The sequence below is a fragment of the Callorhinchus milii genome, unplaced genomic scaffold (assembly GCF_018977255.1).
Source record: "Callorhinchus milii isolate IMCB2004 unplaced genomic scaffold, IMCB_Cmil_1.0 Scaffold8, whole genome shotgun sequence".
Taxonomy (NCBI): Eukaryota; Metazoa; Chordata; class Chondrichthyes; order Chimaeriformes; family Callorhinchidae; genus Callorhinchus; species Callorhinchus milii.
In genome coordinates this window covers 24,428,615-24,572,793 of record NW_024704749.1, presented here as the reverse complement: position 1 = coordinate 24,572,793, position 144,179 = coordinate 24,428,615, and the positions used below count along the sequence as shown (strand labels likewise).

Sequence of the window (144,179 nt, the reverse complement as noted above, 5' to 3'; positions counted from 1 at the left end):
GGAACAGAATCAGACTGAGTATCGCTCATTCTCTCCGAGACTCTTAATTAATTTAAGACTTGTGTAATTTTTTTCCAATCTGCTTTTAGGTCAGTCGTATACTGTACAGCTTCGCTACAGCTTTCCGGCGGTCAGCAAAGCAGACCCCACTCTCAGCAAATCCACCAACACTAACTCCGGACAGTGACGTATTCATGTTCACAGTTTCTTTGGAGATTAAAGAAGATGACGGGAAGGGATATTTCAGGTGCGCATACCATTGGCTGCTTTGACTAATTAGCTCTGATTTAAAGGAAGGTGGTGGGAGAAATAGTCCGAGCTTTCAGTTTATTGAAATAATTCTTGCATTTGATGCAGTGCCTTTTCATGTCAGCAGAGGTCGTCTCAAAGCGCTTCACAGGATTTACTGTGAAGTGTATTTTGTAGGTAATCCAGTAGCCAATTTTCATACAGCAATGTCCACAAACAGCCATGAAGTGAGTCAGCAGTTTTATCTTGGGGGCTTGTTGGCCAGGACACTGGGAGGGAGATTTGCTTCTCTTTTCCAACAGCGTTGGGATCTTTAACATACACCTGAACAGGCAGATGGGAGCTCGGTTTAACATTTCATCCGAAGAGCGACACCTCCACCTAGCACACCCCCAGCACTGCTCTGCCATGTCAGCCTAGACTCAGTTCACTGTGGTGCTTTACCTCACAACCTTTTGACTTGGAGGTGAGAGCGCTAGCAACTGAGCCTATTATTTTTTAGCACTGACGGCATCCAGCTCAAGAATGGTGTTTGGGTGCAGTGATGAGTGCCTTTGCCTTAAATTGCTCCAGCAATTGAGGATGAGGAATTTTCACTGCAGCGTCAGGTGGGCTCTGTTACAGGTGTCCTTTCTTGAAGATCTAAATTCAGCTGCATGCTGCAAATTTTAATCTCCCCGATTTGAATTTTTTTAAAAAAAAGATTTTTTTTTACAGTGGCACGTTTGCGGAATGTGATCCTGAGGGAAGCTTTCTGGTTAACGCTGTGGGAGCTTTGCATTATCTGCAGTGTGGTATTCAGATGAGACTTTGCTCTCGGTCCCATCTGCATGTTGATATGGATGTTAAAAGATCCCATGGCACGATTGAAAAAGAGAAGGGAGATTTCTGCTGCAGCAAGTAGTTGCTGTGGTTTGCTTACAAACGGAGTCCCTAAACATAATGGTAATTACGAGGAGTGTGTAGTGCTTCGAAGTACAGCGACGTGATGAAGTGCCTTAAAAATGTGTACTCTGAAAATTCAGGTTTATTCCTGCATTGGAGCAGAAAGCTGTGTGCTGTTAATGCAATAGCAGAAATACAATTGACCACGAGGGGGCACTTTAGGTAGTGAAGTTGCATACGACAAGCATCGATGGACTATTGAGAATAATTTCAAACACAATTTGCTTGACAGGAAATTTTGCGACTTCTAAATTTGTGCGAGATTAAAGGTAATGGATCTTGCATCATTATTCATCACATTATATATAATGTTCAGAAAATTATCCCGCACACTGAAAATCACAATCGTGTCAAGTTAGATTTTTGCTTTAATTTTGCAGGCACATTACTCTGGGACCTGCTTTAAAGGTTTCATTCCTTTTCCTGATGATTTGGAGAATAATGGTACCAGGGATTGATATCCAAACTAATGGTCCATCGGCAGATTTGGCTTCACCACACCAAGATCTACCGCTACGCTCTTGCCTCCGCCAAATCCTCCTTCTACTCCAAGGTTATCTTGGAGGCAAAGGACAACCCCCGCGCTTCTCTCTTCCACCACAAACCATCTCCTCCGTCCACCTTCCCACTGCCACGCTCATCCTCTCCTCAAACTCCAACTCTGAGGAGATGCTGGACTTCCTCGAATCCAAAATAGAGGGGATACGTTCAGCCACCTCAGCCCCGTCCACATTACCTCTCCCTCATGACTCACCCCCCCATCCATCACCCCTATACTCTTCAAACCAATTTCTCCCTCCTCACCACCACGATTGTCTGCAAACTCAAAACCCACCACCTGCTCCTCGATCCTATCCCCACCTCTCTCCTCATCTCCCAGCTGCACATTCTGGTCCCCTCCTGTCCGATGTCATCAACCTCTCCCTGTCAACCGGTTCAGTTCCCACCCCCTAAAAACAGCCGTCATCATCCCCTTCCTGAAAAAATCTTCCCTGGATCCATCCCTTCTCTCCAGCTACTGCCCCATCTCTAACCTCCCATTCCTCTCCAAGGTCCTGGAACGAGTCATCGCGTCCCAGCTCCACTCCTTTCTCTCTCACCATTCCCTCTTTGAACCCCTCCAATCCGGCTTCCCACTGCCCACAGCACGGAAACAGCCCTGGTCAAAGTCACTATGACATTCTGAACATCTGATCAGGGCTCCCTCTGCCTCCTTGTCCTCGACCTCTCTGCCGCCTTCAACACTGTCGCCACTCCATCCTCATACACCGCCTCTCCGCTTTACTCAATCTTCTACCCTTGCCTGGTTCGATTCCTATCTCTCACTGTCTCCACTTTGTTGCCTCTAACGGTTTCTCCTCCAGCCCCCGCACTGTACATCTGGCGTCCTCCAGGGCTCTGTCCTTGGCCCTCTCCTCTTTAATATCTATATGCTCCCCCTTGGTGACATCATCCGCAGACGTGGGGTCAACTTCCACATGTATGCGATGACACCCAACTCTATCTTTCTGCCTCCACCCTCGACTCCAGGACCCACTACTGTCCTGACAGACTGTCTGTCGGACATATCAAGTCCTGGATGAGGGCAAATCACTCCGCCTCGCCCCCTCTTTAGCCTCCTTCAAGTCCTGCCTCAAGACCCTCTTCTTCGACCAGGCCATCGGCCACCCCCCTTCCCCTCCTTCCCCCCCCTGACCCCAGCTCGGGTCTGAAATGCTGTCACTGTCCAGCGCCTTGGGACGTCCTCCCGACGTGAAAGGCGCTATACACATGTACTTTTGTTGTTGTTGTTGATAAGAGTGGTGATCACATTGAAGGCTTCATTTAGTGAAAATGTCATAATAAAGGTCTAGATTGATAGTGTCATCTGAATAGCTTAATAGAGTTACTGCCCGCAGTTGCTCTGGTTTGTGTGGTTTACATTGTCAACTTTTTTTCCCATGGAGTTTCATTTCACTGTCACTCAGTGCATCAATGCAGAGACTGTAGTAGTCTCCAACATGCTTTAAGCCACTCGTGTTTTGACTATTTTCAGCAAAAGAGATTAATAAATAATAATAATCCTGGCGGTTGATATAGCACCTTATCACGTCGTTGAGAGGTCTCAAAAGCGCTTCACAGAATATACTGTAAAGTGTAGTGACTGTGTATTTTTGTGGGCAAAATAATTAGTGTTTATTGCATGATTGATGTAAGTTTATTGAGTAACATTGAATTGTTGTTTAGCAGTAACACACTCAATATTTATATTTTTCTCATTAAAAAGATGGGTTTTAAAGTTAAATTCCTTTTCAACATCATTCAAAGTAATAGCGTTACTGTTGATGTTCATTTTCTGTAGAGGGAAATTTTGCCTTTGAAATGTTATGAAGGGTCGTGATGCTGTGATTAAGAGCAGCACTGTAATGTTACACTCTGATGGAAAAATGCAGCTTTCTGTACACTTTCAATAAGATTTTTTCGCACATCTTGTAATATAACGTTAAAGCTTGTTTATGTTGATGACTGTAATTGAAGTGAGCTCTTGACCAGCAGATTGGCTGGCATCCAGCGAACGATAAGGATAATAGGTTTCTCCATGCTGTTTTATGTCCATTTCCACAACCTTTGAGGCTGACTGTAGAATGGAACATTGACCATTGTTTTGTAAGCAGTTATATTGGCTGCCGCGTTCGCCCACAAATATACAGTCAATTCACTTTACAGTGTGTTCAGTGAAGCGCTTTGGGACGTCCTCCCGACGTGAAAAGCGCTATATCAAATGCAAGGATTATTATTATTATTTGCTTAAACACAGGCAATGCAGTTACAGTCACAAAAAGTGGCTCTTCCTTGACCTCAGCAGAGCATTCCCCACTATGCTAGTGTAGCTTTTCTGCTCATACATTGCCAACTTTGTGGCCTTCTTATGACACTGGTCACTGGGTTGATTTATGTCAATGTTCTTTGAGCTGCAATTATTAGTCACTGGGAATGTAGATTGAGTACTTCAGGCTAGTGAGTGCTGTCACATTTCCCTGTAATATTGTCAAAAATAAGCTAATGTGTTTTGGTTTTTCTTTACAGTGCAGTCCCCAAGATAAAGATAAGCAATGCTTCAAGCTCCGTCAAGGAGTTGACAAGAAGATTGTGATCTACGTGCAGCAAACTTCCAACAAGGAACTTATTATTGAAAGGTACCAGATTGCACTCGGCTTTTCCAACGTAAATAATGTTCAAGAACACTTGAGTTATTGCTCAGATCTTCTAATTAACTAGAAGGGACCATTTTGCATATGTTGACTTGCCCTTTGCTTTACATTTCACAGTAACACTATGAGGTGTTTTGTGTACATTTTTGTGATGCTGAAAATAGGTTTCATGATACTGTGGGCAAAAATATCTGTACTCCCGAAACCCAGAAGAGCAAATTTGAACTTGTCTGCTTCTCTAATCTCCCACTACCCCAACCGAGAAGGTTCCTTGCAACTTAATAATTTGAGTAATTTTAATTCAGTCTTGTGTCGAAGATCACTTTGTACTTTTGGATTTGGTGCTACATGATTGGACTGGTCTCCTTTCATTCTTTCCTTTCCTGGGGGGAGTGGGGGGGAGCAGAAGGGTGGGAGCGGAGGGGCGGAGGGGAGGATGGGGGGAGCTGAGCTGCCTAACGCTCACTTTACTCAGTGGTGCTGAGAGTGATGGTGCTGATGATTTTTTCCCATCATTCTGACCCAAGAGAAATTTCAGCTTTAAATGCTTATTTTGGTTAAAGGAAAACAAACATACGGGAATATATTTTTCTGAAATATTTACACTAAACCCCGGCTGGCTGGACTAACGGGTGGGAAATCCGGTTTTGTGAGTTGGAATTTACGAAGCCGGTATCCGCAGTGACCGGCTATTTTTTTGCTGGTTTTCTCAGTGTTGATAAATGGCAGGACCACATTGTAATTGATTGAAACCGCGTCAAAGTGGATCTCTCTGACCCCTGAAGGGCAGTTAGGCAAGAGTTAATGTTTCCGTTTCAGGCCCAGTCCGGTGAAGTCTGAATTCCGGATACCCGGACTCCAGTAAGCCCGGGATTTACTCTATATTGATGTCTCATTCCCTTATGCATGGGTTTTGTGATTTATATAATTATAGCTATTTTCTTGATTGAAATAGTTTTCAGTTGGCTGTAAACCCATTTTGTATGGTGATTTTTATTCAGAAGGTAATTGGCTGAAAATGTTGTAATAATTCTGCTTCAATGTTATGTCCTTTGTTGATTCACCAATTATTTGTATTCATTTCTGAAAATGTACCTTTTCCAGCCAAATTTGCCAGTTAAAATGTCGTGTAATATAGCACAACACATCGTAAAATAAGTTTGTCAGTGGTGCTGTTTATTTTGACTAATTTAATGGTTTTAGATATGGCTGTAATACATATCCTGTGGTAAGTTCTCAATTATTTTATTTGAAATGTGCACTGGGTGTGGAGAGTATCACATGCCCTCTATAAGTATTAGCTGTGTAAAATGTGCTTCATTGTGGGCTTGTTTTGATCAATAATCTGCCTTTTCACTAGGTGCTTCGGACTCCTTCTCAGTCCTGGCAAAGGTGTTCGCAACAGTGACATGCACCTTTTAGATCTGGTAATGTGGCTTTTAAAACTAAAACCTTCCAGCCTTTCACTCTGCATGAACATCAATGTAAATCAAAGTTATTCTTTTGACAGATATTTTATTGACAGTAATCTGCTGTCCAACTCATTTTTGAAATTGTTGTCAAACTAGACGAAAGCACAGTAATGGGACTATTCTTTAACGGTGGGTTTTTCCCCCTCCATCCTCATGAAAAATACAAGTTGCTCTAGGTACCTTACCCCAGTAGCCATTGTGAGCGTGGCCAACAGTCTGATGGTGGGTGGAGTGGGAGAGAGAGAGGACCAATGTTTGACCGGTGGGTGAAGGGAAGAGAGAGAGAGGAGGCCTCTAGGCAGTGGGTCCCCATCAGGAGTGGGAACTCTGCCTGGTTTTGTTGTGCTCCCTTTTTCTCCATTGAAATGGAATCTCTAACCTTCTGATCTGTGTGGTTTTGTGCTGCAACAGGTGGTGTCTTTATCCCCCCAGCCAGCCTGACTGCAGACAGGAGGTTTAATAGAAAGAGTACATCCACTGTTGGGATTGTTTTTATATATTGCAGGTTTATGTGTAATGAGGAGCAAATGTTATGACCTGCTATTTTACTCTGTGATTGATGATCCTGCCTGTCTGGGAATGCTAATTTGGCACCTTCAGTAATTTTAAAACACTACTTGAATGATTTGTAGTGTTTGAAACACTGACTGTCCAGCGCGTTGGGATGTCCTCCCGACGTGAAAGGCGCTATACAAATGTAATTTTGTTGTTGTTGTTGGTGTTTGGATTATTGCACTGAGCTGAACAAGCAAGGGTTCCAGGTTTCCTCCCTACTCTGTTTAGTTAGCTGTCTTAGCCAGGGCAGTGTTGAGGCATTTTAAATTGGCTTTTAAGTGTCTGGGTTAGCACACTTGTCAATACAATACAAAATTACATTTGTAAAGAGCATTTTCACGTCGGGAGAACGTCCCAAGGATCTGAACAGTCAGGGATGAGGACCCGAGTGGGAGGGGGGGTGGAGGGATGGGATCGGGGAGGGTGGGGGTAGGAAGGTGGCCGAAGGCACGGTCGAATAGGAGGTTCTTGACATTCTGTGGGCACCACGGAAAGCCGATTGTAGGGGTTCATAAAGGGAGTGGTAGGAGAGGAAGGAGCGAAGCTGGGAAGCAACAACTCTTTCAAAGACTTTGGAAAGGAAAGGGAGGTTGGAGATGGGGCAGTAATTGGTGACTACCCATCCCTAGAGTCAGAAAGCTTGTGGATAATTTGCCCACCATTTCTCGTCAGTTGAATGGATCTATTTCTTTATTGTAGGAGTCGATGGGTAAGAGCTCAGATGGCAAATCCTATGTAATCGCTGGGAGCTGGAATCCCAATACACCACACTTTCAAGCTGTGAATGAAGAAACGCCTAAAGGTAAGAAAAGTTGTATTTTGAAGTTGCAATAGGAATTCTTATGATTAAATAATCTGCTTCCAAGGCAGGGCTGATCTGTACATTGTGTTGGAGTTGTATGACAAGAAGGAAAACTTAGAGCTGTCCTCATATCTCACCTCCAGCAATAAGTTGAGGTTCACTGTTAATGCTGTGCCTCAAACTGCTCATAACATGCTCTTCAACCTCAAAGGCCAAAGTGAAGATGTAAATTGGAGTTTTTCTTTGTTCATTTTGGTGTTCTTTGTGCAATTCTGATTGTATAATAATCATTGTCAGGAAATTACTGCGCTTTTCAGTAGGTCGGCAATCAAGATGAATTTTATTTGAAAAGTTTTCACAATTATCAGGTGTTTTGTCGGAAGGTTCAATGGTTCGGTAACGGCAAATATCAGGGAGGAACGTAGCAATTCAAAGGGTGGTCGGAATTGGGTGGGACAAGGCCTTGGTGGGATTTGATCCTGAGAGAGATCTTAAACTTGATCTGTCAGGTGGTGGGGAGACCATGGTTTGACATGATGAGGATAGCAATGTATTGGAATTCTGATTCACATAAAACAACAACCTATACCCTTCACACACAGCCCCCCCGCCCCCCCTCCCTCACATACACAGGGACCACCCCCCCCTCAAACATACAGGGCCCCCCACCTCATACACAGGGCCCCCCCCTCACACACAGCCCCCCCCCCCAACACACAGCCCCCACCCCAACCCCACACGCACAGGGCCCCCACCCCCACACACAGGGCCCCCCCCCAACACACACAGCCCCCACCCCCACACACAGGGCCCCCCACCTCACACACACAGCCCACCCCCCCCCAACACACACAGCCCCCACCCCCACACACACAGGGCCCCCACCTCACACACACAGCCCGCCCCCCCCACACACACAGGGCCCTGCCCCCCCCCCCCACACAAACAGGGCAGCCCCTCACACAGGGCTGCGTCCCAGAGCTTGAGTGGGAGGACAGTCCAAAGCACAGGCTGCTTATATCTGGAGGTTAAAGCATTTCACTCTGCTCTGCAGGACAGTCTCTGTGTGAACTATAATACTTTGCCTTCTCCCTGCTTGTACCACAGACAAGTTGCTTTATATGACAACTGCTGTTGATTTGGTTGTTACCGAAGTCCAAGAGCCAGTGCGCTTTCTCCTGGAGACGAAAGTCCGTGTTTTCTCGCCCAGCGAGAGGATGTTTTGGCCATTCAGTAAACGAAGCTATACCGAGACGTTCTACTTGAAGCTAAAACAGGTAAAACATCGGCAGGTCAGATGATGCCAGCAAGCTCAGTGTGTTACCCCCCCATCTCTTGTGGGATTTTGAAGCTGAGAATCAAGATTTCTTTTCTCTCAAAGTTGTCTCAACACTTTACAGAACTGAGAAAATTGTGTGTGTTTTTTCTCGAATAATAATAATCCTTGCATTTGCGTTCTTAGAGACGTCTCAAAGCGCTTCACAGAATGTACTGTACAGTGAATTGACTGTTTATTTTTGTGGGTGAAATGTCGCAGCTAATTGCGCACAGCAGTGTTCCACAAACAGTTGTGGATTGAAATGATTATTATTTTTTTAAAAAAATTCCTTGAGGGATTATCATCAGGCGTGTGGAGTAAGGAAACTTGGCCAAGGTTTTGCCCTGCCGGGAATCGAACCCAGGTCTCTCACTTGCGAGGCGAGTGCTATAACCACTGAGCTACAGCATGGAATCCATTTCATATCACCCTCAAGTGGAAGAGGTTAGATATTGGATGTTTTAATCTTGAAATTATTTCTTACAGATAGAACGGAAAGAACGAAAGAGCAACAGTGACACGCTGTATGAGGTTGTGAGTTTAGAAAGTGAGACAGAGCGGGAGACGAGAAAAACCACAGTCACCCCCTCCATGCGGCCACTTCATTACGGATCTCAGGGTTCAATCATCCCCTCACCCCCCGAGGATGATGAAGAGGAAGGTGAGTTTACTGGTCAATAATTCCTAACGTTCCTTTTCTTCATTAGTTATAATGGTTGGCTTAGATTCGCAGTGAATGCTTTTCTGGCTTTTAAAATTTAGCTCCTTGATTTACTTCTTGTTGGAACACCAACAATCCCGTTTGGTGGACAGAGAGAACAGATTTAATCAGCCCCCCCCCCCCACACCAACTACACCTCCCCGTTGCGCCCCCCAACCCCCCAAGCCCAGGCACGCACCAGCCATCTCTCCCCACCCCCACTCAGCCCAGCTCCCCCCCAGCCCCCCCTCAGCCCAGCCCTCCCCCAGCCAGCCCCCCCACTCAGCCCAGCCCCCGCCAGCCAGCGCCCACAGCCAGCCCCACCCCTCAGCCCAGCCCCAACACCAGCCAGCCCCCCCCCCCCACCCACCCAGGGGGCTGCCCCCAGCTGGAAAGCTCTCCCCCCCAGCCAGGAGTGTTGTGATATTTAGTGTTATCGTCTATTAATAATAATCATAGTAGAATATTGCTAGAAGTAGAATGAGTTTTGCCTGTTTCTCAGTGTGTTGCTCTCAACCTTGGGCAGATGAATGAAGTTGAGCGTTTCTCTGCACAGATAATGATGAGCCTCTCCTGAGCGGTTCTGGTGACGTGTCTAAAGAATGTGGGGAAAAGATTTTGGAGACCTGGGGAGATCTGTTGTCAAAGTGGTAAGTGGGAATTACCCCAACCATGAGGGCTTTTTACTCTGGAGACAGCATTTTATTGATTGATTTCACCTTGTACAAATACACCATTCCCCAACAAGCCAACATTTCCACCAATTATTTTCATTGTGTGCAAGGCAAGAAATGCAATTGACTTGTGTCCTGGTCATTTCCGTGTTTGCCAAACACCACTATATTTGTCAACCACTTTGAGACTCTTTTAAGTAAAAGATGTTACATAAATGTAAGTTGGCATTCCCAAAGAAATGCTTCTTTTAATTCCATCACCTTTCACGTGAAGCAGTTCCTTGTTCAAAAGAACTTAGCGGGCATTCACTTGCTGCACTTAAATGATAAATCCTTAAAGAGGATTAGACACCTGTCATACATTATTCAATAAGAGCAGAGAGTTTCTGCTGGTGTCTCAGTCAGCAATAAATTGTTTATTCACTTCATGGCTGTTCATGGAAGCTTTCTGTGAGCAAATTGGCTGTGGCATTTGCCTACAAATAGTCACTACATTTGCTAGCAATTACACATGTTTGGAGATGGTTTGGCATTGTAGGTTCCATATCAGATACAAGGATTAATATAATAGATCATCTTTGTCCACAACTCAGGCTGTACCTATTTGCCCGTAGAGTGCTGACTGGTCACCCCGCACTGACTTTACTTTCCTCTAAAGGACGGTTCCATTGGGCAGTGGGGGAAAGTGCTGGCCCTCTGTAAACGCTCCCTGTCTGTGACTTGTAAAATGTATGCTGCTCTAAGCTTTTCGATATCTAGTTTGTTTTTAAGTGGATCTGACTGCTGGAGATGCTGCCCTGCGGTAGCAATGGGGGAGGCTTCTGCAGCAATGGGAGTGGCAGTCAGCACTGCAGAACAGCTTGTGTTAATGCCGCAGTGAAAGGGCGCTCACTGTCTTTGTGATGAATTGTTTAGCGTACTTGCTTTTTGCTTGTGTTGGGGAGGCGGAAGAGCCACGCTTCACTTTAGCACAGTGTGGAGGGTGCAGTGATCGGCTTGATATGATTTACGTTGTGTTTGGCAGTTATGTTTTTATAATTTGTGTCCATATCTATTTGCAACCATGTGTGATGTAGTGTTTGTCACCAGTTTGCGCATTTGAGGAATAAGTTCATTTAATTTTTGAGGTCCTAGATTACAGAATACTGCATTATTTTTAGGCAAAGACACCACAACATTTTGTGTACAGCAGTGACAAAAAAACTAATGTTCAACTCTCGATTTACTTTGAAGATCTTTGGTGTAATCCCTCCTGAACTAATTATGGTTTCCTGGGAAATTTTTCGTCTGATCTGAAAATGTGCATATCATTAAAGTAAATGCAAACTGACCTTATCCTGTCATGCCAGGCACAAACCTCCCTAATGGCTGTGTCAGGGTGACTTTGATCTTTAGAATGTAAATTATTGCTGCTGCATGAGCCAAGAGCAGTCACTTGGGAGCCAGTATTTTGGCTGTGCACATTTATTAATATAATTATAGCAATTGTAGGTTTTAACTTGCAAATAATGACATTTTATTTACAATGAAAACACTTCACACTGGAGAGAAACTGGCCGGTTAGTGACGCTGGACGTTGGAGATCAGTTCCAAATGCCCATCTCTCGCTTTGTAATGTTTTGATCAAAATCGAGGCTTTTAGCTCAAGGTTCTGGTGTTTAACTGTGAGTCACTCAAAAGATCAGTCCACTTTCCTGTAATTCAACTAGATAGAACTGTTCAAAATATATAGTCGAGGTATTAGTGTGGAGACTGATATGTTCCTGTGAATGAAGCAATTAGTCTGTAAGGTTCATAGCCACTGTGTGGCTCCATACATGTAGAATGGCTTCATAATGGGTTATTGTAATCGCAGCATAACCTTTAGTGTTTTCAGTAAAAATATCATTCCTATGTCCTGACATTAGAATCCATAATCTTGTAAATTTGTGGAATAATCCTTTGGGACTGTACTTATTATCCATATATAACCCAATCAGTATAATCCAAGATCATGTACCCAAACTTCACACTCTTTGTTTTCAGGAAATAACCATGGACTAGTTAAAGCTTTATTGCTTGATAAACAAAGCATGATGTTTTCTCATCTCAATTGAAAGTGAAATACTTCAGTTGCAATCATGGTAGTTTGTCTCTGGCTACAATTTGTATTTGTGAATTGGGATTTGAGATCTTGTGATTTCTTTCTCATGATATAAGAATTCTAATTATACAGTATATTCTAAATATTCTGACTGTAACAGAAGAGTACTTAGGAGTGACTCTTGATGCTGGTAACTGCTCAAAATTTGCTGCCAGTTGCCCCTTAACCCTCGTCATTGTGTTGCTTTGTAATGAGTCAATCCACTGCACTTGTTTGATGTGATGCTAAGAACAGAGAAATAATCCTATTTGAGAAGTTCAGTTGCAAAGCAGTAGAGCTCATCTGATGAGACTTGACTTGAGGAGTAGGTTTATGCCAGGATTGCAAGTTAAATGCAAGTTCAGTGTTGGGTTGAAAATTATACCTTACAATGGAGTTTTCAAATACTTTTATAATATACATTATTAGCATTGAAAAACCCTCACTGATTGTCACTGGTAAAGGTGGGAAATACAATCTTTATTCCTGGTCCAAATTACTCTATTGGTTCCAACCGTATAAATAAGGCTATAGTTAACATTAGTTATATATTTTTTTCTTTCCAGGATTCTTTTAATGTTCTAGGCAAGTTTTCCATCTGGTTACACAAGTTAGAATTTATGGAGCTGCGTGATTTGAAGTTTATACGTTCTGTGTATTCTCGAGTTCTTTGGGGTCCAGAATCGAATCACAGTTCTGTGTGGCTGTGTGGCTGTGGGCTACACTGTGTGGCTGTGGGCTACACTGTGTGGCTGTGGGCTACACTGTGTGGCTGTGGGCTACACTGTGTGGCTGTGGGCTACACTGTGTGGCTGTGGGCTACACTGAGTGGCTGTGGGCTACACTGAGTGGCTGTGGGCTACACTGTGTGGCTGTGGGCTACACTGTGTGGCTGTGGGCTACGCTGAGTGGCTGTGGACTACGCTGAGTGGCTGTGGGCTACGCTGAGTGGCTGTGGGCTACACTGTGTGGCTGTGGGCTACACTGTGTGGCTGTGGGCTACACTGAGTGGCTGTGGGCTACACTGAGTGGCTGTGGACTACTCTGTGTGTCTGTGGACTACACTGAGTGGCTGTGGGCTATATTGAGTGGCTGTGGGCTACACTGAGTGGCTGTGGGCTACACTGAGTGGCTGTGGGCTACACTGAGTGGCTGTGGGCTACACTGTGTGGCTGTGGGCTACATTGAGTGGCTGTGGGCTACACTGAGTGGCTGTGGACTACTCTGTGTGTCTGTGGACTACACTGAGTGGCTGTGGGCTACATTGAGTGGCTGTGGGCTACACTGAGTGGCTGTGGGCTACACTGAGTGGCTGTGGGCTACACTGTGTGGCTGTGGGCCACACTGTGTGGCTGTGGACTACACTGAGTGGCTGTGGGCTACACTGTGTGGCTGTGGACTACACTGAGTGGCTGTGGGCTACACTGAGTGGCTGTGGGCTACACTGAGTGGCTGTGGGCTACACTGAGTGGCTGTGGGCAACACTGTGTGGCTGTGGGCTACACTGTGTGGCAGTGGGCTACGCTGAGTGGCTGTGGACTACGCTGAGTGGCTGTGGGCTACGCTGAGTGGCTGTGGGCTACACTGTGTGGCTGTGGGCTACACTGTGTGGCTGTGGGCTACACTGAGTGGCTGTGGGCTACACTGAGTGGCTGTGGGCTACACTGAGTGGCTGTGGACTACTCTGTGTGGCTGTGGACTACACTGAGTGGCTGTGGGCTACAATGAGTGGCTGTGGGCTACACTGAGTGGCTGTGGGCTACACTGAGTGGCTGTGGGCTACACTGAGTGGCTGTGGGCTACACTGAGTGGCTGTGGGCTACACTGTGTGGCTGTGGGCTACACTGTGTGGCTGTGGGCTACACTGTGTGGCTGTGGGCTACACTGGGAGGCTGTGGGCTACACTGAGTGGCTGTGGGCTACAATGAGTGGCTGTGGGCTACACTGAGTGGCTGTGGGCTACACTGAGTGGCTGTGGGCTACACTGAGTGGCTGTGGGCTACACTGTGTGGCTGTGGGCTACACTGTGTGGCTGTGGGCTACACTGTGTGGCTGTGGGCTATACTGTGTGGCAGTGGGCTACACTGTGTGGCAGTGGGCTACACTGGGAGGCTGTGGGCTACACTGGGAGGCTGTGGGCTACACTGGGAGGCTGTGGGCTACACTGTGTGGCTGTGGGCTACGCTTTGTGGCTGTGGGCTACGCTTTGTGGCTGTGGGCTACGCTTTGTGGCTGTGGGCTATGCTTTGTGGCTGTGGGCTATGCTGTGTGGCTGTGGCAGCTCTTTAACATATTACACCATCTTGGAATGATTTACATTATTTTGGGAATTTGGGAAAATATTTAAATTTTATTGTTTAACATAAAAAAATCTTAATTGCAGTTTCCTGTCTTTTGATATGAAATTGTGTGCAGGCATCTAAACCTGAGTGTGAGACCGAAGCAGCTGTCTGCCCTGGTCCGCAGTGGTGTCCCTGAAGCCTTACGCGGGGAAGTTTGGCAGCTGCTGGCTGGATGTCACAATAATGACCAGATGGTGGAAGACTACAGGACGCTGATCACAAAAGTAAGTAACTCTGTGTTTAGGCAAATCCTATTCCCTAACAGTCTGTAGAATGGAAATGCATATTTTTGGCTGTGGCAGTCTTGTGGGTGTAGAAATATTAAAGTTGGCGCTTTATTTAGAAGTAAAAATTGTTTATTTGTGGAATATTTATATTTCCGTAAATTGTCTATCAAAAATTTAGACTTTTGGAAGCATGGTTAAATTTCAGCTTTATACTGTGAGTTCATTTGCTTACTAGTGTATTTAAAATGCCTATTAAATTACAAGTGTATAAATATATCTGTTATGACCGGTGGAAATGAAGGTGCTGATGTGAAGGGAAATGTGTCACACTGTGCTTAAACATTTACAGTCTGGCATCTGCAGTTAAACAAAGAGAATTCACTTCCTAGCTTCTCATTGTGTATTGCAGATAGTTTATTTTGGGAATGTCTGGATATATCCAGTACTCAGTGGCTATTGAAAAGATAAATGTATTCATGCAAGTATAAATTGGAAGTCCAAAAATAGGTTTAACATCTTTGATTAATACATTTATTGAAATTGAAATGCTCTAATGTTGATTATGAAACTGATTGTCTTCCGAGGTAGAAAAGGCATTTCAACAATGGCTCCTTCAAAGAAACATCTTTGTCATTGAAACTGCATAACATTATGATTTATTATAATTTTAAGTTATGGAGACTGTTTCAGTCCAGAAGAGAATTCAATTTCTGCAGTTTGGTTGTTTTTTGAGGGTATTTTACTGGTAAAGTAATTTTTGGGGGAGTGATGGTGAGAAGAATTGATTTAGTTAGATCAGGCGATATCACTACTGTAATACATTGAACCCATTTATACAATCTCTGCAAAGGTCTTCCCTCTTCTGCATTGTTATAGGTAATTTTCTAACCACATATTAGCATAAATGTAACAGGGATGTACTTCAGCTGTTGCTTGGTTACCCAATAGTTGTTAAATTGAGATCCATGAAAATCTATAACACTATTTGAAAAGGGAAGATTTCATGACAAATATTCTTCAAGACCAAATAGCCATTCACCTCTTGGCTCAGGGGCTTTGCTCTGCCCAAATGGTTATTGTTTGTTTATAAAAGTAATAAGTGCAAAGTGCTTTGAAATATTTCAATGTGAAGATGTACTGTAAAAATATGTTTTATTTTGTATTTTATGCCAGCCTTCAAAATACTCTTTGATTTATTATTATTATTGCCCACAAAATACACAGTCAATCCACTTTACAATATATCCTGTGAAGCGCTTTGAGACCTCTCAACAACATGATAAAGCGCTATATCAAATGCAAGGAATACTATTGTGATCTTATTTCTCTCAGAAAGGAAATGATATTCTGCCTGTACCTGATGATGCTTTAGAAAATCTGGGTGTGAGGAGTTTATTGACTACATGATCAATGTTTGAATCTTAAATCCGTCAAGAGTTAGAAGATTTTTGAATCATTTAGCTCTTACACTGCACCAGGCATTGTGAAAGGAGTTTTACCAACTCTCTCAGGAACTTTTGATGCTTTACTCCAAGGGTTGTGGCCCCTGGATAATTTAAACTGGAGCAGCTTCAGGATCTTAATAAACTTAAGATGTACATTACATTTAAAGATTACAAGGGATTGGGTTAGAGCAGCTAGCTTCAATGGGGAGGCTAGCACCAGCACAAACGTGAGATGAATGGCCTCCTTTTGTGCTATAAACATCCTATGATTCTTAAGATTTCAAAGGCAACTCGGAAAGGGTCAGAACTTGGTGTCAGATTCACAAGAGTTAGATGATGCAAAATATTTATCAGGTATTCTCCAGGGATCAGTGAGATGCAGGCGGCCTAGATACCTTGTCCTTTTTTTGTATTTGAGAATTTTTATGTGTCAAAAAGTGGCAACATAAATAACAAGCCAAGCTATTATTCCCTGATTTATGAGTAAATGTTCTGCTCTGTGGAGCTGACATTTGGGTTGGCATTGCAGTGTTTGCCAATTTGGGATTCTGTGAATGAGGCTGCCTCATAATTTGCCTCACAGCAGTTGTTTACTTAGTTTGAGGATGAAATATCTATTCTTATGTGTATTATAATGTGGTTCTGTTGATGTCATTGGAGATGTTTATTTCATATAATTATCCTCCCAGCTTTGCATTATTTTCTAAGCAAAAGTGTGATTTACTGGAAAGGATCACTATTGCTCCCCATAATCTTTCCACTTGTGGCAGAATTGTTTATTAAGACAGTTGGGTTTTAATAACTTTGCTTTATGTAATTTGGCACTAGCCAGTGTTTTAATTGTAGCTGCATATTTGTTTTTCATTTTAGCGTTAAAGAATATTTTTAATAGTCTCTAAGCACCAGAATGTGGATTATGAACAATGGAGCCAGATACAGAACTTCTCCAATGTGGCAATCAGCAGAAAGATTTGCAATAAACAAGTGAATGTAATTGTGTCCCTTGCTCCATGTTTACAGTTGGCTGTGAATGATCCCATAATGATAATCCTTTCGGATTATTTGTTATTACCTTTCGGGTGGGGGAGAGATGGTATTATTCACATTTTGTGCGTTGTAATTTCATTTTATATAGCGTCAATTTTAAACAATTTCCTGGCAGATTCTGATTATTTGCCAGTTGTTTCTTTTGGCTTCCATTGTGCCATTTTTCTCAATGCAAAAGCAATAAATATAATCATCTTTGTATTTGATACAGCGCCTTTCACGTTGGACATCTCAAAGTGCTTCATAGAATTCCCTGTCAAGTGTGTTTGTAGGTGGATTGAGGTTTTATATAACTGGGCTTCACTTGAATTGGCTGCTCATTGTTTGGGACTTTAGCTGCCACGTTTGTCTAGATAATAATGAAGCACATTTTGTGAAACACATCTCAAAATTTGATGTAAGTGCAAGTTGTATTTGTTTTTTACCCTGGTTAAAAAATACACAAGAAATTGTAATTTCTATGTTTACGTAGGTATACACATGTGGCATACGAAGAGTTAAGTCCGGCCCAGTGCACAGTTTTCTGACGATCTTGAAAAGAAAGTAATTTCTGCCATAGCAGGGAAGGTTGTGATGTGCTTGTTCAAGCTAACAATATTTGTTATCCACCAGCAGAGATCCAGATTCTCTCGAAAGAGTAGTTAATATAAAGCTGTATACTTAAACGAGCAATTTGTTATTAAGAAACCTTTAGAAGTTTGTTTAATCAGGGTCACTCAACTCAATTGTTGATCTTGATGACATTATTACAATAGTTTCTTCTACATTTGCCTCATGGAGTAAGAGCTTCCTAAGTGTAGGTCGATTGTATGGAGTCAGGTTGATATTATTGCTGCCCTCAGTTTCGCATGACCTCCAGTTTTTTGTTAAGTTGGTAACATTCAGTTGCTGATCAGACAGGCTCTGGCATTGATCTAATGAAGAAGGTCTCTCTTCTCTGCCATTTCACTGGGCCGTATTGTCACGTTCCTCTTTGAATCTGGAAAACATCTAGTTTCATTAATGTGTGATTTTGTGTTGTGGAGGTTGCCCTGTGTGTGTGTGTGTGTGTTTCTTATGAGTATGTATGTGTAAGATAATGTAGATGAATTGAACTTATATATTACCATTAAGAAAAGCTCAAAGCTTTCAGAAGAAAACGCTGATATGAATGGTTTGTTGTTGTGCACTGTCAGCTTGTGAAAAAGCCATCAGTTTTAATGATGAAAGCATTGGCATGGGTTTCACAATAGAAAGCAATTTTTAAATAAAATGTTTTCTTCCTTAAATTTAAAGAAAGCGGCGTCTAAAATCTTCTCATTGAGACCCCAAGGGTCTGTGAAGCCACCGAACTTCTGCAGCCTTCTGTAGAGAAGCCATAAGATGGCCTGTAAAGGCAATGGTTGATCCACACTTAAAGGAGTTGGTCCTCTGAGGTTGGAGTTACAGGATAACAGCAATGTGTACTAATGTTGCCTCCGTGACTTAGTACAGCAACAACTTGCACTTATATAACACCTTCCACCCAGGGTAGCATCTCAGAGCGCTTAACAGTGGCGGAGCCTGACTCCGAGCCGGTGGGGGGGGGGGGAGGGGGTTCTAAGCACGGTCGAAGAGGAAGGTTTTCAGGCAGGACTTGAATCAGGGGAGAGATGGGGCAAGGCAGAGGGATTGAGGGAGAATGTTCCAGAGTTTCAGGGCGTAATGGCTGAAAGCGTGACCTCCGATAGTGGGGTGGAGGGTGTGAGGGACGAGCAGGAGGCCGGTGCCAGTCGAGTGGAGGCACCAGGTGGTGGATTGAGGAGTGAGGAGGTCGGAGAGGGAGGGAGGAGTGAATGGATTTGAGCACGAGGATCTTGAAGTTGATCCATTCGGTGATGGGGAGCCAGTGGAGCCTGGGTCAGAACTGGTGAGATGGGGATACAGAGTTTGGTCCGGGTCAGTATGCGGGCGGCAGAGTCTGAATGAAAGTTCTGAGAAGGGCAGCAAATTTAATGATCATTTTCTTTTGGTCAGCCGGGTGTCTGACACATGCGGAAACCCATCACCGTGCTTAAGAGTATCCAAACCAAACTAAGAATTCAGTGCATCCCACCTTCACATGGAAATCCCAGAGATAGATTGTTGGAATGAAATGCACACTCCCTGGACGGACACACCCTGATTACCTAATTCCGGAGAGTATTAGGCTTAGGTAGGCAAGAGCCAAGGCTTGGGGTGACTCTGGTGTGCGTTGGGGTACTGTTGGAGTCTAATCGGCTAAAACCACATAGCTTACCATTGATATCACTGGCAAGCTTTCCGGCTGCTTGTCCAGCTAGGACCACCCTATCCGTTAGGGTTTGGCTTGCAGGGTTAACAGAAGATGAGTGGGATGACTCTCGGGTTACTATCCAATGGTCTCGGAGCAGAAATGTATTTTTTTTAATCCTAAGGCCATCACCATCCTTCCAGTGGTGACCACTCATTACTTTATCACTTTTGTAGCTTTATTACTTCAATATTAGTACAAGCTGTTGCTGTAATGTTATTCCAAGCTCACTAATGTGCTGTGTGCTCAGGGCTGGAAATCTTAGTCTATTTTGCATGAATTGCACTATGATTGAAATGATACTTGCTTTATTCACCAGTTTAGAGTTTTGTAGGATCCATGTTTCCTTGAAGCTGTTACTGAAATGTGTTCTTTTTGAACTAGTTTTGTAGTAGTTGAATGTATATTAATTATTCAGTAGTAATGCACATCTCAAACGTTAAGATTAATAGTGTAGATCAATGGGAAATGGAAGTGTATAATGTGTATTACTGGAATGTATATTTTTGGGAAAGGATTGGGGAGAAATAGTTATTTAGTCAACTGGACAGAAGGTTTATATTAAGTTCAACAAAGCTATTGTCATTCAGGAATGGTGGTATGTTGGCAGATTGATATGGAGATTGGGCTCATTTGGTTCCTTTTAGAACCATATTGAGATAAATACCTGTGTTGATTTTGTCAAACAATTTTTTAATCTGTCTATACACTCAAAGCATCAAAAGGATAAGTGGATTGAGTCAAACTTGTTAATTGCATTGTCAAAATATCAAAATTCAATTTGATTTACAAGTTTGAGATTTCAGATTCCTTTGTTGGATCCTATGTACCTTCAGCCCCAGTCAACGTAGGATACCATACCTGAGGGTGTCATGTATCCTGACAATTGTTCATGGACGAGTTGAGACATTGAAAGCAAAACTGGTAGTTTATCAAGGTCATTTCAACCTCAAAGACTTGTTACCACATTGGAAGTCTTTAATATCTTTTATGTTACTAAAAATAAATTGGTCACTCAATCCACGGCTGTTTGTGGGACACTGCTGTGCACAAATGGCTTCCGCGTTTCGTCCACAAAATACACAATCCACTTTACAGTATAATCTGTGAAGCGCTTTGTGACGTCTGAATGACGTGATAAGGTGGTATGTCAAATTATATAAATTATTATAAATAAACATAAACTTGTTTTACGGTATTCTATTGTTTTACCAGCATCAAGTACCACTGTATACTGTCAGACAGCTTTCTACTTGAATCATGTGATTTGAGCTGCACAGATATGTTTTACTGCAGGAACTGGCACATATGTATTGTACAGTGTGTACAACAGTGTGTAACAGTTTATTTTGTGAATGTCAATACAGTACTCCATAATTCATGGTTTTGTAGGAATATGTTTAAAGTGAACTTAAGCAGCATTAACTCGATGCAGCACTACTATCATTCAGTGTTCTGTCTACTTGATCAACTTAAACTGGTTACATTCTGACCCAGAGAGGGATGTTGTTTTTTCAATCTGTCAAATATATTTAAATAGCAATGAAAAAAGGAAGACTCATTGAGAACAGTTCTAATAATCTTTGCATTTGATATTGACCTCATCATCACGTTGCCAAAACAATGCTGGATCCATTGAAATTTTCAAGACTGAGGTGGATAGATGTTTATTAGGTCAGGGTATCAAGCGATATGGAACAAGTGGTGGTAATTGAGGTACAGATCAACCATGATCTTATAGAATGGCGGAACAGGTTCGCGGGGCTGAATGGCCTCCTCCTGTTCCTATATTCCTATATTCCTAAACACTTCACAGGATGGTGATGGCATAATGCCCGAGTTACCTGGTTGGCAAGTCACCCAGCTCCTCTTCCTACCTCTATGAGGGATTCTTACAAGTTCTTTAAAATCATTCATGAAATAAACTGCCCGAAGCTTATATTTGTGTCTTGAAGTCAGTACTATTTTGGTCATATACTCCCACTGTAAATAAATAAACAAACAAAATCACTTTTTTTGGGTCAGCCGTGTGTCTGACACTTGCTTAACAGTATCCAAACCAACCTGACAATTCCATGCATCCCACCTACACTTGGAAATTCCAGAGATAGATTGTTAGAATGGAATGCACACTCTGTCTCTTCTCGGAAGGAACACATCCTGCTTATCAATTTCCAGAGAGTATTTAGGCGCAGGTTGACAAGAGCCAAGGCTTGGGCACCCCAAAGTCCTGCTGGGCTGTGCTCTCATCAGCAGTGAGTCCCCTGGAATACTGTGGACCGGTCTGGCTCAGGAACCGGACTAGAGACCGGCACAAAGAGCCGGCTCGATTCCCACATTCCATTGCCAAACATGTCAACTTGGAGCCAGTTCAGCTCCAAGGAGACCCCGCTTACCTCCTCCCCCCACCCACCCGATCATCAAGCTTCTGATGTATAATTTACAAGGAGCCCAATACATCAATTCACAAATGATCAATCAACATCTTAAGTTACCTCCTTGTGCTGTGTGTGTATGTGTGTGTGGTGTGGTGTGTGTGTGTATCTGATGTGTGTGTGGTGTGTGTGTTGGGTGTGTGTGAGGTGTGTGTGTACGGTGTGCTACAGTTCAGCTTGCAAGTGTAAATTAAAATGGTTGATAATGCAAACCTACTAAGGTGAACCCCTTCCACCCCCCCCACCACCACTGTTTAGCTCTCGTCATGTGCTGGAATTTCAGTGAAATGCACTGTGCTGCTGCGCGGTATGCCTGTCTCTCAGGCGGGTCAGAATGTACCTGGCAACAGCTGCTCCAAGTGATAGATTGTTCGGGTTCTAATACATTACGTTTTCATATACGGGAGGTGATGGATAGAGCTCCACAAGAGGCTATTGCAGCTTGAAGCGCAAGAGAGCAGAGGATCTGTACTGCTGCATTTGCCCTCTGGTGTAGTCATGGATAGATTCCTTTGCCAGAGGATTGTGAGGGGAGGAGGAGTGATGCCTGGAGGCCGTTTCAAATCTGCGGCAAATTGAGCTGTGATTGTGGAGAAGCATCATATTGCGGTCCTGTGATCTCAAGCTCCAGTCTGGACACTTTCGCCTGTGTGTTGGTTTAAAAAACAGCTCACTGAAAGAAGGCAGGGAGGCTGTTTTTACATTGTGAGGCTTTTGTTTTTAAATCCATCTCCTTTTCGCAAATGCAGAATTACTGAGAGGACGAAAATTAGCTTTGTTTCCACAAAAGCTTTTTGTCTGGTGTCACAGTGACTCGACTAAGCCACATGTGAGGAGCACTTGAACCATAGCTCTGGAGGTTGATGAAGCAGAAAATATGCGTATATATTTACTTCAACAGAAGAAAGACAGGTGCCATGTCCCTCTGTTTTGTCTCTTAAGTCTATTCATTCCGGCTTCAGCCTCCATTGCTTAAGGAGCTGAAAGCAATGGCTACTGCTGGGAATAAGCTTTATTATGGTATAGCACCGACCCCGGTGGTGACTGTTTGCTGGGTTTCTAGGCAATGCAGCCAGTACTGAGAGCCGTGGTCTACATTCTAACAGTGAATGAGTTGAGCAGAAGGTTTTGACTGTGTAACAGCAAATCTAGTCAACAATGACCTCTGTTTGGACCGTGCAGAACAGAAGTCTGAACTATTTCTTGGAAGGAAACAATAGCAGCCGTCCATTCTGTCTCTTTGGATTCAGCTACTACGAAACTGTTAACATTTGCCTCCTGGAAGTTATCATCATTGTTTTTCTCACTGTCTTAATCATTTCAGGTAACCTTATAGTTATTTTTGTGTTTCACTGTGCTCCTCTCCTGAACCATCACACAACAAGTTATTTTATTCAGACCATGGCATATGCTGATCTCTTTGTTGGAGTGAGCTGCTTGATTCCTTCTTTGTCGCTTCTTAACTATCTTACAGGTTTCCAGGAATCTTTAACATGCACAATTTTTGGATATATTGTCTCTGTTCTGAAAAGTGTCTCAATGACCTCTCTGGCCTGCATCAGTGTTGATCGATACATAGCAATTACCAAACCGTTATCGTACAATCAGCTGGTTACACCGTGGAGGTTGCGTGCCTGCATTATAATCATCTGGATCTATTCCTGCCTTGTGTTCCTTCCTTGTTTTTTTGGCTGGGGGAAGCCAGGCTATCATGGGGACATTTTTGAGTGGTGTGCGAATTCCTGGAATACAACTGCTTCCTTTGCAGGGTTTATTGTGGTCTTGCTGTACGCCCCGGCTGCCTTTGTAGTCTGCTTCACCTATTTCAACATTTTCAGAATATGCCAACAACACACTAAAGAAATCAGTGATAGACGTGCTCGTTTCAGTTCGCCAGAAGGGGAATCGACAGAGAATCCACCTTACTCTGAGAAGCATTACGCTATGGTTTTATTTCGGATCACCAGTGTATTTTACATCTTGTGGCTTCCGTACATCATTTATTTCCTTCTGGAAAGTTCTCGCACATACAACAGTGCGGTGATCTCTTTTCTGACGACCTGGCTTGCCATTAGCAACAGCTTCTGCAACTGTGTCATTTACAGCCTCTCCAACAGTGTCTTCCGCAAAGGGCTGAGGCGTCTATCGGGTGCAGTCTGCGCTGTGTGCATCTGGCATGTGGAGGGCAAAACTCCTTCAGCCCCTGGAAGTAAAAGATCTTCTAATGGCTGCAATGCTTGAAAAGCACAAGAGGTGGTTTGCCTATTGCGTCTCTTCAGCCACAATGTGATTTTTGAATCGTTACTAAAGTGTCTGCCCATCGTTACTGATCTCCACTGCTGAGCGAGCCTCTCTATTGGATGACTTTTGTGGGTTAATATTTTTCCACCCGGGTTATGGCACTTTACAAGGCACTGTTTTTGTTGAAAAAAAATGTAACTTGAAAGCTTGTGTGCAGGCCAAATATCTAATTGCTTATTACAGTGCACAGGGACGCTTTAGAGAAACGATGCTCAGTCACATTGTCAATGGGATTATTGTTCATTGGGATTAGTTATAAACTGTAAATGCAACAAAACCATATAATAACCATGGATAAGCATCTTAGGCCTAGAGAGACCGACTGTTTACACTGAGCCCATTTTAGCATGCAATGTATTAGGGGCAGTTTGTATTCTTGAGTCTCCTCAAAGGTAACAGGGGTTTTTGTTAGATATTCTTAGCACAAAAAAATTCTGATGCCAAACTCATTCAGAACCGAAATATATGATAACCTATTTTCTATTTGGAATTGCCTGCGAGAGTAGATTGAGTGACAGGTCGAAAGCTTTCGCTGTTTGTTTAGAGCGATTGACTGCCTTCTATTTACATTATATGAAATGTGCAAAGCAACGGATTAGGTATTCTAAACCAAGAAATGTTGAGGAATATTGCTCCAGGCTGTAGTCTTTGCATTCCTGTTTGTTTCCCCACAGAGACTGATTGTAATTTCTTGTCCAAATGCAGAGAATAGTAACTGAGGCTTAAAAGGTGATCCTTTATAAAATGAAATGTTTTGAAATGGAAGAGTTTGGTGTCTTTATATTTTAATAGGTATTTACTTGTGTACTGAAATCTCGAGTTTGGGTTGAAATAACTATTGCTTAACCAAATGAAAAGTGTGAGATGGCATGATGCATTGTGACTGAATTAAATTAGTGTATACAGTGTTGGTGAAGCTTTAAAGTTGCATTTTCCAATTAAAATACATCAAAGTCTCCAAAAAGAGTTCTCTGTTGGTTGACCACTTGTACGTACTCTTTAGACCAATGAGCAAAATGCAAGCATCTTATTTTATCCTCTGACTCCAGCAGAAATGTCTTTTTACAAAAGCAACATTGTGTTTTTGGATCCTGTGCCATATTTTAGGTTTCATCTTTTAAAGTAGTCACTGCCACACTGCAAATAGTGCTTCACTCCAGCCCCCTGGGGTCTGTGAAATGGGGGCCACTTCTCTCAAAATGGCCGTGAGGCCTGGCCTGGCCGATCAGCACTAATTAAGAATGAAAGTGAAATTCTGTTCTCACTGACAATCACCCAGTGTGTTGTGTTTGGAGCTGTAGCATTTATTGATCTCAGACTCGTGTACAGCAATGCAATTCTAAAAGTCACACAGAGGTGTCGAGACTGGACCCATAGAAATCAGGTTACTTTGATGTCTCCCTACACCATGGACTTCCATTATTGCTTCTCATGCTTTTCCTTATCAGTCACTTTTTATGTGCAGAATCTTTCTGATCATCCTTATGTTCAGGGTGAATTTTGGCTATAACTGTGTGTAGGTTTATATTCAGCTTTGAAAAGAATATTATGGGGGAAAATATATCTCAAAATGTAGTTAGCTTTTATATTTTCTAAGTGTGAGTGTGTGTGTGCATGAATGTGTGCACACGCATATTACACATTTTTGACTGGTGACGTTATTTGACAGGTCTCTATGCCCATGCACAATCATTATATTGTAAAACTGTGGTATCTTTGGATTTTAAGGCAATACATTCAGGATGAAGTCTCTTTAGGATTGCTTGAGTGTGTGAGTGTGTTCAGACTCAGACTGAAAACATGATTGTTTTGCAGTGAAATGGTGCATTGTACCCTGGGTTTCCTGAGGTGTGATCTAGTGTGTATATTGTGCGTGTGTATGTGTGCGAGTGTGTGTGTATATTGTGTGTGTGAATATTGTGAGTGTGTGTGTATATTGTATGTATATTGTGAGAGTGTGTGTATATATTGTGTGTGTGTGTGTGTGTATTGTGAATGTGTGTGTGTGTATTGTGTGTGAGTATGTGTGTGTGTATTGTGTGTGTGTGTGTATTTTGTGAGTATGTGTGTGTTGAATTAATTAAAATATCCCGCAGGCTGAAATTCAGAATTTTTTTATTATCTCGATGAATACAGTAAGACTTTAATGAGGTGGTCTTATACAGAATGTATCTTATTCTGTGAAACGTGTGGTTTGTCTCATATCTGGTTCATTGACAATTATTAATTTCCTATTATTCAGGATTCATTTAATTTATTATGACGGCTGAACATTGGTAAAATCTGTAATTTCACCATTCTATCATTGAGTTTCACAGAGTGTAGTGTAAATTGCTAGTTTCACTACTTGACAGTAGCTTTCTGAACAGAATACTTGATCTGCACTGAAATCTCTCTTCATTCGCTCTCTCTGCCTACTTCTATGGTTACTGAAATGGATTGATTTTTTTATCCCCTGTACAAAATATGCATTTTTTATGTACACTTTCACACAGCTGATTAATGTATGAAATATTTAAAATCAGAAATATTAAATGCCAAGGTTTTGACAAATGACTGCTGAAATCACAGTGCGATTAAACTGTTCTCAACATTGTATGCAAGGCTGTCCTGTCTGGTGTAGAATTTTCTCAATCCACCATTTTTAATGTTTTTCTGTTGGATACTTTTATTTATAAACTTTTTTTTAGCAAAGCCTGGTTGTGTTTGAGATGATTGTATTTGAGGTTGGATTTAATTGAACATTTACACATTAATCAAATCTGGTCTTGCTTGGCTATCAGTTTGTTCAGCTGAATAGGAAACTTTTTTGGAATAAATGTTTTATTTTACTCTGAAGACTAAAGTAGAACTGACTTGTATCTATTTTCCTATTTGCTTCAATCTGTTGCTGGATTGCAATTGATACCTTTCAGAAATGCCCTGAATACATTGGTTGTGGTAACCTCAAGTGAGTACAGAGGAAGAAAGAGATTGTATGGCAATGTTTTGCTATTTGGGTATGGTCCAAGTGCACGGGATATTTATTACTCAGTACTTATTGTAGCCCAAGCTTATTACTTACAATGAAATACAATCAAGCTTAAGACTTCACTTACAATAAAATATGTCTTCACCAATTGGGAAAAATCTCTTAGGCTACTATACGTTTTAGAATTTTGTGCCATTTTGATCAGATTTTCTGTGTATGTCTATATAATCTCTTTCTCTTTCTTTCATAAATTCTGAACTTCTTCATTTATATTCTCTGAACATCACCCATTCTCCCTGTCAGTGAACATTTTTTTTACCAGTTTGCTGTTTTCTGATCTGTTCTTTTCCAGCAGTTCCTGTTGTATTACATCCAATATGTTATGGTGAAAGTTTACTTTGAAATTTACCAATTGACACGGCTGGTTTGGGGATGTGATGGGGGTTTACCTCCTGCACACACTGGTCGTGGGCTGGAAAAATTATTCCCCGTTTTAAGATTTCTTTGTTGAAATTGAATACCCTGAATTTCAAATTAATTGGCTCTTCATTAAGGGATGTTGCTGACAGCAGATTAGATGCTGCTTTTACCTGAATAACATTCAATTCATTTCTAATCAATTTATTTTGTATGAACCTTTGACATGTTTTCTTTGTGAAAGGTGCTATATAAACAAGTTGATGAATGCCATGGATCCTTCTCAAGTCTTTTTAGTGATGGATACCCACATGATCTACCAAGAACAGATGAATTTGTTGCAATTAATGGCTGTTTCTTGTTCATTTATGTTCATAATGCTTGCATTATCTACTGATGTAGCGTGACTTGCAGAAGGGTGATGTATGTTCAAAATTTAATGAGAGCTCATTGGAGTTGTCTCCTTAACTGGAATGACTTCCAGGAACACAATTGTCAAAGCTCAAGGAGATATGTGACAGTATAGCTTTCCCTTCCCCCATTTGTCTATGGGAAATTGTCTCAGGGGCTTTAATAACTTGGGTAAGATTGGAAAATTTAACGAGGTGGGAAGTGCAGACAAAACAGAATTAAATTCAATACACTTAACTCATCCCTTGAATGCCTCTTTGCCAACATATAAATGGAGCTGGAATAATCCTCTTTTACCCAAAATGTAATTAAATGAAGTAACCTCAAGTGCTACAGCACAAATTAATATATTAACAAATAAATACTTTTTTTTAAAAAGGCTGACCAAATGAGCCAAAAAACTAATTTATCTGCTTGTGAACACTTCCATCAGTACGAGTCTTGTCTGAATCAGAAGATGGTCAGTTCAAGCCCCACGTCGGGACATGAACTCACACACTATAGTCTAGGCTGACAATCCAAAGTAGTGCTGGGGGGTGGTGTTGTATTGTCGGAGATGCTGTCCTTCAGATGAGACATTAAACCAAGCTCCCAACTGCCTGTTTAGGTGGATCTTAAAAATCTTGTGGCACTATTTGTGCAGAGAAGGGTGCTCTGGCCAACAATCCCCCAAATAAAATTGGTCACTCATTTCATGATGTTTGTGGGACACTGCTGTGCATAGTTGGGCTCCTGCATTTGCCTACAAGTACAGTCACTCCATTTCACAGTAAAAAAGAATATGTGAAGCACTTTGGGACACATCTTCCCAATGTGAAAGGCAATATATCAAATGAAAGTATGATTATTATTTTTTATGTATATAGAATATGCTAATTTTCAGTACAGTTTTTAGCTGCCCCCCACCACCCATCCCTGTATATCTTAATAATCTCAGATTTTGATTCCTGATCCTCTATTTTTGAGAATTATTCCAGCTCCATTGATCAACGCTGTTGAAATCTGTTTGAAATGCCTGTTCCGTCTGTATGATAGAAAACTTTTTATTAAGTAAGTGGACATCAACTTTTAATGTTAATTTCAAAATGCTCTGTTACTGAGAACTGTACAGATATGTGTACTAAAATTACTTTTGAGTTGATGGATTTTTTTCCTGTCGCTTCTACACAACAGGCTATTAAAATGAACCCACTGGTCTTGCCTACAATATTGCAGTTTTAGCTTATTCTCATTCTCTGTAGCGTAAAGCCCAGTGAACAGCATCTCACATGATAATGTAGATATTTGTGATGTGGTGACAAACCGGGTGAGGATCTGACCAGTGTTTTGAGTCACTGAAGCAATCAAAAATCATTGAACGTTGTATTGTTTTGATGAGTGATTTGCAAAATTAGCAATCTGAAAAGCAATAGTGCTTCAAGTACTTTACAGAACAATTGTTTTTAAGGGAAATAGCACTCGAGATCATTTCTGCAAAGGAGTAGTAAATGAATTTGAGGTGGGAGCAAGTGAGGCAGAGAGAGAATGGTTTAAGCCTTGTACACCAGCCATAATGAACTCCATTCAGCTTGCTTCGTAGGAATGTCGCTCAATAGCTCTTGGTTCTGAGATTATCTACTGGAACATTCTGAAGAATTATCTCTCTACATGGCCGTAGAAAATACTTTTCATTTTAATCTCTGGGCTCAGCAGATGTATAAATATTGTGCTTATTTGAAATGACTGAAGTGATGCATATTTGTGTTCTACATTAAAAGGTACAGGCAACAACAACAACAAAATTACATTTGTAAAGTACCTTTCACATCGGGAGGACGTCCCAAGGTGCTGAACAGTCAGGGATCAGGACCCGAGCGTGGGAGTTGGGATGAGGGAGGGCAGAGGGGGTAGGCGGGAAGCTGAAGGCACGGTCAAAAAGGAGAGTCTTGAGTCGTGCCTTGAAGGAGGCAAGAGAGGGAGCAAGGCGAAGGGATTGTGGGATGGAGTTCGAAAGAGTAGGGGCAGAGAGGCGTAAAGCCCGGCCAACGATGGTAGGGCGGGTCTGGCGGGAAACCTGCTGAGTACAACAGCATAATTGTACTCAATATGGTATATTATATATGTATATATATTTATAGCCAGTGAGCTTGTCTTATTGAAGTTTGTCTACACTCTGTCGGCCTGTGTGGACACAGCTGACCCTGTGTGTAGGAGACCAAGAGATTCACAGTAAAACATTGTGTGACGATGCTGAAGAAATGGCCTTTTTTTTTCACTTCTTCATGACATTCATTTTCTTAAAGTATGTTTTTGTTTGTTGTCCCAATGTCCACCCCAGTTTGTTATACAATATTTTGTGTTTTCAGTTACAATATTCCAGAACCACCCAGTGTTCCTCATAGTGTTGCTGCATCTTCCTGCTTCGCAATCAGCATGTGATTCATTTTAGTTCATACAGAAATTACGATTTGCATCTGTGGTTTAATACGGTGATCAAATGGCATTTTGAATTTGGTAAAAAGGGATATTGTTCAGGACCAGTCAATGCTCTTTATTTCACACCAATCTCAACTTCACTTAAAAAGGGAGGGCACCAGTAGTCCTTGTGTACAGGTAGTCAGTTGTTTGCCTTTTGTCTCAGTCTCGATCAGGATATATACATCAGATTTGTGCAAACCATTGCTAAATCCAATCGTCCTGCTGTGTTTACAATGGGCCTTCTCACAGGAGCTCGACAGCCAGTCCATAGCTGGTGTTCTCCTTAATCTACTTTTATTTATTATTATATTGGTGCTAGTTGCTACTTTACTCGTCGTTTGCCTTCCTTTGTCCATTACTGCAATGAGTTGTGAAGATATTTGTGTAAATAACTGTACTAGATTCATGTGACTTTGAGTATATTTCATGTCTTAAAGTGTTTTCTAAAAAAAACTTAAGCATATTGAGTGAAAAAGGGCTTCTTGAATTTTTCTATCAAAGTAAATGGGGTTTATGTTGTGAATATGTAAGATGGCGAGCCTGCTACAGCATAATGTGTATTTCTGTGAAAACATGCTATTGCAGTAGTATATTGCACAAATGTTTTCACGGTTTATTTCATGACTGTGGATTTTTTTTAAACTGCTGGCTATATTATGACAGTATTTTAGGTGCCTTGTGTGAATAAGCTTGGAATATTTTTGAGGCTTCTGCTCATTCTCATTGTCTTAACGTATTTTTGGGGTTTATTGGAACGTGCATTAAACTGCATGTTGTTGGCTGTTCTGGCCAAGACGAGAGTCTGACCAGCTGATGCACAGATGCACACAGCAGATATATAGTGCACATTACCAAAGCTATTTAACTTGATCAGAATAGACCGCTGGCTTCATGATACAATTTCTACATTTATTTTACTTGACTCTGATTAAACAGAAAGTTCAATTGTCAGATATTCAAAAGTAAAATTGTTTCCGACCAACCTGTAAATCTGAATGAAATATTTTAAAATTTCTAAATGAACTTTGTTGATTGTCTCTTCAGCTGAGATCCTCAGCTTTGCAGCCAACGTTTGCTGAATGTTGTGTATTTTAATGGATATTCAATTCCAACAATCAGATTGTCGTTCAACCGATCAAATTTCCACTAAAGTTTCTGAGAATGTTTTCTAAACCACGATATGTGGTGCATTGCATGGTCAGTTTTAAACTCCGAGTGCCAATTCTACTCTTCCTGCATAGCTTATCAACAACAACAAATTATATTTGTATAATGGCCTTCATGTTGGGAGGATATCAAGTACATATATAGGTCTTGGTTGGAATAAATTTGGGTGAGACTCCCCATTAGACTGAGTTCAGTTCCACAATCATCTTCTAAAGAGGTAAATCCTCTTCTCGTGTAACACTGAAATGTGGAATGCATTTCTACACTTAACCCAGAGCAGTGTGTGCACAATGTGTAGACCTCAACACTGTTTGGACACTGTTATTGCTGTTGCAGCACTGTGATCTTGGGGCCATCACCTCACAAGTCATTGCTTCCAAAGTTACATTGTGCGATTGTACATAATAGAACTGTTCTGCCTTAAAACAAAATTTGATTCAGTTAAAGGGCTAAATCCCTCAAGGGTCTCGAACTCTGTGCTCGGCTGTTTTTATAACTCAGTTTATTGGGTGGATGGGGTGGGGGGGGCCATGTAAACCTTCAGCACTTTGAGTTACCAATGAGAGTTTATAAATTGCGTAGAAAAATTGTGCATTAGATAGTTTTCTCTCAAAGTTTTTAACCTTAAAATTGTGGTACACAATTTGACCAAAATAAATGATGAAAGCATGTAGTTTGATTACCTAAAAAAAATTTAGGTAATTTCAGATCCAGTTTATGTAGGTAGGAGTAATATATATTTTTTAAAAATGGGCTGTGAAGTCATGACAAATCTAGTGGAATAAACATATACATTTTGGAAGGTGAATTGGTTTTACCAAAGATGTTTCTGTTTAAAATATTTGGAAAGTACATCACAAAATGGCCTGAGGTTTCTGCTGTGTGAATCCATGGCTGCTGGCTTTCTGTCTGTGACATCAGTTGATGGTGAGACTGTATAGCTTTCAAAGTTGTATAACTATATCCTGTGATATTTGCTAGTGCTAGAGTCAAGCATTTTGTATTTACAATGGAAAGTGTGCAAGAGTAAAACTAGAGTTGCCAGTTATTTTGTTTTCCTCATGCCCTGAGGGAAAATATGGTGAATGTTGTGCAGTCAATTGATTGTATTATTAGATGAACTTGTGTGGCTAAAAATACCATTATTACAGACTTTCATTACTTATGGCAATTGAAAGTGATGGAAGTTGTCATTGTCACAATATATCCTGCACAAAAGTCTTAGCAATAAAATGATTGTTTAAAAACACTTGGATTTTGTCTACTTTTTGGTGAATGTTGTGCTCACCTCCCACCCTCTCCAGCTGCCCTCCTCCCACAGCTTCGTTCAGGGTTTGAGATGTTGCTCTGACTTGAAAGGCAATATATAAACATAGACGTATTGTATCCCTTTGAGACTGAAACTGGATTTTCATTGTACAAGAAAAGCAATCTGTACTTGTGCGGTCGGTTGATTGTGTAACTTGATCCTAATTTATAGCCATTGGACTCCATTCTGAAAAGATCCAAAAGATAACACAATCTTAAAACTGAAGATAAAGTTGCTCATCTTTGCATTTTGATGCAGCACCTTGTCACATCAGCGAAACTGAGTGCTTCACAGGATTTATTGTAAAATGTAGATGTGGTCAATTAACAGTGCAGTTTGTTATCGGGGATATTGTACAAACTAATACGTTGTGGCTTTTGTATATTTTAAAGCATCCGAACATTTTGTTGTGTTCTTTTCTGGTCTGTGAATTGCAGTGGGGTAAACGGCAAACACTTATTAGCTGTGACAGCAAGGTTAAAGCTCTGTGGATTGATTGAATGGGTCATCTGGATGTCGCGTTCAGGGATTAACAATTTTAGATCCTAATGGATTTAGAAAACTGCAACTAACAACTTTGAGAGCTAATGTACTATGGAGAAGGCTGGAGGGCAGACCCCCTCCTAACTTTGATCAGGGAAGGTTCTTTATTTAAAGAAATATTATTCCTAGACCTATTAATAGGGATAAGTGATACTGGTGAGTTCACCAGCTAGGACTGAGGCCTTGCTTTCTTTCTAAAGCCAGTTGAAGGGCTTGAAGTTTGGCTTATATTTATGAAATTGTTCCACTTCAGAAGGCATTTTCCTTTCAGCGTTTATACAATGAAACAATTAATACCAATTAAAATTATCCAACATGAAAGTAGCATTAATTTGTAACTCTCTGAAATCAGCAAGATTGGTTACAGAAATTACATAAAAAGCGAATACGATTCCCGCTCCATTAAATAAACCAGCTGTGAAACGAAGGAAATTGGATGCAAGGCTTTTAAAGTTCCGCATTGTTCACATTTATAAATGTGCTGGAAAAGCATCGCTGACTGACTTATTTTGAGGTACTTTGATTTATTGAGATTGCAAGCTTATCAGTCATAGCATCTGGTCATAGACTGATGTGTGGGAGGAAACCTTTGTGAAGGTGGGAGTAAGCGATGCTGATTTAATTTCTATTGGGATTGTACATAGAAAGGAGGGGTGGGGAGGGGGAGAGAGAGAGACATTCCTGATATATGGTTAAATGATGCAATAATTATCTCAGTGTGAAAACCTTGCCACACCACTTGATTTGTCCAGATAGCTGAAAACTTGCCAGTATCTTATGTAATACAGGTATCATCAAAATAATATTTTACATTGTTGAGACTTTTCTGACACTGTGTATGGACATGAAATAGTTTTGATGAAGTCAAAGTTAGTGCACTTAAATAAATATGTCCATTTGGCATGCAAACAGCGAGGGCTGAGAAAGAACAGGTGCTTTCAGCATTTGGTGGCATGGAGTCTCAATTTGTTCTGTAAACTCCAACAAGTGAACTGGTGAAAGAACTTACAATGCTAAAAATAATTTGGAAACTGAGAAGTAGTTACTCTTTCCTAAACTTGATTAAATCTTAAACCTTCCCATCATCGCTCCTCTTTTGTCATTTTAAACAAGCCTTTGTGAATGAACTTTGAATATCTTGTTATCTTGCCCTTTTAGAGGGGAATAATAATAATATGTGATTGCGTATAAGCAGTATTGTGCCTTGCTTTTGAACTCCCCTGGCAGAGGTTTCAGCCTGGCTCAGTTGGTAGGTCTCTTACATCTGTGCCATGTGTCGGGACTTTCAACTCACGTAAGATAGGCTGACAATCTAGTGCAGTGCTGGAGATGTGCTATAGTGTTAAAGATGCTGCCCTTTGGATAAGACAAGGTGTGCCTTCATTCTGTGCTTTTGTTTAGGAGGAAATTAAAATTCCATGCACTATTCAAAAAGCAAAGGCAGTTTCTTCTGGTCTCCTAGCCAACAGTCTCCAAGATAACATTTGTTGTTCACTTTAAGGCTGTTTGTGGATGCTGTGTTTGCCTACAAAAAACATCAAATTGCCTACAATAAGTCCTATTGTATGAAGTGAAGTGATAGTGATAGGTGCTGCGTCAAATGCAAGGATTATTATTATCTCGACAAGAGTAAGATTGAAGCCAGAAATATAAATTCTGTTTCCTGTTTATAATCTCTATAAATTACTGGAGTCAGTGCATGGCTTCACAATACTCTAAAGTTTTATAAAATAGCTATGTGGAATGTAACAAATTAGTTAAATTGAGGAGTGCACTTGTCGTGCTTTGAAATGACGAGTAGCAATGGATGATTATTTTCAGATGGGACGTTCATTCATTATAACATTTAAGTTGTGTAGGAAATGCTAGCTCCCTGGAACGAGCCATTAGGGTAGAAGACTTTCTTTGTTCATCACCTCTTTCGGCCAAAGACACTTTGTGACCAGGCAGCTGAGCAGAGACGGGGGAAACAGGAGAACATGGGTGTATTTTAGGAACAGAGAAACCTGCAGAAACTGAAAGGATTCTGAAGACCTTCAGACAACTCCCGTTTTTTGAAATCTCCCACCTCACAATCTCCTTTGTCATCAAAACATTATATTATTCCCTCTTGAAACTGCATACATTATCCGCTTCCATTGCCTCCCTGCCCACACATTGCTGCTCTGAGTAAAGTAGGTAAAGTGAAGCTATGTGATGGTATTGGTGGATGTAAACTCATTTATTTTGGGCTTTTCTGGTGATAACCTATTTGTTCTCTATGGAAACAGGAATCTCCTCAGGACAGCGCTATCACAAGGGACATCAATCGCACTTTCCCAGCACACGATTACTTTAAGGACACCGGCGGAGATGGTCAGGATTCCTTGTACAAGATATGCAAGGTACAGACTTGCTGTTTGTTTCCACTTAAGTTGCAATTGTTATTTAGGAAAATGTTCTGTGAAATATGAGGCACAGTCAGTCATTTTCTAGGAGATCTACTCCTCTTGAACAAAGATGTTTGACTGTTGATGAGAGCCTGTCGTCTCTGAAAGCATTTATTTGTCTATAAACAACAACAACAAAAATTGCACGTAAACAGCATTTTTCATGCAGGGCAGCGTCTCGGAATGCTTGACAAGACAAGAGGTGATCACCATTTTATTTGCCCTTATTATTTGCAAGCCTTCAAACCTGATACAGGATTGTCAGTTGGTGGGAAGATTGCAAATTCTTTTTTTGTGGTTCGTTAGGCACTGCAGCCATTATTTCTTTGCTGCTAAAGTAAAATTGGAAATGCAGAAACTTCTTGCACAGAAGCTCATCACATCTGTGGCCCCCAAAGTTTTTTTAAGTTATCATGTCCCCATCCGCCTGATAGATTGGTATATCCTCCAGGATCATTTGGGTTATGGAGTTGGATGAATCCTGACTTAATAATAATATTGTAATTGTTCCATTTAATGTGGCACCTTATCACTTCAGGAGACGTCTCAAAGCACTTGACAGGACGTACTGTAAAGTATGACAGCACATTTTGTAGATAAACACAGCAGCCAATTTGTGCACAGCAACATCCCATAAACAGCCATGAAATGAATGACCAATTTTATCTGGGGATTGTTCACGAGAAACTCATTTTCAATCATGCCACAGGAACAATTTACCAGTTTCTCGTAGAGATTACAGCACAGTAAAGGACCATTTAGTCCACTGTCGAGCTATCTCCTGTGTTGGAGCTGTGTGTTGCCCTCTGGGTGACAGAGTGTGCTTCTTTTATGGCAAGTGTTGCATAATGTTAAAGCTGTTTGTTTCCACTCAGGCCTATTCGGTTTACGATGAGGAGATTGGCTACTGTCAAGGCCAGTCGTTTCTTGCTGCTGTGCTTCTGCTTCATGTAGGTACTCATGGCATTCCAGTCATTTACTAAGGTTCTGGTGTAGAGCTCCCTCTCATGGAGGTGGGTCACATTCCACCACAATCAGTGACAACAGCAACTTGCCCTTCACGTGGGATGGTGTCCCGGAGCGCTTAACAGTGGCGGAGTCTGACACCGAGCCAGGGGGAGAGGGAGGGGCGAAGTGACCATAAGCACGATCAAAAAAGACCTTTAGGTGGGATTTGAGGGTGGGGAGGGAGGGAGCAAGGGTGCGAGGATCCTGAAGTCAATCCATTCAGTGATGTGGAGTCTGGCAAGAAATGGTGTGATGGGGGTATGGAGTTTTGTGTGGGTGAGAATCCAGGAGCTAGAGTTTTGAATTAATTGGATTTTGTTTATGGTGGATCTGGGGAGACCAGCGAGGAGGGCATTGGAATAGTTATGTTCTTAATGATAATAATAATCCTTGCATGTTCAGTGTTAGTTTTTGCCATCAAAATAGAAATTGTTGTAAAATTGAACTATCTATGATCACTCATTTGCATGTTTATATCTAAAGAAAATTATAAATTATCTGTGGTTTTTCACAACTGTGTATTTCCAACTTGTTTCCTCTCAGATGCCTGAAGAGCAGGCGTTCAGTGTACTGGTGAAGATCATGTTTGACTACGGACTCAGGGAACTTTTCAAACAAAATTTCGAAGACTTGCATTGCAAATTCTATCAGCTGGAGAAATTGATGCAGGTAAGTAAGAAAATAACCTTCACTCTGCTCATTTGTTCTGTTACCTTTCCAAACCTTACAACATTGCTTTTACTTTCAGGAGTACATTCCAGATTTGTACAGCCATTTCTTAAACATCAGTCTTGAAGCACACATGTATGCCTCACAGTGGTTCCTGACTCTGTTTACTGCTAAATTTCCTCTCTATATGGTCTTCCACATCATTGACCTGCTACTTTGTGAGGTGAGTTGTTGTTGAATAGGCTTGATGTTACTGTTGAGAATATAAAAAAGCATACTGGGCTTTATAAATAGGGGCATAGAATACAAAAGTCAGGAAATTATGATGAACTTTTATATAAAACACTGGTTAGGCCTCAACTGGAGACAGAAAGCAGAGAGTGGTGGTGAACGGGTGTTTTTCTGACTGGAGGGAAGTGTGCAGTGGTGTCCCCCCGGGGTTGGTATTGGGGCCATTGCTGTTGTGATCTATATAAATGACCTGGACTTGGGTATAGGGAGTACAATTTCCAAGTTTGCAGATGATACTAAGCTGGAAAAGTAGTGAACAGTGAGGAGGATAGTAACAGACTGTAAATGGACATAGACAGACTGGTAACACGGGCAGACACGGGGCAGATGAAGTTTAATGTGGAGAAATGCAAAGTGATGAATTTTGGGATAAGAATGAGGAGAGGCAATATACGCTGATGGTGCAATCTTAAAGGGGGTGAAGGGACAGAGAGACCTGGGGGTCATATAGTAAATCTTTGAAGGTGGCCGGACAGGCAGATAAAGCTGTTAAAAAAGCATATGGGATACAAGGCTTTATAAATAGGGGCAAAGAATACAAAAGTCAGGAAGTTATGATGAACCTTTATATAAAACACTGGTTAGGCCTCAGCTACAGACTGTTCAGTTCTGGGCACTACACTTTAGGAAGGATGTCAAGGCATTGGAGAGAGTGCAAAGGAGATTGACCAGAATGGTACCAGGAATGAGGGCCTTCAGTTATCAGGAGAGGTAGAGAAGCGAGGGTTATCCTCCTTGGAGCAGAGAAGGTTAAGAGGAGATTTAATAGAAGTTTTCAAAATTGTGAGGGGATTTGAAGGAGAAACTATTTCCACCGGTGGGTGGGTCAGTAACCCGAGGACACCAATTTAAATTGTTGTTGGAAGAAATTTTTTTCACACAACCAGTTGTTGGGATCTGGAATGCATTGCCATTCACTAACAGCTTTTAAGAGAGAAGTAGATAATTATTTGGGGAGGACAAGTTTGTAGGGCTATGGGGAGAGAGCGGGGGAGTGGGGTTGATCAGGGCTATGGGGAGAGAGCGGGGGAGTGGGGTTGACCAGGGCTATGGGGAGAGAGTGGGGGAGTGGGGTTGATCAGGGCTATGGGGAGAGAGTGGGGGAGTGGGTTGATTTGGAAGCTCTTTTCAAAGAGTCAGCACAGACACGATGGGTTGAATAGCCTCCTTCTGTGCTGCATAATTCTATAAGTTACAAAGTGAACATTTTAATTTTTGTTTGACTAAAGTCTGAGACGTTATGTTCACAAGTTTTTTTTTAAAAAAAGAACGAATAAAAGGAGCCAACGCGATTGGAGTTTGGTTGTGAATTTGGTTTATATTTTGTGTTTATTGGCTTGACGATATATATACTGCAGGTTGTTGTGTAAATCAGCTTTGACGACCACAGCAAAAGCAGAATGTGAACCTAGTTTTATAGTCATAGTTTTATTTGTTATATTTATTATAATTTATTATAATGGCCACACGATGGTGCTGTTTATGAATAAAAAGAGTAGACCAGTCACTGGGGGCAGGGAATCCTCCCACTCAGCTCCTGCAGCCAAAGCCTTAAAGGGTGGGGTGGTCCCAGCTTATTTTATATGTTTCTGGGAGTTTCTTTTGTTCAAGTTGAAATTTCCAAAGATTGTTTCTGTGGTTGCACTATCGAGGCAGCCCCACACAGAGCCAGACAGCCCAGGGCTAGTGACCAGTCTGTGCCAGGCTAACTGATCTCAGCCAGAGAGCCCAGGGCTAGTCACAGGCTGTGCCAGGCTAACTGATCTCAGCCAGAGTGCCCGTGGCTAGTGACAGGCTACGAGGCTGCTGGAGTTGGCCTCGGTGGTTTGGGGCTCGGGAGCGTAGGGACAGGAGGGGGGACATCCAGTCATTACCCCTGTCTGACGATGAGGGTGGGGTCAGCCCCTAACTCTGCCTGGCTAGATTAGGTCCGTGTGTGTGGTTCACACATGAGGAATGGTCACTTGGACATCAGTACAGTCTATGGCTGCTCTGCTTCTAAACCAGGCACTGTTTACCTGATGGCATTTTAATGCTTTTCGCAAAACTGTTTACATCATAAAATGTACTTTATTTGAAGAACAGATTGAAGAACTTCATTTAAAACTTGCTCACTACTCTCTAACTTTCTTAAGGGAATAAGCGTTATCTTCAACGTTGCACTGGGTTTACTAAAGGTAAGTACTGCAAGTTTCATGCCTTTGCCAATTATCTTGAGTAAAACATTAGGGTTAGAGACACAAGATGTTTTACCTGCATAAAATGCTGCTATATAGTGCAAATTTCTGTTGTGTTATCTGTAAAGCTTTGCCCCTTGTTAATATCAGTGTGTTAATGGAGCTTCTCACCACAGAGGCTCCTGTTCTGTTCAGCCTTTTGTGGGGCTGGTCTGATTAATGAACAAATCTGATTTTAGAATAAAAGTCATGATCTCTGGTCTCTCGCCCGAGTGGGCAGGAAGATTTTATGCCAATGTTTTAAAGAATCCTGATTGTTCCCCAGATCTGAGCAGTTAGTGTGTGTGGTGTGTGTGTTTGTGTGTTGCATGTGTGTGTGTGTGTGTCTATGTGTTGCATGTGTGTGTGTTTTTGCGGAGAACATTATTGAGGATTGTCTTTACTTTTATTTGTTTAAAACGCCTCTTTTTACAGACCTCAAAAGATGATCTTCTGTTGACGGATTTTGAAGGGGCCTTAAAATTTTTCCGCGTTCAGCTTCCCAAAAGATATCGTTCGGAAGAAAATGCTAAAAAGCTGATGGAGTTGGCCTGTAGCATGAAGGTAATGGGTTGGGCTGGAACCTTGTTGACGTGTGGGAAGGCAGGAGGCTGGCGTGAAAACTCACTGTTTACACTCCTCGTGGATTTTATTGGAATTGTATTTGACTGGGTGGGCTGCAAGTACATTTCTACAAATATTCAGTTCACATAGGACTGGGGGGAGCGAATGAAATCAATGTAACAAAGTATTAACTACAAACATTAGTCCTTAATTGGGTTCCAGCAAAATTCCCCTGATCCAGGGCAAAGTCTGCCTGAGCTGGGGTTTGCATATTTTTACTTCTTTTTGGCGAGGAGGGTCGGATGGTACAGTTTCTATTAAGGACACCTGGGGTTTGCCATTGCAATGTCTGTATCCCATCCCACATGTACTGGTGTTGACAATTGTTTGTGCTGTTACTTTCTCGTATTCTGCAATATCGATCTTCGAATCTGTGCCCAGGAAATCCCTCACTAATTGATGCAGGGAAAGGTCTTGTTGCCAGCCCTGTGCTGCAGTGCTGTCACTTGGCTATTTGTTCATGTTAGAAATAGCCTCTTCCATATTGCTTATATTGCTTCAGAATGGTATAAAGACAGGCTTACTCCGTGCAGTCTCGATTACCTCCCAAAACAGAATACAGTGTCTATGTGCCATGGCCATCCCAGTTTTCAGTCATAAAATTATAGAATTATATAGAATTATTCGGCCCATTGTGTCTGTGCTGACTCTTTGAAAAGAGCTTCCAAATCAATGCGACTCAGCCGTTCCCTCCCCAAAGCACCGATCAACCCCACTCCCCCCCCATAGCCCTGATCAACCCCACTCCCCCGCTCTCTCCCCGTAGCCCTGATCAACCCCACTCCCCCGCTCTCTCCGCATAGCCCTGATCAACCCCACTCCCCCCCCATAGCCCTGATCAACCCCACTCCCCCGCTCTCTCCCCATAGCCCTGATCAACCCCACACCCCCGCGCTCTCCCCATAGCCCTGATCAACCGCACTCCCCCGCTCTCTCCCCATAGCCCTGATCAGCCCCACTCCCTCTGCTCTCTCCCCATAACCCTGCAAACTTGTCCTCCCCAAATAATGATTTACTTCTCTCTTAAAGGTTGTTATTGAATTGGCTTCCACCAGCCTTTCAGGCAATGCTTTCCATATCCCAGCAACTCGCTGTGTGAAAACATTTCTCCTCACCTCCCCTCTGTTTCTTCTAACAACTATTTTAAATGGGTGTCCTCAGGTTACCGACCCACCCGCCAGTGGGAATAGTTTCTCCTGTTCACCCTATCGAATCGCCTCATCATTTGGAAACTTCTATTAAGTCTCTTAACCTCTTAACCTTCTCTGCTCCAAGGAGGATACCCCTCGCTTCTCTACCTCTCCTGATAACTGAAGGCCCTCATTCCTGGTACCATTCTGGTCAATCTCCTTTACACCCTCTCCAATGCCTTGACATCCTTCCTAAAGTGTGGGGCCCAGAACTGAACACAGTCTGTAGCTGAGGCCTAACCAGTGTTTTATATAAAGGTTTATCATAACTTCCTGACTTTTGTATTCTATGCCCTATTTATAAAGCCTTGTATCCCATATGCTTTTTCAACAGCTTTATCTGCCTGTCCGGCCATCTTCAAAGATTTACTATATGACCCTCAGGTCTCTCTGTCCCTTCACCCCCTTTAAGATTGTACCATCAGCGTATATTGCCTCTCCTCATCCTTCCTTCCAAAATGCATCACTCCGCATTTCTCCACATTAAACTTCATCTGCCCCGTGTCTGCCCGTGTTACCAGTCTGTCTATGGCCATTCACAGTCTGTTACTATCCTCCTCACTGTTCACTACTTTTCCATCTTAGTATCATCTGCAAACTTGGAAATTGTACTCCCTATACCCACGTCCAGGTCATTTATTTAGATCACAAACAGCAGTGGTCCCAATACCGACCCCGGGGGGACACCACTGCAAACTTCCCTCCAGTCAGAAAAACAACCATTCACCACTACTATCTGCTTTCTGTCTCCCAGACAGTTCTTTATCCGCTGCCACTGTCCTTTTAATACCGTGGGCTTCTATTTTGCTTACAAGTCTCTTATGTGGCACTTTATCAAACACCTTTTGAAAATCCATATAAACTACAACAACTGCACAATCTTCATCCACCCTCTCCGTTACTTCATCAAAAAACGCTATCAGGTTTGCGAGACACAATTTGCCTTTAACAAACCCATGTTGGCTGTCCTTTCTTAACCCATATTTTTCTTAGTGAAAAAGATCTTTTGTCCTGGACTATAGTCTCTAGAAGTTTCCCCACTACTGATGTTAGGCTGACTGGCCTGTAGTTCCCGGGTTTATCCTTCTGTCCCTTTTTGTACAGAGGAGTAACATTTGCAACCCTCCAGTCCTCTGGCACCACACTGGTGTCCAAGGAGGATTGGAAGATTGTGGCCAGAGCCTCCGTATTTCCATCCTTATTTCCCTCAGTAACCTAGGATGCCTCCGGTCCGGACCGGGTGACTTATCTACCTTGAGCACCGACAACCTTTTTTAATACCTCCTTTCGGTTTATTCGTATCCTATCCAACTTCTCTACTCTCTCCTCTGATACTGTGGCATTGGCTGCATCCTCTTCCTTTGTGAAGACAGATGCAAAGTACTCATTCAGTACATCAGCCGTGCCCTCTGTCCCCACAAGACGATTTCCTCTTTGGTCCCTAATTGGACCCCCCCCACCTTTGACTAACCTTTTATTCTTGATATGCTTATAAAATACCTTACGGTTCCCTTTTATGTTACCCACTAATCTTTTTTCATAGAATCTCTTTGCCCCTCCTATTTCCTTTTTCACTTCTCCTCTGTACTTTCTATATTCTATTTGATTATCTTCTGTATTTTGGACCTGATATTTGTCACAAACCTCCGTTTTCTGTTTTATTTTAATTCCAATTTCCTTAGTTATCCAGGGAGGTTTGGATGCCTTACCTTTCCCATTCATGGGAATGTACCCGAACTATCTCCTCCTTGAAGGCTTCCCATTGCTCGTAGCTGTTTACCTGCCAATCTTTCTTTCCAGTCTATCTTGGCCAGGTCCCTATAACAACAACAACAACAACAAGATTCCATTTATAGAGCGCCTTTCACGTCAGGAGGACGTCCTAAGGCGCTGTACAGTTGGGTCAGGACCCGAGCAGGGGGGAAATGGTCAGGGTGAGGGGAGGGAAGGGAGGGAGAAGGAGGGGGGAGATTTAACTCATTGAAATTAACCCTCTTCCAGTTGAGTATCTTCACCTTTGATCGTTCCTTGTCCCTTTCTATAAGTACTCTAAACCTAATGATGTTGTGGTCACTGTTGTCCAGATGCTCTCCTACTGAAACCTGCTCCACTTGAATCCCCAGAACTAGATCCAGTGCTGCTTCCTTCCTCGTTGGGCTGGAAACATACTGATCCAGAAAATTATCCTGCACACATTTCAGGAATCCTTCCCCCTCCTTGCCCTTTACACTGTTATTTTGCCAGTCTATGTCAGGATAATTGAAGTTTCCCATTATCACTAATCTATTGTTTTTGATTCTTTCTGAAATCTGCTGCAGATTTGCTCATCCATCTCCTTCCCACTACTTGATGGTGTGTAATATACACCTAACAGAGTAACAGCTCCTTTTCTGCTCCATAACTGTGTCTTTGCCACACCACCTCCTTTTTTTCCTTCCCTCTCCCTCCTGAAAACACTGTAGCCAGGAATACTCAGCTCCCATTCCTGCCCTTGTTTGAGCCAGGTCTGCGTTATTGCCACTCCATCATAATCCCATTTGGCAACTTGAGCTGCAGCTCACCAATATTATTTGTCTCACACACTGCATTTACGCACATGCACTGCAATACTGACTTAGTATGTTCTGCATTTCTCCCCTGTCTAATCCCTCCTTTTTCTGGATTACTCCTGATTACATTGCTATTTGTCTCTCCCAGTCCTCTGTGTAACTTGTTTGTACTCTCTAATGCTACATTCTAATACTCAGAAACTCTTGAACTCAAGCTCGAGCAGCTGGAGGCATTTCCTACACACGTGTCTGTCCAGGGCATACAAAGCATCCTGCAGTTCCCACATGGCACACATTGTGTATTGCAACCGGTCTCAGCTGTCCTGCCATATTCCCAGACATATTTTATATTATTTTAATCTAACTGTTATATATTTTATAATTATGCACCTCTGCACCGAATTCCCACTCTCACGAAATTCCTTAATAGATTTCTCCGTCTGTTCCACCTCACTAATCTCCAACACCTGGCCTATGATTAACTGCTAATTGACTTGTTTGCCGGCTTACATATAAGGTTGCCTCTGCCTCAAGAGAGATTGCCCACTATTCTGCTGAATGGAAGAGTTATCTCTGGCATCTCTCTTGCTGAAGAATTCCCATTCTCACCAAATTCCTTAACAGAATTCTCACTCTGTTCCCTCCTCACGCTCTGCTCAAGTCTCTGCTCAAGTCCAACCATCTAATTTGCCATTAATTCCATGCAAATCTTCTATCAAAATAAAACAGAGTTGTCTTGTCTGCTAATTGATTTACCACCTGATCAAATTGCAGTAGACATGTGGATCACATGCTGATTTGAGATCGATTAGATCTGCAGTTTGTCCAGACATGATTCAAGAAGATTGATCTGGAGAATGAATGTAACCCATCTTTCCATTCCCCTGATCTGATTGCCAGTTTCCTGCCTGTTTTGTACTTTGTAAAATCCACATCAAGTACTGTTGCTGCTCTGTGTATTCTTCCTCTCTTTCTGTTGCTTGTTGCCCTTGTAAAATCTTCGCCTCAACCAGTGTCCATGTCACGTCTATTCTCCTTTACTTTATTGCTTACTTGCATCTTGTAAAATGGTTAGCTTGCTTTGCTGGTGTACAGACTTGTGTGTGTGTGTCAGCTTACTTGTTAGATTTGTCTGTTTCCTCATTTAATAGTCATTTTCCATTACAGTTTCTATGAGGTTCAGTTAATCTCAACTCTCACCTTCCTGATTGTTTGCAGTTTTCTCTTCTCTCCAATCTGCTTCCACTTGTCTTGCCCTCCCATTCTCTCTCCACCCTCTGCTGACTCTCTTCCATTTTTCTCTCCGTTTCCAGGAACCAAATCTTCTGGATAGCTGTCGGGGTTTCCCCCAACCCTCACCCCCAACCCCACCTTCACCCCCAATCCCCACCCCCTCGCTTGATAGAAGGTGGTAGAGGCTACTGAACTCATTTAAAAAGTGTCTCAATGCAGTGATGGGGGAGGTGGTTGGGGCGGTTGTGGAAGGTTGAGATGTGATGGGCCGAAGGGCCTATTTCATCTCAACCAATCTTGTGATCTAGTGCTATGGGAATCCACTTAACTCTTTGTGTTAATTAAGTTTCCATTTACAGATCGGCCAGAAGAAGCTTAAGAAATATGAAAAGGAATATCAGGTGATGCGGGAGCAGCAGGCACAGCAGGAGGACCCTGTGGAACGGTTTGAGGTAGGAAATGAAACATGGCGCATAATCTCTCACACTTGTGCCTCATGTTGAATGTATTGTACAGACTCTAAAATGCTCTGACATTCTGTGTGAAGGGCGCTTTGTAAATGCAAGTTGTTGTTGTTGCTGCTGCGTCTTGTATTTCAGAATAAAAAGTAGCAAAAATGACATTTATAAGCAATTGCTGGAAATGAAGTTCGTTGGGGGGCACAAACGTGTGGTAGATCTGAAGGCTCAGTATTTGGCAGATCAAAAATGTGTCAGACAGACATGATGAGGTCCTCTGGCAGCAGTGGTTCTGGTTTACACTGAGGCTATTTTTAATATTGTAAATGACGTGGACAATGGTATTGTAAACAAACTTCTAAGTTTCCAAATGAGACCAAAATAGGAAGGACGCAGACAAAATGCAAGATTTGCAATGTTTAGCTAAGCCGACGAGTACGGTGGGAGATCCCGATTACTGTGAACTAATATACAATAACTCTATTGAGTAAGGAATGAAAAGAGTGCAGTGTGTTCTTTGGAACAGCCGATTCCAGCTGTGCTTATCTGGGAAGAATGCTGGAGAATTTAATTTCCCAATCTGTTACTGCCCCGGTGTGATTCCTAATGTAATCATTTCATTCTGTCTCTTTTTGCTCCATGGTCGATGGGGATTTCCCTCTGTACTGAGTTTCAGGTGAAACGCCAGACGGGTTTCTCTGTTAAACACTGACTGACCGACTGACCCACTCTAGATTCACAGCATCTTATTTCCCCACTCTGTAGCCAGACAACAACAACAACAACAACAACACAAATTGCAAAGACAAACAGAGCTGCCAATTGATTGGGTGCCACTCTCCACTTGTCCAGGTCTGATCCCTGCCCATTTATTGTGTGTGTCCTCTCCTCTCCTCGCCTCCTCTCGCCTGACCTGGCCTGGCCACCAATGCCCCATCGCTCCTCAGGGCTCTGTGTTCAAGTCGGCTGTCCTGTTTGTCTACAAATAGTTACTGCAATTACCTATGAAGCATTTGGAGATGTTTTGACATTATAGATGCTGTCTCAAATTCAAGAAGAGTAATCCTTCATCTGGGTCCGTTCTCTCAGGCCCTGTGTTATAAGCAAAAGCCTGGAAAATGGCTAAGTTCTGGGTCATTAGATCGCCACGGATGTCACTTCCTGTACATTACAGTCTGTGCAGAGCTTGCTTTGCAAAGTGTTGTCAGGTTCTGCTATAAGATCGCCCTGTATGGAGGGCTGTGAGTGCACTTGGCTTTATGTATTTCTAATCAATCTTCCAACTCTCACTTTGCTTTTCTAACCCAAGAGGATTTTTGGGTTAACTCTGCTCAGCTTCATTGAAAGATTTTACGCTGATTCTGCCGTTGCATTGTCCTGTTCACACTTATTTACCCAACTGGTTAAACATTGTTTGAATGCGGTGCATTTATAGATAGATGGGGTGGGGGGGAGGGGGCTTGTGCTGTAACAGGGAGGTAAGGACTGGAGCTGAAGGTTAGTATTAGATGAGCTTGTTTCTGTTTAAAGATAATTTGAAAAGCAATGTCTGTTGTGACGGCTGAGTTTGTGTCTGTTCTCTCCATCAGCGTGAGAACCGGAGACTTCAGGAGGCCAACATGAGATTGGAACAGGAAAACGATGACCTTGCACATGAGCTGGTTACCAGCAAGATTGCACTTCGGAAAGACCTGGACAATGTGAGAACATCTCAATCCCTAGACTCTCAGTCACACTGTTAGCTTCAAGCTGCAGATGTGCTGGGACAGCAAATATATTTCCTAATCTTCATAGGACGAGCTGTTACCGAGTCATGACTGCAGTAGAACCTCCAGTGAATTTCCAGTAACTTATTGTGTTTGTCTAAAAGTGAAACTGTCAGCTTTGCAGTGAAATCGCAGCATTCATCTCTGTTGCATATAGCAAAGCAAAGTTGAAGAATTGAAGGGTTTTATTTGGATTTGCAGCATTTACAGGATGTCAACATGGTTCCTGGTAATTCAAAGCGACCTCTCACATCAGCGATATTCTCACCATCGGTCGACAGGGTTTGTGTCGAGCCGGAAGGCTTTGACTTTGGATTTTTGCCCAGCAGCCATCACATGAGCCAGTGTCTCTGCTGAACTACAATTACTACTTAACCTGAACTTTTGCTTATTGACTCAGTGATTCAGTTCCTACCCGTCTTGTGATTCAGGCGGATGCGATAAGCCTGTATTCTCATCTCTCTCCCCCCACCCACACTACGCCACCCCCCTCCAGCACCCACCACACACACACACACCACTGTTTTAAAATCTGGTTTATATTCCCTCCTCACCCCAAAAATGTATTATTAGTCAGTTATTAATCTTATTGTGTGTAGGATGTTGCTGGTCAAATCAGCACACACATTTGTCGCCATAGGATTCGCTTTTGTAATTATTTTCATCATGTTAAGCACCTTGAGACGTTTCTTAATAGTTTGGAACAGCAATGGGGATGTGGTTGATTATGCACATGTTTGTGTTTCAGGCTGAGGAGAAAGCAGACGCACTAAATAAGGAGTTACTTATGACCAAACAGAAGTTGGTAGATGCTGAAGATGAGAAGAAGAGACTGGAAGATGAGGCGGCTCAGGTCAACACATCAATTTACACATTTTACAGGAATTGGGAAACAGTTGCTGAACTGTTACTTTCCTCAGCTTTTTGTGAAGGAGTAGATATTGATGTGATCAGCGGTGACAGGGTTTACAGTATGTTGGTGCTGAATTGACTACGTACTTACACTGGCTAAATGTGATCAGCATCTACAATCCATACACACCCAGTTCCTGTGTTTTTTTTGCTTAGTTTAACTCCTGATAATTAAATCAGTTTAAAGCTGGAGCCAGCAATTCCAACTCAAACTTTTAACAATGTTTTCAATGTTTTCAGCAACTCCAGGTTCTTGTTAAACTGACTGAGCAGCAGCTTGTGACTGGTTACTGCAGCAATGGCTGAGGGGGCCAGGGTGTATGTGTGTATCTGTGTGTGCGTGCGTGTCTGTATGTATCTGTGTGTGTTGGGTTTAACCTGTGTCTGGCTCTGATTCCACAGCTGAAGGAGATGTGCCGGAGAGAGTTGGACAAGGCAGAATCTGAGATCAAGAAGAACAGCTCAATTATTGGCGATTACAAGCAGGTCTGTGTGAGGGTGGGGGGGGGCGTGGGGAGATGTGTGTGTGGGAGGGAGGGGGAGGTGTGTGACGGGAGGTTGGTGTGTGTGGGGGTGGGGGTTTGTGGAAGGTCTTTAGCTGAAGGATGTGCATTGGCCTGTAACTCAGACCTTTGTGTCAGTCGTATTAAATGTTACAGTTCAACTGATACGACTGATGTAAGTTTTACTGTATAAATATTCTAGATTCTTCTCACTCAGAAATTTAAAATTTCCCTTGATTTTTAAAATTTTATAATTAAAATAAGAGACTTACTCGGCATTTTCCCACCGGGCAAGTGATCGCGATTGCTCTCACTATAGACAACGCCTGAAAACATTTTTATAAAAAACGAGTTTTCTCAGCTCGTCGGATTGTTTTATTTCCCATCCAGATCTGCTCTCAGCTGAGTGTGAGGCTAGAGCGGCAACAGTCAGGAAACAAGGCTGAGCTGGAACAAATTCGGGTGAGTCTCAGTCTTTATGTCGTGTGTAGGATTGGGGGCCAATAGAATTGGCCTGTTAACGTGCATCGTTCCATGTGGACTGTAGTTCTGTATATCCTCTTTCTCAAGATTGGCTGTGATTAGCTTCTCTGATATAACCCAAAAAAAATCCCTGATTCTTTATACGTTTTTGGTCATAGCAATGTGGGCACACGCAGCAATATGGGCACACGCAGCAATATGGGCACACGCAGCAATATGGGCACACACGCCAGTCTGTTCAATGTATTAGAAACACCAACTGCAAAACAATTTATCAAAATTTCAACAGTTTGTTTCAAAATAAATCTTTGTCCCTCGATGATTTTGAAGAAAACTCAAACAACTTCCCCCGAACTTAGCTTTCAAACAGCTGCAATTTTCCTGAAGAAAACAAGTCCATGAGTCTCTGCCATTTTTCTTTAGTTGACCCTTTGGTCAACTCAAGTAACCCAGAATTCTGGCATTGGTTACATGCCATTGGTGGCTGTCCCTTCAGCCACTCCGCCCCAAAACTCTGGAATTCTCCCTCAGTTTCTCAGTCTTGCTCCCTCCCTCCCCACCTTCATAACACGAGAACAGTACAGATTGATGTGTTAGCTATGACTGTGTGCGTCACTCGGTCTCAGTCTGTGTGTCAGTCTCTGTCTTTGTTTCAGGTTGATGAAGTTGGAATTGATTGTTTTACTAAACTTGATTTTACAATTAGATTGAGAAGCAGCTTTTTGAATTTCATGTTGTGATATTTAATCAGTGGATAAATTAAGTCACCAAAATGATCTCTTATGTTTGGGTTCTATTGCAATGCACAATGTGGTGGGTATGTTTCAGACATTCTCGATTCACTCTTAATCAATAAGGAATGACAACACTAAATGTCATTGAACACCTGGCAGGCTGTTCAGAATATATCCCAAATATTACGCAGCAAACTCTCCTTCCCAGACATGGGGGGAGGGGAATAACTATAATGTTATAAATGTACAGCAGACTGAATGGTACACACACTGAATAAAATACTTTTGGTTGTTGTGCAAAAAAAAATCATCCCATTGAATATAGATCAAGCTGTTGTTCTGTGACCATGTTTATACTGACCTTGGTCTTTCTTACTCCAGCTAAAGGTTGAAGGCTGTGAGCGATGCTGTGAGCTCTTCAGTAAGGAGGGGGCACTTAAACTAGTCAGCACTTTGAGGGATAATTCTGACGAGGACCAGGACCACGAGAAAGAGTTACTGAAGAATCAGTTGCGGGAGATGGAGCTGGAGTTGGCACAAACCAAGTTGCAGCTGGTGGAGGCAGAGTGTAAAATACAGGTGTGTGTGTGGCCAGATGTGTTTCTGATACACGGAAACCCATCACCAGGGTAAAGAGTAACCAAACCAAGCTGATGTTTCCCTGCACCCCACCTGTACATGGAAATCCCAGAGATAGATTGCTGGAATAGAATGCGCTCACTCTCTCACGCTCTCTCTCTCCCTGGAGGGACACACCCTGCTTACCTAATTCCGGAGAGTATTAGGCGCAGGTTGGCGAGAGCCAAGGTTTGGTGGGGATGGGGGGAGGGGGAGCTCCAGAGTGTGCATTGGGGAAACTGCACAATTTCTGTAAGCCAGAGCTTTAAGAGCTCTTGATGTGATAGTAAACCAAACCAGGGCCAAACCCTCATTACAGACTGACACAGGAGCTTCTGTTATTTGCCTCTGAGCAGCGTTTCTGTGAATTAAGTCATTTTGATAAGTTGGTGTTTATTATTCACATCAAAAAACATCACCAACAAACAGCTGCTTAAGGCTGAGGGTTTGCAGCAGAAACCGCTCTGTTGGGAGATTTTAACATGGGTTACAGTGAGGCTGGTGAGTAGTGCAAGGATTCACTATAGTCCTGAAGCTCAGTGGTTAGAGCACTCGCTTTGCAAGTGAGAGACCTGAGTTCAATTCCAGGCAGAGGGCGAAACCTTGGGCAAGTTTCCTTACTCCACACAGAGCCTAATAATAATCCCTCCAAAACCAAAAACAATAATAAATTGGTCATTTTCAATCTACGACTGTTGTCGTAGATTGCTGTGTGCAATTGGCTGCCGCGTTCGCCCACAAATATACAGTCAATTCACTTTACAGTATATTCTGTGAAGCGCTTTGGGACGTCCTCCCGACGTGAAAAGCGCTATATCAAATGCAAGGATTATTATTATTATTATAGTGGTGTTCACAATAATGGTACAATTATCCTGTACATAAATGCAAGTTGTTGTTGCTGTTCAGGAGCAATGTGACGCGGGGAGCTTGGAGGCGGCTGGTATGAGGTGAGCACAGTGTGGGGGGTGGTGAGGGGGGAAGGAGGAGCTGCAGTGTATTGTTGAGGCACAGGAGCCGGAATGTTCTAGTGCACTTGACTGTCCTGGGGATCCCGTCCTCTGGAACCTCGTTGTGTGTAAACTTGACTCCGTCCGAGACTGAAATTCGCCTCCAGCCATGGACGAGACCTTTGGCTGAAGTCGTATGTGGGAGTCGATGGGGATGGAGAAGAGGTTGTTCATTTGTAGCTGTCGTTGACTGGGGCTTAATTAGCACATCACACACTGCATGTATATGTGGTTCTATCTGAATGTGCCCTTCAACACAGACTGCAGTTCAGCATTTCTCACCATTAACACTGAGGGTGTGAAATGCTGAGCCATTGTGTGGCTGTTGGTAACTAACCCACGTGTTGGATTCCAGGGTAAGTGGCTGTTTGTTGGTTTTCGCTGGTGAAAGGCATATCTCAGCCCTTGCTCGCTCTGACCAGGACGGGTTGATGAGAGATGTCGTTTATTGATTAAACAAATCAGTTTCTTGATCAGTAACAATCAGTAAGATTTTTGTTTTTTTCCCCCTCAGGATTTGGAGCATCATCTGGGTCTGGCATTAAATGAAGTACAAGCAGCAAAAAAGACCTGGTTCAACAGAACAATAAGTTCCATTAAAACAGCGACTGGCGCGCAGGGGAAAGAGACTTCATAAGAGAACAAGTCAAATGGGTAAATTGGGGAAACAAAATCCTACTGTAACAATTCTGGTCCAAACATAGTGTACACTAGCGGCCAGGATGTTGCTCTTGTGAATTTAAAAAACATTGATTAATCTGGTTAACAGCTTCCTCCTCCTTTAAAAAAGAATTTGTAACAAACGGCTTTAACCTTAGACTGGTTTTTATACTGCTTATTTTTAACACTAGACCCTGGCCCTGTGCTATGGAAATTTGGGTTCTATTCCATTTCTCCTGAGGCTAGTGGACAGATGCTCTTCTTGGTATCCTGATGTGATGCTGGCGGTCAGACCTAGGTGTGAGAAATGAACTCTTACCACTCACTCCAATTAAACAAGCAAAAAAAATCTTAAGCATTATCTCAGAACTGTTTTTCATTTTTCGCTATACTCTTTTTGATATGTTTATTTTTTTGTGACCCATTTTGGAATCAGAAACAGTTGGCGAGTAAAGTAACACTGCTCCATTTGCATGAGCGAGGGTCTCTGTAGGTTTTAAACTTTTTTTTGGGGGGGAAACAGGTTTAGGCGGAGTCTGCAGGATGATGGCCCTTGTATGTATCTATTTATAATGGTTCATGTTCTGCTGTTAGAGAGAGGTTTGCTGTAAGTGTCTGAAGTGGGAGGCACTGGGTTGTACATAAAAATGAAATAAGTTTGTTTATTTTTTACTTCTGCTCTATGGTTTCCTACCAAGGTCCGGTGTAATATTTTAGCACAGGAGCTGATGTGTTTCTGTTAGCGCTTTGTTCTGAACATCATACCACTGTCCTCCTGTTTGTTTAATGCCAAATGTGTTGTAAACTTCCTCAACATTAACAAAGTGTGGACATTGTATTAGAGAAGAGAAACTGGGGTGCACTGTGTATACTTTATGCATTGAAATATATACTGGTTAAACAGTCCTGGGTTTGGTTCTTGTGTTTTTTTTGCTATGCTGCTGGGATTTCATGTTAAAATGGTTGCCAGGCTGACAATTTGCTAACAATCTCTGGACTTGAAGCTGAATCAATTTGACTCAATTGTCCATGTCTGGCCTGAAGTTGCTGTTCATTGTTTATTGTGAAATGTAGTTTTCAAAGACGCCGGTTGTGACTGAATAAGAAGTTTCTGGAAAAGTTTCCTGAACTGAAGATTCCCGTCTGTACATTTGCTGGATTGCAGTCTGTTGTTCCCAAACGTTTAATACAATGAATTGCACTGGAGAAATCGAACATTGTGAGACTTTTCATTTCATACACAACCAGCAGTGACTCTCTCTTCCCCGACCCCCGTTTTGTAGCTATTTTTAGATCTAGAGGCTCTTTTCCCTCTGAGTGACCCACGTGATTCCCATGGAGAATGGGTGTGAGTGCGGGCACTTCAGTTCTGCTGTTACTGATCACAAAGAGGACACTGAATTGCCATCTTATTTCCGGATCTTCCCAATGGAGCAGCTCAGCTCACAGCAATTTAATGGGATTATGTGACGTGTCTCTGATGTGAAGCTGGGCCCTTCCTTTGGCTTGGGTCCCGAGCTACTGAGCTCCCACATGCTGTACCAGTCAATGAGTAAATGAGCTCCCATCCCACACAGTGTTACTGAACCCTCCCCTCACCCGATGCTCAATGAATGAAAGTGGTTGCTAATGTGTGGCATGTCTTAAAATAACCTTAAGAGGCACATTGCAAGAAGAAACCATCTTCAGGTTATATATTGACATCTAATTTGTGGCATTTTTTTAACAAGAAATTTGTGATTATCAAAATGCAGTAGATTGTTATCTTTTCTCTAAATATGAAATTAATTCTTCCTCTATTTGATTTGATGTTTCAGAAATGCGATAACTATATTGTTTCTTATTAAGAAATCTGTTTAGAAACACTAGATTAGACCCCATTGTGTGATGGATGCAATGTAATCTGTCATGCACTCCTGGGCCCGTTCCTTACTGTAGGAGCCAAGATATCACTTTATATGATCTTCACATTGGGGACTTAGTAATCAAAAGATTAACACAGATTTGAAATCTTGCAAGTGAAAGCCGGAATTATTGAAAACTTGTTGCATTAGATTTCAAAATAGGAACCTACAGTTGTAAATGGAGCTAAGCCAAAATCACAAGGTAATCGGGTTCTGTGTGGCACAGTGCAAGGATTTAGGAAATTAGAAGTGTTAAAAAGCTAATAAATGTGGAAAAAAAACCTATCCTTGTGTGTGTTCCCTCTAGGCCCTCATTAGAAGAGGATGGTTTTGAGATGGAAATCACACTATGCAGTTACTTTAAAAAAAGAGTTCAATGAGGCTCAAATTGACAATCTTTGACACTGGAACATCAGGGTGTTACTGCACTGGAGACTCTGCTGTTTATTCTACGTGTTAGTTAAAGAACATTGGATAATCTTGTATTTTCCAGCAAATTGGCAGTGTATTGAGTTACTCGAACTCCAGGTTGACTCGTTCTGACTCTTAACATTTGAGGAACTATTTGCCCTTCCCCTGTGCCTCTCCAGCTCACATCAAAACGTCAGTGTATTCACAGGACTGAATAAAACCCTCTCCCACTCAGGTTCAGCGAGTACAAGCTATTCCATGGGTGATGTTATGAATCTGGAATTGTGTATAATTAAAGTAATTGGAATATTATTCCATGCTTGAATCAAAATGATGCTTGAACGCATTGAGCTGGAGATAAAATGTACAGAATGAAAGTCTGTCTTCATGAGGAATGAACATCATTTTGGCTCTGAAGCAAAAACAGAAGTCGCTGGGAACACTCAGCAGGTCAGGCAGCATCTATGGAGAAAGTGAGTCAATGTTTTGGGTCCATGACCCTTCGTCTGAACAAGGGTCTGACGAAGGGTCGTGGACCTGAAACATTGACTCACTCTCCTGTTTTCACAGATGCTGCTGACCTGCTGAGTGTTCCCAGCGACTTCTGTTTTTGTTTCAGATTTCCAGCATCTGCAGTATTTTGTGTTTTGTTTTGCCTTTTCCCAGCACTTGTGGTGCCCTCCTCTGAGTGAAGTTGGAATTGCTGTCAAAATTCGTGAGATTGGTAAATTGTCACAGGCAATTTTACTTCATTTGCCATTGTTGAGCTACAACGAAACATTCGTGGAAGTAGTCTAAAACTATTGCTTTGTCAGAATTTCATTACATTTTTAAAATTTTTTAATTGATTTAATTACCCCCGACCTCCCCTTCCCCCCACCCACCCCTCCCCCCCACCCACCCCTCCCGGCTCTTTTAAGATCTCCAAGACTTTATATAAATGTGAAATTGCATTGTTATTTCCCCTTATTGTACTTTTTCCAGCTTGGGACCATCTCCAAAATAATTCAGAGCCGACTGAATGGAAATTGTAACTAACGAAACTGTTCCACTTACATCGAAGGCTGTAATGTGACTCACATGTGTTTCACTGTGAGACCTGACAGGTGTCACCTTTTGGTGAGTAGTGTTAAAAAGACGTGTCCCAACCGCTGGCAGGAACCTGATCTGAGGTGTCTGTGTCCTCACTCCTGTGACATTATAAGGTTTCCACAAAAGTGATGATGGTTAGTTATAGTGTTGCCCAGTCTGCAGCAGGTCACTGATACATCAAACAATTTGAAAGCAATACGGCTCACAGGATTACATACAAAACACTTGGAGACTGGAGTGAATTAGGTCACAACTCTCTATTGGAGGGAAAGAGAGGAGCCAAGTTTCAAAATAAAAACGCATTTAAAACAATCATAAAGCAATGTAGGAATGACGATTCCTATATTCCTAACAATATAGGCCAGGCCTGTTGCAATTTTATTTATTTGTATAAAGGTCAGTGCTGATCTCCAGGTCCCTTTGTACAGTTTAATTTGTGTTCTGTGTTAACAATGTAAATGTATGCAGTTAGCCTCAATAGTAAATTAAACCAAAATGAAGCATTGCATTGAAATAATTTTCATTGTTAATTAAGAGCACTTGTAATCATAGAAACATACGAACAGGAGTAGACCATTCAAACCTGTTCCGCCATTTAATTAGATCACAGCTGATCCATACCTCAACTAATCCTCTCAATTCCAAATATGTTGGCACATGTTTGTAGCCCAACCCGCATCATACACATGGATTGTTAAAACTACAGCAAACATCAATGTAAACAGACCTTTTCCATGTCAACACCCTTCGTATATTCAACGTTGTGTTGTGCAGATCAGAGGGAAAAAAACATTCTGGTATCTAAAATGTCAGTCAACCAAGGCAACATATTAATTTATTTTGGTTTCTATACCTTTGATTTTCCAATCATGGTGATTTGCTGTTTACCCGATTCTGCACTTTAATCAGAAACCCTTCTTTTGACTGAAAATTACATGACATTAGAGTGCAACATAATTAGTAATGAGTAAGTTGTGGTAATGAGGTGTACTTATGCAACAAGTTGTCTTTTCTGACTGAACACTTAGCAGAAAACAAGTGACAACAATTGTCAAAGGGCATTGGCAAAAACATGGTCACTTTCATTTTGGTATGAAGCCTCTGAGAATGCACTTCTGTGGAGTTTTAAAAAAAGTCAACTTTAATGAAGCTCAATCTGGGATACAATCCTGAAGCTACAGTTTGCACCAGGCTGAAGGATTAGTAATAATAATAATAATCCTTGCATTTGATATAGCGCTTTTCACGTCGGGAGGACGTCCCAAAGCGAGTTGCTGGGGGAAAAATCAACTGACAACTGAAAAACAATGCCACAAAGACAGCAGTGAACATTATTAAGAAACATGAACGAAAGTTCGCAAGAAAATATTTATTATCATCAAAAAGCAGTACAATAAGCACATTGACTAAGATCGGGGGGGAGGCAGATGAATGATCATTTTTTCCCACTTCCTGAAAATAGTGGAAGTGTTAAAGAGAACAAAGCAATGTCCAGTGTTCAATGGCATCATTGCTGGAGTGCGTCTGTTGAGTTCTTTTACACAAATTCAAGGACTTCCATGGAAGGCTTCAACAAACTTCAAAAACCAATCATTACTTTTGCTGTATAGTTACTTAAACATTTGCTTGAGAAGCAAGGTGTATCTGTCACATTTTAAATAACAGTCAAATGCATATGTCAAAATACATCTTAATTCAATAATGACACAAACAATGCACAAAATCTGAAAAAAGGCTGGGATTTTGTTTTAAAACCAGTTAATTCAGTGAAGTTAAAGTGAATCCATTTTTTAAAAATACTACATGACAATCAGGTTCCTTTATTGAACCATTAAAAATAAATTCAAACCCTAGGATGTAAACGTTGCACTTCAACATCAAATGTCCTAACGACCTCTGGATTATTTTTGACCAACTCCCTAAATCAATTATGCAAAAGGTGTGAGTGAGCGCGTGAGTGAGTATTATAAAGAATGTTGGGAACTGGGTTTACTGGGGATTATTCTTACTGGGGAGTGTGTGAGGGATGTGGAGAAATGTCAAGAAAATAGATTGGATGGATAAGAGCGCTGACATGAACTAATAAAATGGAGCAGGACGGGTGGGCTGAAAGGCCTATTTGAGTTATGGTTGGGAGCCAAAACCCTAAAAAGCGGCTGAATTATAGTAATTACGGCTGTATATTAATTGCTCCACAAAGGAACAAATAGAAATTAAACTCACATACATTTGTTTTCACATTTTTAGTCACAGCAGTATTCCAATTTTTTATTTAACACATCCAGCTGCAATGTTTTATTAAACCAGATTAATAAGACGATGATTCTTTAGAGACAAATAGTGGAAATGGGGCTGAAATCTGGTTCACAGACTCCAGTCAGAATGTGACATTCTGGAGGAATCTCGTCCTTCATTAACTGCACAGATAACGTCAATGCAACGTTTAAAAAAATCTAATTTTAGCTTTTAAATGCAATTCTGTATTTCTGTATCCAATGTTTTATTCTGTAATAAAAATATACATTTGTGATTATTTTGTTTGGTATTTACGTCCTAAATACAGATTGGATAGATCAAGTTGCCCCACTTTTCCATGATACCTTTATGTAAGTGCTCAGACAACACCGGGGATTTACAATATAGCTACAAAGTTCAGGATTCACTTTAAAATACTGAATAGGGTAAAATTGATAATTTTGTAAAAGGCAACTTAAAACAAATGTGGTAAATATCACAAGAAAGCAGTCTTGATTGAGATCTAGAATGTAAATCTAATATTTAGCCATGGAAATATTGTAATAAGTTTTTTTTAAAACAGAATAATATACTGTAAATAGGAGTTATTTTCTGAACTACATTTCTTATTCAATTGTACAATATAATTTCAGTACTGCTGAAAGTTAGTCTTATAAGGATGGAGAATATTAAGGGGAATTAATCATGAATGTATTTTGATTGATGAGTTTTTGAAAATTATTCAAGTACAATACAATTTTATGTGAAAGGATATTCTATTTACAGTATACATGTATTGACCGCGTTTGTTACACAAAAGTCCTTTGTGACAAAAATAATCACAAACCAAAAATATACACTATTTATAATTTCAGTATGTTCATAATGATACTTAGTTATTGCCTTTCTTCTGTCTATATTAAAGTGTCTCTAAACATTTAATGCTAACACGAGTCTAACTCTTCAAATCCTGTGAAAGACATTCACTTAACCCTGGTCTCTTAGAATTATATACACAAGTATAATCAAAGCACATTCGTCTCCACACCTAGTCTTTCTGAAAATAATGGTTGTCTTACCGCTTTTAACGGAGCACAGATACCATGAACGGGGTCTAACATGTCCTGATTTCTAAAAGAATTCCTCAATAAGGAATCTGAGTGGAGACAACTGAGACTAGGTAACACTAACTCTACTTCAAACTCCTCACAATGGGAACTCCATTTGAAGAGTAAGCTTGCACCAAAGCAGAGATCATGTTAGTAACAAACTTCCAATTTCCTCTAGAAACCACCATATATTAAACCCCAATTTCCGTAAAGAACAAGTTGTGAGGCTTTAACCTGTAACTTTCTTGAAATGAGACAAATCATATTCATGACTGAACGAGAAGCTAAATAATTGATTATATCAAGGTAATTACTCTGGAAGAGGTTATTATCCAGTGCCCTGATTGTGTGTGTTTCAAAATTTAATTTACATCTTGGTCGGGATTTGGAAAGTCAGGTGCTGATGAGTAGCATTTCAGAAACCTTCATTACCCTGAGAGAAGTATTGCTGAACTAGATTGTGCTTTAAGATGACAAATGAGGAAGTATTCAATTATAACAAATTATTGCATAACCTGTATATTAAGGTGACTGGGCAGAGTTTCAAAGCACATTCAACACTCAGCCGATGACATTCAAATACAACTCGAATAAGTAATCTGCAAACACTGGTGCATCTTATAATGCGATCTTCATTCTACATGTATAATTGGAATGATAAGAAAATAAAGTTAGCTACTGTGTGGGGGGGTGGGAGGTGGTGGGGGGTTAGTATCAATGCTCAATTTATAATGTTAGATTCGGAAAGCAGCATCCCTTCAAACCATTGACCTATACAATAAACAGCAGGTCGCTAATGTGCAATAGAAATAAAAATATTTAGATTAAACTGATGGCAGAGTAATGTGTAAACCTAGAAAGAAAACGTTAATAGGGCACATACTTACATCCTTGGCAAATGCCAGACTTACAATGCAATCCTTTCCATCAGACCTTCACTTTGATTAACAATGACTCGATTGGTTGCTCAGGTACTCAATGCAGAAGTCATAGTAGGGAAAAGACTCTTGTTTCCCCCTCTCCCGGTGAAGTTTCAAAATAAATAAACAAGAATTAAACTGCTTCCATCAGCAAAGAAAGAGTCTGGGTGGCTCAGTTAGTTTCTTGCCCAAGAATAACCTGCACCTGGGGACTGGTGTTTGGCCAAATTCAAATATTCAAATTCAAATTCCCACGCCAGCCCCACTTGGGAGCATAACCACACAGCAGGGCAATGCACACTTTATAAGAAAGAGCAACAGTGCAGATGTAGAAATCACACAAATGAAAGAAAGTAGAGTGCAGATTAACGTTTGGCTGGCTGCCAGCTACAAAATGAATGATTGAACAATTAAGAAAAGGCATTGCAGGGGCGGGGGAGGGAATTTAATTGGTGTTGAAGTAATGCACATTAACCTTAACCAAACACAAGATAACAGTGAATTACTATTTATGGTTATATTCTCCCAAAACTTAAACTCTATCCTGTTAGCAACCAGCCTGGCTCACACACCAACAAACCCTTACTCAGAGGCCACCCTTATATAAAGATCACAGTCCCCTGAGACAGGTTTGAAAACAGGATTCACTGCACTTTGTTTATACTCACAATGTCGGCTTGCGCTCGCTGATTGTGTCCGAGCTGAAAGGTCAATCAGTTAGTGGGGGGGGGAGGGGAAAGACAACCACAAAACTCAACTCAAACGTTTGCCTTAGTTAGGTTGAATTATATTTAACTAGTTAAGGGGATGGGGGGGGGGGGGCAGGGGAATAGCCAGCTATGGGGCAGCTCACATTTTAAGCTCATTGGAGCAAATGGTCCTTTTCCCTTCTTCCTCAGGTGTTTAGCATAAGCATCGCCTGCCCACCTGTACCTTGGCTGCTTTTCTTGCTTGAGGCTAGTTTGTGAGCGTTAGTTAGCAGGCTATCTGACTGTGGGGCATCACAGTCGAGTCTCTCTCTCTCTCCTCTAAGCGCACAGACACAGCCTCAGTTCAAATGTGATGAAACTGGGGAGTTTGTGGGTTCGTAAGGTTGAGATTCACTTCAGTCAATAGTTTACACATCTTAAGCTTCGGGCTCCGCCACTGTTTAGCTTTCTGAGACATTTCTCCCCTGTGAAGGGCAAAACCTCGGGCAAGTTTCCTTACTCCACACACCTAATAATAATCCCTCAAGACAGAAAAATAATAATAAATTGGTCACTTCAATCCACGACTGTTTGTGGGACGCTGCTGTGCGCAATTTGGCTGCCGAGTTATGCCCACAAATATAGTCAATTCACTTTACAGTATATTCTGTGAAGCTCTTTGAGACGTCTAGAAGACGTGAAAAGCGTTATATCAAATGCAAGGATTATTATTATTATTATACTTTTGAGTGTAGGAGAACCAGCATTTGCAAAGAGGATATTGCAAAGCTCTCAAGAACCAAGACATTAAATGGTGGCTGTGAGTTATTGCTCCAGATATAAGCCTCCATCAGATTCTCTAGGTCCCTGAACTGAAGGATTAACTGATGGTGGGAGAGAAGACATTCAGGAAGTAAGTCTTCCATTTCCTATTTTGGGCACAACATTTATTTCTAACCAAACTATAACAAATTTCCATTTTCATTGTTGCATCTTGTATTTTAGAGGGATATTATCCATGTCAGGAAGTGGGTTGAAAGGGCAGCAAAACACTAATTATTTTTCAATGAGTGCACTTGTTACATTTTAAATAGTCACAGCAGTCAGTCAGTAGCAATGCATCAGCCAAGCACGAAGAGGAAACTTATTTCCTGATTGTTACAGTTGGGTTTGCTGAACCTGTGCTTGTCTTCATCTCCATCATGCTTGGATTCTACTCAATATCACTTCCGGCAGCAAAGCCATGAAGGCATGATGTAACTGGATTTTTGGTTCCCGTTTTGCACAGAGGCACGTACATTTCAATGTCATTAAAAATGGCCCCTTTATATGTTCTTGGCCACAAACACGGTTAAGCAAGCATTTCTGTACAGAGGCCTAATTGATTTGAATTGCTTGCACTGCCCACTGTGGTGGGAATCGATGTGCTAGTGAAACCACCATCAGGTGGCAGGTGGGCGGGTGTGAACTGCTGAATTCTACAGATTCCGTCATGAACTGGTTTGTTTTATGTGGTGCAACCTGCTTTTTAGATTATTTGCTATGTACAACCTAATTGTGATTAATTCAACACATACATTCATGTCTTTGGTAAACATTGCCCAGCCACCACTAATTTTGAATTTTTTTTACAATTTCTTTCTTTAACCCTGTATTCGCAACTCAAGGAAAACACTAAAGCCATTAGCCTTTAAACACATTCACAGTGGTTGAACACCCACTAGGTTGTAAATGAAGGAACTGCAGTATTTAGTGTTGCTGTTGTTTTGTTATAGTGCACAATACTTTAAGACTGACAATATGTTGTTAGTTTGCAAGTGTTAATGGCATTATTTTCTCTTTTTAAAAAAAATCAAACTTGAACCCATAAAAAATGCCTATGGTTAGAATTGATAAATAAATTAAATCCACGGAAACAGTAACAGAAGTATTTGTCTAAAGGACAAAAAACAATACAAATCCACAGACAGATACACAAATCCACTGCAAACACCATTTGCAATGCAATGGCATAAGGTGGATGCATGTTAAAATTAAAATAAAGGAAAAAGAGGAAGGGAAAGAGAAATAATTTCACTGTACAGTTCAAAGATCTAAAGACTGGAGTCATTGACAAACAGTGCTCATAATTTTGGTTGTCCATTTTAAATTTAAATAAGCTATTGCCAAAGACGGCTATTCTTGTAAGCCTTGATTATGGACATGACCTTGAAGTCGTCTCCTTTTGTTCCTAAGCTCAAAAATGAACTGGTATGAGNAAAAAAATAAGTTTCAAGTCTCAACAACCTGATGGTTCTAGAAGTCAGAGTCGAAATCCTGAGGACCCAAGTGAATAATAAAAGGTGCGATGGCCCGAGGCTGGTAATAAGGATTGTCAATGAAAAAACCACCTACAGTGAGGAAAAGAGCAGAGAAGCAGAACTGCATATTAATTATCACTGCAGTGAATCTGTTCATTAGCATTTATATTTCTCTGCTCCTTTATCTGTATGTGGGATTTTCATTGCAATGGGGTATTTCTTTGTCAAAGACATTAAAAACTTGAAGGTCGCATGTTTTCTACTTTGACAAAAAAAAGCTAATCTTAAATAAAGCAGAGAAATGTAAACTAGCAGTAACAAACTAGTTCAGACAATACTAGTATCTTATAACAAATATACAGTATTAGACAATCACAGACATCATGTTGGAAGCAGTACAATAGTTCTACCTTACAGAACAAGTTCACACTTTTAAAGCGTGGTAAGACAAAGAAGCAGTGTATTCCTCACATCAGGAATGGCTTGGTTTCATCCACGGACCACCAAAGCTAACCACTCGGAGAAACGAACAATACTGAACGTAATGAATGACATGTAACCAATTCTCTCCCAGCTAAATGCAAAGTACTAAATGGCAAAAGGATTTCATGAAGTCAGGTTACCGGGCTCCTCAAAAACATCTGCCATGAGTAATGTCCAGTCTCATTAAATCATCTGCAAGTCACTGTCATACTCTAGTCTAGGCACTCTAACCTATCGTATCTGGTGTGTCATTTATTTGTCATTTTATACATCATTGAGAAGATTACTTTCAACATGCTGGGCACTTGCACTAAACTATTTCTTATTCACTTCAATACCACTGCTTAGTTGTGTTTTTCACTGAAGAAACAGCATGCAATGGGAAGGATGAGATCAAATGGGCTGAAGGGCCTTCTTTTAAACTTTTTAAATTGTCAACAGGACTTATTACCCCCAGAAAGCGATCCGCCAATCGACTAATTCTATTACTTCCTGCTTCCTATTTACTGCTAGGTAAACAGAATTGTGTAAACAGAATGTCTATGGTTTCAACCTGCCTGGGAATCAAACCCGGGTCTCCTTGCTTGCGAGCCGAGCGCTCTAACCACTGAGCTACAGGACTTCAGGGACTGAGTTGCAGAGGGAAGGCTCAATAAAAATGTTGGGATTATTTTATGAAAATAGTCAATGGTTATACTGCATGAGTAATTTGTACACAATGATGTGTGAACATGTTGTGCAAAAGATTTTTAATGTAAAATTGCAGAACAATCCTTAAAGATTTCTATTAATCTAGCGCCTTATCACATTTTCAAAACATCTCAAGGAGCTTGGCACTATTTATCATAAAGTGTAGTTGACTGTGTATTTGTAAGTGATTATCCTCAGGTATTGTTCGACTGAAACTTACAGAAAGAAGTAATATTTAATGCCCTTTAAATTATTTTTCAACATAGATTTGTAATAGCTAACTACTGATTTTAAACAATTAATAGTAAGAAAACCTTTAACTTAATGTATCGCTGTCCAATAGCCGAATGATCTTAAGAGGAAGGTGCTTTTCCTCAGGAATGAATATTGGAAACAGACTGATTTCAACCTTGATCTCGGGTGGGGGGGGGGGGGGGGGAGAATGTGAGACAAAACAAAGATGAATTTAAGAACTCAAAAACTACCCAAGTGACAGGATCATTTTCACAAAATGCATGCATCAACACAAGAACGATTACACAGGTAAAAGGGTTGGTTAATAATTAGCCGAGCAGACTAATGTGAATTTCTGTTAAACAACCTGATGGAAGAATGATGGCCTGTGGGTGAAACGTTTCTCTTTTTTAAAAAAAAGCAGCACTCAACAAGAATTGGGACATTAGATGGCAGGTATCCACGGGACCTTGTTGCTGCTTCAGATTCTCCAATTTGTGCAGTGGGAAAAAGATCCTTAGCAAAGACCTGATCATAAAAAGGGCTGCTCATTAATTAAAACCCTGTCTACCTGGGAGCTACTAAAGCCAAGTTAAGGTACATTTCATTTAACTGTGAAGAAGGCCACAAGAACCGAATGCAAGATTATGGAGTTAAAGGCAGCCTTAAGCCAATTTGAACACTTGCTTCATACCAGGATATTTCAGGAAGGAAATGGGTAAATTATTTCATTTTGAGCTTCCATCATTTGTACGATCAGTTGGGCTTCACGTGTAACCTTTGTTTTGTAACTGTTTAATGTTTGCTGACCACGAAACCCAACCCCTATCACACCCCCAAATCCACTATTACACAAATGACAGCCAGTACAGAGCGTGTGCACAAAACTGGGTTAAGGCTTTCTACGTGAAGAGATTTATAAAACAGGCAATATGCTGGTTCTGAAACAAACTGTTTTATTTGTGATCAGAGATCTATTATCTACACATCCTTCACAAATAAGCTTCCATAAAATTCTTCAGAAGCTGTGATACTTCAATTAAAATGTCTGTGAGTATTTTTTAAAAAAGTTCATTACTTTTTAATCACAGAAGGCTGCATAAGTTATATTCCAAGAATGAGGTAACATTTCACAGTACATCTTCAAGTTTTAATGAACTAAACCTGTAGCCTTTTTGTTAAAATCAAAAAGATAGGGGGAAAAAAAACGTATCTTACAAATAATTTGCTTCATACAACATTTTCAAAAGAAATTGAATTAAAAAGAGCATTAACTTTATTCTCTCCTAATGCCCACTTATTGTTTTTGCTATTGTGATCAGAATCGGTCATTAGGCTTCTAATACAGTAATTAGCTGAAAAAGGAGTAATGGGGAACAGGATATGTTGGAATTTTCATAACAGGGAACAGAAGCATTCTCTTGCCTGGTAAACCTATAGAGAGAAGAAATGAAAGGTCCCCAAATAAGTTTATTGGTCCATTAAATTGACTTAAAAATCTAAGGTTATTACCATAGATCTTTCCAGATTAGCCATTTATTTTTGCTTGAAATACATCACTTGATCTATTTGAGTCATACTACAAACAAGCATGAAACTTGATTTTGTGTAATACCCTCCTGTCGTATATATAAAAGTATATAATTGGAATTGGCAACTTTCTTTTTTTTTAAAAAATCCCTGCTCCAATGAATGTGTAAGGATTACAAGGGGATATTAAGAAGATTAGTCTGCAAAAATCATCCAACTGAGTATATTCCTGGACATTATTATTAAAGTATTCAGGGGAATATCGACTATCTTGTTATTTCTATATCAATCCCAATTACTGATTCAAAGGACATCAAACGTATTGCAAGTGGTTTAAAGAAATAAAGCTATACTCTATACAGTTGTACACAAAGCGCAGAATTATTGTTGCTGAGTATTACTCCCACCTTCTCGACCAAGCCCTTGGATCTAAGCCGATAACGAATCAGAAATTTATTGCTAAAAAAATTCCATCATTAATAAAAGGCGGGGTGAACAATGCAGATAAAGGCTTGTGATGGTTTAGACAGTTTAAAAAATAACATTATATTGAAGTGCTTTTTCTGAATGGTTCTTAAATGCCTAAAGCAACTGGGTCCCATCATCATAGTCCAATTCCACTGAAAAATTGGTGCTGAGCAAGTTTGGGCAGCAAACCTTTAAAGCAGGTGTTACTACAGACCAGTCATGCCTCAGGCTGAGACTTTAAAAGCAAAGATTATGCTATGTATCCTGCAGCAAACGCTGATGTTATTTAAAGAGAGTTTGAATAGCAGATCTGGAGAGATCTGGGGCTGTTGATGTCATTTGATTGATCACTAAGTTCTTGTGGCCTCAAAATGCTATGTAATCTAGGCAGTAATTCTATGTAATCTGGGTCAGATTTCTTCTCAATGTTAATTATCCTCTTTAGAAATCACAAAGCAGCAACAGTAGGAGTTCAACAGCACCAGATAACTGAAGTGCAATTTCCCAACATGCAACAGCTTACACAGGCAGTGAAGGCACTTTTAGTCTACAGCCAAGAAGACAGCCTCGTCAGATATAGTTTTGCATTACATTTAGACACTGGGGGAACATGGGATGTCTACGTGACAAATGATGACATGGTTCTCATATACAGAAGATAACATTCATTTGGAGCCATTTGAACAGTGAAGATTTTCAACACGGTGCTGACAAAATATGAACTGGAGTTTTGAACCACATGTCAGGCAAGTCACTTCAGACATGCACCAGCTGTAAAGCTGATAGAAAACTTTGCAGATTTATATTTGGAAAGACTGTCTTTACACATAAAAAATATTCTCATGCACAGCTCAATACTGACTCCAAATAAATCTCGTAGTCCCTTGTCACCATTTGCACTTAAGACTCATTCAAAGCAACGGTACGGTGCCAGTTTCGAGATTAAAACAAGCCACTGTAGTAAACTATAGACATAGGTCTCTAGGTAGTTGTGCTACTCATTAACATTTAGAAATAAACTTCCGTGAAAGTGTAACAACACATATTGAAGTCAGCGTCATGTTAATCATTTTGTAGGTTTAACTATTAAAATAACAGAGTGACAGGGAGCATAGAAATTAATTATTTCTGGATGGTGGGGGGGGAAGAGGAGGAAAAATTTGCTTTAGGAATATGGATTGGAAAAATTCTAACTGCAGTTGATGATACATACCCGGTTGCATGTCTAATGGAATAGCATAATATCCATGAAGAAATCTTGGTTTACTGCATGAAAATATCAACACTCTAGCCGCTTCTTACACTGGCAAATGGTGCAGGTTAATGATCTTCTCAAATATAAATGTGTCTATCCTTTGCTGTCTATTTCCAATCCAGAATAAAGAGTGGAGAACTGGGCAATCTAGAAATGACGGGGCAAGGTGAAAAGGCAGGTTGCCCTTTGCCAGACAAAGAGCGAATGATTCTCACAGCCATGCTGGTGATTAGAAATGCAGGCGTTTCACTAATTCCTTCAGCTGTCTCTGTCAGGCAGTCAGACATTCTCAGTGCAAAATGAAATGTTTGCACATTCCATCTGTCCTGTTGCTAATCAATTTAACCGGTAAATTATCATTTCTCAAGCTGAGCAGCCAGGGTGTGAACATTTAATGCTGACTCTTTACAGGACAATGTCAGAAATGATTATAGTTTAGTCAAATGTAAAAACAAATTGAGAAACTAACGGGAACTATGGAAAACAAAACACTAAGCAGAATGTTTGGATTGGGTTTACATGTTTAAAATTAATATGCTACCAGTACACTCTAACTCTTTTGAGATTTCCCTAAACTACTGCCTTTCTACTTGTCCGTATCTGGCACCACTGTAGCTTTGAATATCGTATCTCAATGCTGCAAAAGCACCGGGACCACATTTAATCATATGTACAGTCTGGCATGGAAGAGGAGAAGCAGAGATTACACACAGTCCCTTTACAGTCAGTTAACGCTTCGCAAGAGTGGCTCCAACCAGGAAGGAGAAGAACCATGAGGTTATGCTAATTTCTTCTATTTTTGTTTTAAATTGGGTAACAAAATAGCATCTTGGCTTGTTTGTATGAGCATGTTAATTACAATGAACTAAGTGAAAAAGGTACTATTTAAAAAAAAACCTAATGTGTTTTAATCCAATGAAACATTTAACCCTTGGAGCACATGAAAGATTGACCACAAAATATTTTCCTAAATATATTAAAATGTATTTTGTGATTGGAGTTAAGTAATGCACGGTTTGTACAGTACAGAATTTTACTTCACAGAAGCAGCTGTTAAAAAATTATAGAATGTTTTCACTGTATATGGTATAACAAATGTATACATCAAGAAAGCTATCAAAGGCACTTAAGTACTCAAAGGGTGTTAATGTTTACACGCTTGTGTATATCTCTATGTAACAGATATACACTTTCTAGATCAATGTATGAAAAATATCATGGTATCATTTTACAGTGACATACATACCGTAAGCTGGGGCAGCAGCACTGAATCCATAGGGTGCCCCATAACCTAGAAAGAAAATTAACATTATTCCCTTCTAATTCTGCAAGATGAGTAAAGTATTACCAGTGGAATCTGAAAATATATTATTAAGCATTTGGTGTTCACTCTAAATGATTAGGCGCGTGGTAACCACTATTTAGAATATTAAGCAAACAGCACTGAACTGCCTAATTACCAAATCAATTCCCATTCGTCACAATTTTTAAAAAATACTCTAGTTTGATAACAATTTTCAGCAATTTGCTATCCTACATGAAACAAATCATGTCTCTTTCTGGCAAAAGATGAAGTTTTCAATCATGAAATTAATTAAATAAATAATCCTTGAATTAGGTTTTGTGTTTTATCCCATTGAAACTTTTCAAAGCACTTTAGAATTTTTTCTATGTATTTGTAGGTGAACCCAGCAGCCATCTAGAATTTCTGCAATCTTTCAATTAATTTAAATTAAGAATGTATGTATGATTCCCCTCCCTCGCCACCCAGACTGATAGCTTAGTGGGTAATGAGGTACTGAACTGCACAGACCAGTAATGTCTCAGGTTTGATCTTGCACTCAGACAGCTGACCCTAGCTAGGTCAATGGCCAACCTGCCTCAGCCTTTCTGTGCCAGTGAGAAGGGTAGACAACAACACATCCACATTCCTAGAAGGGATTACCTTTGTAATCCATTGCCCCCCACACCCCACACCCCACAATTCAACTCGGAATATCCATCTGAATGTCATGGAAGTACAGAGCTCAGCTGTGTTTCTCTCCCGCCAGCCCTCTTTCCCTCCTATGTTTAATAGCTTGCTGACACTCACTTTCCAAGCTTACACAGGGAGAATGAGCACTTGGGCGAGGTACATGTGGAACTGCACCCCAGCACGAGTTGCCACTGTCAGGAGATGAGAGGTATGGAGAGAAAACTGGAGGACAGAAAGAGAAAAAAAAATAAAAGTGTCAATATCACTTCTACAGAGAGCTCTTAATGCAACCCATTTTTCAACTCAGAAATTTTCCTTTTCCACAAAGGTTAAATTATCTCAGTGAAATACTAGACATTAATCACATGGATATATATCTATATGCACAAGTCTTGCTACATTATCACGCTGGACTCTATTCAATTATCCGTGAATTGAACACATTGTACCTCACATAAGAAATTCAGTCAAAGATTCAAATCGCCATAATTCAATGGAACAGTTCCCATGAAATTAGGATCCAACATAATTAGCAATAAATCTGAGTCCAATGTAGATTATGATCCAGCTGCAACAAACATATGAAAATAGCCCTGGGCCTTTGTCCAATGCGTGGCCCCTGGCACAGCTCTGCCCTCTGATCACACACCTAATTGCTGGAAAAAATGATATCAACAATAATGCTAGTAAAACACCCAGGAATAAATAGCTTTACTACTGCAAAACTTTACTAGTGGTACACTAAATTACCAAAAAGCACAGCCAAAGAGGCAAGTCTTAATAAAATAAAATGTATGATTTTAAGTAAAATATAACAATTTTAAAATGTTATTTGTTCACCCAGTTACTTTGGCATTCATTCAGTTATTTTTTATGTCTTCTTCCTTACTCAAGGTCATGTTTACCAGTTTCTAACTATAAAAAACGTAGGTTTTGTTCTCCTCAGTCTGAGCTCCAAATGCAGTTTCTTACTTTTCATCTAGTTCTCAAAGACCATTAGTAAGAACAATTTTCCCCTTAGCTTTATACAGAAAATAAGGATGCATGGAACGAGAAAATGCCATTTGCCTATCAAGTTCACTCACTGGAATCTACGACAAAGCTGCTGTGATGGTGTGACATTGAGCTGGTACTGTTGACACAAAGCCAACTCTGGAAACTGAAAAATTACATAATTTTCACAGAATATGTCATGTCTCGTGGCTTTTAAATGCTTTGAGTAAAACATAGTGTTTCCAATTCTAATTCCTTAAATACAACGGAGTGAAGCAGGTGGCAATATCTCAATAATTAACAGAATTTTGATGTTACATTCAAATACTTACACATTCAACGAGTCAGTGTGTTAAAAATGTAAACCACCTTTATGGGAAATTATTAAGTGTTTCTTGGAGATGTACTTTCACTGAATTAGTAATGTTAACCCTCCTCCGAGAGGAATGGTGGTGGGGGGGGGGGGTGTTAGCTAGAGCCCGAGGCTATGTGATATTGCAGAGATGGAGGAAAGCCGACTTGATCAGAGCCTGGATGAAATATTTAAAGAAGAATTGAGGGTCAGCCAAACCCTGAGGTTCTGCAGTGTCAGGAGTGAGTAACTAGGAGAGGGGATGTGGTCAGCGACTGAGGTGAGATGAACAGGATAACCTCAGTTTTGTCAATAATGTAAATAAGATAAATTAAAGCATTCTCTGTGATTATAGCCCCTCATTCAAAATTAAGTTAAAAAAATGGATTTGAAAAAATATAAAATTTGTGTGCAGATAAATGCTCACATCAGCAGTGTTCCACAAACAGCTGTGGATTGAGTGACCAATTTTATTTTCGAATAGAGCCATGGGTTCTTTAACGCCCACAGGATCTTTAACGTGTGGAACATGAATCAGATCCATCATTGCTTTGCTGGCTGTTCCTAAAATATCCACAGTGACTGGATCTAGAAATTGCGGTACCAGTTATGAAGTGAACAGCTTCCTCTCCTGGGAGATTTGACCTTGACTACATGACGTTTTGCTGTGCACCATACCTGGCGTTATGTATCCCGGAGCAGCTGTTACTGCAGCACCAGCAAATGCTCCTCTGCTCAAGGCTCCTCTCCCTCGGCCTCGCAGTGTTTGGACAGTAGCAATCGGCGCAGCGATTGGGCCCTTAGTCTAAGTAACAAAAACATTAAAGTCTGTGAGACACTATTTGTTCTTGATAGCCTGTGTGCACAAGTCAGCAGAAAAATAATCACAGATTTCAATCTCTTAACACGGAGGTTAAGAAAAAAGCCTTAATTGAACATAATGCCCATAGATATATATCCATGTGATTAATGCCTAGTATTTCACTGAGATAATTTAACCTTTGTAGAAAATAAAAATTTCTGAGTTGACAAATGTATTGTATTAAGAGCTCTTTGTAGAATTAGCAGAAATAGGACCTTACGATTCACTGCCAGCTGTGGCTCAAGCACCTCCACACCCACCGCCTCTCTCTTTCACAGGCCACAACTGACTTTTACTCCAAAGTCATCCTGGAGACAAAAAACGATCCAAAGACGCTGTTTTCCACCGTCCATCACAGCAGACCATCTACACCGCCTTCTCCCTCAGCCACGGCTCCTGCCACTCCCTCCTCCTTCCACTCCTTTGCCCCTATTTCTCCCTCCTCCCTCTCAACCACAATCACCCAGATGAAGTTCACCACCTGGTACCTCAACCCCCTCCCCACCCAGCTGCTGGTCACGCAACTCTCCCTTTTCTCTCCCCTGCTGGCCGACACCGTCAACCAGTCTCCCTCCTCAGGCTCTGATCTACTCCCCCCTGAAAACCACTGTCATCAACCCCCCCCTAAAAAAAACCACCCTCGATCCCTCTAATCTCTCACACTACCGTCCCATCTCCAACCTAACCTTCCTTGCCAAAGTCCTGGAACACATTGTTGCAGGTCAACTTGGGTCACACCTCTCCCTCCACTCCCTCCTCGAGCCCCTGAAGTCTGGTTTCCGCCCCGACTGCCCACAGCACAGAGACAGCACTTGTCAAAGTCACAGATGACATTCTCTCTATCTGTGACCAGGGCTCCCTCTGCCTCCTTATCTTCCTGGATCTCTCTGCCGCGTTCGACAGTCGACTACGCCAACCTCTTCCATCAGCTCTCCTCTCTCATCTGCCTGAGTGGGACCGCACTCACATGGTTCAAGTCCTACTTAACAAACCGCCTCCATTTCGTCTCAGCAAATGGTTTCTCCGCCCGCCCCCTGCCCAGTCACCTGCGGGGTACCCCAGGGCTCCATCCTTGACCCTCTTCTTTTCCTCATCTATTTGCTCCCTCTGGGCGATGGCATCCGCAGACACAGGGTAAACTCCAGGTCCCCGATGTTCTATCAGCTTGTCTGGCAGACATTGAGGCCTGGATGAGTGTAAACTTCCTGCAGCTGAATATGGACAAGACAGAAGCCATACTCCTTGGCTCCCATCAACGTCTTCACTCCTGCGGATCTAAACTCCGCAACCTCCCTGGGCTCTCTCTCAGACTCACCAAACCAGTGCGCAACCTGGGCATCCGGTTCGACCCCCAACTGTCCTTCCTCCCCCACATCCAGTCCCTGACTAGGACTGCCTTCTTCCACCTCCACCACATTGCCCGCCTCTGACCTTAACTTACCCCAAATGCAGCCGAAACCCTCGTGTGTGCGTTAGTCACCTCCTGCTTGGATTACTCCAATGCACTCCTCGCTGGTCTCCCCAGCTCCACCATTCACAAGATCCAGGTCATTCAAAACTCTGCTGCTCTCATACTGACCCAGAGCAAACTCCGACCCCACATCTCGCCAGATCTGGCCCAGGCTCCACTGGCTTCCCATCACCAAACAGATCAACTTCAAGGTCCTCACACTCGTGTTCAAATCCATTCACTCCCTGGCACCTAACTCTCCGACCTCCTCTCCCCACTCCCTAATTTCGCCTACAAATATTCAGTCAATTCACTTTGTCAATCAGTCTATTCTGTGAAGTGCTTTGAGACGTCTAGAAGATGTAAATGCAAGGATTATTATTTATTATTATTAATCCACTACCCGGCACCTCCGCTCGACTGGCACCAGCCTCCTGCTCGTCCCTCACACCCTCTGTCCCACCATCAGAGGTCGTGTTTTCAGCCATTACGCCCCAAAACTCTGGAACACTCTCCCTTAATCCCCCCACCTTGCCCCCTCTTTCAAGTCCCGCCTGAAAGCTTTCTTCTTCAACCGTGCTCACGGGCTCCTCACTCCTCCCCCCAGCTCGGAGTCAGGCTCTGCCACTTTTAAGCACTCTCAGTGCAGCAATCCATTGCTTAGCAAATTACACTATTCTTTAATAATGTGATATTTAGAGCAGTTATTGAAAGCATGTTCATGCTATTATAAGAAACACAAGTGAATTTATATAGAAATTTATAAATGCTAATTTATAAATAACTACGAGAGTTCAGATAATTGATTCAGTTCAATTAATAGGTGTCATTGGAGCAACACAAAAACTGAAACAAAGCTACAACATGTGTATAAATATATATACACACACATATCTATAGTAACTGCATAGATCACAGCTACTGCAGGTTAGTGTTTTAGCTCAGATTTTGCCATCTGTCATTTTCGAAATAAGCAATAATTAAAATAGTGGGCAAGTTTATATTATTAAATACAAGCAGGTAATAATGACATCCTACCGGAGGGCCAGTTCTTTTCTTCTTGTTGTTTACAGCAGTGGGACCAGAAAACAGTTTTTCTAGAGCAGCTAAAGCAGCACTAGCCTTAGCTACTTTCTTATTGGGGCCTGCTCCCTTGAACTTCTGACCATCCACTTCCACCTATGGAGAAAATAATAATAATATTAATCTTTGCATTTGATACAGCGCCTTATCACATCTTCGAGTCGTCTCAAAGCGCTTCACAGAAGATATTTGTAATGTGAGTTGACTGTATATTTCCTGTGCAAAATGCGTCAACCCAATTGCTGCAATCAACTATTGCTAATGTGCTTTTACCTTTCACTAAGGTAGCCCAATTGCGCACAGCAGTGTCTCACAAACAGTCGTGGATTGAGTATCCAAATTACCATTATTTTTAAAAAATTTTTGAAGGATTAACCCCGGAAAATCAATCTGCCAATCGACAAACAACCAGGTGTGTGGAGTCAGGAAACTTGCCTAAGGTCTCGCCCTGCCCTGGAATTGAACCCAGGTCCTCTCGCTTGCGAGGCGAGCGTTCTAACCACTACACTACAGGACTCCACACAGAAAAGAACTGGTCTGAAGGAAGCTACATTAGATAATTACTACAATTGTTGCTTTCTACAATTTCTCACATTTACATCTCATTAAATCAAATGCTGAAATGGTCAAGTACAGGTTGCATGTTGTACTGGAATTACCATCAACATTTATTATTGTACTTAAGCAATAAAATAATCAATAATATTTTGTTCTAAACTTAAAAAAATGACTAAAGACAGCAATCAATATTAAAATCACATTAGCAATAGTTTATTATCTCTCTATAAAGCATAAATGCTGTATGTATTAACAAAGTAATGGGTTTAGAATAATATTCACAATATATATACCTATTATCATAGAATCATAGAATCGTACAGCACAAATAGAGGCCATTCGGCCCATCGAGTCTGTGTGGCTCTTTGAATAGAGCAATTTCAATCCCACTTCCCAGCCCTTTCCCCATAACCCTGCAAACCCGTCCTCCTCAAGTACCCATCCACCGCGTTTTTAAAAGTTGTTATCGAATCGGCCTCGACTGCCCTTTCAGGCAATGGGTTCCAGATTCTAACAACTCGCTGCGTGAAAAAATTTCTTCTCACCTCCCCTCGGCTTCTTTTAGAAACTATTCTAAATCTGTGATCTCGAGTCACCAACACACCCACCAGTGGAAACAGTTTTTTCCTTTCTAACCTATCAAATCCCCTCACGATTTTGAAGACCTCTATTACATCTCCTCGTAACCTTCTCTGCTCTAATGACAATAATCCCGGCCTCTCTCGCCTTTCCTCATAATCAAGGTCCCTCATTCCTGGTACCATCCTCGTAAATCTCCTCTGCACCCTTTCCAATACCTTAACATCTTTTCTATAGTGTGGTGCCCAAAACTGGGCACAGTATTCCAACTGAGGCCTAACCAGTGTTTTCTATAGGTTAATCATAACCTCCTGACTCTTGTACTCTACGCCCCTACTTATAAAGCTTAGTATCCCATTTGCCCTTTTTACAGCTTTATCTACCTGTCCTGCCACCTTCAGGGATTCATTTACCTGCACCCCCAGGTCTCTCTGTTCTTTCACCCCCTTAAGATTGTATTACCAGTCTATATGGCCTCCCCTCATTCTTTCTTCCAAAATGCATTACCTCGCATTTCTCCACATTGAAATTCATCTGCCATGTGTCGCCCATTTTACCGTTCTGTCTGTCTTCCTGCAGTCGGTTCCTATCCTTCTCACTGTTTACTTCCCTACCTAACTTTGTGTCGTCCGCAAACTTGGAAATGGTACTTGCTATACCCAAGTCCAGATCATTTATGTATATTAAGAAGAGCAGTGGTCCTAATACCAATGTTTATTAAAACCATGTAATGTAATATAGTGCCTGTAATAATAATAATCCTTGCATTTGATATAGCGCCTTATTGCGTCTTCGAGATATCTCAAAAATAGATGTGGGCAGAATCTCCGTACACTGGGCCCTTGTTTTGGGAGCTAGCTAAGGTAACCCAGTTGGGGTACAGAGGTTAGAATGTCTATCAAACTGATAAGAAGCAGCCTTCTGCTGTAGTAAATACACTGCCATACCTGCCTTAGTAAATGTAAGTAAAATTCAGGACAAAAGCCACATGGAAGAACAAGAATACTTTGAGAAACATTTTCTTTCTTGGTAACCTGTACCTAGGAACCATTCAAAAGTCAACAGCAATTTTTATCACCCTAGTGTTGTGTTACTTCAGTTTAGAATACATCGGATTTTTGCAAACATCAGGATGGAAGTTAGCCTTCACTGTCAAGTCAAACAATCAATTTTGTCTAATATACCTGCATAATAAAGCGTTTATCATGACTCCCACCGGTTTCTGATATCAACTCGTACTTCAATCCCCTCCTCTTCTCATTCAGCTCCATAACTGGGTTTTTCCCACTGGCTGTAAGGATAGGACCCTGAGTTCTCATCTACACAATACAAACAAGCACGTTAAACATGGCATACAGCACAATAGAATTGTTCCTTAAACCAGATTCTTCCTCAAGCGGTCCAAAGGATTATGATTAAAATGTTATTTTCTTGACAGCTTCTATTGATTTGTTTTCCAGCAAGAGCTAAGGCCAACAGTGGAGGGAAATTGGGTAGCAGGAGCTACCTAGCCAGACAACATAAGGATTTATGGCATAAATCAAGAAATATTCAATCAAGAAAATTTATTTTTTTGGCCAACCATAAAGGGTTGCAAGGGATTAAATTTCACATTAGTTATTAGTTCAACATGCATCATTGAACTCATCAGTGGTCAATTCATCTCAATTGGACGTGTTTAAACTTCCTCAAATGTGTCATTATTCATTGTTAAACATAAATAAAAATGTGTTAATGCTCAAAATCAGAGTGCAAGTCAAATACAGGCTCAAGTCTCACATCACTCAGTCCCCAAATCTGAGCTGGGTTGAGGTGTGAAGCTGAAGCTGGAAAGTTTAGAGGATGAATCATGCTTTGATGGCATCCTGGCATCATTTATATGATAAACACACATTCTGCTCAGCTGCAGGTGGATCAACAAATGGAGTTAAGAAAAAAAACATGGTGGGGGTGAGAGAGAAGAGAATCTCATCACTATATCTGTAAATATACGGTTTAACAGAAATACATAGGGGAAAATATATCAATTTAATAGATACAAAATATAGAGGGATCCGAACAAAGTCCTGGATCTTTATTGATTTGAACTTACAAAGAAATAACTTCAATAGTTTGATCAGTTGACTTGGACAAACTAGATTTTTAACAAAACTATCACCTCAGCATTGTATGATTTGATCAAAAAGGTGAAAACCTGAGTATTTTATAAAAATGAATGTCAGACAATGACAAAGGAACTAAACACGGGTATGAAAGAAACCCATAAATGTTGCCTATACATAAAGTCACCAGGATATTTATACAGCACCTTCCAGGTTCATATTGCAGTCCTGCCACTAACAATGTGCTGATGTCTGCACCTGCTTAATCCACAGGTTTGCTTATTGCCGCAGCATTTGTGGCAGCAAAACATTTTTAAAAACCTTGGGCCAAGGGCATCTCGCGGTTTTAAAGAAAGGCTGCAGAGGTAACAACAAAAGTCTGGCGATAAAATGTTTCACCTGATAATATTCCCATTTATTCCCAATAAAATCACAATTTTTATTTTGATATGATTACTCAAGTTTTCCATATCTTTGAAAATAATCTATTTTTTCTTATTTAAGAAAGATAATCACCCTTTAAGAATCTTATACAACCCTAGATTGATTACTGCAATATTGTGCCTATTCAGCAGCAGCAGCTCATAGTAAAGGATTAACTGCTTGGTGTAAAATAACAGGCTGTCATCCACTGATCACATCAAAGATCTAACTTGTTCTAGGAAGTCACCAAAGCATTAACTCTACTACACTGGGTAATATGACAAGAATATAGAAGGTCAACAGATAGATTGGTAAGAAGCCCTGGTGCCTCTGTCACTCAATGACGTGATAAGTGTACATTTAATCACTGGTGGCTTGCAAGCCCAAAAGACTTTGCCATCTCTGACCTACAAGAGTTATACTTTACGTTCCATCATCAAGTAAGGGTGCACAATTGACACACGATTGCTGTGAATCTGCAAGCATATTTAGTGAACATATTTATCAATAGTGTCATCAATTTCTTTGGAATTTGCTCACAGATCAAATTCCAATGCTGCATCAAATGCCAAATCAGCTGGCACGAGCACAAATTAGAATGTACGTCTTAATATCAAATAATAATAATAATCCTTGCATTTGATATAGCGCTTCTCACGTCTTCTATGACGTCTCAAAACGCTTGACAGAATATGCTGTAATAATGCAAGGATTATTAATATACATCAATAGGTTAATGATAATATGGAGTTTTCATATAATGAAAAACACATTTTGAAAAGTGTTATGTGTATTTGAGACAATTTCAGTCAAAATATCAACCATGAACCAAATAAAAAAAGCAATTGGAAAAAATACGACCTCACCATTTTATGTAGAACATCATCCAACGCTTCTGTGATTTTTTTGAGACATTAACATGAACTCTGCTTTCTACACTCTTTTGAACCATGTGTAAAAAAATGATTTGAAAGCTTGCCACCTCCACACCATATAGTTCGATACCACAGAGCTCTGAATAAGGCAGGAAATAAAAACTTTCGAAACGTCCATTTCAATAAACAGCCCTAAAGCTATAATGCAGAATAATGTAAAATTAAAATTGAGGTAGAACTAAAAATACCCAAGGCAGCTGTTGGGTCTGTAGAAGGGGTTGTATTCACTCAGACTTAATGGAAGAGGCTATGTGAAAGAGCAAATCAGTAGATTTTGTTTAATAAAAAAAGGGATCATTTGTATCATAACGTAATGAGAACAAATAAAAGCAACTGCAGAATATATCACCAGGCTTGATGGCTTGTCAGCATTAGAGGGAGAAATGTGGAAAGGTCATTCAGTTTCTGTTAATGGCTATAAACTAATAATTTTATGCCAATTTTTGTGAAGTTGGGAGTTTCCACCAGTCTTCAATTTACGTGATCACTGGCAGGGTTCTGTCAAACCTAATCTCAGATTTGTCTCCTTTCATGTACCTCAATGTAGCACAAATAACTGTAAGTGCAAGCGGACAGCACTAGCTTCCTTATTTGTAAGTTTTCAAAGATATGATAACCAAAGAAAGGTAACCATGAATGGGGGGTGGGTGGGTTGGCAGATGTTCTTCACTAACTTGTTAGTCCAACTGATTCACACTACAAATAGGATAGTTTCATAAACAGAAGTTAGTACTTTCTAATGCAGATTCACAACATAAACAAGGTAATCTATCAAGAAACGCATTAAATATTCAAGGAACTTACAGATACCAGGCATGGCTAGTTTTTCTTTCATTTCTGGAATTGTAATTTATGAACCTTACTGAAGAAAAGGGAATTCTCAGAAAACTGCTGAACTGGTGTTTTCCCACATTCAACTGCTGTACAGAGTATCTGATACAGTCAACTGTGCAAAAACAGCATTTTGTAGATGCATCTATTTTAACAAAACTATGATTTAGTATTTTCTTCTGTATTGCATTCAGCCTCCCCTAAATGTGAAATATTCTCTTCACTTTGCACTCAGTGAGAGCATTTAAATACTATTAACATTAGATGCACTATGGTGCAGCCTCAAGGTAAAGTAGACCTTCCCACATACTTTCCTGACAATCTGCCTAAGTGTGCAAGTCAAGAAAGGTTCCTGCTGCACTAAAGCATTTTCCTTTCCCACACAATTCCTTGTTTATGTCCCGAAGTGTCATGGGTGTGGTAACAGTGGATTAGTGAGTCGTTTCCCTTTTGGCATTTTGGGCTGAGCCCACCTACACAAACCTTTGATTATGTTTGTCACTTGGGTAGATTCAGTCCAGTTCTAATGAGCAGAGCTCACAAAAAAAAGCCACAAATGTGCACAACCTCTCTCAGAAAGGTCACAGCAGTGGCTGGTGTGGAATTATACACCTGAGATTTAACTCAATCTTGAAATTCGTCAAAATGTAGTCAAAGGGCAAATACAGGACAGAAGCCGGGAAGTATATTTTGACCAAGAGGGTAATTACCAACTGTAACAAGTTACCAGGAACAGTGGTTCAGGTCAGGACCCTGGAATCATTAACAATATATTGCTTTGATGGGAGAGTATTCTGAAAAGATGAGATCAAATGGACCAAAGTGTCTTCTTCATCCAAACCTCTCTTGTGATCTTGTGAAATCTGAGGTTAGTGGATTGTTGGTGGGAAATAAGTAAACTGTTTTTTATAGAAAACTAAATTGGAAAAATTCATAGATATTTCTGTTAGGACCCTTGAGATAGTTTAGATTTTTGTCAAGACATTACATTGTGACAGTAGTTTAATGGATTTTAAAGAATTTTTAAAAAAAAAATTATCGAACATGCAGAAGTTGTGAAATCCGATACCTCGAGAGTATTTGTGCTAGCAGCAGCACAGCCAGCTGTGTCAGTGCTGGAGTTTGTAGAAACAGTCTCATTTTTATCATCGCTTGAGGATTTTTCCTCCATATCCTGAGATTCCAGACACATCTTCAAATCCATACCAGTTGGGCAGCCCATGGCCTGCAACACCTGAAACATCAACAACAATTGAAAGAGGAATAGAATAGGAGAGCGGGCATTGATTCATCTTTCACTTGCAAATTAATTATATCAAAATTCAACAAAAGATGTGTGAATCCCATGAAGTGACTGCAAAGCAACCTTGTAGTGCATATGCAACAGATCAATATAATATTGCTTTGTAAAATACATAAATTACTCAATGCAGTGGCATTTCTGAGAGAATGTAGGGTATCCCTTTGGATATCAGCTTTTTGTTGGCCAATGGTTCTGGACCAGCTACAGTGCAAAAACATGACATGCATAAAAGTTTGGAAGATTCACATTATGAATCACTGGATCAATAAAACATGTCAATGCCAGTGGTCCAAGATACTAGCAGAATTTTTCATGCAAAGTTAGTATGATATTCTCCTGAGCATTCCTCCTCATGCTCTGCCTGATGAATAAAAAGCGCTCTTTTGCTGAGGTTAACCTCCAGGTCTCTCCACACAGAGAAACAAGCTTCTACATTTGTGTCAAGGTCACCTTCCAATGAATGAGTTGGTTTAAAAGACATCGCAAAACAAAACTCTTCAACCGTGCTTTCAGTCATCTTTTCCCTCCCACCTCCCTCTGCTCCAGCTCAGGTGCCTGTCCAGCACTTTGAGACGTCGTCTCGATGTGAAAAGCACTATATAAATGTAAATTGCATTGTGCTGTATTTTCTGTTGAGATTTGGTATTGATGGATGGCTGAGGCAGTATCTACTAAAGACTGATTCTCACAATGTTAGTTTACAAACAAATATACATTTGAGATATTTATAAAAATCTTAAGGAAAACTCTGTCGTATGAGTAATGTTCTGTTTGAAACTGTTTAGTTGTTAAACAAGGAGCTGATAAAAGGCAACTCTGACCTTTTCCGCCAGTCAATTGATTATATAATCAATTTGAATTAAATTAATTTGAGAAGAGTTTTATGAAAAAATATTTTGTCAAATGACATTAAACCACTATCAAAGGTTGAAAAGGTTATTTAAAACACATCAGTTATCCAAATATAACAAATAAATTGCAGTTTAAAGGAAAACAAAGGAATTAATTGTGATGTATATAAATAAGTTTGCTTGCAAGACTTGGATCTCTATCAAGTAAACTGAATGAGCTTTCTCAATAAATATCACACTCCTCACAACACAAAGAATATCTGATTAATACAACTGCACTTAATTACAAATTTATCATTCACATTATCTAGTTAGAGAGACTGTTGTTCAGGAATGACGATACATACAGTCTAGTGGATACCTTGCTTCATCAGTTTGTAAAAAATTGCTAAACATAGAGGAAGCATAGAAAGGATCACAGGTCTTACCTTAACTGCTACATTCAGTTTGGCTGTTTTTTTAGATGGTCCTGAGGCTTCATATGTTTTCCCATCAACATCAACAGACATAGTGAAGACAGGTGCGTGCACGGGGCCAGACTGTGAAAGAAGCTTATACTGTAGACCTGGCTTAATTTGATTCAGTCTCATCAGAGCATTCATGGGTTGGTTGGTGTCTATCGCTTTATTGTCCATTACTAGAACAATAAAAGGCAAATAGGTAAAATCTAAAGGAACACTTTACTGTTATCAATAAGTACAGTTTTTTTACAATGCATATCTTTACAAACAAAAATATCGCTCTCCAAAAGATAAAAATTAGATAGCAGACAATTTGTATTGTAGGTATGTAAGCACACCCATATTATTTTAATGGGATGACTAACAAGTAAATTTTGTGATGGTAAATTCAACATGCAAGTGGATTAGTCATATCTGCTAACCATGTATTGCAGACATAAGGATATGGAAATGCACCTACCTGCAAATTAACTATTAAATAATAAAGTTGGGTTCAACCAGTATTAACATGCAAACTAGTATTTACATTTGCAAGTGCTTTAGTCTGTCTAATGCATAAAAAGAGTGCGTTGAACTGTCTAATGTGGAACAGATTTTCAGGTTACATCAATATCCATTGAGGTTTAATTCCATTCAAATTATATTGCAGGCTCATTATAATGCAGTATTTGGGGATCCATTAAACCCAAAGCTGTATTATAGCGAGGAGTGACAGCTGGTTACAGTGCGCATGCACTGAGCCAGCTGGATGGCTTCCTGTACCCTGGTTGGTTCCCATGCTAAAAGTAATGGCCAACTAATGTTCAATACAAAGAAACACCTATTACTGAAGTTCTATTAACAAAAAAACAGGTTGTGCCTAACAAATCCAGATTATAAATGACTGATTACTACATACTCTCAAAATATATATATCTTAACTTTAAAAATGCTGCAGAATTTCTATATTTCATTAGATAAAAGAGAACGTTGCAAATATGAATGGGGAAATTCTTTAGATAATAAGATACTTGGAATGAAAAGGGAATAAATGCTGCCTACTGTTCTCTGTAGAAGAGTTCAGACACCAAACGTTTGCTTACTCTTTCTCAGGTTTCTTTTCATCTTTTTGTTTGGATCTTTGTCGTCTCCCATACTATCCTCATACGGTCGTTTCAAAGGTGCAGAGAGAAATCCTGAAACAAATAAAACCGTAAAGAATTTTACTTCATGCGCAACTTTTGTTTGAAAGATCTGAGAAACGATTTTACTTTGATCTATATTGCATCGGTCTGATACTAGGATCTGAACTGTCAGTGCTCTCTTCATATCTATGTAGAAAAATAAATGGACAAAACAACAACCAAATTACATCTGCATCGCCCTTTCATGTCGGGAGGACATCCCAAGGCATTGGACGGACCGAGTTACGGACCGGAGATGAGAGTCGGGGTGGGGGAGGGTGGAGAGCCGGGGGGGGGGGAGAGAGCAGGGAGAGCGAAAACACAGTCGAAGAGGAGGATCTTGAAGGTGGCGAGGGAGGAGGCAAGACGGAGAGACTGCGGGATGGAGTTCCAGAGGGCGGGTGCAGATTGGCGGAAGGCCCGCCCACTGTGGGGCAAGCAAGACGGGGGATGTGAAGGAGGCCGGAGCCCGCTGAACGGAGGGAGTGAACAGGGTGGTAGGTGGTTGAAAAGGTAGTGGGGGGAGCAAGACCATGGAGGGCTTTGAAGGTGAGGACCAGGATCTTGAGCTGTATCCTCTGCGTGATGGGAAGCCAGTGGAGTTGGGCAAGGTTGATAGGGTCGCAGAGCCTGGTGCGGGAGAGGACACGCGCTGCAGAGTTCTGGATTATCTGCAGCCTGTGGAGGGAGGAGTTGGGAACGCTGACAAGCAGGGGGTTTGCATAGTCGAGCCTGGATGTAATGAACGCATGTATGAGGGGCATGTATGAGGGTTTCGCGGCCTGCGGTGTAAGACGGTATTGGAGCCGGGCAATGTTGCGGAGGTGGGGGAAGGCAGAGCGGGTCATGGCACAGATGTGGGGTAGAAAGAATAGTTGAGAGTCAAACAAGACCCCAAGGTTCTGGACTGACTTAGCAACGTGGAGTGTGCAACCATGGATGGTGATGGTGTCAGCGCCTGAGGTGAGGAGGCGCTGACGGGAGCCAATCAGGAGCCTCGGTCGTGTTGACGTTCAACTGTAGAAAGTTCGCTCTCATCCAGGACTTGATGTCTGACAGACATTCTGTCAGGACAGCAGTTGGTCCTGGAGTCAAGGGTGGAGGCAGAAAGGTAGAGTTGGGTGTCATCCGCATACATGTGGAAGTTGTCCCCATGTCTGCGGATGATGTCACCAAGAGGGAGCATATAGATATTGAAGAGGAGGGGACCAAGGACAGAGCCCCAAGGAACGCCGCACAAGATGGTTTGGGGGCTAGAAGAGAAGCTGTTTGAGGAGATGGAAGTGCAGGCGGTGTGAGAGGTACAATCTGAACCAATCAAGGACAGCGCCCTGGAAGTTGAGGTGAGAGGAGAGGCGGTGGATGAGGATAGAGTGGTCGATGGCGTTGAAAGCAGCAGAGAGGTCAAGGAGGACGAGGAGGCAGAGGAAGCCCTGGTCGCAGATGGACAGAATGCCATTTGTCACTTTGACCAGGGCGGTTTCTGTGCTGTGGGCGGCACAGAAACCCGATTGGATGAGTTCGAGAAGGGAGTGGCGGGAGAGGAAGGAGCGAAGCAACAACTGTTTCAGGACCTTGGAGAGGAAAGGGAGGTTGGAGATGGGGCTACAGTTAGGGAGTAGAGAAGGGTCCAGGGAGGGTTTTTTTAGGGATAGGAGTGATGACAGCAGTTTTTAAAGGGGTGGGAACAGTACCAGAGGACAGGGAGAGGTTAATGATGTCAGTGAGTAGAGGGCTAAGGAGGTAGAGCTGGGAGGTAAGGAGGGGGTAGGGATGGGGTCAAGGCAGCAAGTGGTGGTTTTAAACGGGTTATAGCGATGATGAGAGAGGAAGGGGAGACAAGTTCAAAGGTGTGGAGGGAGGGGTAGGTAGTGGCTGGGGTGGGAGGAGGAGATGGGGAGGGGGTAGCAGTTGCAGTGGCAGAGCCAGCTGAGCGGATTCCCTCAACTTTGGATTCGAGGAAGTCCAGCATCACCTCGCAGTTGGCATTTGAGGTGAGGATGGGTGAGGCATGAGAGAGTGGGCGGAGGAGCCAGTTTGTGATGGAGAAGAGGAGCCTGGGGTTGTCCTTAGCCTCCAAGATTGTCTAAGAGTAGAATGACGATTAGAATGGAGAGTAAATAAGAATGGAGCCAGTGCCTGATTTTCTGATAGAACAATAATGTACACTGCTATGAGTTTTAAACAAACCAACAAGGATTACATAACCTATTCTGGTCAGCCTAGCTGTTAATCACTTACAACAGATTAAGCCTTCAATAGAAAATCCATATTTAGATTGTACAAGAATTCAACATTTACCCACCATCTCGCTCACTCAGTGATCTGGAACGTTTGTGAAATGCAGATCTAGTTGATGGAAGTGGGTCCATTTCCAGTACTTTGTACATTTGACCAAAAGCCATCAGTCTAAGTGCATGCTAGAGGACACAAAACGTAGGAAAACAAAACAATTAAGTGTGTGCATATAAACTGTTATCAACCTTCTTCAAATTCTAGACTTTTGTAATATACAGTAAAACTCACAAGTCATATCAGTCAGGACCACAACATTTACTATGAACTAAGCCAAGTCCGAGTTGCAAGCATACTGTATAAACCTTGATTTAATCAATAATCTACACTGTGCATGCATAATTCAATGCAGCCTTTCACATCGGAAGGTCGGCCCAAGATGCTGGACAGTTAAGGATTTGGACCCGAGCTGGGGGTTGGGATCAGGAGGGGTGGAGGGCAGGGAGACTAGGGATAGCAGGGTGGCCGATGGCACGGTCGATGAGAAGGGTCTTGAGATGTGCCTTCAAGGAAGCAAGGGAGAGCGAGGTGAAAGGACTTGTGGGATGGAGTTCCAAAGGGTGGGGGCAGGAACCAGATTACAGGCCACCACAGAGCTCAATTCCGACATTCTGCTGCAAACATGTCACTTTGGAGCCAGTTCAGTTCCAAGGAGACTCTGCTTACCTCCCCCTAAGAAGTGCAAATCTGATCTTAGCCACGCAATTTAATGATGTGCAACAGAGTGAAGGAGTGACAAATGATTTACACTAGTCTGGTGCATTTCCTATGAACAAGTTTCATAGCTGTCTTATCAGAGACCGGGGATAAGCCACCTGACTGCCCTCTTAATAATATTTTTTTCTCATCTCTTGGAACGAGAAAAAAATCAGTAATGAGGTAAAAGAAAAGAATATTTTATGTACATATAATGTGATAAATTTATAATGTTTTAACTTATTCAGGCACCATCACATTGGGCATTTCTGAATATACCCATTTTCAAGAGAAAGCCAATGTTGAGGATGAATCAGAATTATACAGCACTGAAGGAGGCCATTCGGCCCAGTGTATCAGTGAAAAGAGCTATCAATCCCACTCTCCCACTCTAAACCCCATAGCCCTGCAAACTTGTCCTCCCCAAATAATTATTTATTTCTCTCTTAAAAGTTGTTATCGAATCGGCTTCCAGCCTGTGGAGGGAGGAGTTGGGAAGGCCGACACGCAGGGCATTTGCATAGTCGAGCCTGGAGGTGATGAAGGCATGAACAAGAGTTTCAGCGGCCTGAGGGGTGAGGTAGTGGCGGAGTCGGGCGATGTTACGGAGGTGAGGGAAGCAGAGCAGGTCATGGCTTGAATGTGGGGGAGAAAAGACAGTTGAGGGTCGAACAAGACCCCCAGGTTCCTGACTGGCTGGTGAGCTGTAGTGTGCAACCATGGAGGGTGATGCTGCCAGAGCCTGAGGTCCGGAGGCGCTGGTGCGAGCCAATCAGGAGGGCCTCGGACTTGTTCACATTCAACTGTAGGAAATTTGCCCTCATCCAGGACTTGAGGGCTGAGACAGACTGAGACAGTCTGTCAGGACAGTAGTGGGTCCTGGAGTCGAGGGTGGAGGCAGAAAGATAGAGTTGGGTGTCATCGCATACATGTGGAAGTTGACCCTGTGTCTGCGGATGATGTCACCAAGGGGGAGCATATAGATATTAAAGAGGAGAGGGCCAAGGACAGAGCCCTGGAGGACGCCAGATGTAACAGTGCGGGGGCTGGAGGAGAAACCGTTAGAGGCAACAAAGTAGAGACAGTGAGAGATAGGAATTGAACCAGGCAAGGGTACAAGATTGAGTAAAGCGGAGAGGCGGTGTATGAGGATGGAGTGGTCGACAGTGTCGAAGGCGGCAGAGAGGTCGAGGAGGACAAGGAGGCAGAGGGAACCCTGACTGCAGATGTTCAGAATGTCAATAGTGACTGTGACCAGGGCTGTTTCTGTGCTGTGGGCAGTGTGGAAGCCGGATTGGAGGGGTTCAAAGAGGGAATGGTGAGAGAGAAAGGAGTGGAGCTGGGACGCGACCTTGGAGACGAATGGGAGGTTAGAGATGGAGCGGTAGCTGGAGAGGAGGGATGGATCCAGGGAAGGTTTTTTCAGGATGGGGGTGATGATGGCCGTTTTTAGGGGGGTGGGAACTGAACCGGTGGACAGAGAGAGGTTGATGACATCGGACAGGAGGGGGGCCAGAAGTTGGAGCTGGGAGACGAGGAGAGAGGTGGGGATAGGAATCGAGGGAGCAGATGGTGGGTTTGAATTTGAGGACAGTCGTGGTGAGGGAGGAGGGAGAGATAGGGTCGAAGGAGCATGGGGAGAATGGGTGGGTCATGAGGGAGAGGTGATGTGGGGGTGGCTGTGGACGGGGCTGAGGTGGCTGAACGTATCCCCTCGATTTTAGATTCGAGGAAGTCCAGCATCTCCTCACAGTTGGAGTTTGAGGAGAGGATGGGCGAGGTGTCGGAAGGTGGACGGAGGAGATGGTTTGTGGTGGGAGAGAGAAGCCGGGGGTTGTCCTTTGCCCCCAAGATAACCTTGGAGTAGAAGGAGGATATGGCGGAGGCAAGAGCGTAGCGGTAGATCTTGGTGTGGTGAAGCCAAATCTGCCAATGGACCATTAGTTTGGATTTGGTCCAGGCGCTTTCGGCAGCTCACACTTGGGCCTTGAGGGAACAGAGATGGCTGGTATACCAGGGGGATTTACGGGAGTATGAGGCAGTTCGGGAGGTGAGGGGGGCAAGGGAGTCCAGACTGGAGGAGAGGGAGTGGTGGAGAAAGGAGAGTGAGGAGGGGAGATCGGTCAGGGAGGGCCAGAGGTGCAGGAGTTCAGATGACTCCAGGGCAGTGGAGAGGGAGGACATTTTTTTCCATGGACAGTATGTAATGGTGGATGGTTGGGAAGGGGGAAGGGGTATGGAGGTGTTGAGGGAGATGAAGTGGTGGTCCAAGATGGCTTTATCGATGATGATGATGTCCGAGACGGTAAGGCCCCGGGTGATCACCAGGTCAAGGGGGTGGCCACGGACGTGGGTGTGGGAGTGGATGAGGAGGGAGGAGAAATCGGCACAGGTAGAGCAGGAGGGGGTGAAGTGGAGGTTGAAGTCGCCTAAGATAAGGAGGCATTCAGAGCAGAGGAAGAGGGAAGATAGGAGGGTGGAGATGTCCGAGAGGAAGGTGGGGGAAGGCTTGGGGGGACGGTAAACACGAGGATTTTGAAGGAAAGTCTGGAGGGGTGCTAGAGGGTAAGGTGTTCAAAGGAGAGGAAGGTTCCGGAGGAGTAAGGGGAAAGGCCGAGGGGGGACTGGGAGATGAGAGCCATACCACCACAATGGCGATTGGGCCGTGGGGTTTGGTGAAAGGTGTAACCTGGAGGTGTGGCCTCAACTAGTGGGAAGGTGTTGCCTGGGGTGACACCCAGGTTTCAGCGAGGGCAAGGATGTCGATATTTTCCTCGATGGTGAGGTCATGGATTGTGAGGGACTTGTTAGTTAATGAGCGGACATTCTGCAGACCGATGTGGAGGGGACAGTTAGTGGTGGAGTGTGGGAGGGGATGGGAAGGCGGGTTGGATGGGGATGTGAGTGAGGGAGGAGAGGTCGGCTCCCGTGAGTGAGGGCCGGTGGGCCTTGCGGTGAGAGCGGGGGAAGGAGCAGTCAGGATGGGTGTTGTAGGACAGCCGACGGCGTCTACAACTCGCGGTGTAAAAACATTTCTCCTCACCTCCCTTCTGTTTCTTTTAACAACTATTTTAAATTGGAGTCCTCGGGTTACCGACCCACCCGCCAGTGGGAATAGTTTCTCCTTGTTCACCCTTTCGAATCCCCTCATCATTTGGAAAACTTCTATCAAGTCTCCACTTAATCTTCTCTGCTCCAAGGAGGATAACCCTCGCTTCTCTACCTCTCCCGATAACTGAAGGCCCTCATTCCTGGTACCATTCTGGTCAATCTCCTTTGCACCCTCTCCAATGCCTTGATATCCTTCCTAAAGTGTGGGGCCCAGAATTGAACAGTCTGTAGCTGAGGCCTAACCAGTGTTTTATATAAAGGCTCATCATAACTTCCTGACTTTTGTATTCTATAATAATAATAATCCTTGCATTTGATATAGCGCTTTTATGTCTTCTAAATGTCTCAAAGCACCTCACAGAATATACTGTAAAGTGAATTGACTGTATTTGTGGGCGAATGCGGCAGCCAATTGAGCACAACAGTGTCCCACAAACAGTCATGGATTGAAATGACCAATTTATTACTGTTTTTTTTGAGGGATTATTATCAGGTGTGTGGAGTAAGGAAACTTGCCCAAGGTTTCACCCTGCTGGGAATCAAACCCAGGTCTCTCACTTGCGAGGCAAGTGCTCCAACCACTGAGCTACAGGACTCCGCCCGTTTATAAAGCCTTGTATCCCATATGCTTTTTTAACAGCTTTATCTGCCTGTCCGGCCACCTTCAAAGATTTACTATATGACCCCCAGGTCTCTCTGTCCCTTCACCCCCTTTAAGATTGTACCATCAGCGTATATTGCCTCTCCTCATTCTTCCTCCCAAAATGCATCACTCCGCATTTCTCCACATTAAACTTCATCTGCCCCGTGTCTGCCCGTGTTACCAGTCTGTCTATGTCCATTTACAGTCTGTTACTATCCTCCTCACTGTTCACTACTTTTCCAGCTTACCATCATCTGCAAACTTGGAAATTATACTCCCTATACCCACGTCCAGGTCATTTTATAGATCAAACACAGCAGTAGTCACAATACCAACCCCTGAGAGACACCACTGCACACTTCCCTCCAGTCAGAAAAACAACAGTCCACCACCACTCTCTGCTTTCTGTCTCCCAGACAGTTCTGTATCCACTGCCACTGTCCCTTTAATACCGTGGGCTTCCATTTTGCTTACAAGTCTCTTACGTGACACTTTATCAAATGCCTTTTGAAAATCCATATAAACTACAACAACTGCACAACCTTCATCCACCCTCTCCGTTACTTCAAACAACCCTCAGGTTTGTTAGACGTGATTTCCCTTTAACAAATCCGTGTTGACTGTCCTTTCTTAACCCATATTTTTCTAAGTGAAAAATTATTTTGTCCCGGATTATTGTCTCTAGAAGTTTCCCATTACTGGCATTACACTGACTGGCCTGTAGTTCCCGGGTTCATCCTCCTGCCTCTTTTTGTATAGGGGGATTAACATTTGCAACCCTCCAGTCCTCTGGCACCACACTGGTGTTCAAGGAGGATTGAAAGATTGTGGCCAGACCCTGTGCTATTTCCACCCTTATTTCCCTCAGTAACCTAAGATGCCTCCCGTCCGGACCGGGTGACTTATCTACCCTGAGACAACCTTTTTAGTATCTCCTGTCGGTTTATTCTTATCTTATCCAATTTCTCTACCCTCTCGTCCGATACTGTGGCATTGGCTGCATCCTCTTCTTTTGTGAAGACAGATGCAAAGTACTTATTCAGTACATCAGCTGTGCCCTCTGCCTCCACAAGACGATTTCCTCTTTGGAGCGGAATTTCCTTAACTGGCCCACCCTACCTGACTAAACTTTTATTCTTTATATGCTTATAAAATACCTTACGGTTCCCTTTTATATTACCCACTAATCTTTTCTCATACAATCTCTTTGCCCCTCCTATTTCCTTTTTCAGTTCTCCTCTATACTTTCTATATTCTGTTTGATTATCTTCTGTATTTTGGACCTGACATTTATCATAAACCTCCCTTTTCTGTTTTATTTTAATCCCAATTTCCTTAGTCATCCAGGGAGGTTTGGATGCCCTACATTTCCCCTTTGTGGGAATGTATTTATTCTGTTCCTGAACCATCTCCTCTTTGAAGGCTTCCCATTGCTCGTTAGCTGTTTACCTGCCAATCTTTCTTTCCAGTCCATCTTGGCGATGTCCCTTTCTAACTCACTGAAATTAGCCTCTTTCAGTTGAGTATCTTCACCTTTGATTGCTCCTTGTCCCTTTCCATAAGTACTCTAAACCTAATGATGTTGCGGTCACTGTTGTCCAGATGCTCTCCTACTGAAACCTGCTCCATTTGCCCCATTTCATTCCCAACAACAACAACAAGATTTCATTTACAGAGCGTCTTTCACGTCGGGAGGACGTCCCAACGCGCTGGACAGTTGAGTCGGGACCCGAGGAGGGGGGAAATGGTCAGGGTGAGGGGAGGGAAGGGAGGGAGCGAGGAGGGGGTAGAGAGTCGAGAGGGGAGCTGAAGGCACGGTCAAAGAGAAAGGTCTTGAGACCGGCCTTGAAGGAGGAAAGGGAGGAAGCAATGCGAAGGCACTGGGGGATGGAGTTCCAGAAAACTAGATCCAGTGCTGCCTTGCCACTGAATAACGTGATGTAGCGCTTGATTGTACTGACATTAAGAGTACCTGGGCGCTATGGGTAATATTGTCCATTTCCTGTGGAGTCATTGAGATCAATGCATTTGTTGGCTCTTTTTCACAGGGATCATGTAAACCCGGACCACCTACAGAGGAAGCAATTTACATGTTGAGTTTACCACAGACATTTATTTCAATAATTTCAAACCATAACAGCTCACCTTCCCCCCGCTCGCCAACCCATCTCTTCTGTGACCATCACCACATCATCTGGGTCCCAGACACACCTTTTCTCTCTCTGGTCTGCCTATTTTGATCCCCCCTTTGTTTTGCATTATTAACGCCTCCTTTCCCGTTTTGAGCAACCCCCCCCTTTGTTTTGCATCATTAACACCTCTTTAACCTATCATCTCCTATCCTCTACCCCATTTTCTCCTTTGTCTTCCTTGCCCTGCCTCCCCCCTCTCTGTTAGCCCTTAAAAGCCTCTCCCTCCCAACATGCTCCAGTTCTGACAAAGGGTCATGGACCCAAAACGTTGACTCACTTTCCTTTCTCCATAGATGCTGCCTGACCTGCTGAGTGTTCCCAGTGACTTCTGTTTTGTTTATCACAGACATTAGTTGAGTTTATCACAGACATTAGTTGAATTATTGTAAAGTTCAGTATTTGATGTTCGTGGCAAGCAGGCAAAAGTTGTTTCAATATATACAGATGGAACACTCAATGGGCTGAATGGCCTCCCGTCATTCCTGTTTCCTTGTGTTCCTAAATGGGAGTTTATACTTTCCTTAAATTGCAACCAAGAGTGTTTGCTACATCAAACTGTTTATTCTTACGACGTATGTGAAAACTGTGGACAATTCATCTTAATGAATTAAGGTTTCATATTTTAGGATAGATTAGAAAGAATAATCGCATAAGTTTTAATTCCATTTACCACTTGAAACTCTTACCAGGCAGAAGAATCCCTGATGCCAAGCACTCCATCACACGTCTCAAAGCTTCACCAGCCCCTAATGGTCTATTACTAGTACCTATGGCTTTTTCACAAATAAGCTCTAGGGGCTAAATGTAATAAAGGAACAAGCAATCAGTCACAAATAGCAGCAAGCACAAGAGAACGATTTACACATACAGGTATAGCTTTTATAATTGAAATATTTAGGATGAGTTAATAAAAAATAAAATACTCTCAAATTTATTCTCAAATAAAAACTTTAATTTCTCTCAAACGGAACTTAGGAAACAAACTTTCTGAAAATGTACATTGTTGCATTTGGAGTAAGACCAAATTAATTTCTTACTGTGAAGACAACTCCTTTAACATGTGCTCTCGCACAAAGTGGCTGTGAAAATGTCAAAACCAATATTTTTGCTGAACCATGTTTTCACAAAATGTAGCACAAATGCAAAATGTTATACTCATTGTATATTGTGAATTGTCCTGTTCTGGGATTCAAAGCACATAAAGCACTCAAAGGTACTGGTTGCCATGTCTTTGGACGATTCCTTTTTCCTCAAGAACAGTCGATGTTTAAAACTTACCCATCCTTTCAATGGTCCCCATGTGGGTACTCGGTTGCATAAATCACGAAGAATACGAATCACAATTACACACGACTTTAATCCATTTGCCCTTGCCTAAAATATACAAAATTGTTGTAATACATCATCTGCTTAGTACTACTAGAGTAACGTTCGCCTTGGCATATCTCAGTAACATAAAATTAAGTTAAATAATCTTTCATGCAAACAAAAAAATAACATTTACAGGGAAAAAAAACTCCATCTACAGAATGGCACACTTCAAGTACAAGCGAGAAGCATTATGTTTAACAATTGCTTTTGTAGCCTCATGATATCTAGTCAAAAAAAAACTACCTATTATTGCAGTAAATGTACTGAACTTACAAAACTTGTGTGAAGAGTACCAACGTTATAATCAGCAAATTAAGAATATTAACAGCGTGTTAATAGAACAACAAATAATTTAAACACAAAATCCTCATAAGGCTACAATAACAATAAGGTAAGAACAAGTAGCCAACCTGAAACCATTTGGCATGTCGCAGAGACGCCAAGGCGTTTAGGCATTTCTGCCTGTCCAATAAGTCCGGTGGATCTTTCATCGCAACACTTTCTATTGGTGAATGGAATAAGAAGACAGATACAGTTTGACCAAGGGGTTTCTGTCATTCAGTACTAGGGATCGGCAGCAACCTAGGCAAACAAGGCTCCCAGAAATTTAATGGTTTAATAGTGCATTGTGGTTACTACAACAGCCATTTACAGTAATGTGAACATGTGAGACAGAAGCAAAAGGCATTCATTCGGGATACGAATCAATGGCATATCAACTACAGAGTACATGATTCTGAGTCTTATTCAAAATGCAGAACACAACAGATTATACCACACAGCAGATACTTTTGTTGACTCTTAGCCAGACCACTTTAACTTCCGTTTTCTTGGGTAATTTGATAAATGTTTACCACAAGCTTTAGAACTTGGCAGGGTATTTTTTTTATTAGTAAAAATATTCCCTTTTCCATTTTTGTGTCGTTTCAATTTGCAACTAAGTTGCTCACTCACATCTCAGTTTCCTGAACAGTTCATATGAACATGAACATATAAAATTATCCTTAGTATATTCTACCTTTTAGTTGGTATTTAGGACCCAGATAATCAGAATTTAATTCTGTGTGGATTGGCCTTACCATTTTAATCCCTTGTGCAAGTTTTTTTGTTCATCCTGAAAAGTTCTTGGTCAAGTTGTCAATTCAAGTTAGGTTTATGAAATTAAAACATGCAACACAGGTATTAAAATGCAACAGAAACTCAACCAAGCAGTTTACCTCCACTGAATTTTCAGAATTCTGAATGATACCTTTAAAAAAAAGTATTTTAAGCAGGTAGAGTTCTGTTTTTTAAAAGCCACAAAAACATCTGCTATAAGTACAATATTTCTTATACAGGGGATATAGAGATAAACTGTTGTAGATGGGTAGTTAATAGTCTAAAACATTGGATTAGACTGCATAAAGGATGACTGTCTGCAGGGACAATTGTTTTTCAGTAGGCACTTTATTACAAATTCTCATTCAGACCTGATAAAATACATTGTGTTCCGACATCATCAATGTAGTACTCCAACTACGTTCTATAATAATCCTTGCCTTTGATATAGCGCCTTACCACATTTTCAAGACGTCTCAAAACGCTTCACAGAATATACTGTAAAATTAATTGACTGTGTATTTTTTTTGTGGGCAAAACGCGGCAGCAGTGTCTCACAAACAGTCATGGATTGAAATGACCAATTTTTTTTTTTTTTGAAGGAATTATTCCCCCCGGAAAAGCAATCCGCCAATTGACTAACAAACGGGTTCCTACTTACTGCTACGTGAACAGAGGCGTGTGGAGTAAGGAACTTGCCCAACATTTCGCACTGCCAGGAATCAAACCCAGGTCTCTCACTTGCGAAGCGAGTACTCTTAACAACTGAACAACAAGGACTCTACATAGTTCTGCTATGTCCTTGGATTTATGATATTGTAACATTGTTCCTACTACTAAATTGGAAATTGGTCTAAAAGACTAGATGTAAATCAATTAGATAACACCGAAGGGCTCTTAAACATACTTATGTAAACAATCAATTAGAAATTTATTTTGCAGTCAGTCATCTTTTACATGCAAGTTCTACTGAAAAAACATGAGGATAGGGGACAAAGAGCAGGCAGTGAATGGGTAGACTTGCACCAAAGTCCCTTTTAAAAACACTCATGTGTTCACTTCATGCCCTGTACAATTTGGGGTTTCAAATTAAAAGCCTTCCCCAAACAACTAATATATAATTCTTGTAATTGCAGATGATAAACAAGTTTGCTTTGTGATTCGCGTGGTAGTGGTTGCAAACCGTACAAGGTGTTCCAACACGCTGCAATTGGTCTTTGGATAAAATCAATAATTGGCTTCAGAAAGCACAGCAGAAAGCATCTCCCTTTTAACAAAGGAAAATGATAGCTACTGTCGCTGTGAGGTTTAGTGACACCCAATTATGAGCAGGTTGAATCAATTTAATATCTCAAGCTGTACTTGGAATCCTTGAATTCTAAAAGCTGCAAGAGATCGAAGTTTCAAAAAACAAGAACATTTTAAGTCTAAAAAAAATCTAAACGGAGGCAAAATTGTAGTTAATGAGAATATTAATATGGTGAGAACAAGTAAATTCTTAAATTCTGTTAGCAGCCAATACAATTTCTAGCCCTAGTATTACCAACATATGGTAATAGGTGTCAACAACCTGCTCAGCTCAACTTTTTCAAATATGCAGTAGCTTGAGCACATCCCTCAATCTTTCCCCAAGGCTAGACTGTCAAAAAGCAGGGCATGAATGCACATGAACCATTCATAGAAGACAAAATGTACACAGCTGAGTAAGTTCCCTTCAGCTCACACTGCTTTGGGTGCTGATTAGTGACGGTACTGTATTGCAGGAAATTCTGGTTGGGATTGATGTTGTCATATTGCTATCTGCCAATTCAACTGCACTCAAATCAGTAATATGGCTCACTAAGCAGCCATTATTTTTAATTCACACAATTTCTTAAGCATAAACCATGAGTGGCAATTTAACACCAAAATTTCTTGCTGAACAGTAGTAATATTACTGAAGGGACTCGTAGCAAGTCTAGAAAATGGAGAGAACAGCAACAGGGAGTCCCCTCCTGCCCAGGTGGGCACAGCTGCCTCCGTTCCCATGACAGAGAGCGGCCAGTTGGTCAAAGGTCTGACATTGTCCTGTAAGGCTCAACAAACTATCAGTGACGCGCTTTGGAGGCTAAAGCAAAAAAATGCGTAAAGGTAAATTAATCTTTAAGCAACATTACAACACAACTATATTGTTTATTTATTCTGACTACCTTGTTTTTTTTCCCAATCTCAGCGCTCTTACCAATTTATGTGGATTGGAATAAATGGATTCAAGACATAATTGAGGAGAAATAATTGTGTTTATAACTTACTCTTTCAGCATGGAGTCCTGCTTGTGACTAAAACAAGTTTGTCATTAATACACACTACCTATCAGAACAAACTTCTACATTAAATGCAACATTTCAGTTTTTATTCTAATGGTAAACTGTTACTCAACCAATTTATTATCAGTGCATTAAAAGTATGTTATATAAGAGCTGCTTTCTAAAATGAATCCTTATGTTGACCATATACAATAATAATAATCCTTGCATTTGATATAGCGCCTAAGCTACCAACTGAACTTCATAATATTCTGGACAAAACAAATTGTGCAGTGTCAACCATCAGTGATTAATAGAATTGTGGTCACATGTGCTGTGATACATACATAATTAAATACCCACATTTTGACAAATGCTAAGTACAATCATCTATGCCTACACACAGACAATTAAAGATATGGAAATCCTGGATCTAACCACCTGAACACACTGAACGTTGTCTGTTGGTTGACATCATTTTTGTAGCTCTGAGATGGGGCATCAGCAATACTCACACTATAAATATTAAAATTAAAAATGCAGCAAATTTCACAACATCCACATGTGGTTAAAACACGTTCTGTGATAATGTAGCTAACAGGTTATACAAAAAAGTATTTTTCTTCTAAGAATGGCAAATATTCAGTGCTTTACTTTTAGAAGGAATGGTTCAGAATATTATAATCCAGTTTTTTTTATCAGTATATCTCCAGGATACATTTTGATTCTGTGCTTAAACAGATTGTTATTATGGATTATGTTTGAAGTACTGAGCAATTTAGAACTTTCATTTTGCAAATTACTCTTCTACATTTCCATGATAAATTTTGTTTGATCGCAATGTTTGTTTTTTATGCTGTATACTTAAAACCTGCTCTGCAAGACCACAGAAGTCTTACAGCATACAACACACATAAAGAATTGAAACAAGTGTTTGAAAAATAAATGACTATATACCTCCAACTTCTTTCTTTTCCACATCATCTCTCACCATAGGTGAGCTCAAAATAATCCTCAACGTCAGTCTGGGGTCTTTTGTATTTTGCACAATGATTGCTGCCTCATCCAAAAGTTTCTCAAATTCATATTTTTCCTCTGAGATTTTCTGAAGTTAGTAAACAAAAAAATGCAAGATAAATATCATTCTAAGTTAACAAAAATGTATCCTTCAGGTCAAGAAAACGACCTTGCAACAGTGACTCTAGTGCAGAAACAGGAGTAGGCCATTCAGTGCTCGAACCTGTTCTGTCATTCTAGAAGATCACGGCTGATCTGTACCTCAATTCTAATTACCTGCCCTTGCCCCATATCCGTTAATACCCTGACCTAACAAATATCTATCCACCTCAATCTTGAAGATATGAACGGTACCGGCATCTACATCCTTTTGGTGGAGGCGAGATTTCCAATAACAATAACTTGCATTGCTACAGAGGCCTTCATGCTGAACGGCACTTAACTCTTACATACAAGAGTGAGGATCTTGAAGTCAATGGAGTTTGAAGTCAATCCGCTCTGTGACAAGAAGTCAATGGAGTTTGACAAGGACTGGGGTAATGGAGGTACGGAGTTTAGTGCGAGTGAGAATGTGAGCGGCGGAGTTTTGAATTAGTTGAATTTTGTGAATAGAGGAGCAGGGGAGACCAGTGAGAAGAGCGTTTGAGTAGTCAAGGCGGGTGTTGATGAAGGTGTGGACGAGGGTTTCAGCAGCTTTTGGAGTGAGGTATGTATGGAGGCGGGAAATTTGGCAGAGGTGAAGGAAAGTGGTCCTAACCAGGGACTGTATGTGGGGTACGAATCGGGTCGGTGAGGAGGTCTGAACCGCTGGAGAGAAGATGTTGACGGAAGCCAAAGAGTATGGCTTCCGTCTCGTCAATGTTCAGCTACAGGAAGTTTGCGCTCATCCAGGCCTTGATGTCTGTCAGACAAGGTGACAGAACATCCTCGGACTGGGAGTCGTAGCTGGAGGAAGAGAACTAGATTTGGGTGTCATCCACATACATGTGGAAGTTGACCCCGTGTCTGCGGACTCCAAGAGGGAGCGGGTAGATGAGGAAAAGGGGGGCAAGGATGGGTAAACTACAGGTGACCGGGCGAAGGTGAGAGGAAAAACCATTGGCCAAGATGAAGTGCTGGCGGTTGGTTAAGGTGGATGAGTGAGGAGAGGCAATTCCCACTACCCTTTGGGTGAAAACTTGCCTAATTTCACTCCTAAATGGCCGAGCTCTAATTTTAAGATTATACCCCCTTGTCCTGGATTCCCCTACCAGAGGAAATAGTTTATTTGCATCTACCCTATTGAATCCCTTTATTATGGAGATTATTAATTTAGTTAATCACCCAGAAACTTTGTTCAAGATAAAATCCAGGTATTGGTTATCTTTTACCTAATTCAATGCTGAAATGTTATTATTTCTACCTTTCTTTCCAAACAAAATTTTATACAAGTTTTTCCATTTCAAATTATGTTCAAGCAAGACTCTTGAATATCTTAAATAATCTCAATAGTTGGAGTACTTTGACTACACCATCTAATCTAATCTTAGATTTACACTTTACGAAGTAAAATTGAAGCACATTATTGTTGTAGTTGTTATAATGGAATTGTGCCCAAGTATAATGTATTCAGAGCTAAGTATTAAGCCTGCTAAGCTCTGCTTTTAATTGTTACATACATTCATACATTACTTCAATTTATGCACGGTACAATTTTTCCTACAAGCAATAGTGACAGATTTTAGTGAACTCACCTGAATTTGTAGTGGCAGGTTGACATAGACTGTGTTTAATAAGTATTCTGTTGGCTTTTCCTTACACATCAACACCAGCTCTAAATCCAGGTCTCCCTTTATCAGCAAACCCTTTGCCACTAAACCAATCCGCATCACTCCACACAATACTCGGCCACTCTGATCACTGTTGAAGTAGTTATAACAACTAGAGTCAGTTATATCAAATTGTAATTCTTTTAAAATTCAATAAAGTATTCTAATGTGTTAAAGCATCTGGAAGTAACAAACGTTTAAACGTGAATCTCTTTGATGCTTTCAAAATGTATCATTTTCCAATCTACACCCATACAAGATAGAGATATAAGATACAATTCAGGAAATGTTATCTATAAAGTCATGAACATTTCCTGATGCAGAGTAGGGACAATTTGTTTTGATTAAATGCAGAAACAAATATTGTAACTGCTTTGCAAATTAACACTGAATTCCAGTCAATTCACTTTACAGTATATTCTGTGAAACGCTTTGAGACGTCTCAAAGACATGGTAAGGCGCTATATCAAATGCAAGGATTATTATTATTATATTCCCCCACAACCAGCAAGCAAGGCAGACAAAAGCCTAACAGACTGAGGCAAGAAATGTCAATTGACATTCATATGAAAATCAAGCATAATCATCACTTCTGTGTCGGAATTCATCATCCTTTGGTAAAATAGGTGCCAACGTACATTGTATTGCTCTCTGCAGAGAGTTCTTTTCTGGTTTCGCCATCTTCATCTGCATCTGCTTCTACAGTCACTGATTTATTGGTTTCATCCAAATAATCAGATACGTGTTTAAGCGCACATTCCACTGTTGAAACCATATTCTGCACAGCTTCGAGCTCTTCCTGGGAAGGGTAAACTGATGAATGTTTTGCCATGACATGGTGGTCATCGTTTGCAAATGTTCCAATTGGCCTCTGCAAAAAGAAGAATATTTATATGAAAGGGTTTACAAATTAACAGAGAAACGTTGAATTTTTAAATAGATTAAAAATCTAGCAGTGGGCATTTGTCAAATCACATACTGTAGCATATTTTTAGGAAAAGGGCACTTTTCAATTCTAAAAGTCTATTTTATCTATTCTCTGCACCTATTCTCTGAACATATATTCTCTGAACATTAAAATACTTTTGCAGATAGGATCTCATAGCTGTGTGAAAGTATGAATGTTTGACTTCAATCGGGGGAGAAGACTACCAGGCATATAATTTGAATTATGAAGTAAAACAAAACAAATTGCACATAGCGCCTTTCACGTCGGAAGGACCTCCCAAAGTCGAGGGCTTGCACCCGAGCTAGGGGCTGGATTGGGAGGGGTGTAATTGTAATGTAAGTAACAATACAGTGTTGCATTTCTTCTTGAACACAATACGTTTACGATCACCAGAGATGCACGTTTGTCTAGTCAAGGGAAATCTCTGTAAGCTAGAAATAGATTTTGTGCCCCAAAGTTAAAATGTTGTCAATAGGAGTATCCACCACTGTACCGAGAAAGCAATTGCCCTGAACTGCAGAAGCTTATGCTTACATTTTAAATGCAAACATGGCTCCAGGGGCCAGAGGGAGCACATAGAGGATTGAGTAATCCCATACTTGCCTCTTGGATAATTCCACTTGTTCTCAAGCATTTCAGGCACTCCTTGGATCATTAGGAACAGGCAACAAGGAAAAATTCTCCATTCCAAAATTCCCAGGAAAGTGTTAGTGTGCGTTATTCAGAAACAACTATTTTCGAGATGCCAAACCTTTTCTGCTCATTAAGTCATGAACCGGGCCAATAGTAAAGTGCAACCGCAATTACCTCGCAGAATCTGTTATAAACGTGCTCCGCTACAAACCCACTAAACATGTAGTGCCTTGCCCTGCCTCTCGTGCTGTTTACTTGATGTCACTGTGGGTGGGGCGGCTCCAGATACCGTGCAAGCGGGTAATGGGCTTCATTCCACTCAGAGGTCACCGCTGCTGTGATTGTTCGTGTGTGTGTGTGTCTCTCTCTCTATATATTTGTGCGTGTCTCTCCTCTGTATGTGTGTCTGTTTGTGAATGTGTCTCTCTTCTCTCTAATGTATGTGCTTGTGTGTTTCTCATCTATATGTGTGTTTATTAGTGTCTGTGTGAATATGTATGTGGTCTCTCTCCTCTGTGTGTGAGTAATAATAATCCTTGCATTTGATATAGCACTTTTCACGTCGGGAGGACGTCCCAAAGCGCTTCACAGAATATACTGTAAAGTGAATTGACTGTATATTTGTGGGCGAACGCGGCAGCCAATTGCGCACAGCAATGTCCTACAAACAGTCGTAGATTGAAAATGACCAATTTATTATTGTTTTTTGCTTTGGAGGGATTATTATTAGGTGTGTGGAGTAAGGAAACTTGCCCAAGGTTTCGCCCTGTCTGGAGTATGCCTTTGTCTGTGAGTGTGTGTGTCTCTGTGTGTGTGTGTCTCTCTCTGTCTCACTGTGTGTCTCTTTTCTCTGTGTCTGTCTGTGCGTGTCTCCCTCTGTGTCCGTGTGTGCATATGTCTCTGTGTCTGTTAATGTGTGTGTATGTGTGTCTCTCTCTGTCTGTGTATGTGTGTGATTGTCTCTCTGTGTCTGTGTCTCTCTCTGTGTATGTCTCTCTGTGTCTGTATGTGTGTATGGTCTCTGTGTGTGTGTGTGTGTGTGTGTGTGTCTCTCTCTCTGTCTGTGTATGTCTCTCTGTGCCTGTGTGCAGGGCTGACTCTGAGAGGCATGAGGCACAGTTAGGACACTTGGCCCTGAGTGTCTGTTTTTTGGTGGATCTCCAGGTCCTTCGGGCCTACGCTGGGGTCCTTGCCCCCCACCAACTGGCCCATCCAGTTTTTGTCAAAGAAGAAATCATATTTGTTTTTGCAAAAATCTAATATGTGTTGTTTCTTCATGTTTAGTTTTTATCAATAAAGTGAAAAAACGTAGGTAAAACGCAGTAAAATGTACCTCAAAAGCATCAATCAATCCCGCAATTTTCCTCAAATTCGAGAACCCCCAACCCCCGCAATTAAGCAAATAATTCCACACTTTTCTATTGGCCCAAGTCATGAGCAGGCATGAGTAAGTGCTCCATTAACATGGAACAAATGTTGTAATACAGGAATAGCTACTCGGGAGTATAATGATAAATACTTGCATCCAGGGGTCCATCTGATTCCATACTGTCTTGTGAACGTGAAGCTCGAATTGTTCATGGATGTCAGTTGAATATTGAGATTGTTATTTTCTATTCTACATAATGCTTGTTATTAATTAGTTTTATCAATTAACAACTTAATGTTAAAGTTTAGAATAGTTTATTTGGATGTCGTAAATTTTCCACTAGTGTTGAGGTGCACTAAGTAGAAAGGACACACGTAAAAAGGACCCCATTAATGATATTTGACTGAAGTGCACCTACTGCTTATTCGAGGATGTTTGCCACATTACAGAAAAATATCAAAATTAGGATTAAATTACACAAGCATTTTATTAATTGAATATTATGAATGCACATCAGGTATTACATGATAAGAATGTTGGTGATATATCAGAAGAATAATCTACATATTGTCAAAATTGTGAAAATTTCTCAATTTACTTATGTTCAAATGATTTCCAACTCTGCACCTCCACCTTATAGTTTCATTGAGCATCTGGTGAAAAACACTACGATTTCTTCAACCTTCAGGCATACTGAAGCAATGAGGGTGGGATGGGTGGGGGGTAATTTGGGGGTTAATTCACAAAGAAATCCAAGCAAATTAATGACCCTATCTAACTTAACACTAGTTTTTCATTTAGCCTCACAGCACTTTCACTTTTAATATTGCATATACATCAGGTTACAGAATAACATGCCAGCAAGGTCACAAGAACAAAAGAAGAAAGTCATGAGTTAATTACCACAAAAAAATCAACTTTCATTAAAAAAATACAGCAATGTTTCCCTTATTCTATCATATTAATGGTGTCTGATTTCACCACGTAATCAAGCGGTGGAATAATGTAATCAGGCATAAGATAAAATGGATAGTGCTGACACACAGCATCCGTTTGCCTAACAATAGCTAAGCCAGCCCGTGCATCCATCAAAGTATCCTCATTCACTCACTGCAATGCTAACGATTTTGCTGCACAGAGGACAATGACAAGAACCTAACATTTTAGCTATGCGGTACCCACGCCAAGGTCATTTGCCAGCTTACAGTGGCATGTTAACGCCAGTTTCATTAGAAAACGTAATTTATGAACATCCTCTTTGTAATTAATAATTCATATGCTGCAACCCCTGGAGGACTCGTCTTGTGGTTTGAAGGCCTCAGTAATAAATCATTGCACACACAAAGCAGCAGCACCAAACACCTCATACCCGTCTCAAACTGTTCAGGAGAATGTTTATTGAATTTCTTTTACTGGTTGTGCTGCTAATCATTCATTAGAATTCTTGCTACTTTCCTCATTTATCACATAAGATTGGTTATAAACCCAAAAGGTCAAAAGCAACATTACCCAAGGACATACCATGGTTCTCCGCTTGTTATTCCAGCCTCCCTTCTCCTTCCTGTGCTGTTCGAATCTCCTCACTTTGTGCTGTTTCCTCCAGCCACTGTTTTATTTTTTCATAACAGAACTTCCTCATAAGCTCTTGTAATCCCTCGACAACTCGGGAGCTAAAAATAGTGAAGGGTATAGCAAGACGTTCTGTTTAATGCACCTGGAGAAAAAGAACACAGTAGTTCTAAATGAAGCCATGTATCAAAAACACTTGACTAAGTACCTATATCTTCTAATGCATTTTAAGATGCAAAGAAAAATACATTGTGATCTCAATTTCAAAATTATGGATTATAAAGAATGGAAACCGATTATCCTTGGATAATAACGTTTCGGTTTTTCCACAACTGAACTGCCCTAAAGGGTTTTAATATTACTAGAAAGACAATTAGCAACCAGTAAAATAGCTAAACTGGGGATTAGTTTTGTGAAGAACTACGCCAATCCTTGCTAGAGTGAGATGGTGCAGCTCAGTGTAAAACAGGGTTGTCCATTCCAAACTGCTTTGCTACTCTATTACAAATCATCAGGACAAAAAAGGGTCTGTTCACAGTTTCTCACCATCTAAATATAGCACCTGAAAAATACAGTGTCCTATTTTGAATCACCCCAAAAATATGAAGTTTATTATTCCATAGGTTTTCAATAAAGTAATGAAGTATTTTATTTGTATTCCTTACATTAGCAGTACAACTCACTTTGTGTTAGAGCATTGCACTATCTGGAAATAGATTTATCAAAGCAATTGGAAACAAACATCCACCATATCCTTTTATAAGTAAACGCAAATTCCTGTTTACATAATACGAACTGTGACTAGCGAGACGACTGCAATAGTATTAAGTATTCCTATGTTCCTCGTTTTAATTATAGGTTTAACCTAAAGACATATTCCAAAAGAAATAACTGCTAATATCAAGAGAACTTGTTTATCCTATCTAAATAAAAGGCCAGTGCTCTGTGCACAGACCAAGTGACATCTCTAAATAGAAGAAATGTGAGACAACAGGAAAGTGATGTTTGCTGACAAGTACAACTCACTAGCAGTCCTAAGCAAAAAAAATGTGACTTCAAAACTGCATTATCTGCATAACAAGCAAGATAAGGTCAGTTTACTTTCAATCAGGTTAGTTCACTACACCTCTGAGATGGTAGTAAAGTAAGCTTTAAAATACACTTAACCTATATACTGCCAAAGGTGTAAAAACCTACATTTGTCTATGGCTTGCCCAATTCTGTATCTTTTCAGCTCACATACAGATGCTGAATAAAACTAAAACTAAAAGCAAAACTGCAACTGAAGGGGGATAAATTCAGAATAAATCTGAAGAAACACTACTTCAGTGAGCAAGTAGTAAGCGTATGGAACAGGCTCCCTAGGGAGGTGGTGGAAGCAGAAAGATTTCTTTAGGAAATAATATCTGGGGATACAGTATATAATGTGGGACACATGTCATGCCAGGATGGTGGAAGGCGAACTGGATAGACCTTGGTCTTCTTTCATCTAGCAACTCTTATCTTCTTATGTTCTTAACTACTATAGTAATGAAGTTCCTCAACCAGGTTAACTAATATTGTAACATTATTCCTAAATTGTGAAATTAGATGTTAAAATTAAAACTTTTAAAAAATTTACCCTACCAGTTATTATTTTCTCTTCAATTCTTTCTGCTTCATTTTTTTTGTACTTTTATTCTATTATTTTTATTCTGGATCCCACCACCCATTTTGGAAGCCACTATTTTCATTAACTGATACAGTGGCTATAAAGCCAATGAACATGACTGACATATACTAATCCTAATTTTCAACAGTGTCAATCTTTGCTGCAAGAATAATGTCAGAAACAGGAAGTGGAAGATGCAAACCGCTAATCCAAAGACTGTCCTTACACAGAGTTCACACCTGTTAGTAATGCTCTAAAGGTTGAACTCACGAACTAAGAATGCAAAGGACTCTGACATTACTTGCTTAGCACCAAAGTCAGGAGATAAGCTGAGATAGTCTCTACAAGAATTCACTGAAAATTTGGAAGGATTTAAAGACACAAGTTCACCAGTAAGTAATAACAAACTATATTGAAGTGGCATAAAAGGGAATCCTAAATATTTTATAAGCATATAAAGCATAAAAGGTTAGTCAAGGGTAGGGTGGGGCCAATTAGGGACAAAGAAGAAATCTTCTTCTGGAGGTAGCGGGCATGGTTGACGTACTTTGCATCTGTCTTCACAAAAGAAGAGGATGCAGCCACAGTATTGGAGGAGAGGGTAGAGAAATAGGATAGGTATAAACAGAGAGGAGGTACTAAAAAGGTTGACGGTGCTCAAGGTAGATAAGTCATCTGGTTCTGACGAGTTATCTCTCACCCTGGACTTGATGTTCCACAGACATTCTGTCAGCACAGCAGTGGCCCTGGAGTCAAGGGTGGAGGCAGACAGGTAGAATTGGGTGTTATCCGCATACATGTGGAAGTTGACCCCATGTCTACACCAAGAGGCAACATATAGACGTTGAAGAGGAGGGGACCAAGGACACAGCTCTGAGGAACGCCACATGAGATGGACGGAGCGAGGGCTAGAGTAGAAGCGGTTTGTGGAGATGAAGTGGAGGCGGTGTGAGAGGTACGATCTGAACCAGTCAAGGACAGAGCCGTTGAGGTGAGAGGAGAGGCAGTGGATAAGGATAGAGTGGTTCACGGTGTCGAAAACAGCAGAGACGTCAAGGAGGACAAGGAGGCAGAGGGAGCCCTGGTCACAGATGGATAGAATGTCATTGCTCACTTAGACCAGGGCTGTTTCTGTGCTGTGGGCAGCACGGAAGCCCGATTGGAGGGGTTCGTGAAGGGAGTGGCGGAAGAGAAAGGAGTGAAGCTGGGAAGCAACAACTCATTCCAGGACTTTGGAGAGGAAAGGGATGTTGGAGCTGGGGCGCTAGTTTGGGAATACAACAACGACAACAAAATTACATTTATGGAGCGCCTTTCATGTCGGAAGGAAGAGGAAGGTGTTGAGACTGGCCTTGAAGGAGGCAAGGGAGGAAGCGAGGCAAAGGGACTGTGGGATGGAGTTTCAGAGTGTGGGGGCAGAGAGGCTGAAAGCTCGGCCACTGATGGTAGGGCGGGAGACATGGAACAGGCCGGAGCCTGATGAACTGAGTGAGCGGAGGTTGGTAGGGAGTCAGCAGGTCAGAGAGGGCAAGGCCATGGATGGCCTTGAAAGTGAGAATAAGGATCTTGAATTCTATCCTCTGAGGGATGGGAAGCCAGTGGAGTCGGGCAAGGATGGAAGTGATAGGGTCACGGAGCCTGGTGCACGAGAGTACACGAGCTGCAGAGTTTTGGATGATCTGCAGCTTGTGAAGGGAAGAGTTGAGAAGGCTGATGAGGAGAGAATTTCCATAATTGAGCCTTGATGTGACGAATGTGTGGGTAAGGGTTTTGACAGCCTGAGGGGTGAGGCAGTGGCGGAGTCTGGCACTGTTGCGGAGGTGGTTGTAGGCAGTGCCGGTCATGGCGAAGATGTAGGAGAGAAAGGTCAGTTCAGGGTCAAACAAGACACCCAGGTTCCTGACTGGCTTAGTGAGGTTGAGTGTAGAGCTGTGGATGCTGATGCTGCCAGCAGATGGGTAGAGATGGGTCCAGGGAGGGTTTTTTAAGGATAGGGGTGATGACGGCAGTTTTTAATGGGGTGGGAACAGTACCAGAGGACAGAGAGAGGTTTATGATGTCAGTGAGTAGAGGGGCAAGGAGGTAGAGCTGGGAAGTAAGGAGAGTGGTAGGGATGGGGTCGAGGGAGCAGGTGGTCAGTTTCATGCGGGTTATAGTGGTGTTGAGAGAGGGAGACAGGTTCAAAGGTGTGCAGGGATGGATGGGGAGGGAGGGAGGGCTCCCTTAATCCCTCTATCTAAAGGATAGAGGGATTAAGGGATATGGGCAGGGGGGTAAATGGAATTAGGTTAGAAGATCAACCACAATCTTATTAAATGACGAGGCAGGCTCGAGGGGCCGAATGGCCTACTCCTGTTCCTATGTCTTATGGGTAGGGGCCGGATGGGAGGCGGTAGGAGATGGAATGGCAGAGGCAGCTGAGCCGATTCCCTCGAAGAGGAAGTCCAGCATCGCCTCGCAGTTGGCATTTGAGGTGAGGATGGATGAGGCATGAGAGGGTAGGCAGAGGAGCTGGTTCATGATGGAGAAGAGGAGCCTGGGGTTGTCCTTAGCGTCCAAAATTGTCTTGGGAGTAGAACGGCAATTTAGTGTAGATGAGGGCGGAGTGGCAGTATTTGATATGGTCCAGCCAGATCTGCCGATGGACCGTTAAATTTGATTTAAGCCAGGGGTGCTCAGCGGCACTCACCTGTGCTTTAAGGGAGCGGAGGTGGCTGGTGTACTATGGTGACTTACGTGAATAGGAGACAGCTCAGGAGAGGGTGCAAAGGAGATTTAGCAGGTTGGTACTAGGAATGAGGAACTTCAGTTATAAAGAGAGGCTAGAGAAGCGAGGATTATTCTTCTTGAAGCTACTGTCCCAGCTAAACTGTAAGAGCCGCTGGGCTTATTGGGGGTTTCTATACAGCTTCTGACGAGCTAGCATGTGAAACGTTGCTTTGACACTTTGAGCAGACATTCAGGTCGATAGAAAATATTGATATAAAGGCAGCAGCTCTCATGTCCCTAGCAGAAACATGGAAATCTGGCTTAAATGCTAGTACAGTAACTCTTCTAGCGCTGCTTCAAACTATTTCAAAAGACACAATAAGAAAGGGAAAATCACTTTGAAGAGGGTAGCCAGCATAGATTTAAGAAGCAGTCATGCTTCTTAAATCTATACTAAATTGCCAGTTTTTCAAAGATAGTATTGCCATAATGGATAAGGATAATTAAGTGGATGTTAAACAATTTAGATTTTCAAAACTCATTTGGCAAGGTTCGAAATCCAAAATTAATAGCTGCTGTAAAATGTTTACAGATTAGTATACTGGACAGCAAAATTAGCTGAAAACAATTTAACATGTGAGAATGCAAACTGCATCTTTTCCAGCTTTTTTGATTTTACAAATTTGCTGCATGTGCAGCACAGTCAAAAGAACTATGAAAACACAGATATACGGCTGTTATTAACTCTGTATTAATAGCACAGTAATAGCCATCACAAAATCTGAACTGAACAAGTTGTAATGCTGTACAAAATGGCTCACTTTATACATAAAAACTAATTAAATACTTAAATAACTGATTTCAAGCTCAAAGTAGCAAACTGCTATCACTGGCCAACCAACAATATATTTAAAAAAATATCAAAGCAGTACAACATCAAACAGTTAAAACGTTAAGTTGTACTCTATCATCGCCTCATTAAAGACAATCATTTTCATGTTCTCCTCCCAGATTAATTGCTTTTATTTTTGATATGTTTCAGGAGAATGGTAGCCAAAAAAATTTCATAATGTAACCCTAATGCCACAATGGTCATAAAGTTATTTTACGTAAATTGTTGAAATTTGAATCTAATTATAGAATAAACACATTAGATTGTACCCAAAGGACGTCCCAAGGCGCTGGATAGTGACAGCATTTCAGACCCGAGCTGGGGTCAGGGGGGTAAGGGAGGGGAGGGGAAGGGGGGTGGCCGATGGCCTGGTCGAAGAGGAGGGTCTTGAGGCGGGACTTGAAGGAGGCTAAGGAGGGGGTGAGGCGGAGTGATTGGGGGATGGAATTCCAGAGGTTGGGGGCAGAGTGGCTGAAGGCTCTCCGCCAATGGTGGGGCGGGTGGGTCGGGGGACGTGGAGCAGGTCAGAGCGGCTGAGCGGAGGAAACGGGCGAGTTGGTAGGGGGTTAGGAGGTGGCAGAGGTAGGGTGGGGCGAGGCCATGGAGGGCTTTATAGGTGAGAACCAGGATCTTGAACTGGATCTGAAGGATAGGGAGCCAGTGGAGTCGGGCGAGAGTGGGGAGATGGGGTCACGGAGTTTGGTGCGGGAGAGGACACGGGCTGCAGAGCTCTGGATTATCTGCAGCTGTGGAGGGAGGAGTTGGGAAGGCCGACAAACAGGGAGTTTGCATAGTCGAGCCTGGAGGTGATGAAGGCATGAACAAGAGTTTCAGCGCCTGAGCAGTGATGTAGTGGCGGAGTCGGGCGATATTTTGGAGGTGAGGGTCATGGCTTGAATGTGGGGGAGAAAAGACAGTTGAGGGTCGAACAAGACCCCCAGGTTCCTGACTGGCTGGTGAGCTGTAGCGTGCAACCATGGAGGGTGATGCTGCCAGAGCCTAAGGTGCGGAGGCGCTGGTGCGAGCCAATCAGGAGGGCCTCAGACTTGTTCACATTCAACTGTAGGAAATTTGCCCTCATCCAGGACTTGATGTCTGACAGACAGTCTGTCAGGACAGCAGTGGTCCTGGAGTCGAGGGTGGAGGTAGAAAGATAGAGTTGGGTATCATCCGCATACATGTGGAAGTTGACCCTGTGTCTGCGGATGATGTCACCAAGGGGGAGCATGTAGATATTAAAGAGGAGACAAGGACAGAGCCCTGGGGGACGTCAGATGTGACAAGTGCGGGGGCTGGAGGAGAAACCGTTAGAGGCAACAAAGTGGAGACGGTGAGAGAGATAGGAATCGATCATTTAAATGAAGGATCTCTGGAAGGGCAGATGTGCCCATTTACAAACCACAACAATTTAAATTTGCTGCAAATTCTGCAATTTGCAAAACATGTTGAAATAGGATTTTCTTTTGAATGGCAGAATGCAGTGAGCCAATTGTAAAGAGAACTTGGCCTTAGACAATAGGAGATACACTTCAATGAGGATTTAACAGTTTCATAATTAATACATTAGCTATACAGGAAAGCAAATCTGATGTTAGGTTAGAATATTAAGGGATATGGGGAAGGACAGGTAACTGGACTTGAGCTACTGATCAGCCATGATCTTATAAAATGATAGAACAGGCTTGAGGGGCCGAATAGCCAATTCCTGTTTTTGTGTGTCATCTGAAATGTCTGTTTCTGTGTTTCTACGTGTCATCTGAAATATTTTCAAATCCAATATTTTAACGAGGCAGAATACAACAAAACATGGAATTAGTTTCCATGGACACTAACTTAACGTTTACCATTTAAAAGTTTAAACTTACAGTAGTTATTCCTTTCCAATACTGGTTTCATACCTACCTTGTTCAAATAACTACTTTTTAACAAGTTGATGGGTGCCTTATTTTTCAATCACTTCACACTTGAACTCACGTTGATGTTTCAGAAGCAACCAAAAACAATCATATTGGACCACCAGCAAATTCAGGAACAATTCTTTATCCATTCTAAGTCTATGGGTGTTTATGAAGTCTTGGTCTCAGAGATGGAACCATTTGTAATTTGCTGAGACAATAGAATGGGAATATTTTTATTCAAATGTTAATTTGATATTTGTTTGCTATTGTGGTTGTATTCATTCCATTGCAAAGCCCTGTGAATTATGACCTGGGTTATTTAATAAATGGGAAACTTTTATGCACACTATCAGCATTTTATATTCACTGTACTCCCATTTGAATGACAAACTGAAATTGGATTTCTGCTGACTTCAGAATGATTCCAACCCAGTTTGTCACTATAAATAAAATAAGCAAATTGGTATCAGCCCAATCCAGATTTACATTAGGACAAGTAGTCTCACGTCAGTGCTGATTGGAATGCAAAACAGAATTAATCCATAGCGGGTCTACTCTACCACAGACATTTTATTATCAAGCCCAGATTGCGGTACTGTGTTTCAACTTTAACCCTAAAGCAATTTATCCCAAAGAATTCCCATAGTAGTCTTTTAGACTTCTAAACTACAAGGATTACTTTGACAGAAGAAGTTGGCATTAATTTCTACGTTTTCTTCAGCGACAGCAAATTTATCCTTTGGGTCTCTCTCGGGGAAGGGTGAACGGGTATGTAAATTACGCAAGGACCCACTTTGACAGAGTTTTTCACTTTTATTTGTACATGTAAATATTTACTCCCAGTTCAGTTCTTCAGCCCTTTGTTCCAAAGAATCCTTCCATAGGCAGGAGGTTTGGATGATCCAAACCATACATGCCTACATGCTTGGGCAATACTTTCTATAGATTACCCTCTGTAACTTTCATCACTCTCCAAAGTAAAAAAAATCTTAATTAGGAATAAAATCCAATATAATGAAATAAACAGAGTTCAGAACTAGGCACCCAGGCATATTGACTCTGTGCAACGATTGCAAGGATATTGGGAATTAGAAATAAGAAACAAAAAAATGCCGAATTTCCAGCACGTTTCCAATACTGATGGATCAATTCAGCAAAACCTTGAGAGAATATACATCACATCTAAAATTTCACAATGCATCAATTATAGAACAATGAAACTGAACAAGAAACTTTCCAAATTAACTGTAAAGATCCTTCCATCACATGCATTTCAGGCACATGTTATGAAATCGTCAGAGCTGTATCGTTTTACAAGCCAAAGTGGACCTCTAAATAAGGTTATGGCATCAGTAACCCAAGGCTACACTGATACAGACTATGCCAAAACCAATTTGTGCACAACAAATAAAAAGCACTTGGATCCCAAACCACAAGTTCCTCTTGGATGACTAATTATTTCAAAGTGCTCGAGAGTGTGTCTTGAAAATACTCTACTTGCAAGAAGCCCCTCGAGGTCTATGCATTCCAAAAGTAAACTCAATAGGGAAAATTAATATTGGATCATATTGAAATAAGCAGAAAATCTGAAGGTATCCTCAAAGTATCTGTGAATACAATAGCATCACCTACAGCTCTAAATCCTATAAAATACAGTTCAATTTAGAGTTAAATATCGCAATGTTCACAGTTGAGATGCTTAGAAGAACAAAGTTTGAGCTAATGGAGCATTGCAGTGGTGCTGAAATAACTCCACTCCTTTTTATAATACTTTGGCTTTTAAGCTGAAATAGGAGTGGGTAACTCATGTCAGGTTAGAGGTGCCCTATGCCATACATACAACCAAATAAAGCAAGAGACGAAATACCGGCTGTGTTATAACTCACATAGATATAGCACTGGTCCATTATTAGACCACAGTCTGAGACTGCTTGACCGGCTTCCTGCATCTGATACAGCATTTTTCATGAAGATGTCTCAAAGGCTTCACAGAATTGACTGTGGTGTAGTTACTGCACTTTGCAGGTAAATCAAACTGAATTATTTATTGGTCTAATATATACGCAAGAAACTCTTCAATATTTCCTGTTTAAAAACTCAATAAAACATTTGAGTTTTCTTTATTCAGATCACAATCACAATTTGTTCAAAATGCGGTGTTCAGGTGTCCATCAGACATGATCTGGTTCAAGATTACATGTATATAACGCCTTTCACTTCAGGAGGAAGTCCCAAGGTGTTGGACAGTCAGTGTTTCGGCCACGAGGTGGGGATCGGGATGGGTGGAGGGCAAGAGGGGATGGAGGATGATCGAAGGCATGGTCGAAGAGGGACAAGTACTGAAGGAGGCAAGGGAGGGAGCGAGGCGGAGGCACTGAAGGATGGTGTTCCAGAGGGTGAGAGCAGACTCGTTGAAAGCCCACCTGCCCTGACCATTTCCCTCCTGCTCAGGTCCTGACCCAGCGCCTTGGGACGTCCTCCCGACGTGAAAGGCGCTCTATAAATGGAATCTTGTTGTTGTTGCCTGGTGGGGCAGGCGAGGCAGGGAACGTGAAGCAGGCCGGAGCCCGCTGAGCAGAGGGAGTGGGTAGGTTGGTAGGAGGTTAGGAGGTCGCAGAACAACCTTAGTTAGGAGGAGCAAGACCATGGAGGGTTATGACGGTGAAGACCCAGATCTTGAACTGTATCCTCTGTGTGATGGGAAGACAGTGGAGTCAGGCAAGGATAGGGATGATAGGGTCACGGAGCTGGTGCGGAAGAGGACACGTGCTGCAGAGTTCTGGATGATCTGCAGCCTATTGAGGGAGGAGTTGGGGAGGCCGATAAGCAGGGAGTTTGCACAGTCAAGCTTGGATGTTATGAATGCGTGCATGAGGATCTCGGCAGCCAGCAGTGTGAGATAGTGGCGGAGCTGGGCGATGTTGATGTCTGACAGACATTCTGTCAGGACAGCAGTGGTCCTGAAGTTGAGGGTGGAGACAGAGAGAGATTTGGGTGTCATCCGCATACATGTAGATGTTGACCTCATGTCTGCGGATGATGTCACCAAGGAGCATATAGATATTGAAAAGGAGGGGACCAAGGACAGAGCCCTAAGGAACGCCGCAAGAGACGGTGCGGGGGCTAGAGGAGAAACTGTTTGTGGAGATGAAGTGGAGACCATGTGAAAGGTAGGATCTGAACCATTCAAGGACAAAACCATGAAGGTTGAAGTGAGAGGAGAGGCGACCGAGGAAGACAGTGGTCAATGGTATCGAAGGCAGCAGAGTGGTCAAGGGGGACAGGGAGATAGGGCCGTAATTTGAGATCAGCAATGGGTCCAGGGAGGGTTTTTTAAGGAGACAAGTGATGACGGCTGCTTATAAAGGGATGGGAATGGTGCCAGTGGACAGGGAGAGGTATACGATGTCTGTGAGAAGAGGCGGTGGAGCTGGGAGGGAAGGAGAGAGGTAAGGATGGGATCGAAGGAGCAGGTGGTCAGTTTCATGTGGGTTATAGTGGTGGTGAGAGAGGAGGGGGAGACAGGTTCAAAGGTGGGGAGGGAGAGATGCGTAGGGGCCAGGGTGTGAGGAGAGGATGGGGAGGGGGGTAGTAGACGGAAGGCCAGACGCAGCTGAGCGGATCCCCCCGACTTTGATTTTGACGAGTTCACTTCCGTGGCAGGAAATAGTTATTCACATAATTAGGCTGGAGCAAAGATAGACAGCAACCTAGGATCATAGCTGTGGATAAGCCAGAGGCACATGCTAATAAAATACTTGGCTGCTCACTACTACCTCTACGTACTTGTTCTTTAGGGTAGAATTGCATTGTAATTCAATCACCTCCATGTGGACACCTCCAGGTGGTTTCTGACATCCATACTGAGTTGAGAAACAAGTTGTACTTGGCTGGTACAGAAATCAGCAAAGCAACAGCAGAATTCTCACTCAAAGAAAACTCATCATCATCATCAAGCTGCAGTTGAGCTAAGATTGCATTGCGGGTTTGAATTAGATGAAGTTGTGACCAAAGCATCCATTAACAAAGAAGTTTAAGTTCAAGAGCTCTAATTGATTAGGAAGTTTGGTGAACAATGTTTTGAAACCCAGCAGCTTCACATTCACCTCAATTAAATGTACCATTTGTACCATGAAGTCAACTGAAAAGAGTCGGTCACAAACCCATTGCAGTCCAGACAATTCAATTGAATTATTTTCCTTTGAACTACTAGGAGGGATTTTTCCTCAAACTCTTGACTCGAGGAACTACAGAATATTATTGTAAATGAGCTGAGTTACCAAGACCACTGAAGTTAACTGGCAACCTGAGGCATAATTAGAACCGATTTGAACGGGATTTCAAAGTATTTGTCTTTGAAAGTATTTGCAGCTGCCAAGAAAACAGCAAGCTGCTATTTTTCTAAATGTAGCAGGGGAAGAGAATACTATGAGATCCTAGAGAGGGATACAGACATGGCTTTAAATGAAATAGTAATAATAATAACCCTTGCATTTTGATATAGCGCTTTTCACATTTTCTAGACCTCTCAAAGCTCTTCACAGAATTTGCTGTAAAGCGAATTGACCGTATATTTGTCGGCGAACGAAGCAGCCAATTGCGCACAGCAGTGACCCACAAACAGTCGTGGATTGAAAATGACCAATTTATTATTGTTTTTTGTTTTGGAGGGATTATCATTAGATGCTATAGTAAATATTATGAGGGGAAGGTGTTATGGACACAACAATATAATCGTTGACAGATAATAATAATCCTTGCATTTGATATAGTGCCTTGTCACGTCTTCGATAAGTTTGGCACAAGAAAGCAAGGGCCTGCGGAAACAGTTTCCCAATATTTTGCTGTATTAAGGTCACTCAGCAAAATATGCGACTATGGAGCCCTGAGAGAAGAAATGATTAAAGTTCAAATTGTGATCGGGATTAAAAACAACAGAATAAGGAGCAAGCTTCTGGTACAAATAATAAACATAGAAGAAATGTCCGAAGCACATATGAAAGAGTTTGGAGAATGGGGAACAAGAGATGGAAATTGATGAACTAGCTGGGAGAAGGAGTTGGAATAACACAGATGAAGATTACAGAGCACAGCCGGTATACTAGACGAAAGATGATGTGAACAATGCGGACTAGAACACCATTTCAGACAATATCCAGCAGATGGGAAAGTGTTTGTAACAAAATATTTGTAACAAAAATGGGCATTATGCCAGAAAGTGCAGAAGTAAACAACAAAGACCGTAGAGGAACAGGGGACGGAGAACAACAGAGAGATCACAGGGGAGTAGAATGACGGGTAGAAGAGAATATTGGAGGATGAGTGAATATCAGAGAACAAGGATTGCACGACTGAAATCAAGGCATGGTGTAATGGTGAGCAGCTCAGAGGTGGAATCTAATAGTAGTGAGGAGGAGGAATATAATATTGATACAATGGAAATTATAGGAAAAATGGATAGAGAAGAGAGGATAAAAATGGGTGGAATCACAAGGGTGCATGAAAGGGGAAAAACAGCTAAAATGCAAATTAGACACAGGAGGCCAAGCTAGTGCAGTGTCATTAGAAGAGTGTATGAGGCTGGGAGAAAGAACCACAGAGGGAAATGATGGAAATAAGAAAAGGAAGGTTAGGATACCACCAGCAAACAAGAACAACTGATAAACTGGCGAAGAAGGACTCAGATTTTCAAAAGGAAAACAGATTTCTGATGAAGCAAGATATCTTTGCACCTTTTCAATCAGGTTAAAAAGCTGCAGCGTTTCAGGAATCCAGACAATGCGGATATTTCAGATGACTAATTAGTTACATTTAGTAGGCAACAATATTTACTACCATGTAATATAACTCGATCCAAATCAAAGGTGTGTTAGTAAGCTTCTTTATCTGTCAATCTAAACTCGCAATACTCCACCGCTCTAAACCAGTACAACTTAAACATGAAGTGCAGTGTTTTATTGACACCTGGGATGGATCAAAGAGACGCAAAGCGTTAGCAAAGTAGAAGCGGTCTGACAGCCAATGCAGAAAGCCCACTCCCAGTGACCTTTTGTACTTCCTGCCCTTCTTCTTATTATCCTTTTGTTAATTGTCAATTTACTCTTAAAGGAGTATCCAACATCCAACATATTCAACTTCAATTTGTTGATTTTTTTCTCTACCAATCTTTGTACTCCATTTAAAAAAAAAAGTAAACGTTTTTCTGGCATACATTAAATAGTAATTTAAAAATGAAAATAAGCATTTTTCATTTCGAACTTCTATCTGTGCTAAACCATTCTTATACCCATTCATGCATGGCATAGTAAGACTAGACAACTTGCTCCAAGGTAAACTGATACTCTGAATAGCTTTTTAAATTGTTCAAAAATACATTTACTAGTTTGTGCCCAGCACTTAAGACCACTTCAAGCAATTCCTTAGTATCAAAGTTTGCATTACATCCATAATTAAAAACCTCCTACTAAGTCTGCGATGTAGGGAATATCCATACTTGTCAAGAGACAAAGGATAGGAAAGTTTTCTTTGTGGGCAACTACTCATGTAAATAGTTTGTTCAGTCTGTTCATTTCTGTTGGCAAAATTACATTCATTATAGCAAATTTCTCATAAGTTTCTCCTATTTTGACTACACATTTTTTTCCCAAATGAGCCCTCAGCAAATAGCTTTGATAATTAGCTGGGAACACAAGGATCTGTCTTTCACAACTGAAGTAGTAAAACTTTGGGTGACTTAAAGGATCTTCTTTCAGGTGTGTAAATATCCTCATTTAGCTTTCCTTCCATCCAAGAATCAGAGGTTTCACTATCATTTCTTGCTGTTTTAAGATTAAATTGTTTCATTCAGCCCAAGACTCCACGAAAAAGTACTTCAGTTTCAATTTAACATGGAAGTTCTTTCTGGAAAATATTTCACCTATGGCCACAGCGCACATGCTGACATTCCTGCAGCTGTGCATGTGCAAAATCAATTATTGCCTCAGTGAGCTTCATTTTAAACATTTTATATATTACTGGACAGTCCAGTTGGTACTGCAAAAATAGTCTGCACATACAACACTTCTATGCTTTACAGTAAATAGAAATAAGGTACAGCAATGTTGTGCCAACTAAAATGTACCTGGATTTGAAAATCAAGATGTATCAGTACAATAGCAGTTTTGACAGCAGTCTCCCACTCATGGCCAATTCCAGGATTTAATTCACTGGCTAATATATAGGAATGTCATAGCTTTTATTAATTAATTTATTTTAAATCTAAGTATATATACCGTAAGTAAAGATTAGATTAGTGGGTAACATAAAACATAACATTAAAGGAAACCTTAAGGTATTTTATAAGCATATAAAGAATAAAAGATTAGTCAAAGGTAGGGTGGGTCCAATTAGGGACCAAGGGGAAATCTTCTTGTGGAGGCAGAGGGCACGGCTGATGTACTGAATGAGTACTTTGCATCTGTCTTCACAAAAGAGGATGCAGCCAATGCCACAGTATCGGAGGAGAGAGTAAAGAAATTGGATAAGATAAGAATAAACCGAGAGGAGGTACTAAAAAAGGTTGTCGGTGCTCAAGGTAGATAAATCACCTGGTCCGGACGGGATGCATGGTTAGAGCACTCGCTTTACAAGCGAGAGACCTGGGTTCGATTCCCGGCAGGGTGAAATTTGGGCAGGTTTCCTTACTCCACGCCTGATAATAATCCCTCAAAAAAAAATATAATTTTTTATATTGAAGTGACCAATAATTGGTCACTTCAATCCACGATTGTTTGTGGGACACTGCTGTGCGCAATTGGCTGCCGCATTTCACCCACAAATATATAGTCAATTCACTTTATAGTCTATTCTGTGAAGCGCTTTGAGACGTCTAGAAGATGTGAAAAGTGCTATATCAAATGCAAGGATTATTATTATATTATCCTAGGTTACTGAGGGAAGTAAGGGTTGAACTAATTGAGGCGCTGGCCACAATCTTTCAATTCCTCCTTGGACACTGGGAGGTACCAGCGGACTAGAGGGTTGCAAATGTTACTCCCCTGTACAAAAAGGGGCAGAAGGATAAACCCGAGAGTTAAGCCTAACCGTCAGTAGTGGGGAAACTTCTAGAGACTGTAATCCGGGACAAAATAAATTTTCACTTAGAAAAATATGGGTTAAGAAAGTACAGCCAACACGGGTTTGTTAAAGGCAAATCATATCTAACAAAACGGATAAGAGTTTTTTGATGAAGTAATGGAGAGCGTGGAAGGTCGTGCAGTTGATGTAGTTTATATGGATTTTCAAAAGACATTTGTTGAAGTGCCACACAACTTATACTTTATAAGTTAAATTGTAAGTAAAATAGAAGCCCACGGTATTAAAGGGACAGTGGCAACATGGATACAGAACTGGCTGGGAGACAAAAAGCAGAGAGTGGTTGTTTTTCTGACTGGAGGGAAGTGTGCAGTGGTGTCCCCCCGGGGTCGGTATTGCGACTACTGCTGTTTTTGATCTATACAAATGACCTGGACTTGGGTATAGGGAGGACCATTTCCAAGTTTGCAGATGATACTAAGCTGGAAAAGTAGTGAACAGTGAGGAGGATAATAACAGACTGTGAATGGACATAGACAGACTGGTAACACGGGCAGACACGGGGCAGATGAAGTTTAATGTGGAGAAATGCAAAGTGATGCATTTGGGGATAAGAATGAGGAGAGGCAATATACGCTGATGGTACAATCTTAAAGGGGGTGAAGGGACAGAGAGACCTGGGGGTCATATAGTAAATCTTTGAAGATGGCCGGACAGGCAGATAAAGCTGTTAAAAAAGCATATGGGATACAGGGCTTTATAAATAGGGGCAAAGAATACAAAAGTCAGGAAGTTCTGATGAACCTTTATATAAAACACTGGTTAGGCCTCAGCTACAGACTGTTCAGGTCTGGGCCCCACACTTTAGGAAGGATATCAAGGCATTGGAGAGGGTGTAAAGGAGATTGACCAGAATGATACCAGGAATGAGGGCCTTCAGTTATCAGGAATGAGGCACTTCAGTTATCAGGAGGCTAGAGAAGCGAGGATTATTCACCTTGGAGCAGAGAAGGTAAGAGGAGACTTAATAGAAGTTTTCAAAATTATGAGGGGATTCCTTAAGGTGAACAAGGAGAAACTATTTCCACTGGCGGGTGGGTCAGTAACCCAAGGACATCAATTTAAAATAGTTGTTTAAAGAAACAAAGGGGACATGAGGAGAAATGTTTTCACACAGTCAGTGGTTTGCGTCTGAAAGGGTGGTGGAAGCCAATTCGATAACGACTTTTAAGAGAAGTAGATAATTATTTTGGGAGGACAAATTTGCAGGCCTATGGGGAGAGTGCAGGGGTATGGGATTGAATTGGATAGCTCTTTGAAAAGAGCTATTCGGCCCACACGATGGGCCGAATGGCCTCATTCTGTGCTGTATAATTCTATGATTCTAAGAAGTTAAAAACTGATGCATATTGAAATAAACATTAAAAACAGTTGCAGAACTGCAACTCCCATTTTCTGTATCAAATCAGCTCTTTGATATAATGATGACTAAATGCTGAGCAAAAATGTTCAGGATGGGTGGAGGTTGATTTTTCATGCTTGCATTGACCTGTTTCACATACAGCTACAAAGCTGAGCTTCCCGAGCACCACAGAAATAAGCCTGTGTGACATTGAAAAAAATGTTGAGAAAATTATTAATGCTTAAGAGAACATAAGAGAAGTGAATGAAGCTCAGTCCTAGAGGCAGACCTATTCCTTCCATTTAGAGCAAATCAGTTTCTTGTTTTGTTACCCTTCCTCAGACATTGATTTAAGATTAGCGATGTTCAACGGATCCAAAATCTTTTCAAAATATGGACCCAAGACATCCTAAAGGTAATGTTATAACCTTGAATATTTTTGTAGCTGGGCATATAAAATTCACATACAACAAATGACAAATTATTCTGACTATCATTGATTTTTAATAGCAACTAGAATATGTGTTTGATCCAACAGTTTAGAAACAGTTGCATCAGCTCTAAAAGACAACTGTTCTTTGCATAAGAAAGCTGCCATGGATTACAACACCTTCATTTGTGTTCGAGTTTGCTACTTGTCCCCAGATGCCTGAGGTCATAGCTTAATTAAGAGGAAACTGCACATGTGGAATTCTTTGGTTTCGATACGCAAGGCGATAGGTTTCTGCATCTGTTCGACACCTATCTGACAATAAAAATAAAAGTGATGTAAAGTGTAGGCTTTCCTAATTTTCAATGATTCTTGAACTATGATGTTTTTTAGTATGCAAATGGGGATTCCATATTCTTGATATGCTACTATTGTGCATCTCTCTGTAGAGTCCTAGAAAAGTTCAGCTGCAAGTGATTCATGTGACCCAGAATACCCTAAGGAAAAAGTAGAAGTTGGCATCCTCATGCAGACATATAGTGTAACTTGTCCTGCAGTAAAATTGCAGTACTAGACTGACGTACAGATGTTTTACACTAATTACTGTAATGCTTTTTTTTAAAAAAAATGTAGATGTATGATTGCATCTTTAATAAATTGTAGGTGTAGCTTAACATTCTGTTAAAAAAAAGCATACGGGATACAAGGCTTTATAAATAGGGGCATAGAATACAAAAGTCAGGAAGTTATGACGAACCTTTATATAAAACACTGGTTAGGCCTCAGCTACAGACTGTGTTCATTTCTGGGCCCCACACTTCAGGAAGGATATCAAGGCATTGAAGAGAGTGCAAAGGAGATTGACCAGAATGGTACCAGGAATGAGGGACTTCAGTTATCGGGAGAGGTAGAGAAGCGAGGGGTATCCTCCTTGGAGCAGAGAAGGTTAAGAGGAGACTTAATAGAAGTTTTCAAAATGATGAGGGGATGCAATAGGGTGAACAGGAGAAACTATTCCCACTGGCGGGTGGGTCGGTAACCTGAGGACACCCATTTAAAATAGTTGTTAAAAGAAACAGAGGGGAGGTGAGGAGAAATGTTTTCACACAGCGAGTTGTTGGGATCTGGAATGCATTGCCTGAAAATCAATTGGATAACAACTTTTAAGAGAAGTAGTTAATTATTTGGGGAGGACAAGTTTGCAGGGATATGGGGAGAAAGCGGGGGAGTGGGATTGAATTGGATAGCTCTTTTCAAAGAGCTGGCACAGACATGATGGGTTGAATGGTCTTTTTGTTTGTTGTATAATTCTATGGCTCTATTTTGATGTGCATTTTGGAAAATAAAGTAAAATATATATCACTCCTTTTCTGCAAGGAATAATGAATATCAATTATTCATTCATTCAATCTACAAAATAGATTGTTAAATTTGTTTTACTTTAAACTTGGGGGTTTACACATTCTTGTAAGATAGAATATCTGTGTTAATTATCAGGTTGGGAATGGCACAATTGCTTTGATTTTATTTAATTGCTAATTTTAAAAATGAAAGAAATGTTTGAATGAGGTCATTCATCTAACAGCGAAAGATAGAAATGTTTGAGTACTCTATTATGTAATCTAACTATTGGTTTGGATTAGATTTATATGGAATGGTGAAACTTACTTTGATGTTTATAAAAGAATCAAGATAACTAATGAATTACTACATGCTACATTTAATTCATTTGCTGCACGGATCAGCCTGGCTCAGTTGTAAAAGATTCAAGCCATTCTGCCATTTTATTAGGTAATGGTAGCTCTTTATAATTTTAATCCCATTTTCCACTCTCTCTATATCCATTAATAGTTAGACTTAATTTCTCATTTCCTTTAATAGTTAATAGACTTACTTCTCTTGAAAAGTATTTCCACACGTCACATTCGCACAGCCTTTAATGTGAAAATTTTTTAATTGACTTGTATATTTTGTGAGCGAAACGCAGAAGCCAATTGCACACAGCAGCGTCCTACAAACAGTTGTGGATTGAGTGACCAATTTATTTATTTGCTTTTTTAAAAACGAATAATTATCCCCAGAAAGCGATCCGGCAATCAACTAACAACAGGTTCCTACTTACTGCTAGGTAAAGAAAATATAACTTTTTTAATGCCAAATAATAGCTTTTAAACTACAGGCTTAGTATTGTTTAAAATGTTTAAAACTAATTGACATATTTAAATGTGCACAAAAAATAAAAATGTCTAAAACAATTCCTCATTCATATTTAGAAGTTAGCAACTGTGGATTGTAAATGTTAACAATAATAGGAGTAATTAAGGTACACTCAATGGAACACAAGAGATGAGCTAGGAATACATGGGGCAGGTTGGAGTTTTGCACAGCTTTAGCACTTTTGTTGCTTTCATTTACAGGAAGCTTTCAATCCAGTGGTACACAGATCTGTACCACAATGGAAGAACTGAAACTCATCGGATTTCATGATCAATTCCTGGATTTTGTCTTGGACGTGTACTCCTGTTCCGAGATCCAGTAAGTCAAATTGGGGGAGGGATAAGAAAAAAGTCACCAATTCTCTCTTTTTTCTTGAAAGCTAGTTCATTTGGTTTGTTCTTTTGGTGGTGGTTTGGGAATTGGAAGTAAATTCCCGCTGCTTATAACTCTGTGACAGAAATAGGTAGACACAAAGCATGGATGAGAGCTATCTATCTGGCTGTCGAGTAAAAAACTCAATAAAACCGCGCAATGTATAAGAGAAATAGATACAGTTGGGACTATGTGGCACAGCACACCTGACTTTTTGCCTCTATAATCCAGCTGGGCTATATCTTAAGTAAGAGTGATTAAAATCCTATACTGAGTCTCAAAAATATCAAATTTCCAAAATACTTTACTGAAATTTACTCCAGTATGAAAATTCAACCAAACTATTTTGAGGATGAAATAAAAAACAACCAGAGGGAAATGAAGATTGTTATGGAAGATGGGTATCAGTAGTTTCATAACCACAGGGACGAAATGGACACATCTGCAAAAAAGGTAAGTGTCACTGTATCAAAAATGTGAATGAAACACTCTAAACCACATCCATCTGAACAAAGATATTAGTAAAATATTTTTAAAAGGTGCCAAACTAGATGCCGCGCATATTACTTGTGAGACATACTACTGAAAAGTTGCTTGGTCATTCAGTTATTGAAAACAGTATTATGCTTCCTAGCCTCCTACATTTCCATATTTTCTAATCTCATAACTTTGTAAGGTTACTTCAGCTATCAGAGTAATTATTAATTTACGATAAGACTACAGCCACTACAGATTTCACATTTTCCCTCACAAAAAAAGTATAAATTGTCATTATTTACCTTGCATTTGTAGTCACTTTTATTCACCAACATAACAGATTTACGATACCATCTCAGAATAGAATCATATTAGCTATGAAGAGTGCTCTAAACCAGAATCTTTGTGAAACAGTTTTTGTTTATGAGGAAGAAGATCCATTGCATTGTTTGTCATAATGCAAGGAGATGCTGTGACCCAATTTACATCACTCTTATGGATTTTGATACATAACGATTTTTTTTTCAAGATAACCCCTTTAAAGTATATATTCTCACTAATACAGTATGACTAACTTTAAGATGATGATTATCAATATATGCAATGATGCAATGTACACCATTTCCACTTTCCTACTTTCTTGCATATACTACCCACTCTGATCAAATACGAAGTGTTTACAGAGATGGCAATGAATCAGATTGTGCCAATTTTCCACTCCCACAAACCCATAACAACTGAATATTGAACTGCTTAAACAACAAAGAAGGAACATAAAATATTAGCAGGCAGATGCTGTATTGTAAATGGCAGCAAATAAAGCTACTCTGACCCAACTTCATCACTTTTATATGAATATATTTCAGTACAATCCCTCTATTAATATTTCTATAAAATGAGTGTTATAGGAAGGAGGTAAAAACTTTTGCAGGTTGGGAAAAAGCGACAAAATCATATGAACAATAACTTTTTCAAATAATCGAGAGAGACAGGAAAGTCTGTGGTGGAGAGCCAGAGAAAGAATGGAGGCCAGAGGGGAAAGAAGATGATTACTACAGTATACGTGTGCAATTCCAGCATTGGCACTTTTCAAAAATTGGCAAGTCACATTTTGTAAGATAGATGAAATGACTTTGTTCTGACATGCTCTTCAAAATAAAAAATTACTTAATCCTGAAATATCCTCAATAATTTTTTGTTTACCCGAAACAGCTAAAATATTTACTGCAAGAAGGAATATTGTGCCAAGTCATTTGGCTGAGCACAGTAGATCTCAACTTTATTCAGTGTTGGCCATCTGAAGATCTCTGCTACTGTTTGGAATAGGACCATTACTGTTGAAAGATTATTGCCAAATCATAGTCCCTTTAGTCAAGGTTATAAATTTCAGTCACTGCCAAAACATTTCTTTGTGGCCCTTCTGACAGCCTGACAACTGAGAGTTTGTGGTTCTCGAACAAAACCAGATTTGCACAAAAAAGCAAGCAATAAAAATGTGAAGTGTACAAGATTCACAGTATACAAAGTAGTGAATATCTGCCAGGAAAATAGGCACAGGAGCTGGCTATTCAGCCAATCAGGCCTGTTTCACTAGCCTATCAGATCTTTTCATCCATAAATACAACATAGAAAGAGATAAGTAATCCAAATAGTTTGAATTTTGTTTCACAGCAGATTAGAATCCACCATAAATTAAGCAAGTGCACATCACTGGTCATGGCATAGTTTCATTCTCCTCTCTCACATCCACCTGCAATGAACAGGTAAGCACCAGTCACCAACTGTACTACCTCACAATTTAAAATGGAAAATAGCCTGTTTTTTTGATCTACATTCAATACCATATTTATCATTATCCTAAAAAATTCACAGCTGAGAAAATACTTCAGAGTCTGATCTTATCTTTTGCATGGCTACAATACTAATAGTTCACTTACACGTGTAGACATGTTTTGAAATTATAAAAGTTAAAAATAAAAGCATAATTTGTCATGGATTAATAAAAACAATGCGTTACTATATCAATAAGTGGCTTCAATTCTCAGTTTATGGGACTAGGAAAGAGTCTGTAATTTACATTTCAGCAATTTCTTGTAAAATTATATTGTGAACATGCCCTCCCCCAACCAACACTGTCAAACTCTTTGTGCTCCCAACGTGAAAGGTGCTATATAAATGTAAATTGTATGTGCATTACCAAACTATACTTATTCATTTACATGTTTTAGCTAGAGTCAGAAAAAGAAAAGCAAATTACTGCCAGACTCGGGCTCCAAGTTTGTAATGTCTCTGCATATTGTGTGCGTATTGGCTGATGCTCTGGACCAGAGTTCCTTACTTATTGGGCTTCTCTTTTTTGTTTTTTTTGTAACTGACAAATCTCTTGCGGTAGTAGTCAAGATTCCTATGAAATTTCAGTGCATCTTCTTGATCGTGATGCAATTTCCCTCTGCAGATCCATGTCTGAACAAACAGTAGGTACACACACAATTGCGCTAAACCTTCTTTTAAAATGGAGTTTGAAAGACAGCTGCTATACAACTATAAATACCTAGCTCACTCTTTCAGCAGGATCTAATAAAAACACACATCTGTCTCTGTTGTTACAATCAAGAGGAAAGCATGTTTGCATCTCAGTAACAGCATTCTGTGTATTCTGTATACTATATTTCTACTCTCCTTTGTAGATTCTAGTTCTCCAGTTGCCCAACTACTCAGTGGTAAATAATGTACACAAAATTACCTCTACTTCAGGTTAGGCATCAGAGTGCATTGATCAATAGACAGGTATCACTTAATCTGTTGTTTTCTGTAAATCTAAATTACCAAACACCCCAAACAGTGTTTTCCATTAAACTATATAACACATTTGCACACCCATCCCATAGCAGGAACAAAAATAACTATCACTTTAATAGAACAAAAAAAAGCCAATAAAACACTTTAAAGCAAGAATAAATATTCTGCAGATGTTTATTAGAGAGGGTCAAAACAATGTGTAAGCAATCATAGCAATTCAGTTATATTGGCACTACAAAAAGGCTTATTTACAAACTAATACCAAATAACACAACTGAATCTACCCATCCAATTCATTTCCAACTTAATCACCTAATATTCCAATTTAATTTATTGTAATTTATTACCTTATTCTAATGCATGCCTTTCCTCTCCTATTCATATCTCCTTATATATACAGTACACTCCTGTATATATGTTGACACCCCTCACTGCCATTCTGGTCGCCATGATCAATTCTTTTATTTCATTCTTAATTGTTCCATTTCTTTTCTATGCATCTTGATGACTGCATAAACCAATCGTTGATAAAAATTTAGCTAATGAAATGGTGGGGACACAGTTAGCAAAGGTTTCACGAATAGTGGAGGAGGAAACTAACTGCTCTGATAGCCCAGTGAGTGAACACAATGCCTAGCATACCATTAAGGTTCAATTCTTCCTTTGGCTAAGTTAAATGAGCTCAAATGGTCACTACAATTAGCACTCCCGGGTTAGGGGGAGGAAATATATATCAGACAAGGTTCCTACCTCTTGGTCACTACTGATGGATCCCTTCTGAATGCACATGTGAATGTTGAGTGAAAATACAATCAGCTTTACAGCGATATGCTACACAGTTGAATACAAACAGCCATGAAGTGAATGGCCAATTTTTATCTGGGCGATTGATGGCCAGGGCATCGGGAGAGGGAAACTCTCTTTGTTTTTGAACAGTGCCGTGGAATCTGAACATAGCAGGATCTCAGTTTAAATTCTGCACCTGCACCAAAATGCAGATGGTGCAATTCAAATTCAGCCTTAATTTGTAAACTAGCCTATAAGCATTCTTAAAAACTGAAGCTCATTTGCAACTTTGTTTTATGGTTATTGGATTATTACATGTTGTTAGCCAGTCTTTGTTTCTCCATTTTGATGTAGCAAGCATTTTTCCTTTTCGAATACAAACTCTTGGCATTGCCAGTTGCAAGCACACCACTGATGTGTTCAAATACTTGGTAAATTGACTGGAGTTATTCCACGGCTGAAGGCTGTTCTGCAGCTGGACACCATTTAAGTAGATCCGCTTATGGACTAGTTGTTGTTCAACTGATAATATTTGAGTTTTCCTCCCCATTTCATAAGCCTGAATTGAAGTAGTTCACTTGGAAGGTTAAGTTCTGGTTAAAAGCTATAGATTTATTTAAAAGTAGAATTATGTTTGATGAAAGACACTGGTGTTATAACAAGGTTTAAATTAGGCAAGAATGACTGCACAACAAACAAGCTGTGGCTTGTAATAATTTGCTTATTTCCAGATTTGCTTTTGTAGAGTATTAAACATGATATAACGGAAATATCTGGTTTCTTCATAAAACTAAGGCTGTTTTAGACCACTTGAAAGTTTATATATATATATATAAGCCAGAGTCCTACACTCTGCAGCAGATCAGCATCTTTTTTGGGAGGGGATGATCTTATTCATTATTAAATGAGCACAACATTGAGCAGTTATCTGCCTTATTCCAGTAGGTCAAAGCTTCTTTATGAAGACTTCTTTACTTTGATTTTCTATGCTGTGTTTCCTATAATGCAACTCTCATTCACTTGTTGGACAATTTCTTAACATACTGATTTGGCTTGTAAGGCACCATCACATAAATTAGACCCCCAGGTATTCACTGCTAATTCACTCTTCAGTTTGACTCAGAATACTCTGAACTCTCTTTGATCCTAAATAAAGTCCAATTAATGGATCACAATAATCCTGACTCGTCAGAATATCACACAAAATTACTGCCTATGAAGGTAGACTTTCACACTTATTTCAGCTGTGAAGACTTGCCTCCATCTACAGAGAGAAAAGCAAACATTACTTGATATTACACATTTACACTCATTTTTGTAAGTGTAAAAATAAAATTGCGAATGAATCATGATATTTTGTAGTATCCTCCCTACTACATCGTAACAAGCAGGAATATTCTAATTAAAGCCAACATTATCTGGATCCAATAAAAAACAATAATATGAACAATTATGGACATGAGCTCATGACGTAGCAGTTACATTCTCATACGAAATGGCCAACAGCATGTGTTGCATGATTAGAGTACTATTTTCTTTATTTGTAATGCTTACACTATGATAATGGACCATATTTGGTTTTCAGCTATGATTTCTAAACAATAGTTACCAACTGGAGAAGATGCTAGATTATTCAACCTACCTCATCATTTGATACACAAGGACTGTGATTCTATAGCACATAATACGCATACACTGAACAGCCTTTTACAGCATGCTCCAACGAGTTTTCCCAGTTAAATGTCCACATTTGTTTATGTTTATAATAATAATCCTTGCATTTGATATAGCGCTTTTCACGACTTCAAGACGTCCCAAAGCGCTTCACAGAATATATCATAAAGTGAATTGACTGTATATTTGTGGGCGAACGCGGCAGCCAATTGCGCACAGCAATGTCCCACAAACAGTCGTAGATTGAATATGACCAATTTATTATTGTTTTTGGTTTTGGAGGGATTATTATTAGGCTCTGTGTGGAGTAAGGAAACTTGCCCAAGGTTTCGCCCTCTGCCTGGAATTGAACTCAGGTCTCTCACTTGCAAAGCGAGTGCTCTAACCATTGAGCTACAGGACTCCAGTGTACTGGACAAAATAATTATGTTTAACAACTTAAATGTCAAATATAGCAAGCGCATACCTAGCCTCGCCTAATCACTAATTCAATTAAAATTTACGCATGATGCAGCATTGTAAAAGGCTCATTAACAAAATCTTAACTCCATTTAAATTGAAATACGTTTGATTTCTATTAATTTTTCTCTAGGTTAATAAATACAACATGCATACTCCATAAACATTAGAGAAATCTAATTCAGACTGATGTGCTGCAACACTATAACAAACACTTGCAATATACTGGTGACCACAGAGCCAAGAAAATATAGAATAATTTTGTATTCTATCCTGAAGAACAAAAATGTTCAAAGTAAATTAGAAAGTCAATGGTGCTGCAACACACTATGGACCAGCAGGAGACCGGTTCACGGCTCCTGTTCCTCAGGTTGTACCATTAATAGGATAAATACTTTAATTGGACTGGTTTCAAAATCAATAGGGAGCAAATCATTAAATCAGTTCTTTAAGGGCAAATATGGTTGATCAATGGAATAATTCTGAAGTTCATTTATTCTGAAGGTTCATTACTCCTCCTTCAGAGGATTAGATTTGCACTTGTTTCACTCATAACATTGGTTTTCAAAATTGCACAACTCACTAGTTTCTGAAAATCATAGTTACTCAACAAAATAGTGGTTACAGTTTATTTTATTAGGGAGTTTCTCTAGCCAACAACCCCCATTCACTTTATAACTGTTTGTGGAACATTGCTGTACACAAATTGGTTGCTAAATTCACCAGAAAAACAGTCACTTCACTTTACAGTATAGCACTGTGAAGTGCTTTGAGAAGTCTTATCATGAAAGGCGATATACCAAATGAAAATTAATTTAATTACGTGTGAATCAAAAAAGAAAATCTTACTAAATTCAATTTGAAGCAATTAGCATTTTTAATTCTGTCTTTTGATTTCATCAGTTATGTTTCCACTGTGCACCAGGAATGAGGAGATGTGATCTACTGACTAGACTACTACACTAGCCTCTGAACATTTCTACACATACCTCAACAAAGGTGACATGAGAGCACAAAGCTTCAAAGTCAAAGCATGTGCCTAAAAAGAGCTAACTGTAACAAAAGTTGAAGAAAAAGGCTGTCCTTATTAAGGGAGGAGCAACAAGCTGTATTTCTATGTGTAATTAGTATGGGTGAAGGAGGGAATCTACTCAATTCTTAGCTACCATCAAATGCCAATGATACTGCTTTTGAACTAGTTTATACAGAGGGCAGTGACATTGTGGAACTTGCTATCTGATCGTATAAGATCAATGGTAAATAATCATAAACATTTGAAATAGTGGTAAACTAACAAAATAATCATAGAAATAAAACAGTATAGATTTATGCCATAAATCAAGAAACATTTATTTTGTTGGACAGCCACCACCGATACAGATGGATTCAAGTGGAATACTAGACCTTCACATGAGGGAGAAGGGAATAGAAGGGTATGAAAGGGAATAAGGAGTGGGGGGAGACTCATGTTGAGGATAAACGCTGACAAGAAATGGTTGAGTCAAGTGACCTGTTTTCAGACTGTACATTCTTTGTAAATCATTACTACAATGAATTTTAAGAAATAAAATGTACGGGCATTTTCTATCGAGAGAAAAAAAATTACAAACTGTGTTCCTTCCGCAGTCCAAGGTAATTTTTAACAATTATGGACTAATATTAATCTTCTGGAATATTATACAACAATAATAATCCTTGCATTTAGGATTATTATTACTGAGACGTTCTCCCGATGTGAAAGGCTCTCTATAAATGTAATTTTGTTGTTGTTGACTACTAGACGTCTCAAAGTGCTTCACAAGATAGAGTGCAAAGTGAATTGACTGTATGGTTGTGGGCAAAACGAGGCAGCCAATTGCGCACAGCAGCGTCCCACAAACAGTCATGGATTGAAATGACCAATTTATTATTATTACTGTGCGTAATTGGCTGCCGTGTTTTGCGCACAAATATACAGTCAATTCACTTTACATCATATTCTGTGAAGCGCGTTGAGACATCTAGAAGACATGAAAAGTGCTATATCAAATGCAAGAATTATTATTATTGATTTTTTTTGAGGGATTATTATCAGGCGTGTGGAGTAAGGAAACTTATCCAAGGTTTCACCCTGCCAGGAATCAAACCCAGGTCTCTCGCTTGCAAAGCGAGTGCTCTAGCCACTGAGCTACAGAACTCCACAAACTGAGCTACAGGACTTTTACAGGACTCCATTTGGGCAAATGCAAATTGATTGATGGAGATCACAGAGGAAAAGGTGCAATAAACACCGAGCAGGCTAAAAATAATACCAGAAATATCAGATGCAGGCAAAGAATACAATACATTGAACTAACATCTGAATCAGGGCAGGAATATTATGCTTTGTGCTCCCCTATTTGCACAGCCTGACAGCAACTCCCAGCAGTGCAGAAAATTGGTTTCCCACCTGGTCAGAGTGTGGAAACGTTGTGCAAATTTACAAAAACAATTATGCTGTGACTGGGTCTGCATCAAGAAGAAAAGCTGCTTCTACCTCCAAACAACTGTGGGCAATACATTAACAGGCCCTACATAGCCTAAGGATCTTGCAAAAGGTGTCAATCATCCCTGAAACTCTCCAGACAAATGGCAAAAGCATTTAAGACTTCTAGCTGGCTCACTTGTTAATATTCCCACCTCTATCAGAAGGTTGTGGACTCAGGCCCTATGTCAGAGCTTTATACTTTCTTTATCTTCTCTACAAGGGTTTTTAGGTGATAGTCCAAGTTACAATCCGAGGCTGAAAATGGGCCAATAAGAGGCAGAGATGTAAACCACAACTCTGTTTGACTCAGTTCTATTATCCCAGATAATCAGTCCAGTAAAACAACAACAAAATTAAATTTGTATAGCGCCTTTCACATCGGGAGGACGTCCCAAGGCGCTGGACAGACAGAGTTACTGACCCGAGCTGAGAGTCGGGGATTGTAGATTGTAGTGAATAAAAACAGGCAAAACTGTCTTCCTTTGCCAAATAAGTTGAACTGTATGAACATTGCTTAAAATTTGCTTCTACACAGGTTTGGGCTACTCTCTAATGTAGTAACTGTAATTCACTTTTTTAAAAACCATGCCCTCTCTTTCACAATCTGTGAAAAAAAATCAGTTAATTGAATTTTAAAATATAAAACTATCTACTGAGGAGCCAGTGTTAAATGGCTAGCTCCCAGTTAGATCCAGAACATGTAGTGTCGTTTCCATCCATTGGCTTCAAACATTTGAAATAGATTGCTGCATTATTTTTTCCAATACAGTATTTATGCAATTCAGAAGAAATTGGTGTCTATAGAAAAACTGAACAATGTTTAAGTATTAGGGAGTAATGCATATACAGGGCCTGATTTGTTGGTATTAACACCCAGAGGCTAAATGAGAACAGAAACTGATTTCCACCTGCAATACATGCATTACGTGGGGACTTACTTGACACTTGAATGCTACCAAGCTGAACCGTCACCTGTAATCCCAAAGGGAACATTCAGGGTTCAGGTTTGCGCAACTATGGTTTACAGATCATGTAAACTCAGTGAGCGCTGTACGCCATGCACCTGACACAGAAATCCTATGGTTACAATTCACACTGTATACTGTGTACACACACATACATATTTCGGCATATTTTGTAATATGTTCTAAATCTAATTTAGTTTTACATAGAATGACAAAAACATCCTGTGCAATGGTTGATATTACACACATAGAAATAATGCATGGGTTAAAAGGACAGCTCCAGCAGAACAAGCAAAACCGGTTTTGCAAGGGCATATTATCAAGATTCAACACAGCAACAGAAGTGGAATTATCAGAATACACCTGCCACACTGATTACCCGAATCGTGGATGAGCACAAAATTAATTGATGCACATTTCCTGTCATACACTTACCATGATTACTCTCATCAGATAAACCAGAAGGTAAACGTGGGTCAAAGGCAATGCGACAAACTGGGATTTGTAAATAAGAAGTGAATGCAATCAATTCCACCATCAGAAGCTTCCGTATGAATCTTTATGGTTTGTAAAACGAAGGGGAGGGAGGAACAACTCACAATTGCAAGACAGACAGACTCGTTGTCATTGGCAAGTGCTCGAGTGGAACAATGCCTCCCTGGTGGCGGGTTTGCCAAATAGTGCCCCCTCACCCCAGCCCACAAAACCCGGGGGCACCGCACCGCACCGCACCAGCCGTTAGCATGTCCTCCTCTGGGATAATAGGAGAGAAAAACAATGCAGAAATCTTTTTTTTTGCAGGACAATCCTCTCTGCACTGGTGACAGGGATTTGAAAGGCAGAAGATGAAGTCCTCCTCACTGGGGCTCCTTGAAATGCGGTACACAGATCAGCTCACACAAGAGCCAGACATCCGCACTACTATCGGTTAACAATCTCCGGTTGGTTTCCCTCTAATTAATTAATACACTGCACATCACATTTCGACTAAATAGAAGAAAAAGGGGTCCGGAAGCAGTTTGAATTTTTTTAAAAAAATTATGCATAATTTTTTTAATATTTTAAAACCCAGCGTTTAAACAAAAAGGCTCGATTCAGTGAAGGATTCAGTCGCGCGCGGTTTACACGGCTTTCAATACATATTCACTCAGAAATTTCAATGCGAAATAAAACGCGATTATAATTACTCAAAGCAACAGAATCTCGTGCGTTTTTGTTAGTCTGTTTGTTTTGAAGCTCGGATTGTGAATAATAATAATAATGATGATGATGATCCTGGCTCGGGCAGCCTGCACAAAACATAACCTTGAGAATGCAATAACAAAGCGCCGCCGCGGCTACAGCAGGAAACCAGACGCCGACACAGAGGGAGAGAGCAAAACAAAGCAGCAAATCCCCGACACTCAGCCCCGCGCTCACAGCAGCGCCGCGCACAGAACACGGCTCAATGTGCTGACAAACAGTCACCTTCTTCACCACACAACTCCCACTCACCCCCACCCACCGTGTGCCCAGTCACCTCTTTTGATTGATGGTATTTAAAAAAAAACGTTGCATTAAAAGAGTAAAGTATGTGCGTGTGTATTATATATATATATATATATGTATTTATTGGTGGCTTCATACACAGGAGCCAGTGGCCACTATTTGGCAGGAAGCACGGCCGGGCACTACCGCGCATGCCCCGGCGCCGCTTGAGTGGTGCCCGCTCACTATTTGGCAAAACACCGGATAAGACCTGAATCCGACAGCCGCCGCGGAGAGATCACCAGTAATCAATACACATCTATATGATATCTACATCCACTCACGTGAGCTGACGGGCGGCGGACAGGGCTCGGGGGGCAGCTCATTCCGGCGCTCATTCCGGCGAGGGCGCGAGCAGCACAGGCCGATCAGCGAGTCCGCCGGCAGCGAGGCGGCGCGAGACTGACTGACTGACTGACTGACTGACGGGCAGCGCGAGCCCCGGCGCCAACCGCCAACCCAACCGCGCGCCACCCGACAACTCTCATTGGTCACCTCAGCGCCCGCCTCCCGCACCTGACACCCTGACCGCGCGCCACAGCCCGGCACCGGGCAGGCGGGAGGGAGGGAGGCAGCACCAGGCAAGGCCGGTACCGGGCAGTCAGGGCTGGCAATAAGGAGCCACGACCGGACCGGCACCAGAGAGGCAACAACAACAACTTGCATTTATCTCGTGCCGGTCACTGGCGGTGAGCGTCCGCCGGCGCTTAAAGGGGATGGAGATTTGTTTCCGGTTTCCCAAGCGGTGAGGAGAAACCCCGGTGTGAGGGGTTGGGGAGCGCTTTCCTGGGGGTAATAATCCATTAACAAAATAACTTGGTCACTCACTCCGCCACTGTGTGGGACATTGCTGTGCGCAACTGGCTGCCATGCTTTACCCACAAATATACAGTCACTACACTTACAGTATATGCTGTGAAGCGCTTTGGATCGTTTATTATTTTAGAAGCCCTGGAGGATGGAGACTGGTGATGGAGCCAGAGATAGGGAAAGGGAGCTGGGGACAAGGCTGGATAGGACAGCTGCACAATTCACACATTGCTTCCAGGAATGCTACCAGTTTGGAGCTATTCAGGTTTTGGGATTAGAACTTGTCAACAGAAATGATTCTGCAGCATAAATGTGCCTGGTGTGATAAAGCACAGGGAAAGTAATCTTCAGGAATATTGTTCAGTGAAGAGATATCCTATGAAAACATCACAAACATCTACCATTCCCTATGAAGGTCGGTTATTTTAACTGATAAAATGGACAGTATATCAATCTCCTGTATTCAAAAGAAGTTTAGTCCTTTTGTAAACCGGGCTCACGGATTATTGAACAGTGCTGGAGCAGTTGATTGCAAATGTTTATAATTTTGAAAGATGTATTTAATTGATTTTATTTTACACACTATTTCTAAGTTTGATAAAGCTTTAACCATTGTGTATCATTTCATAGAATCATAGAATTATACAGCACACAAGGATGCCATTCGGCCCATCATGTCTGTGCCGCTCTTTGAAAAGAGTTATCCATATCAACCCCACTACCCCACTCTCTCCCCATAGCCCTGATCAACCCCACTCCCCCACTCTCTCCCCATAGTCCTGATCAACCCCACTCCCCCACTCTCTCCCCATAGCCCTGATCAACCCCACTCCCCCCGCGCTCTCCCCATAGCCCTGATCAACCCCACTCCCCCCGCTCTCTCCACCAGTCTTTCAGGCAATGCATTCCAGATCCTAACAACTCTTGTGTGAAAACATTTCTCCTCCCCTCCCCTTTATTTCCTTTAACATCTATTTTAAATCGGTGTCCTCGGGTTACCAACCCACCCGCCAGGGGGAATAGTTTCTCCTGTTCACCCTATTGAATCCCCTCATCATTTTGAAAACTTCTATTAAGTCTCCTCTTAACCTTCTCTGTTCCAAGGAGAGTCATCCCAGCTTCTCTACCTCTCCTGATAACTGAAGTCCCTCATTCCTGGTACCATCCTGGTAAATCTTCTTTGCACCCTCTCCAATGCCTTGACATCCTTCCTCAAGTGTGAGACCCCACTCAAGAACTGAACACAGTCTGTAGCTGAGGCCTAACCAGTGTTTTCTGTGTTTTATAAAGGTTCATCATAACTTCCTGACTTTTGTATTCTATGCCCCTATTTATAAAGCCTTATAAAGCTGTATGCTTTTTTAACAGCTTTATCTACCTGTCCTGCCACACCTTCAAAGATTTACTTATATGACCCCCAGGTCTCTCTGTCCCTTCACCCCCTTTAAGATTGTACCATCAGCGTATATTGCCTCTCCTCATCCTTCCTTCCAAAATGCATCACTCCGCATTTCTCCACATTAAACTTCATCTGCCCCGTGTCTGCCCGTGTTACCAGTCTGTCTATGTCCATTTACAGTCTGTTACTATCCTCCTCACTGTTCACTACTTTTCCATCTTAGTATCATCTGCAAACTTGGAAATTGTACTCCCTATACCCAAGTCCAGGTCATTTATATAGATCAAAAACAGCAGTAGTCGCAATACCGACCCCGGGGGGACACCACTGCACACTTCCCTCCAGTCAGAAAAACAACTGGTCCATGCTGCCACTTACCTTTAATACCGTGGGCTTCTACTTTGCTTACAAGTCTCTTATGTGGCACTTTATCAAACGCCTTTTGAAAATCCATATAAACTACATCAACTGCACAACCTTCATCCACCCTCTCTGTTACTTCATCCAAAAATTCTTATCAGGTTTGTTAGACATGATTTGCATTTAACAAATCCATGTTGGCTGTCCTTTATTAACCCATATTTTTCTGAGTGAAAATGTATTTTGTCCCAGATTATAGTCTCTAGAAGTTTCCCCACTACTGACGTTAGGCTGATTGGCTACTGACATTAGGCTACGGATGTTTAATGACTGTTTTAATTCAGCTTTATATTTCACGCAGTTTCCCATCTTGTGAAGTTATAATCACACAAAAGTGTCAGGTGATAAGGGTGAGAGAGAAAGAGGCTACAATTTAAAAAAAAACACACATAATGATGGTCTTATATCAATAAACACTCTTATAAAATATATCCACATTAAAAGCCTTCTGATGTGTTTCTGCACTTTGAACCCAAGCAACACATATGCATCTTCTTGATTTGATGCAGGACTTGAGCATAGTTAGAGGTGCAAATATTCTCAAGATTAAAAAGAGCAATCCTTGCAAATACAATGACCATGAAATTGTCGCTTAATCATTTTTCTATTGTGGTTTCAAGCTATGTGTAAATGAGTAGCATCAGGCTGTAGATAAAATAAATGCTTTCTGACCTCCTACCACCCTGTTCGCTCCCTCCACTCAACAGGCTCCGGCCTGCTTCACGTCCCCCGCCTTGCTCGCCCCACTATCGGCGGGTGGGCCTTCCGCCACTCTGCAACTCCATACCGCAGTCCCTCCATCTCCCCGCCCTCCCTTGCCACCTTCAAGACCCACCTCAAGACTCTCCTCTTTGTACTTTTGATCTCCCTCCCTGCCCTCACCCCACCCCGACCCTCAGCTCGGGCCCGTAACCTTGTCTGTCCAGCAGCTTGGGATGTCCTTCCAACAAATGTAATGTTGTTGTTGTTGATCTATATACAGTCAAATATACAGTCAATTCACTTTACAATCTATTCTTTGAAGCGCATTTCGAAAGATATATGCTTTGCAATCTAGAAGATGTGAAAAGCACTATATCAAATACAAGGATTATTATTATTATTATTTACAGCCAAAGTGGAGAATCACTGTTTAAGCTAAATATTGCTGCACATCACTCGCATACTTACATTTTTCATGTTCAGGTTTTGAAGTACTATAATTTTTCTTTCAAGTTTTGGAGAAAACTGTGCTTAGCTCCCTCACCAATGCCCTCTGAAACTCATCATCATTATAGGAACATCCTATTTGGCAGAGACTCTAAACCGTCCATCATCCCTTATGGACTTTGTGTTGAAAATGAAAGTTACCGCTCACCCTCCTTCACCCATTATTGCTCTGTGCTCTCCCTCCCTCCCTCCCTGTTCACTTCCCACTCCCTTTCTTCCCCAATTGGTGGCTGAATTTTCAGCATCCTCCAACTCAAGAACACTTGTCCAAAATCACTGTGTGTTGCTGCAGCTCTCACTGCCTTAATAAACAATTTTTATCAAAATATGTTGTTATCTCCATTTCGAAAGATATATGCTTTGCAATCTTGCTCAGAGACTTTATTAGACAGTTCCCTTCATTGACACAGACCGTTCTCTATTGCTCTAGATTGAGACTGATCATTAAATAGTAATGGGATGGTTGCATATAACTGCCTTAAGCAGTATGCATAATCCAATTGATCCTTCATTATAATGTCCTGCATTAATTAATAACTTAATTTTAGAAGTATAGGTTTACCCTCACAGAGACGATATGATCTAGTATGTATATAAAGATCAGATTCTTCCCCTCCCCCAACCAGAACCCATGAGAAAAATCTCCAGGGTAGACACAGGAGAGAATTCAGGTGTAGAAAGAGACGATAAGAAAAGCGTCCGAAAGAATTCAGGTATAGAAAAAGAATAGCAGACCTGAAGGTATCAAGACAAATCTATACTTTTGTGAAAGGTGCAGGACTGCTGCGGTTTAAGAACATAAAAACTGCTTTAGAGACAAAATACATCCCTGTGATTTTATTTTGCTTAAATTGCAGACATTTGTCCAGCTCACAAGGCAGCATACAGCAACAACAATTTGCATTTATAAAGTGCCCTTCACGCAGGGTAGTGTCTCGGAACGCTTAACAGCCTGACGCCGAGCCAGGGGGAGGGGGCAGAGGTGATTGTAAGGACAGTTGAAGAGGAAGGTCTTCAGGCATGATCTGAAAATGGAGAAGGAGGGGACAAGGCAGTGGGATTGAGGGAGAGAGTTCCAAAGTTTCAGGCGAAGTGGCTGCAAGCAAAGCCACCGATGGTGGAACACAGGAGGCCAGAGCCAGCATAAATAATGGAACTGAAAATTGTTAATTTGCATCTGGCAAATTCCTAATAAAATTGCATTTTTTGATATCTAATTAATCATTTTCATGAACAGGTAAAATGCTTCAGGCTCCAAAATAAAGGCATGCATTAATTATTTGCAAAAATATGGATCCCGTCACAAATTATACCTGAGAATAAAGTTTTGCTTGCAGCACAATTGCAGTGCTAGTCCCAAGATTTGCAATCTACAAAACACTGAGCCATATTCCCAAAATGGCACGCCTTTTGAATTATCAATGAGCTGCCGAGCTTCAGAGCTGCAACCTGTATAATAATGCTTTCTTTAAAGCCGTGTTACCGCCACCAGCAGGTTTTTGTGAATTTGACAGTGCTCATTAAAAAATGTGCCTTAAATCCAATTAAGGTGTTTTAATATTAGAATTTTTTAATGAAAATCAGAGAGCACATCTGTGGTGTGACTTCAGTTTGAATAAAATACTATTTCATAAGTTTATCAAAAATGTTTTTCATCTATTTTGTTGAATATTTAACTAAGAATATTGGCCATAACATTCCCACCTCTCCTTGTCCCATTTTGTTGCTCTATATTCTAAGTCTGCTTCCTGTTACCTACACTGTGCACCAACAGGTCAAGTAGGCAGACAGGGAGATCAAGCCACATCTATAATGCTGCTCTCTTTACCTCGAATGTAAGAGTGGGCCATGTTTACTGGGAAATGACTTTGCCGCATCCGAAATCAAATGAGATTGGAAACTCAACATGCTAGGTTGGTGCAGAAGAAGCAATATCATCATTTAACTGGAGGACCAACATATACAATGTTTATAATATTCTCAATGTTTGAGAAGTCTTGAAGATGTGAAAAGCGCTATATGAAATGCAAGGATTATTATTATATCACGATCACCAACACGCCACTTGTTTTCTAATCGCGATTTTAGCAACAGGAAGAGATTGTGGAGTATTGTAGTTTTTATGTAGGTAAAGATCTAGAGTACTGCTATTATTTATGTGGCCTTATTAGTTAGGATAATCAAACCGTGGGGGAAGAGAAATTGGGGCAGCAAGCTTGCTCACCTCTTTATTGACTTTTTCAGTATAAGAAATTCCTATCACCCCTTTCTCCCTGAGCAGAATCCTTTGAAACGGGCACCTCATCTGTTAAACTGACCTCCAATTATGCCAGAATGCCTTGGGCAAGACATTTTCCGCTAGGCTTTGAGTACAGCTAAGATCAGAAACTCAGGGGACAAGTCGGTGTTCTTTCACTCTACGTCACTGCATCTGGGGCTTCAGTGCACTGCCACAACTCAATGCCCTGCCCTTAATTACAGGTACATTCTGCTCTGGAATGTGTAAACATATATACATTTTATATGGAATTGTGTGTCTGGCATTTCTTCAAAAATAGTTATGGGACAGATGGACTCATTCTACCAGGAATAGACAGCACTCTGCACCCAAATCAAAACTCTTATGTTGAAGATTATCGTTCCATTGCTCTTGTGGATTCCCTCAGTGTTTATCCTGCTACACATCCTCTGCCACCAAGAGATTGCTTCATAATACTGCATACTCTCACAGCAATCATTGGACCAAACCCATCTTGCAGTCAAGTCCTATTGGCCCAGGAAGAAATGGACATAGAAATAGCAATAGTTATAGAAATTTAAATACACGTCCCTTAAAGTGTAATCTTATTACATTAAAATAATTAAAGTAATTTTTAGTTAAATGTTCCTTTGTGCCTATCCCTCTCAAACTGAAAATTGTCATTGTTAAATAGTGTTTGTAATAGTTCAGGATTTGGGGAGTAAAAGCAAAACGTATTTCAGTCTCCAGGACTTAAAGTTTCTTAACCCAATGCATAAACTAATTCAAATGATAATCTGCATCTGACAAACGGAAGTTAAAGGGAATAGACTACAATATATACATGTGGACATACCAGATTAGAATTGTACTTTTTGTCTTCAATGTAAATACAGTAATCTTGCAAAAGAGGGATTTGAAATTGGGACAGTTGCACCTTCATGTTGTATCCAACAGTGAAAGTTTGTTTTTGTCTATTTTGTTTACTTCTAGTTGTTTTGACTTCAAGTCATTTAGATTCAATAGATCGTTTTTGTAACTCTTGACCCTTAGTTTGTAACAACAATCTCTTCCCTTTGAGAATTGTTCTAATAATTTTGTTGGAAATGCTCTTTAGGTTGAGAACTAGACAACGAGATGAACTGCAATGGACATTTCTGGGTTTGCACATTTCTGTGCTCCTGTGTGACTATTTAACCTCTGTCCTTTCAATACTACTGGATTCACTTCCACGAGTAGAGGGATTAGAAGCGAGAAACAGGATTTATTCCTACTCCAAAATAAGTCTTGCCTGAGCGAGGAAAACTGTCTCAGAACTCTGTTAACTGGTAGTAAAGCGGTTCTTAAATAAAATTGGAAAGCTTACGATTTGAAGTTAATGATTTTGAAAGTTTAAAAGCTTTTTCAGAATTGGCTGCAGTATAAAACTCTGATCAGACTGTAATTTGGCACACTGATTGATTCAATTTCTAATCAATTTGCTTTGTTCCTGAGAGATTTCAGACATGGTGCTCAAAATTGAATTAATTTCCTAAAGCTTCATTTTCAAACTGTCAGCACCTATTCAATGATTAAACAATGGTAAATAAATACTAACTGTTATACGTGATTATACATGTGATATGTGATGTACACTGTTTACTCTGTGATTTTAGTATTGGAAGTCAACAAGACCGAGGCCCTCCTGATTGGCTCCCGTCAGCGCCTCCACACCTCAGGCACTGAAAGCATCACCATTCAAAGATGTACACTCCACCTCATTGAGCCAGTCCGAAACCTTGGCGTCTTGTTTGACCCTTAACTCTCCTTTGTACCCCACATCCATCCCATGACCCGCTCTGCATTCACCCACTTCAGCAACATCACCCGGCTCTGCCATTGCCTCACCCATCAGGCTGTTGAAACCCTCATCCACGCTTCATCACATCTAGGCTCGACTACGTCAACGTCCCGCTTGTTGGCCTTCCCAACTCTTCCCTCCACATGCTTCAGATCATCCAGAATTTTGCAGCTCGTGTCTTCTTCCGCACCAGGCTCCATGGCCCCATCACCCCCACCTTCGCCCGGCTCCATCCCCAAGAGGATAGTGTTCAAAATCATTATCCTCCATGGCCTTGCCTCTCCTTACCTCTGCGATCTGCTGACCGAATATCAACCTGTCCGCTCCCTCCACTCAGCAGGCTTTGCCCTGCTCCAGGTCCCCTGCCCAGCCTGCTCCGCATTCGCGCCTTCAGCCTTTCTGCCC

At 41.1% G+C, this 144,179-nt stretch overlaps 3 protein-coding genes across 4 annotated transcripts in view; 2 read left to right on the top strand and 1 right to left on the bottom strand.

The window, feature by feature from the left end:
* LOC103188883 (rab GTPase-activating protein 1) overlaps window positions 1-53,949 on the top strand; it is a 59,761-nt gene extending 5,812 nt beyond the window's left edge. Inside the window, 21 exon segments of the mRNA XM_042337448.1 lie at window positions 90-247; window positions 4,266-4,370; window positions 5,746-5,812; window positions 7,112-7,214; window positions 8,322-8,491; window positions 9,019-9,193; window positions 9,789-9,882; window positions 14,444-14,594; window positions 35,661-35,774; window positions 36,695-36,769; window positions 37,371-37,496; window positions 37,576-37,719; window positions 39,923-39,964; window positions 40,439-40,567; window positions 45,959-46,051; window positions 47,647-47,757; window positions 48,572-48,676; window positions 49,138-49,221; window positions 49,629-49,700; window positions 50,837-51,034; window positions 52,598-53,949. Of these exon segments, the coding sequence (XP_042193382.1) occupies window positions 90-247; window positions 4,266-4,370; window positions 5,746-5,812; window positions 7,112-7,214; window positions 8,322-8,491; window positions 9,019-9,193; window positions 9,789-9,882; window positions 14,444-14,594; window positions 35,661-35,774; window positions 36,695-36,769; window positions 37,371-37,496; window positions 37,576-37,719; window positions 39,923-39,964; window positions 40,439-40,567; window positions 45,959-46,051; window positions 47,647-47,757; window positions 48,572-48,676; window positions 49,138-49,221; window positions 49,629-49,700; window positions 50,837-51,034; window positions 52,598-52,720 (2,439 nt within the window). The 3' untranslated portion in view covers window positions 52,721-53,949.
* LOC103188886 (probable G-protein coupled receptor 21) lies at window positions 22,973-24,055 on the top strand. The gene has a single exon (XM_042337330.1). It carries the CDS (start codon window positions 22,973-22,975, stop codon window positions 24,053-24,055), a length of 1,083 nt encoding a protein of 360 aa, XP_042193264.1.
* A 9,261-nt stretch (window positions 53,950-63,210) lies between the features above and the next one.
* On the bottom strand, window positions 63,211-136,279 carry LOC103188884 (spermatid perinuclear RNA binding protein). Of its 2 annotated transcripts, none has more exons than XM_007909046.2 (19): window positions 136,142-136,279; window positions 104,973-105,165; window positions 101,139-101,371; window positions 100,426-100,591; window positions 98,633-98,780; window positions 94,703-94,794; window positions 94,200-94,295; window positions 93,608-93,719; window positions 92,702-92,799; window positions 86,290-86,404; window positions 83,904-83,996; window positions 82,789-82,997; window positions 81,276-81,440; window positions 77,100-77,234; window positions 74,734-74,874; window positions 72,062-72,188; window positions 70,156-70,260; window positions 69,310-69,354; window positions 63,211-63,493 (listed from the first exon to the last, which is right to left on the bottom strand). In XM_007909046.2, the coding sequence occupies exons 2-19, from the start codon at window positions 104,973-104,975 to the stop codon at window positions 63,399-63,401; spliced, it is 2,178 nt and encodes a 725-aa protein (XP_007907237.1). In that variant the 5' UTR covers window positions 104,976-105,165; window positions 136,142-136,279; the 3' UTR covers window positions 63,211-63,398. The 2 variants fall into 2 exon arrangements, with proteins under 2 accessions (XP_007907237.1, XP_007907239.1); XM_007909048.2 differs by lacking the exon at window positions 63,211-63,493 and adding an exon at window positions 65,749-66,244.
* Window positions 136,280-144,179: the final 7,900 nt, after the last annotated feature.

Bases quoted from the DNA above. Each gene is read 5' to 3' on its own strand.
- LOC103188886 (XM_042337330.1), top strand. From the start codon at position 22,973: ATGACCTCTGTTTGGACCGTGCAGAACAGAAGTCTGAACTATTTCTTG.
- LOC103188884 (XM_007909046.2), bottom strand. The intron at 100,592-101,138 runs GTACGTTGGCAC...CTACTTCAACAG, and splicing joins TCTGCAGAGAGCAATACAAT to TGATCAGAGTGGCCGAGTAT. The intron at 63,494-69,309 runs GTATGTATGTCA...TCCTCACTGTAG, and splicing joins TGCTGCTGCCCCAGCTTACG to GTGGTTTTTTCATTGACAAT.